Source organism: Pseudonaja textilis, chromosome 2 (assembly GCF_049901715.1).
Source record: "Pseudonaja textilis isolate UNSWEBS1 chromosome 2, rPseTex1.2, whole genome shotgun sequence".
Lineage (NCBI taxonomy): Eukaryota > Metazoa > Chordata > Lepidosauria > Squamata > Elapidae > Pseudonaja > Pseudonaja textilis.
Genome location: NC_141991.1, coordinates 256,550,774 through 256,672,669, shown reverse-complemented (window position 1 = coordinate 256,672,669; position 121,896 = coordinate 256,550,774). Strand labels below are relative to the sequence as shown.

At 54.0% G+C, this 121,896-nt stretch overlaps 4 protein-coding genes across 5 annotated transcripts in view; 2 read left to right on the top strand and 2 right to left on the bottom strand.

The window, feature by feature from the left end:
* Window positions 1–2,729: 2,729 nt before the first annotated feature.
* Window positions 2,730–13,878, top strand: DNAJB5 (DnaJ heat shock protein family (Hsp40) member B5). The gene is given in 5 exon segments (XM_026720812.2): window positions 2,730–2,863; window positions 4,565–4,809; window positions 8,084–8,425; window positions 8,428–8,684; window positions 12,056–13,878. Coding segments are annotated over 5 exon segments (1,116 nt in total). The 5' UTR covers window positions 2,730–2,825; the 3' UTR covers window positions 12,290–13,878.
* A 12,475-nt stretch (window positions 13,879–26,353) lies between these two features.
* PHF24 (PHD finger protein 24) lies at window positions 26,354–58,891 on the bottom strand. Of its 2 annotated transcripts, none has more exons than XM_026720822.2 (8): window positions 58,711–58,891; window positions 47,886–48,307; window positions 43,686–43,871; window positions 42,843–42,921; window positions 41,977–42,164; window positions 41,564–41,730; window positions 38,642–38,728; window positions 26,354–31,492 (listed from the first exon to the last, which is right to left on the bottom strand). In XM_026720822.2, the coding sequence occupies exons 2-8, from the start codon at window positions 48,297–48,299 to the stop codon at window positions 31,393–31,395; spliced, it is 1,221 nt and encodes a 406-aa protein (XP_026576607.2). In that variant the 5' UTR covers window positions 48,300–48,307; window positions 58,711–58,891; the 3' UTR covers window positions 26,354–31,392. The 2 variants fall into 2 exon arrangements, with proteins under 2 accessions (XP_026576607.2, XP_087783738.1); XM_087927612.1 differs by having other exon boundaries at window positions 26,354–31,489.
* A 35,477-nt stretch (window positions 58,892–94,368) lies between these two features.
* SPATA31F1 (SPATA31 subfamily F member 1) lies at window positions 94,369–107,583 on the top strand. The gene is made up of 4 exons (XM_087928649.1): window positions 94,369–94,584; window positions 95,651–95,708; window positions 96,216–106,280; window positions 107,456–107,583. Exons 1-4 carry the CDS (start codon window positions 94,369–94,371, stop codon window positions 107,581–107,583), a joined length of 10,467 nt encoding a protein of 3,488 aa, XP_087784775.1.
* A 2,235-nt stretch (window positions 107,584–109,818) lies between these two features.
* LOC148127470 (uncharacterized) overlaps window positions 109,819–121,896 on the bottom strand; it is a 22,148-nt gene continuing 10,070 nt past the window's right edge. The window contains exons 5-9 of the mRNA XM_087923108.1: window positions 121,389–121,469; window positions 121,177–121,260; window positions 113,823–113,882; window positions 111,722–111,803; window positions 109,819–110,005 (exon numbers count right to left, since the gene is read on the bottom strand). Of these exons, the coding sequence (XP_087779234.1) occupies window positions 109,974–110,005; window positions 111,722–111,803; window positions 113,823–113,882; window positions 121,177–121,260; window positions 121,389–121,469 (339 nt within the window). The 3' untranslated portion in view covers window positions 109,819–109,973. The remainder of the gene's footprint in view (window positions 110,006–111,721; window positions 111,804–113,822; window positions 113,883–121,176; window positions 121,261–121,388; window positions 121,470–121,896) is intronic.

The window sequence follows — 121,896 nt, the reverse complement described above, 5'->3', positions numbered from 1 at the left end:
TGTCGTACTACCGCAGCACCACTAAGAGGGTCCTGACATGCGGCATCCTTGCATGGTAGGGGACCAGCTCTGAAGTGGACAAAAAAGGCTCTACAGAGAATCGTTAAAACTGCCCAGAAGATCATCAGGCTCCAGCTACCGGCCCTGGATGACATCTTTGCCATCTCGCTGCTTAAGGAAGTTGTACGACATTCTCAGAGACTCTTCCCATCCTGCTCACAATCTTTGTGAACTGTTGCCTTCTGGCAGAAGATGCAGAGCCATTCAAACTCGGACCACACGAGTTTTCTGAACAGTTTTTATCCAGAGCTATAATGACACTTGACAATGCACTTAAGGACCACCATCAGTGAGCTGTTGGACAGGATTACTTGGTCTGTTGTGTGGATGCTTGTGTTTTTTTAGGAGGAGGGGAATTTTGGTAGGTGGGGAAGTGTTTGGGGATTGTGTGTGCATGTTGGGTCTGGTCTCTGGGTGTGATGTGAATTTCGTATGGGTACATTGTGCACATATGTACAATGACAATAAAGAATTCAACTCAATTCAATATAAATTTAACAGTGGTAAGTCAAGGACTACCTACATTATCTCCAGGTAGAAGACTTGCCATCGTACTGCAGCGTCCCTGGAAGTTGGACAGCATATTAACATGAGAGATAGTCCTCCATGGCAACCAACTTGTTTACTGACTGCTTGAAATTACAACTGCACTGAAGAAAGCGATTTATGACACGGCTGTTGGAGCATCCCTGCAGCCACGTGGTCAAAGTTCAGAGGCTTGGCAACTGGCATGTACTTAAGGCGGCTGCGCTGTCCTGGGGTCAAGGGCTCCCCATTTGTGACCTTCCCGGCTGCAAAGTCAATGGGGGAAGCCGGATTCGCTTAAGAACCGCATGATTCACTGAACTACAACTGCAGCGATTTGCTTTAACAGCTGTGGCAAGAAAAGTCATAAAATGGAAGAAAGCTCACTTAACAACTGGCTTGCTAAGCAGTGAACATTTTGGGCTCTGATGTGACCTCTGAGGTGCTTTTTTTCCCTTGTGCAAATGTTTCTTGCTCTGACTCGGGTCTGCATCTCCACCTGTTCCCACGTGGCCCATGTCCAGCCATCTGATGAAGTGGGCAGGGCCTATGAACTCAATTCGGTTTGCCCAGGTGCCCACCTCACCTACGGGGCTCTGGGTGCTCCCTCCCCCTTGAAACCAAGGCAAACACAGAAATGAAGAGGCACACTTGCAATTAAAGGAACAAACTGAGTCTTATATGCTATGGGAATTATTTTATCAGTGGCTGGAGAATAAATATAGACATTGGACATTTTAAAAAGATTAGTAAACGTGAATAAAATTAAATATGTGAAGATGGGGATTGTTATAATAATTAGATATGTTACGTCTATCAGTATCAAGACTAGAGCATCAATATTAAAGTAATGAATGTGTATCAACTGTAACTGTTACTGCAGAAGGTATTTGTACCCAGACGAGACGAGGGGCTGTTCGCATAAAAGGAAAGAAAAAGGATCCAAGGCAACGCTAGGAATGAACCCAGAAACGTGTTAAAAAGTCCACAAGGCGCAGCATGGAAAACGTGGTCAGCGCCCGAGTGGGATCCGATCCTAAGAATACGACCACCCCCCCGCCGGCAGCCCCCCCCTCCAGAGCCCTTCCAAGGGGCCGCCCCGCCCCCACGGCCATCCCATAAATCTGGGGGGGAGGGGAAGGGGGGGTCTTTTAAGGCCGCTGAGGCTGCCGGACTCCAACTCCCAGGATCCCCCAGCCAGCTTGGCTCTGACGCCCCCGGCTTTGCCGGCTGGGGGAGTCTGGGAACTGAAGGGGCTCCGAGCCCAGCGGGCATCAGGCCGTCCCGACAGAGACTCTCCGGCGCGCGGAAGCTCCCGGGGGCTCCTGGCCGAGGGAAGCGGGAACTCGGCTTGATGGAATCGTGGTTTGTTTAGGAAGCCCCTCCCCCTACGAAGGAATCCCCGCGATTCCCGGGGGATCCAGCTGGAAAGGCTCCCTGGGGGAGGGGGAAGGGCTGGCCGGGGAACTCGCCCGATCCCGGGTCGGGGAAGCAGAGAAACCACGTTGCGCTCCGGGCGCAACAAGCCAGGATCCGGCGGGGGGCGGAGCGCGTAACTTCTACGTGCTCCGAAGCCCCGCCCACCGAGGGGGAGGCGCTCCCTCCCTCCGCGGCCTTTGTGACGTCACGGGGCTTCCAGAAGGCTCCCGCGGGCTTTCCTACGGAAAGGCCAAGCGGAGCGCCGGCAGCCAATGGGAGCGGCGCGCGCGGGGTCCGGGGGCGGGGAGGGAAGGGCCTCGCGGCCCGCCCTCGTCTCCTAGAGACCAATGCCAGCGGAGAATAGGCGGGGCCGGGGAGGCGAGGCCAATGGGGGCCGAGGAGCGCGGGCCTTCTCAGGAGGCGGGCGGGGGGCGTGGCCCGCTCGGCCTTCCCCTCTTCTCCAAAGGGAATGGGCCCCGGATCGAGACGGGCGGCGCTCAAAGCCAATAGCACGCGGGGGGCGGGACGGGGCGCGCCGTTGCTAGGCGAGGGCGGGCTCCCGGTCCGCTAGTTGCCCCGGCTCGGCCGAGCGGGTGGCGGCGGCGGCGGCGGCGGCGGGCAGGAGGCCAGGCGCGGGCGGTGAGTGGCGGCGGGGGGGGGCGGGCTGGGCCGGTCGGGCGCCGCCTCCGCCTCGGCAGGTGCCGCCGGAGAGGGAGGAAGCGGAGGGGAGGGAGGGGCGGCTCCGGCGTTGCGGCGGGGGCGGCGGACGCGCTTCTCGGCATTCCTCGCCAGCCAGCCGCGCTCGCCGCCGCCGCTCCGCCATGCCCGCCGTCCTGCTGTTCTGGAGCCGCCTGGAGAGGTAGGGCGCCGCTGCCCCGCAGGCTCTCCCGGCTGACCCCTCGCCCCGGAGGCTCCCCTGCCCGCACAGCTGACCTCGCGGGGTCCCGCCGCGGCTGGAGGAAACGGGCGTCGGGGACGGGCCGCCCTTCCGATGGGCTCTGGCGGGGGGAGGTCTCCGCGCCCGGCTGGCCCTTCCCGGCCGTGGGGGTGGGGGGTCCCGCGGGGGTCCCGGGCGGAGGGCGGGCGGGGGAGCCTGCGGGGCGGCTGAGCCCTCCTGCCCTGCCCGGCGGCCGCTCTCCAGGGGTCTCCCGGCGGCTGTGGGTCGGGGGTCCTCGGGGCGGCGCGTGTCCCGATCCCCTCCGGGGCGGGGACGCCGGGGACCCGCGAGGCTGGCAGCTTCCCGCCGCCGGGTTGGGTCGGGGGCTGCTTGGAGTTGCCCAGCCCAGCCTTTCCCCGGACGCCCAGCGATGCCAGCCCGGTGCGCCCCTCCCCGCCCTCGCTGGGGCCCCCGCGCCGGTGCGCAGCCCGGAGCTGGACCCCCCGCCTCCCGTGCGTGGGGTCGGGACCCTTTGCTGCCGCCGCACCTGCCCGGCGGTTATTTCCGCTCCTGATCTCATCGCTTAACTTTGGGGATTCTTCCTTTCGGTGTCAGCAGCGCCGCTGGCGTCACCCGCCGCCTCCCCGAGCGGCGGCGGCGGAGCATGGAGAGCGGCAGCCCCCCCGCCCGCTCCCCCTCCGGGCTGAGCCGGATTCTGGGCTCAGCCGGGCAGCATCGGGGCCAGGCGGGGAGGCCGTGGGGTCTCCGCAGAGACTGGCCCGGCGACCTTCCTTTGCGCCTGGGTCCTCCGCTCTCCAGGAGGGCTGGATTGCAGCACCCATCATCCTCAGCCTATGCTGGAGAGGAAGGGGCCCCCCACCTCCTGAAGGGACGAAGCCGGGTGGGAAGGTGGGCTGTGGGCTACCAGACAGGGTCTCTCCCTCTCCGTGATTTTCTCCCCCCCCCCAAATGTCTGAAATCCAGCCCAAGGGGGAATGAACGGTGCCCCTTTCCCACCTTTGGTGCCCCCGTGCGAGAGGATGGGGGGGGGAGATGTGCCGCCCGGTTGGACTTGGCTGCCTCCGGAGGCAGGCGGCTTGGGGGTCTCTGCAGCGCCTCCAGGGGAGCCTCAACCGGAGCATCCTCGCCCTGGGCAGGCAGCCCCTCCCCGGCCTTGGGATGCCAGCTGCCGGGAGCCCCGGCTGCTGCCATGGCGGAGCCCTTGGGCAGCCCTTCCCTGCGGTGGTGGGCTCCCATTCAGGCGTTCTTTAAAAATAGCCTGCCTCCGTGGCAAGACGATGCCTCCGTCTCGCAGCCCCATCCTCTGCCGGCGTCTCTGCCGGTAGGCGCTGGGAACGTGTGTCCCTGGGTGAACTCGGGGCTGAGCGCTCGCTCGCTCGCTCGCTCGAGGAAGGGTTCTTCCGAGGCAATCTGCTGCTGCCATGTCTCGTCTGGGGAGGAGCGCCTGTCTTCGGCTGGGAGGCTTCCCCCACTGCCGGCGGTGGCCGTGGCGGTGGCCGGCAGAGGCGCCCAGGGTCCCGCCTGCTTTCCCTGCCCGCCTCTTTGTGGGCTGTCTGGGCAGGGCTCACGTGGTGCCCCGCAGATGCCAGCTCGGCCGGTGCCGCCCCCCTTTCCCAGCTCTTCCCCCCCTGACCCGGCTCCTTCCCTCCCTCCCCGGTGCAGGAACAAGGAGTGCGCGGCTGGCCCCGTCTCGGCCATGGGGAAGGACTACTACAAGGCCCTGGGCATCCAGTCGGGGGCCAACGAGGATGAGATCAAGAAGGCCTACCGGAAAATGGCCCTGAAGTACCACCCGGACAAGAACAAGGACCCCCACGCGGGGGACAAGTTCAAGGAAATCGCCGAGGCCTACGACGTGCTGAGCGACCCCAAGAAGCGGGCTGTCTATGACCAGTACGGAGAGGAGGGTAAGCGGGACCCCAGCGATTCTTTGCCCCCCACCCCCCGAAAAATCTTCTCCCTGGCCAAGGAGCCCCGAGTCAGCCCCCATATCCCCTCCCTGGCAGGCGAGGGCGAGGGGGGAGGGGCAGATCCAGACCCCTTTCTCCCTGGGGTCCTCTGGTGGGATTGGTGCAGGGGGCCTGGCTGCTTCTGCCGGAGGGGGGGGGGGATCTTTTCAGGATGGGCCGAAGGGTGTGGGGGGCACGACTGCTGCTTCCTTTTCAGTCCATGGTGCTGCTACTTCGCTCTCTCTCCCTCTCTCCCTCCCTCCTTCTCTCTCCTTCTCTGTCTCTGTGTTTGGACCTGGAGAGCCTTTCCCAATTTTAGTAATCCTTTCCTAAGCTATCCCGGGCCGTTTGGCAGCGAGGGAGGGAGTGTGGCAACTTTTTGGCAGGCTGTGTTGTTGTCGTTACCCGGGCGCCTGGGAATAACTTCCAAGAGCCCAGGAAAAAGCCCTAAATTAAATAAATAAACGGTGTGTGTGTGTGTGTGTGTGTGTGTGTGTGTGTGTGTGTGTGTGTGTGTGTGTGTGGCCTCGGCAGCCAGAAGACTCCCGGGCTCCTTCATGTGCCGAGGGGGAAACCCGGGGTAAAGAATTGGGGGTACAGCCGCTTCCCCTGGAAACCTCCTTCCTTGCGAGTAGCCCCCCCCACTGAGTCACACTGCAAATATCTGCTCTGCGCTTGGCAGGTTTTGCGGGATGGGAGCCGGGAGGGGGCCATGCAAGGTCTCTGCCGGGAGCCGGAGGGGCCGCCGAGGCCGGAGTGGGGCCCTTCTCTCCAGGGCCCTGCCTCCCATTTCTGCCCCTCCTGGCCTTTGGGGGGAGCTCCCGGGGGGGGGAGGGAGCCAAGGGCCCGGGGAGGGCTGGCCTATGCCTTGGGGAGAGTTGGGGGGGCCCCCTCCCAATGGCTCTAAAAATAAAAGGCCTTTGCGGTCATCTCTGAGTGGGCCTTCTAATTATGTCGGAGTGACTGGCAAGGCCCCGGTTGGTCCTGTCACTGGTCCTGGGGGGGGGGGTCCATGAGGAATTGGGGTGGGGGGGAAGGAGTCCACTGACATGATCCTCCCTCGGGAGAATGAAGTCAGCAGGAAGGGAGGGCTGAAGGGAGGGAGGGCCTCCCCTCCCCGTCCCAATTTAGCCCGTTAATCAGAGAATGCCCACGGGGGTGACACACTTTGGCCACAAAGTGGAGCCTCATATTATTAGTGGCGGCCCCTCCCCCCCCCTTTAGCGGAGCTCTCCCTCCTGGGACGGGGGCTGCCGCTGCTGCCGCTGCCCAGTTATGGAAAGCCAACAGCTGTGGGGCAGCTGCTCAAGCAGCGTCCAGCAATTGCGGCCCCAGCCCTCCCCCTCCCCCTCCCTCTCCCTCCGGCCCTTCCGGCCCCTGCTTGCCCTGAGAACCCGGGGGGCTCCGCCGCGGAGGCCCCCTTTCAAACAGGCAGCTGGGCTGGGCTGGGCTGGGAGGGAGAGCCGAGAGCGACGGAAGGAAACCCCCCAAGGAGAGGAGGAACCTGGAACTGGGGAGACGTTTCCTATCCGTGAGAACGATGAGCCAGGGGAACTCCTTGCCACCAGAAGTGGTGGGTGCTCCATCCCTGGAGGCTTTTAAGAAGAAGGGGCTGGACAAGAGTCACTGGTGTGAAATGGCCTCTCGTCTCCTGCTTGAGCCCAGGGCTGGACTAGAAGACCCCCCGAGGTCCCTTCCAGCTCCAATGGCCTCTCGTCTCCTGCTTGAGCCCAGGGCTGGACTAGAACACCTCCCGAGGTCCCTTCCAGCTCCACTCGGATTCCCTTCCAGGGCTGGCTTTGCTGCTGCTGCTGCTCTCCTCCGACTCTGCCTTTGGGGCTATCTCAGAGTCCTTTTCACAGAGAATTTGGATCGGGGGTCCCTTAGAGGGGCAAGAGCCCCCCCCTATTTTCGCAAAGGTTCTGCCCTTCCTGCATCGAGGGGGGGAGGCAGAACCTTTGCAAAATGCTCCAGGGTCGCCTTCTGGACTCCTGCCCAGAGCACAAGGTCTCCATTGAAGGACGAGCAGGAACGGCCCTGGACTGGTCCTTGCCGGAGGTTTCCTTAGATAAGTCCGACTGGCTGAAGGGCTCCAGCCTTGGCCCCTTTAAGTCTTGTGGACTTCAAAGCTGGCTGGGGAATTCTGGGAGTTGAAGTCCACAAGTCTTAAAGGGGCCAAGGCTGGAGGCCCCTGCCTTAGACTCTCGTGGCCATGGAGTGGACGGCCCATAGCCCTTAATCTGGACCCCATTGTTGCAAAACTAATGGGAGCCAAATGATATACAAACAGTCAACCAGAATAGAGCTGGAAGGGGTCTTGGAGGTCTTCTAGTCCAACCCCCTCCTCAAGCAGGAGGCCCTACTCTATTTCAGACAAGTGGCTGTCCAGTCTTTTTTTTTGAAAACGTCCACTTCTGGAGTCCAGCTGTTCCACTTTTTAATCGTCCTCAGGAAATTCCTCCTGTGTTCCAGGTTAAATCTCCCCTGGATGAGTTTCCACCCGTTGCTTCTCCTCCTGCCTTGAGATACTTTGGAGAATAGGTTGACCCCCCTGCCCTGCCCCCCTTATCTGGGGCAGCCCCTCAGATATTGGAGCCTGTCTGTCATTTCACACACACACACCTCAGTCCTTCTTTCTTTGTCTGAAATGCTTTAGGGTCTCCTGTTGACCTTCCAACCTTTGTGTTAGACGTGCAACCCCCCCAGGAGTTTGTCCTCGGGGGGCCCAGTGCTGTGGAAGGTGCTGGTCGAGGGCCAGAGTAGGTCCTGGGTGGCCCAGGCTGATAGCTGCGCTCCCACAAATGGGCTTCCCCCGGATGGTGGGCAAAGGCCGTGGCTCCAGGGGGCATCTCTGCTTGTCCGGGTTCCGGCAGTTCCTCCAATGAAACCACGAGCCTCGAGCCAGATCCCCCCAAACTCCCCAAAAGGATTTATTAGAAGTTAACCTGCTGGCATTAGACCGAGCGTAGCCGACTCTGAGATACGAAATTCCCTGGGCCCCCTTCCCCCACCCCCCACCCCTCTGGGTGTATCTCCCAAGGAAATATGCCCATGGCCCAGAGTCATCCATCCTGCTCTCCGGTTAGACTTTGGCAGGGCAGAAGCTTCAGCCACCTGACCAGCCTCTGAAGGAAATGTGAATAATGACAACTATAAACTGTGTATACAAAACCGTTGGCTGAGTTGGCCCAGTTGCCTCCCCTGACGGTTCCTCCCTTCGGTTCCCTTCCAGGGCTCAAAACGGGCGGGGGTCCCTCGGGGCCTTCCGGGAGCACCTTCCACTACACCTTCCACGGAGACCCTCACGCCACGTTTGCCTCCTTCTTTGGGGGCTCCAACCCCTTCGACCTCTTCTTCAGCAGCAGCCGGTCCCGGGTCTTCAACGGCTTCGACCACGAGGACATGGACGTGGATGACGAGAGCGACGACCCCTTTGGCGCCTTCAGCCGCTTCGGCTTCAACGGCCTCAACGGGGTGCACCGGCGGCACCCGGAGCCCATCCACATGCGCCGGAGGGTGCAGGACCCGCCCGTGGTGCACGAGCTGAAGGTGTCCCTGGAGGAGATCTACCACGGGCCACCAAGCGGATGAAGATCACCCGCCGGCGGCTGAACCCGGACGGGCGGACGGTGCGGACGGAGGACAAGATCCTGAACATCGTCATCAAGCGAGGCTGGAAGGAGGGCACCAAGATCACCTTCCCCAAGGAGGGGGACGCCACCCCCGACAACATCCCGGCCGACATCGTCTTCGTCCTGAAGGACAAGCCCCACGGCCACTTCCGCCGCGACGGGACGAACATCATCTACACAGCCATGATCAGTCTTAAGGAGGTGGGTCCTCGGCTGAGGGGTGGGGAGGGGGTGTCCCTCTCGGCACGGGGGGGGGGGGGCGAGGCAGACGGGCAGGTAGGAGAGTCCGATGCAGAAATAAACCCTGGGAGGGTTCAAGAAGAGGTTGGCGAACCCTTTGTCTGAAGAGGTGTAGTAGGGTTTCCTGCCTAGGCTGGGGGTTGGTCTAGAAGACCTCCAAGGTCCCTTCCAACTCTGCTATTCTATTCTGATGGAACGTATCCTTGAGGATGGAGCGTTGGGCACAACCGGTTGTCTCCGTTGGCTTTCCTGGGCCTCGGCTACCTTCCTTCGTTCCTCTCCTGCGTCCCCCTAGGAGGACGAGAAGACTTCCAAGAGCCCCAGAGTTGGGGTCCCCAGGAGGTGTCCTCCTGTCTGAGGGACTAGAGACCCTCTGAAGGGCCCCAGAAGGGAGGAACAAAAGCCAGGCAGCTCCGGGCCTCTGTGGAGATTCTCAGCCCCCATCCGGGTCCTGGTGGTCCCAACGGTGCTTTTTTTCAAGAGGCACCTGGGCACCTTTGGGACCACCACGCTGAGGTCTTCTCCAAGGAGGCTGGGAGACCCGAGTCAGCAACCTTCTCCGGTCTGGCCAAGATGGAGCCAAGATCTGTCTCGGCCGCCTTGGAGGAAATTCCCCTCTGTGTCCCCCCGTCCCCCCACCAGTGGTTTAGAAGAAGCCGGCCTTCCTCCACCCGCCCTGCCGCCCACGGGGCTTGATCCAGGGGTCCCTCTCTCCAACCTGGGCAGCATTAAGCCGACCCAGCCAGCTGTGCTGGAGTTGAGTCCCACAAGGTGTGGGAGACCCCTGCCCTCGCGGGTGGCTAAGAGCCCAGCCCCCACCTATGAGCCCACCTTCCTGACGCCTTTCCCTTTGTCCGAAGACCCTTCAGGGTGGGAAGAGAGGGGACCAGGGCGGGGGGGTCCTGGGGCCCTACTTCCCTCCAGAGTAGCCCTCAAGTGTAAATCAAAAGTAATCTCTACCCCCCTCCCTCCCTCCACCCAAGGAGCAGTCGCCAAGTGTGTGCAAGCTGCTCTCAGAGTCAGGCTGTTCCCTTTCCCCCCCTTGGCTGGGGGGGGGGGTTCGGTGGCTGCTCCTAAAAAGATCGGGCCAACTGTGCCTTTCCCAGCTTGTGTGCGAGAGACGCTTCTGTTCCTGCCACCTGGGCACCAGCGCCCCCCCCCGCTCTGCTTCTAGGGAATGGGGGCGGCGCGTTGCAGTTTTAGGAGAGGGGGTGCGATGGGCCTCTGGTGTCCATGGAGCCCCTGAAATCCATCGGCCAAGAAGCCGGGGTACAAGAGTCCTCGACTTGTGAGCACAGTAGAGCCCCTGCTGCTGCTGCTGCTGCTAAGTGAAACATTTGCTAAGTGGATTTTTTCCCCATTTTGCTTGCCGCAGTCGCTAAGTGAATCGCTGCAGTTCTTAAGTTAGTTAAGTGAATCTGGCTTATCAAGAGGTCACAGAAGGGGACCCTGGGACCGTCATAAATAAGAGTCAGTTGCCCAGTGTCTGAATTTTGATCACATGACTCTGGGGATGCTGCGACGGCCGTAAGAGTGAAAAATAGTCATAAGTCACTTTTTCCAGCGTCGTCGTAACTTCGAACTGTCCCTGAATGGACAGATGCAAGTCGAGGACTAGCTGTGATGCAGCCCCCTCCCCCCACAGCTCTCCTCTGCCCTTGCCCTGGGGGGGGGGGTTCCCAGCCTTGTCCGAAGGCGCAAACCCCCTCCTCCCGGACTGCCCCCCACCCCCCACAGACTCAGGGATTCCCCGTCTCCTGGTGATGCGGGAAGGGAGTTTTGCGGGAGAGTAAATCTCCGAGAAAGATTAACAAGCCCTCGGCTCCTCCGGCGCAGGTTCCCTGCTCCCTGCTCTTCCCCGAGAGCCTCCGAGGCTGCTTGGCCGGGCGACACGTTGGCCTGGCTTGGACAAGGGCCGGATTGAGGGGGCCGGCCGGCTGGCCAGCTGCCACCTCTGAGCCATTCCAGCTCGGGGCACAGCGGCGTTGGGCCTGGTAGCCACGAGGGAGAACGGCCTGCATGAGCGGGTAGACCTGGCTGGACAAGAAACGAGGAGATGTCCTACCTCATCCCGGCGCTGAGACCGGCATTGCCGTGCGCGGCTGAAGGGAAGGGGGACGGGAGGCAGGGAGGGGCCTCAGGACATTTGTCTGTGCGGAAATGAGAGGTCAGGTCCCCAAAACCAAGAAAGATACACTGAGAATCTCTGAGCAGCTTCCCTGATCGTTCCTCACTTACGGACAGAATCTTGCCAAACCGAAGCAGACTATTTGCGCCACAAAACAGGCCCTCTGGGAACTGTTAGGGAGGAGCTGTCTTCACTCTCTTTCTCCCACATAAATTTATTCCTCCCCGTCAGGATCCACATATTTTAAAAAAGACACATTGTCAGCCTTCCAAGCAGAATTTTTGTTGTTGTTCCTCACCCCGAGACAGAATCTTGCCAGACGAAAGCGCGCCAACTCTCCCCAAATGCCTCCATTCTGGGAACAGCTGGGGAGGAGCCGTCTTCACCCTCTTTCTCTCACACAAAGTCCATGAGCCGAGTTGTCTCTTGCTCCTCCGGAAGGCACCTCCTCCCCCCGGGGAATCCAGACCACGTTCCGTCACAGGGGGCCAAAATGCGGGTAGCCTGGTGTCTGTTTTGGGTTTGTTGTCGATTAACCTTGCTGACGGTCCCGGAGGTGGTGGAGGCAGGTCTCCCACGTTTGTTGGGTGCAAGTCTCTTCCCAGGGGCTTTCGGGGGGATCCGGGCTCCAGCCTGGGACCTCTCAGGGCTGCTCTGCCTTCCCACCCTGGGTCACAGCAGCGCTCGCTTTTTGGCAGCCGGTGGGGTCAGCTGTGGGCAAAAAATAACCCCGTTCTGCTTGGGCCCTCCTGGGCCTTGTGGAAGTTGGCAGGAGCAGCAGCATCGCTCCAGAGTTTCCACTCCTGGACGTCTGCCCAGGCCGGAGAAGGCCTCTGGGGGGGCTCCTGCCCTGCCAGCCTCAGAGGCCGGAGGCTGCCCTTCCACCTGCCCACCGAAGGCTCGTCCCCTAGTCCTGCTTAGGTTCCCCGAGGCCTGGGGCTGCGGGAGGCCATCAAGACTCCTCCTCGTGTGGTCTTGCCAGGGCTTGAGGATGGTGAGGCCTGCACGATGCCCTGCAAAAGCTCCGGGTTTCCTGCCGGTCTGCTTGCGGCCGGCACGGCACGGCACCCGGGCTGGGCAGCAAGAGCCACTTTGGGGCCTCTCAGGAGTTGCCCTCAAAAGGACTCTGGGGGGGTTTGGGGACGTGGTGGCGTTTGGGACCCGCAGCGGCTGCTCACCCCGCTTCTCTCCTCTTCTCTTGCAGGCCCTGTGCGGCTGCACCGTCAACATCCCCACGGTGGACGGGCGAGTGATCCCCCTGCCCTGCAGCGACATCATCAAGCCGGGCACCGTGAAGCGGCTGCGGGGGGAAGGGCTGCCTTTCCCCAAGGTGCCCTCCCAGCGTGGGGACTTGATTGTGGAGTTCAAAGTCCGCTTCCCGGACAGAATAGCCCCCCAGACCCGCCAGATCCTCAAGCAGCACCTGCCCTGCTCCTAGAGCGGCCGGGCGGGTCCGGCCCACCTCACACACGCGCTCGCTCTCGCTCTGCCAGCTGGCTTTGCTCTCCGAGCAGCGGCCACACTTCCCGCTGGGCCACGTTGCACCCGGCCTGGGCGTCGCCCCGGGACCCTCCTGCCTCTTGCGGCCAGCCACGCCCTCCTCTTGCACGGGACCCTCCCTGCCCCGCCCCACCCTCCCCGTCCTCTGGCAGCTTGGCCTCCTTCAAGGGGTCCCCGGCTTTGGATCAGGTGTCCCTGCTTTGCGAGAGTCTCGCGGGGGGACTTGACTTCTAGAGCTGGGGAGGGTCTCCCCAAATTTTGCCAAGGAGCACCACAGCCCTGTAAATAGAACCGCCTCCTCCCCTGTCCCCGGCCTGCTCTCTCCGTTCCTTGCCTCCCCAGAGGAGCCGGTGGGGGGTTGCAAAGCCAACCTCGTCCTCCAGGGCAGGGGCTGGGCCCCCCTCCTCTTTCTGGCACCAAGAGGGCCCCCGACCCTGGGGGGGGCTTGGCCCCACAGAACTTCTCCAGCCCTGTCTGGGCTCACAACAAGGACCTGCCATTCAAGGGTGCTTTGGACTTTGTCTTCGAATAGAACCTTCATGAGGACTAACCTCTCCTTGGCTGTGTTGGCTCTCCATCTGAGTTCTGGGGGAAGGGCTGGTGGGGGGCAGGAAGGCTCCCCGGGGAAGGGGAGAGGGAAGGTGCCCTGAGCACTGCCGGAGGCTGGGAGGGGACCGCCTGATGTTGATTTGGGGGTCGGGGGTTGTTTCCTGGGAGGGGGCGAGGGGGGCACCAGGGGGTCCAGCGGCTGCCTTTATTTTCACTTTTCAGAGGGAGAATTTTCAAGAAACGTTTTCTTAATCCTTGACCATTACGTTGTGTTTTGGGCCAGCCCTGGCAGGGAGGCTGGGTCTGTGGGGCGGGTGGGTGGGTGGAGGGAGGGTTCGGGCGGGGGGCTTTGCAAGAGAACATCTTAACCATCCTCTTCCTCCTTCCTCCCCTCCCCTCTCCCTCCCCCTCCTGAGTTAAAACCCGGGGTGAGATTTTCCACTCATCCTTTTTGTTCTGAATTTTCTCTTGACTGAAAATTGGAGGTGCTTCCTTGGGGGGGGTCCCCTCGGTCCCTGCCAAGGCTGGCCCTCCATTGGGGGTGGGGGGAGCCGAGCTTGGCTGAACCCGGGAGGGGAGGAGGGGCCGCCCCCCCCCCAGCCGCTCCCTGCACAGCTGGGCGGAACCAAGCGCTTCCCGCCTGTACAAAATGGCCGATGGTTGGAAAGGGGGGCGGCACTGCGGGGGGGGACCAGGGACTCCATGCCTGGATGCTTCCGTCCTTCAGGGCCCCCCCCCTTTTCTTGGCCCCCTCCGGTGGTCGTGCGTGTGCGTGCGTGTGTGTGTGTGTTCCCAGTACGTGGGCTGCTGCTGACCCGGCGGGCCGAAAGGAAGGGCGGGGGGCGGGCGGAGAGGGCCTTGCTGGGGTTCCTCCATTTCAGGGAGACCCTGGGTGGTTTTATAGCGTTTTTTGGAATTCCTCCTTTTGTAATGTCCTGTATTAATATTTAAAAAAAAAAATAAAGTATTTTAAAAATCGGGGCTTATGTTGTCTGTTAAATGCCAGGATGCCCCTCAACCCCTGAGTCTTGCCAGGAGGAAGACCCCCCCCCCGTCCCCCAAGGCTTATCTGGGCACTACTGCCTGTCCTGGGGTGGGGGGTGGGGGTGAAGCTGTCAGTCGAGAGATGAGGCGGCTGGCCGGGCCCTCAGCCAGATGGGGCCACAGGGCCCCACCCTCTCTGGTTCCCCACCCCCCGGCCTGAGTTGGGGCACCTTTTGGCATCGAGCACCGAATTCCCATGGAAATGCCAGCCTGGGAGGCTTCTGTGAAGTGCAGCTGGTCCTTGACTTACAACAGCTCATTTAGTGACCATTCAAAGTTACGACGGCACTTATCACCGTTTTCCACAGTTGCAACCTTTTCCCCACCATCGCACGATCAAAATCCAGGCGCTCAGCAATGGACTTATATTTATGACGGTCGCTGTGTCCGGAAGGGGTCACACAGTCTCCTTTTGCGACCTTCTGCCAAGCGACGTCAGTGGGGAAATCAAATTCACTTAACAACCACGTGATACACTTAACAACCGGGGCAAGAAAGGTGGTATTAGAGGGCCAAATTCCCTGTCCTGCTTAGCTACAGAAAGTTTCGGCTCAGTTGTAAGTTGAGGATGCCTCTGCCAAGCGTCCGTCCCCCCCGCCCGAGCCCCTCTTCTGTGTGCCCCCCCCCAGGAGAGAGGGATGTGAGGAGCTGCCCCTCCGGGCTGGGCTGCCCTTTGGGTTCAGGGCGGGGGGGTGTTGGGGGTGTCTCGGCCTCCTTGAAGTGCTTCCCAGGGGCCGGAGGGGCTGGGGGGCTACGGGACAAGGCAGCGGATCCCCAAGTCAAACTAATCCCAACGGGACCAGAATCGCAAAAGAAGTCAGAGTCGATCTAGAAGCACAAAGAGTCGTGATAATTGGGGTGGAAACCAGCCATAAAAGTCGCGGAATGAAACGGTTCCCAGACCGTTGGGTGGTCCCGGGATGAGCCGTCCCAGAGCCCCCGAGGAAGAGGCTGCCGATGAGGCTGGGAGAGGCCGGTGGGGGTCTCTGGGTCTGCCTGGAGGGCTTCTCCCCTTCCCTTCCCTTCCCTTCCCCACGGACCCCTTCCGGCAGCCAATGCCCCCACCGGACTCTCCGCTGGGTTGAGAGACGTTTGTAAGGGATGAGAGGCCTGGAGAAGAGGGAAGAAACACTCCCGATCTCTGTGCTGCTGTAATGTCACCCCCACTCCCAGCGCCCCCCGCCTCACGCCTGGCCAAAGCCTCCCGGTCTTCTCCTTATAGGGCAGCTTCTCTTCCCCGGGATGCTTTCCTGCGCGGAGTCCCATCTCCTCTGACAAGATCCAGGGCTGAGGGGGAGCAGCCACAGCCGAGGGGGCTTGTCAGGCAGGGGGGCTTCTGGGTTGTCCCAGAGGAAGGGGCTACGGTCAGTGGGCTCCCCCGAGGGTCCGTTCTTGGGCCAGGCGCTGCGGCCTCTGGGCCTGATTCAGAGGACCGAATGGGGAAGTGCCAATCCGGTTAGCACAACCGGAAAATATTACTGAGGACGCAAATCCTGATTCAGGATGACCTCACGGGGCTCCTCCGGGAGCCAAACCCAGGAGCAGGCTGGCGAGAGGACAAATCGGAGGTGGGGGGGGGGGGGCACTGCGGGGAGGATGACGAGCAGGCCCCCAGCTGGGAAAGAAGTGCAAGCAGGCTGAGGCAGCAGCTCAAAGGCCAAGAGAAATTCCACCTCCAGCTGTCGGAGATTTGACTTCCATAATTCTGCCGGTTAGACCTTGGTGAATGTCCTGCGTCCAGTTGTAGCTAAAGTCAGCCTTGAGAGGAAAAGAAGAGAAGAGAAGCAAAAGAAAAGAGAAAAGAAGAGAAAAGAAGAAGAGGAAAAAGAAAATGAAAAAAAAGAAAGGAGAACAGAAAAAGGGAAAAGAGAAAAAAAGAGAAGAGAAGGATCAGGTAGGATAGAGCAGAATAGAGTAGCGTAGAAGAGTTAAAAGAACAGGTTAAAAAGAGTAGCAACTGAAGAGGACGGAGGTCTGTCAATCCTGTCAGCTGAGCCCCCTTGGCTTGACTGGATGAAGTACTCTAGGTGTGGCCTTACTAAGGCTTTATAGAGTGGCATTAGTACCTCACTGTTAATGCAATTTAATAGGATTGCATTGGTCTTTTTGGCGGCTGCTGCACACGGCTGGCTCCTATTTAGCTGGTTGTCCACTCAGACTCCAAGATCCCCCTCCCAGTTCCTGCTATCGAGCCTGGTTTCTCCCAGTCTAGATGGGTCCTTTGGGTTTTTATTGTCTAAGTGCAGGACTTCACTTTTCTCTTTGTTGAATTTCATTTTGTCAGAGAGGGCCCAGTGTTCCAGTTTGCCAAGATCCACCTGGGTCTTGAGCCTCTCTTCTTTGCGTGTTGGCTTTTCCTGCCAGCTTAGTGTCATCCGGATATGTGTTAAGTTCCCCTTCTATTCCCTCCTCTAAGTCGTTTAGGAAGATATGGAAGGGTCCTGGGCCTAAGGAGTCCTCCTTCCAGATGGACAAGCAAATTCAGGCTGAAGGTACCCTGTTTCTCCAACAATACGGCCTCCCCCAATAGGAAGTCCCAGCATGTTTTATAGGCAGAAAATCAAATTAAGCCCCTCCCCCAAATTAAGGCCTATATTAAACATGCAAAATGGGGGGGAATGGCGGGGGGGCCTTGCTGTTAGGAAGTATTTTTGTTGGATACCCGGATATGGTGCTGCCTGCGTTGACTTTGGCATTGGTGGGGCGAGGTGACGGCAGCACTGCTTCCCTGTCTGGTGGGTCTGGCAGAGAGAGCCCGAAGCCGCCCGTCCTTTACACCCCTCACGCAACCCGTCCCCGTCCCCACGCATCTCCAAATGCGCTGGCAACTCCAAATGCTGCAGCGGCACGAGCCTTGGGCAGAGGCGCTCACTTGGCGAGGCTCAGCTTGGAGGAGGACGTGGCACAGGCTGTCGCCTTGCCTCCCTGTCCATGGATGGATGGGCGCTATCACTGCCTCGGGCAGCCTCTCCTGGTGGCCCCTTCGGGTTTGGGCTGGAGGGACTTGGGAAGGAAGCCAAGCTCGGGGCGACCCGGCTGTTTCGCTAGGCAGGTGGGTGTGCACCCACGGCTCGCTTTCCCGACTCTGCCCAGCCCGCACAGCTCTGGCGCGGCCCTGGTGGGATGAGCAGAGGGCTCGGCAGGGAGGTCAGAGCTCCACCGCCAGGCAGGAGGCCCCACCTGTCAGCTGCGCTGGGCGCCCCAGGCAAAGCTCTTCACGCTCTGCCTGGCACCAGGCAGGGATGGCAGCTGGGTGCTTCTCCTGCGGTTGGCCGATTCTGCACTGCGGCTGCAGGAGATTCGCCTCCCCACGTGGGGTTGGGCTGCCCTCTTGGGCAGAGGAGGCTTTGTCGTACCAGGAGTAGGGCGTTGTTTTTAAAAGAATTGGCTTTGCCATCGAAGGCGAAGGGAAGGTGGCGACAGGAGCACCTGAAGCTGAGTGTCTGGGAGGAGCCCTGACTGGACGCACGTGGCTGCACCAAATGCTGCGGTGTTGCTCTAAATGCCGCGGCAGCACGGGAGAAGGGAAAGCAACGGTGGCGGAAGGTCTCCCGATACAAAGTGCCCCACCAACGCCGAGGTCAACATCCAAGCTGTCGCCGCCAGCCTGAGGATGCAACGGGGGATTAAATCACCCCCGAAAAGACGGCCTAGCCGTTTTTGGGGTAGTCAAAAGGCCATTTTTTTCGGCCTTATTTTGTGAGAAACATGGTAGTTATGCAAGTATGTGGATTTCCTAAGATTCTGGGCACCTCTGTTGATCAGAGACAACATTAAAAAATCACAACAAAGAATGTTTTTTCTGCGCCAACTCAGAAAGCTCAAACAGCCCGAAAGGAGCCGCTGATCCTGATACAGAGGAAGGATGGAGTCTGTCATCTGCACCTCTGTAGCTGTCTGGTTTGGCACAGCAACCACATAAGGCAGACACAGACTTCAACAGACAGAACTGGAGAAAAAGTGGATGTCACCACCTGGCCCCAGCTATCTCTCAGCTCCAGGGCTGCCTGCTTTCACAATCTGGGTGTGTGTGTGTGTATGTGTGTGTACCAGATCAAATAAAAAGTAGTTGAGCTCAAAGTTTGCAAGTCTTGTCCACGCTCACATTTGTGGTTGTGTTCCGGATGCAGCCAGTTGGGGTGGGCGGTTCAGGTGCTTGCAGGGAAACCTGGACAATTCTAGGCCTCCCTCAGACGTGAAAGCTGGCTGGGAAACTTTGGGTTGTTTTATTGGGGAGGGGGAATGGGGGGTCAATTTGCAGAGTCTGTCTTTCCTGTTGGGGGTGCAGGATCACTGGTGCTTCATCCAATTAATCAGCAAATCAGGTCCCCTCCCGAAGTTGTCGGTTGCTCCATGACTGGAGGTTTTTAAAGAGAAAAACTGGATAACCATTTGTCTGGAATGGCACATAGGGGTCTCCTGTCTTGGGCAGGGGGCTGGACTAGAGGACCTCCAAAGTCCCTTCCAGGACTCTATGGTTCCGACTCCACCCACTTTAAAGCCTGCTGGCGGGGGAATTCTGGGAGTTGAAGTCAGAGGGAGCTCCAACCTGGAACTAAGGAGGAACTTCCTGACAGAGCCATGAACCAAGGGAGCAGCTTGCACCGCAGAGTCCTGGGTTCTCCGTGGACGGAGGTGCCTAAGAAAAGATTGGGCGGCCATTTATCTGGGATGGAATTAGGACTCCTGCCTTGGGGAGGGGGTTGGACTAGAAGACCTCTAGGTTCTATGCTTTGTATACAGTCAGAGGGTCCATCTTCTGGCTCTCTGTCTTTCTCGGTGCCCGGCTGCCCTCTGGTGGAGAGAAACTCCAGGAGAACCTCTGCACCTGCTCACAAGCCTCTACTCTCTGCTCCTTCACGAGGAGGACCGGGCGGATCCCATCCCAGAGGCCATCGCAGAACCACTGCACCCCGTCTTCCAAAACCCCCGGAGCACCAGGGAGCTACCAGGGGACCAGGAAAGAGCCGAGGTGGTTCCCATCTTGAGTATAGAATAACTGAATTGGGAGGGACCCTGGAGGTCTTCTAGTGACTACTAGTTCAACCTCCGGCTCAGGCAGGAGCCCCGAGACCATTTCAGACAAATGGCTCTCCAGTCTCTTCTTAAAAACTTCCAGTGTTGGAGCATCCACAACCTCTGGAGTCCAGCTGCTCCACTGATTGATTGTTCTGTCAAGAAATTTCTCCCTAGTTCCGGGTTGCTTCTCTCCTTGATGAGTTTCCATCCGTTGCTTCTTGTCCTGCCTTCAGGTGCTTTGGAGAACAGCTTGACTGCCTCTTTCTTTGGGGCAGCCCCTGAGATATTGGAAGTCTGCTATCACGTCCTCCCTATCCCTTCTTCTCATCAAACTAGACCTACCCAATTCCTGCAACCCTTCTTCATATGTTTTAGCCTCCAGTCCCCCAATCCTCATTCTTGCTCTTCTCTGCCCTCTTTCTAGAGTCTCCGCATCTTTTTCACATCGTAGCAACCAAAACTGGATGCAGGATTCCAAGTGTGGCCTTACCAAGGAATCATAAGGCGGTAGGAATGCTTCACGTGATCTTGATTCTCTCCCTCTGTTGATGCAGCCTAGGACTGTGTTGGCTTTTCCGGCAGCTGCCACACACGGCTGGCTCCTATTTCAATGATGGTCCCCTAGGATAGGGGTCCCCAACCACCGGGCCGTGGACCGGTACCGGTCCGTGGAACATTTCCTACTGGGCCGCCGGTTTGCTGGGTGCCGCCATCTTGTTTGACGAGAAAGTGCTTCTGGTGAGCTTTTCCGGTTGGAAAGCGGCGTTTGGGTCATGAAGGAATCCTCGCGCCTTAGTTTCATCAAAGGGGGGGGCGGCTTCGAACGAAACTAAGGCGCGAGGATTCTTTCAGCACCCAAGGCAAAGCGAGCCAAGCGACCGTCCCGAAGCCGTCCCGAAGCGAAGCCCATCGACAAAGGTACAAAGGAGGAGTTGAAGGTGGCGGGGAGAAGCGGGGGACGGCTGGCTGGCCGGTCGCTCGGCTCTCCTTGCCTTGTCATGCGTGCTGATGCCGGTACCGGGCCGTGGCACAAAAAAGGTTGGGGGCCACTGCCCTAGGACTCCAAGATCCGTCTCACAGTTACTACTGTCGAGAGAGGTACCACATATACTGTACCCGTGCACTTTGGTTTTCTTGCCTAAAGAGAGAACCTTTTTTCACCCTTGAATTTCGTCTTATTATTAAATAGTGCCCAATGTTCAAGTCTGCCAAGATCCTTCTGTATCTTAAGCCTGCCTCCTGGAGTGTTGGCTATTCCTGACAGTGTGGTGTCATCTGCAAATTTGATGAGTTCCCCATCTCTCCCCTCGTCCAAGTCATTGATGAAGATGCTGAAGAGTCCTGGGCCTAAAACAGAGCCTTGGGGTCCCCCACTGCGTACTTCCCTCCATGTAGATGCAGTTCCATTGAGGACTTCAAAAAAGGGGAAAGAAACAGACCCAGGAAACTGTAGACCAATCAGCCTAACATCAATGCCTGGGAAGATACTGGAAAAAATAATAAAGAAAACAGATCTGCCAACATCTAGAAACAAGTAAAGTAATAACTAGCAGTCAGCACGGGTTTGTTAAAAACAGATTATGCCAAACCAATCTTATTTCATTCTTCAACACAGGGACTAAATTAGTAGACCAGAGAAATACTGTGGACATAATATATTTAGACTTCAGCAAGGCATTCGACAAAGTAGACCACAACCTACTTCTTGGTAAGCTAGAAAAAGTGGGATAGACAGTATCAACACCAGATGGATTTACAACTGGCTAAACAACCATACTCAATGACTAGTCTTTCACAGGACTATGTCTACACGGAGGGAAGTAAGCGGTGGGGTGCCACAAGGTTCTATCCAAGGCCCAGGACTCTTCAATATCTTCATTAACGACTTAGATGAGGGAATAGAAGGGGCGCTTACCAAATTTGCAGAGGACACCAAGCTGGCAGGAATAGCCAACATCCTACATCGGGGGTGTCAAACTCAGGTCGTCGTGGGGTCATCACGTGATGTCCTGGGACTTTCCTCCCCTTCACTGAACTGGGCATGGGCGTGGCCAACGGGAGACGTCTCCGTCCCGTGGACCAGGAGTTTGACAGCCCTGCCCCAGATGATAGGCTCAAGATCCAGATGGATCTTGACAGACTGGAGAACACTGGAGAATTCTGGGAGTTGAAGTCCACAAGTCTTAAGGTTGCCAGTTTGGGGACCTCTGGTGTAGACAGAGAACCAGCATGTTGCAAGAATCCTGTATGTTTTGGATCAGTTTTTGATCCTGTATGTTTTGGATTGTGAAAATACATTGAGAGGCAGTTTTGTCTAGTGGCTAAGTATGGAGCTAAAACTCAGGAGGTTCTGTGTTCTAATCCCACCCTTGGCATGGAATCCAGCTGGGTGACTTTGGGCCAGTCATTCTCTCTCAGCCCACCCCACCTCACAGGGTTGTTGTTGTGGGGAAAATAGGAAGAGGAAGGAATATTCCATACATTTTCACCGTCTTATTTATAACAATAATAAAGGCAGGATAAAAATAAATAAATACATTTTTAAAAAAAAAGATTAACTCAGGAAACTATTCCTTTGTCTGAACCCAACGGTTGAGTTCTTGTATATCTGGGCTCTGCTTGGCCATGAAAGATGCCAGATGGTTTTTCCAGCTTATAAAAAAAAAAGCCTACAGAGATTCTCCGCCACCATCCTGGCTCTGGTTGTCCCAAAGGGTTTTTTTCCTTCTTGGATGAGATGCTTCACTTCTCCTCCAAGAAGTTTCCTCAGCTCTGACTGGATGGTGGAGAAGGAAAGGATTTTATACTCCTTGCAGACAGCTGGTCGTTTGCATCCTTATAGAGGGTCGTTGAGGCCACTTGGAGGTTTCTCTGAGTCCTCAGGCTCACCTGAGTGGTGCAATTGGGTATGGAGTCCACAACGCAGCTCCTTTCAGCACTTCCAAGAAGACTCCACCCCCATTTGCACCACTCAGGTGACCCTCAGGACACAGAGAAACCTCCAAGTGGCCTCAATTACTCCTTAAAAGGATGCAGACAGCCGGTCATTTGCATCCTTTTAGAGGGTCCTTGAGGCCACCTGGAGGTTTCTCTGTGTCTTCAGGCTCACCTGAGTGGTGCAAATGGGGGTGGAGCCTTCTTGGAACTGCTGAAGGAACCGTGTTGTCGATTGGAGATAGAGGATGTCATACCCCTCCCCCTCTGTTGAGGGAGGGCTCTGCAATTCAGACACAGCTGGCCTCTCTGACCCACTCTTTCAAACCAGCGGTCCTCTCTGCCCAAAATGTGGACCATGTTGGTGGTGCTTGCCTTGAGTAGCCACCAGATGGTGGGGTAGCTCTTTGCAAATGCTTCTTCTGACTTCCGGTCTCCAGAATGAAAAGTTCTCAGTGACGCACCAGGCAGGGTGTGCCAACATAAAAGGGAGGCTCCTGCATGGAGGGCAAACGAAGACGATGGCACCGTACACCGCACCGCAGTGTTTCTCCACCTGGGTAACTTTCAGTTGTGTGGACGTCCATTCCCGGAATCCTAAGAGTGGAAGTTCACCCATCTAAAGTTGCCAGGTTTGCTTGAGAAACAGCGTTGTAGGAGGAGGGGGGGGGAGGGAGGAGAAAGAGGATCGGCCGTCGGCCGTCAGTTCAGTTCGACTCTGAGCGCCCAAGTCTCTTGCAAGACGAGCCCTTCTCCCCTGGTCTCCAGGTCTTCCCAACGAAGGCTGAAAGCAGAACCTCCACAAAGAGAGACAACTTCCAGCCAAGTTAAAGAAAACTTTAAGAGGAAAGACAAGAGCTTTTGGGGGTATTCTGAACAGCCCCCCCCACTTTTAATACCCTCCAGGGACTTTTGTCTTGACAACGCTCAGCCGCCGATAGCTGGGATTGAGGATCGCGGTGTCTGACTCACCTGATTTCTCTCTCTCGGTGCAATTCATTCAGCGGAAGGGTAAAACGGCAAAGGCCCAGATGATTTGGAAGTCAGGCCCTCTAATTTTCCTCCCCCCCCCCCAAGAAATAGCGAGAATAGCTGGTCAGAAACATTGGAAACGGCGGTGGCTGCTTTGCAACTGAGTTTCCAGGACCTTGGAGAAGTCCGGCCATTGGCCAGGTTCTCCAGTGGGCTCAGCCCTGCCCCTCCCTCCGTGGCCGGGGGGTCGGGGTGGGGTGGAGGTGGGGGCAGGAGAAGAAACCTATGCTAAATCCCTCCCCTCTCTTTATGCCTCCCCCCTCCCTTCGGCTTGGGAAGAAGGCAGCAAAGCGCTGGTTCCCCAACTCTGCAAAGTCAAAAATGGTGTAGGGTCTGCTTGCGGGGTGGGTGGGTTGGACTAGATGACCTACAAGGTCCCTTCCAACTTAGCTATTCTATATTCTGAGTCCTTCTAAAGTGAGAAGTTCCTCCTGCCAGGATTTGGAGGGCTGGGGTGGGGGTGGGGGGCACAGCTCTGTGCTGCTGCTGCTGCTGCACTTCCTTCCTCCGGGACCATCCCCAGGAGGCGGTGTTGACCATGACGGAGCTGTCCAGCCTTGGCGCAGCTGGCTCAGCTTTCTCTCTGCCCCCTCTGAATACCTACCTGGAGCTTCTGGGGACGTCCCCTGGGGTGGGTCAGAGCCAGGGGTGCGCCCCTGTCCCAGGCCAAGGGAGCGATGCTGGGGTGGGGGGTGGGGCTGTGGGGTGGGGGGGCTCTGGATGGGGGACAAGAGGCTTTGATTGAAGCCTGGTTAGGCGGAGTGGCTGTGGGTCTCTTCTGTATCTTGTGGGGGGCGGGGTTGCCTTCTTTGACCCTGGGTGGGATTGCATTGCCCCCACAGGCCTGCTGTGTAATCTGACCCCCCACCTCACCCCCCCTCCCCAGTGCTGGACTCACGACTCCTGCTGGAGGAGCAGGTAGCAATTGTGGTCTTTGCTCAGCTTCGGGTTGGACATCACCGATGCCCCCTTCCCGGGTGAAGAAGCCCCCCTTTCAGTCATTCATGCCCCGATCGTCTCCCAGATAAATTACTGCAATGTCTGTTCTGCATGGGGCTACCCTTGAAGATTGTCTGCAGAGGTGTGTTCTGACCCAAACCTGGTTCCAAGGAAACAAACACCAAACAGGTAACAGCAAAAACTTTTAATGATACTTTGCAAATTACGTTCCTTCCCGGTTAAAAGGCTGTTTCAAACTAATTGTCTCAGATAAGAACGAGCCTTGCCAAAGTTGTGCAAGGCTGCCAAGAACACCAGGTCAAGTTACTAAGAAATATTTCAAACACAAAGAGTCTCCAAACACAAACTAAGAGAGTCTGAACCTCCACAAGGCTTGAGTGCAAAAACGTCTTTGCTTCCTGCAAAGAGCTCCGGTTTCTCAGCTGGCTTTTATCTCTTGAGGGAGGGGCCATTACCTTGCAGCCTTACTCCCGAGTTGCCCATGCTGCTGCAGCTGCTCTTTCCATCGAGCAGCCCTGTGCACTGGGCACGGGCTCCTCAGGGACCTCTTCCTCACTGCTGCCAGCCTCCGCCATCTCCGAAGGCAGCACTCCACTCCCTGATGGTCCTGGCCCCATCCCTGCATCCCAGGCAGGCCCCTCATCCAAGTCCTCACTCTCCGAGACCTCAGCCATCCGCACCTGCTGCTAGCAAACCACAACAAGATGTGAGCAGTTGTCCCTGTGGCACCCCTGTTGCGTGAGGTGCGACCGGTTGCTGGTTTGCTTCCAAATCCAATCCAGGTGCTGGCTATCACCTTTAAAGGCCTCCATGGCCTGGGACCAGGTTAGCGGAGGAGCTGTCGTGCCCCAATTACATCGTCCCATCTGCAGAGAGTAACCGTGTTCACCGCGCTTGTTAGACAATATATAGTTAGTTTAGGAAGGAGAGCTGCCCCCTTAAGGGAATGCTTCATGGGAAATGTAGTTGATACCTCATGGGAGATGTAGTTCATGTCGCGGGGTCACATCTATAACCCTGATTGGTCACTGACTTTATGTCTGGTTGGTCTGGGGGAGTTTTGGGGCCTTCTCATCTGGACCCCAGCATTGTGCAGGACTCTTCCTCTGCTATAACGCTATGGGACGAAGATAACCATCTTTTCACACTATGGAGGCGAAGATTGGACATTCAATGAATCTCAACATAACAATGAGTTATACATTGAGGATGCCCGATAAAACCCAATCAATTAACTTTGCATGGAAGTCTTTGGGGTGTTGGACTGCTTGTCCGGTGATGTCCAGAAGGGTGGGGCATGAAACTCACTGTAACACGCCAAGACAATCCCGCCAAAGGCTTCCTGTCCCTGGCCTGGCTCATCCAGGCGCTAAGCCAGGGGTGTCCAACCTTGGCCACTTTAAGACTTGTGGACTTCAACTCCCAGAATTCCTCAGCCAGCTAGGAATTCTGGGAGTTGAAGTCCACAAGTCTTAAAGTGGCCAAGGTTGGCTGAGGAATTCTGGGAGTTGAAGTCCACAAGTCTTAAAGTGGCCAAGGTTGGACACCCCTGCACTAAGCCAATGGTTGAGACATAACCTCCCCCCATGCAAGGCAAACCCCTGGGAAGCTTCCCGCATCTGTGTGTGGAAAATCAACATTCCAGGAATGATCTGGGATCCTAAGCTTTACATCCCCCACTGAGTAGAAATGGAAAGTACAACAAGAACCTTTATTGCACTACTTTCGGTGGGTTGTTTTTCCCCATTTTTTTTTTTTTCAGATTTTCATAATTAGAAACCAATAGGAAAAAGGCCAGAACCAATCCAGGACTGGATGGAAATCACTTTCTTTTCTACCATGTCTGAACTGGCCAAGAAAAGTCCTTTTCTATGTTTATTAAGTTTTAAAAAGCAGATTCTCTAAAATGTTGGCTTTCCTTCCTGGCACGTCCCGGAATGCTTGTATGGGGGGGGGGGGGAATCTCTTTGGCAGACGGTCAAGCCAGGGAGACTTTCGCTTTTCTTTCTTTTTCTTTCTTCTTTATCATCTATCTAGATCTATCCATCCATCTATCCTTCTTTTTAAAAAAACAGCAAACGCTCCTAAACTCCTTTGCAAATTAGGAAGAGCAGCTGACCTTCTGTCTTACTCTGGATTTTTCTAGGAAACATGTTTGTTATTGTGGCTAATTGTATAACTAACTTTCTATAAATGTTTGCACAAATAACTTGTTACTAGTGTAAAAAAAAATATCCTCATTTATTCCAGGCTGTAATCATGGGCTTTGTTTTTTGGTCCCTGGAGATGAGATTAAAATGTACCATGTGAAATCTTGGAATAGATAGCCAGAGTCCTGGTCTATATTTCCTGCCCCCCCACCCCCACACTCAATGGATAGCTTGTTAAGAATAAACCACACGCAGGAAATAACCCCCCTAACTTAATTATGCCACCCCTGCAATAATATTGCAAGACCACCAAGTAATGTACATCGTTTATTCATATCACAGAGTTTGGGCTGCCTTACTACAGAATGAAGAGGGGCTCTTGAGAGGGAGGGGGAGGGGACCATCTCTGGGGAATTGGGTGAAGAGGGGGGGCTCCTCGGTCCTGAAAGGGTCTTCCAGGCGCACTAGGAAGGCCACACAGTACCTTTTCAACAAACACCTGTTGGTCTTCTACATCTCAGGTTCAGCAGGTCAGCTGGTCTCCTGTTTCTCCTACCTTTGGGGAGCTCTTATCAAGAGGTGGGACCTGTGTGCTCTTCCCCTCTGGTGCAATCTGGTTTCAGGGCTGACGGGGGGGCCCCTCCAGACACCCCAAACCAGGGCTCTCCAACCTTGGCAACTTTAAGCCTGGGAGTTGAAGTCCTCCTGCATCAAAGCATCCCAAGGCCCGAGGGATTCCCTTGGGTTGGAACAGCTCCTGGGGGCTTCACAGAAGGAAAGGAGGCCTGGGGGGTCTCAAAGAGGCTTCCCCCCCCCCAAAAAAAGGCAGTTGGGTTTTCTTGGGGTCTTCTACCGTTCTGACTGACTGGTGGAAGGATTTGGAAGGTTTACACTCCAGTGTAAAAGTCCAGTGCAGCGGCGTAGAGGATGGCGCTCTCACCTCACAACCGGGAGGCTGTGAGGTTCAATCCTAGGCAGAGGCTAATATTTGGAATATCTCCTGCTCGAGTTGGGGGTGGGTTGGACTAGATGACCTCCAAGGTCCCTTCCAACTCTGCTATTCTATTCTATGTCTACTCCTTGCGGACAGATGGTCATTTGTATCCTTTTTAGAGTCACTGAGGCCATTGGGAGGTTTGCCTGTGCCCTCAGGGTCCCCTGAGCGGTGCAAATGGGTATGGAGCCTCCTTGGGGACCACTGAAAGGACTGTGTTGTAAACAGGTGATGGGTGGTCCCGTATCCTTCCCCCTCTATTGAGGGAGGGCTGTTCCATTGGGACGCTGATGGCCTCTTTGACCCCTCTTTCGAAGCAGCAGTCCTCTCTGTCCAGAATGTGGACTTTGCTGTCTTCAAAAGAATGGACTTCGTCTTGTCCTCATGGTTTTCGTTCCTCTGTGTTGTGTCCTGTGTTTGTGAAATGGTTGTTTTGAGGTGCTAATACCACTCTATAAAGCCTTAGTAAGGCCACACCTAGAGTTCTGCACCCAGTTTTGGTCACCACACTATAAAAAAGAGGTTGAGGCTCTAGAAAAAGTGCAGAGAAGAGCAACCAGGATGATGAGGGGACTGGAGAATCAAACATAGGAAGAACGGTTGCAAGAATTGGGCCTGGCTAGTCCAGGGAAGAGAAGGACCAGGGGAGACAGGAGAGCAGCCTTCCAATATTTGAGGGGCTGCCCCAGAGAGGAGGAGGAAGGGGTCAAGCTATTTTCCAAGGCACCCAAAGGCCAGACAAGGAATAAGGGATGGAAACTGACCAAGGAGAGATTCAACCTGGAAACAAGGAGAAACTTTCTGACAGTGAGAACAATCAACCGATGGAACAGAAGTTGCCCTCGGAAGTTGTGGGAGCTTCATCCCTGGAGGCTTCCAAGAAGAGACTGGGCTGCCCTCTGTCAGAAATGGTGCAGGGTCTCCTGCTTAGGCAAGAGGTTGGACTAGATGACCTATAAAGTCCTTTCCAACTCTGGTTATCTGTTTTGTTTCCCCAACATACCGGTCTGTACATGTCTCGCTGCACTGCACTGCGTAGACCCCACTGCTCCCGTTGTGTCTGGGTCTTTTGACCTCGGGGTGGACAAGCTTCTGCCTCAATGCCTTGAAAGCCAACGGCCAACCATCCAGAGTGCTAAGGACCAGAGGGCCGCTAAGGAATATAAACCCTTCCCTTCTCCACCATTCAGTCAGAACTGAAGAAGCTTCTTGGGATGAGAAGCAAAACATCTTCAAAGGGGGAAAAAAAGCAAGAAATCCCAGTTGCCTTTTGGAAAAAAAGCACCCTTGGGACAACCAGGGCCCGGAGGATGGAGAACCTCGGTAGCCGTTCAGGCACAAGGATTTTCTTCTTCTGGTCTTATAATGCCAGGGGGTCTCCCTGGAGACAGAGGGCACCAGCCGCTCTGCCACTCCCAGCAGTCCAGGCCTTGGCTGGGGTGGTCCTGCTTGGTCTGTTCAGTTGCCCTGGGAGGACAGGTGGCCTCATCCTGCAACATGGCTCTTGGGGGAAGGAAGAGGAGGCACAGTGGGCAGGGAGGCCAACCAGGGCTCTGTGGGCTCAAACCCCCTTCCAGGCCAAGCAACGTTTCCTAGGGAGACAGAAGCTTCCGGTCACAGGAGGATGATGGCTTAGGAGTGGCCAGGATGCTGTGATCCAAATTCCACCTTTTCTTTTTAACGTGGAATCACCCAGTTCTGACCACGCCCTGCGGATGCCCCTGCTTCAGAGCAGCAGAAACGGAGAAGAAGTGCACGAAAGTCCTCAGCTTACGACCAGAATTGAGCCCCAAAATTTTGGTTGGTTGTGAGTTTTGCCCCATTTTATGTCCTTTCTTGGCACAGTCACTAAGTGAATCACTGCAGTTGTGGTCTGACTTCCCCGTTGACTTTGCTTGTCAGAAGGTCGCAAAAGGGGATCTCGTGACCCCGGAACTCTGCAACCGTCATAAATATAAGTCAGTTACCAAGCATCTGAATTTTGATCATGTGACCAGGAGGATGCTCTGCAACGGTCGTGAAAGTGTGAAAAATGGGGTGGGGGTGGGGGGAGCCCCTTTTTCCAGTGCCCTTGTAATTTTGAGCGGTCACTAAATGAATGTTTGTTAAGTCAGGGACTACCCATGTCTCAGATTTCCACTGGGGTTATGGGGAGGCAGGCAAACCAGCTGGAATTTCCTCTACACCGGGGGTGTCAAACTCAAGGCCCATGGGGAGGACCTGGCCCACGGGGGGCTTAGATCTGGCCTGTGGGCCCCCCATGAAAACCGTGAAGGAGTGGCCCGTGGAGCTTCTGCCAGTGAAAACGGAGCTCAGGGGGGTTGCAGGAGGCCGTTAGAGCAGGAAACGGAGCTCGGGAGGAGCCGGTTTTCATTGGCAGAGCACTTGAGCCGTCACAGCCGCCGACAGGAGTGATGTTGAGCTGGCCAGCTCCCCGCCCGAGGTTAAACACAACCCTGATGCAGCCTTCAATGACCTCCAGTTTGACACCCCTGTTCCCCACAATGCTGAGTTTTGCTAGAAAGGAGACCGTCCCCAGGGAACCCGGAGCCCCCCAACAAACCAGGGTTTTCTCTGAGGCTGGGACGATCTTATGGCTTTGAATCTGAGGGTTTTCTTCCCTTTGAACCCCCATGGGGACTCCCCTTGCCCCCCACCAAAGGAGAACGGCCACTGCAGGCAGGCGGCCGAGGGGATGAAGCCCACCGGGTCAGCCAGGACCTCAGGCGGGGATTCGTCAGGTTTCCCCCTTGGGGTGCTGAATGGTCTGGCAGGACCTGCAGGACAAGCGGCCACATCCAGACCAGGAATTCCCTTCCGAAGTCGTGGCTGCTCCATCCCTGGAGGTTTCCAAGCACACACAGGACCGCCATTTGTCCGGGGTGATAGAAGGTCTCCTGCTGGAGCAGGGGGTTGGACTAGAAGACCTCCAAGGTCCCCCCGTCCCCATCGGTTGTTCTATGTTGCAAAGGAGCACAACAGGCGGCCTGCCCTGCCCCTTGGCTCTGGCGGTGGGGGGGGGGCTGAGGGGCCTGGGAGCCCAATATGCCCCCCCTCCCCATTATCTGCATGCAGATGGTGGGGGTCTCTAAGTCCCTCCCTCCCTCCCCCTCCCGCAAACACAGTCCAGGATTTCCACAACTCTCCAAGCCCTCCCAGAGGCTGGAGGAAGGGCAGGAAAGCCCGGGATATGTCATGCGGGGGCAGGGCTTTGATTCTTGGAGGCAGACAAGCCCAGGCCGGTGAGGGCGGGGCAGGGGGGGGATTCCCTGTCTGGCAACGCTGCGGCCCTGGCAGGAGACCCCTTCTCGGGAGGTCGGGGCTCAGGCTCCAGGAGAGGCGCTCCCCTAAGGAAACGCGGCTCTTACTGAGACACAAAATAGTCACGGCTCCTCCTGGGCTGGCGAGGGAAGGAGAGGGGGGGGCAATGGAAACGCTGAACGTGCCCCTGGCCGACTGTGCGGGGTAGACCGGGCATCCTCCAAGGTGGCAAAGGCAGTTTTCTTTTGGGGAGCAAGGCTGGACCAGCACACAGGAAACCCCCTGGCCGCCCCCTTTCCTTAGGAAGACCAGGAAGAAGCCCCAGGGAAGAGAAGGGGCTGCAGTGGGTGAAGACCCCCCACCCAGAAGCTCCAGAGAAGAGGAAGGCCTTGGGGTCCACTGGAGGGCCAAAATAAGCCAGCAAGTGGCACCTGGTGTCCTTGGCCAGCCAGAAACCAGAGTCCGCAGGGGTGCCGGCCTCCGTTTCCCTCCCTCCCTCCCTGCCGTTCCAAGCCAGAAAGCCACGGAGCTCCATCCATCTTGACCAGTCGGAAAGCAGGCTGTTCCCCCCTGGCTTGACCTCGCTGTGAAGAGGGGAGAGCAGGGCCGAGGGATGGACGCTCCAGTTTCACTCCCAGAGGCTGGGATGCTGCTGTCGGGACACCCGGATTCAGGGTCCCTCCCGCAGGTCAGCACCAAAGGAACGGAGCAGAAACGGGAAGAAACCTGGACGCTGCTCTGGCCCTTTGGCTGCCCCGGGGGCGGGGAGGGGTGCCAAAGTCACGGAGGAAAAGGGGTTGCCCTCCCCCTCAGCCCGCATTCTGGGGAGGCTGCAGGGACGGAGAGAGAGAAGGAGAGAGGAGGAGGGTATACGGGGGTCCTCCGGAAGGCCAAGGCGCTTCCCTCAGCCCTCCGGCGATTGTCCTGGCAGGGGGTGGCAGCTCCCAGGGGGCCTCCGGCAATTTTGGGGCGGCCAGTCCAGCGTCTGTCACGAGGGCAAGAAGCTCCTTCCTTCCTTCCTTCCTTCCTTCCTTCCTTCCTCCTCCTCCGAGGAGGCCCTTCTTTTGGCCTTCCTGCTCCTGGCTCCGCCAAGCGGCCTCACATCAATGGCTTGAGATGGATGGCGGCGCTGTTGGGCCGGGCGGCAAGGATGTAGGCCGTGTTTTCTCTCAGGAAGGCCGGCCAGGTGACGGTCCTGCTGGGGGCAAAGCAGAGGACAAGCAGGGTGAGGGTCCCCAAAGGGCTTTCTTGGCTTGTGGTTTTGTTTTTGTTTGAAAAAACATTTCGCTTCTCATCCAAGAAGCTTCTTCAGTTCTATCGGACTGGTGGGGGGAAATAAAGCCAGTTAGAACTGAAGAAGTTTGTTGGGCGAGAAGGGAAACGTTTTCGAAGGAAAAAAACCCAAGGAAGTCCAGTCATCTTTTGGAAAAGCAGTTTTGGGGCAACCAGAGGTGAAGGGGAGGCTGGCTAAGCCAAGCAGGGCCCAACCTGGGGGATGCCCCGTTGCTTTTTGGCTGGGGAGGCCTCAACGCCAGAGCTGGGACTGGCCTGGGGCCGCCTCCTCCCTCCCCCCCCTCCCCTCCCCTCCCTCCCAATTCACCAGTCGGGCCTCTAGAAAACCCTGAACATAACACACCGCAGGCTCTCCCAGGAACTTACCACAAAAGGTAGGTGTATTTTTTTTAATGAAAATAAACTTTTTAATGTGTTCTTTTGTTGGAAATTGTGCTGCCGGACTCCTTATATCTGTAATTTAAGGAAAAATCAACCCCCCCTGAGCTCTGTCAGCACACGGCATGCCCCTCAATCAGACTAGATCTGGAAGGGACCTTGGAGGTCTTCTAGTCCAACCCCCTGCTTAAGAAGGAGATTCCAGACAAGCGGCTGTCCGGTCTCTTCTTGAAAACCTTCCAGGGACGGAGCACCCAGAACTTCTGGTGGCAAGGAGTTCCACTGGTTAATGGTTCTCATGGTCTGGAAATTTCTCCTTCATTCTAGGCTGGTTCTCTCCCCTTGGTTAGTTTCCATCCACTGTTTCTTGTCCTGCCTTCAGGTGCTTTGGGGAATGAGTTGACCCCCAAATCTTCTTTAGGGCAGCCCCTCAGATACTAGAATGCTCCGATCATGTCCCCCCCCCCCGGTCCTTCTTTCCTCTAGAGTAGCCAAGGCCAAACCCTGCAATTGTTCTTCGTATATTTTGGCCTCCAGGCCTTGAATCCTCTTAGTTGCTCTTCTTTGCGTGTTTTCCAAAATCTCAACCTCTTTTTTGTAATGGGGGTGACCAAAACTGGATGCAGCGTTCCAGGTGTGGCCTTACTAAGGCTTTACAAAGTGGTACTAATATATCAGGTGATTTGGATCTTATGGCTCCGTTTACACAACCCAGGGTCGCCTTTTTGGTTCCTGCCACACACGGCTGGCCGATGTGGCCAAGTCGACTTGCAAGATGGTCTCTAGTCCGAGAGCGTCTCCTTGGGGTAGAATGCAGGTCAAGGTGTGGGACGTCTACCTGATTGCTTAAAATATCAAGGGGCAGATGAGGGAGGGACACGTGGTAACGGCAGAGGCGCATCGGTGGTGGCGCACGGAGGACGGACGCCATTTTGCTGGCTGGGAACATAAATCGCTTTTGCTCAGTTTATGTCCGGCCAAGAGGGGGAAGGAAGACAGTGAACGGTCATTTACCAAGGACCTCACGGTTGTATTAGACAGTGAGAGTGGAGGCATCGAGAGCAAGTTTTACACAACTGATTGGAAAGGAGACTTGTGTCTCTTTGCAGAAAACTTTTAAAGAGGTGGAATTTGTGTAAAAGATGAAAGGTGGAAGGCCAGGTAATCATCGGTCTAGGCTGGCAGGAAAGTAGGGGGTGAGCTAGGCCTGCTATCAGGAGAGGTCGTTAAACGAAGCAAGAGAACAGGTCTCCCGCCTCCCTCAACATACGACCACAATTGAGCCCCAAAGCTCCGTTGTTAAGCAAGGCCGTTGTGAAGCCGGTTTGGCCTCCTTTTACGACCTTTCCAGCCACAGTTGTTAAGTGAGTCACATGGTGTGTCAAGTGAATCTGGGCTTCCCCATTGACTTTGTTTGTCAGAAGGTCGCTAAAGCGGATCACGTGACTGCCCGGGACACTGCAACGGTCGTAAAGGCGAGTCAGTTGCTAAGTGCTTGAATGTTGATCGTGTGACCCCGGGGAGGCGGCAACGGTTGTGTGAAGACCAGTCAGAATCCGGGGTGGGCTCCAAAAATGTTAGCAAGGGGACCTCCGCCCGGTTGCTGGGTGGGCGTGGCCATGGTGGGCGTGGCCTCATCGGCCTCCTGCACCACGGTGTGTGTGTGTGTGTGTGTGTGTGTGTGTGTGTACGTTTTGGCTTTCCCTGGGCTCCGGGCAAGCGGAACCGGCCACTGTGGAGGCTCTCTGGGCGTTGGGAATGGGCCCAATTCTGGCCTTCCCAAACTTCCGGGAGGCCCGTTTTCCACCCTCCCTGAGCCTCCCCACGCGCCCTGCACCCCCCTGCATCCGAAATGGGCTGCCTGGGGACTCCTGGGAGGGGTGGGGCGGGACCAGGCTGGGGTGGGATTTGGGGGTTCTCCGAACTGTGCAGAGTCTTAGCGAGGAGCCCCTGCGAGCCCTCAGCAGCCCAACCCGGTCAAAATACGCTTTTTTCAGTCACTAGATGAGCTGTTATAAGTCGAGGACTACCGACAGAAGAAAGCAATTGTCTAGATATCCTTTCCAATCAAGTAAAACGTGGAGACTCAACAACTAAAGGACCCCTTAATTTAACAAAAAACAAAACAAAACCCAACTCTCTTCGGGATTCTTCGGTGCTCCGGGAGTGGCCCAGCCAGATGCTCTTCATCTTAGACTTTGATTCAACTTGGATGGATTTATCTCCGCCAAGACGAAGGAAGGAGCCCCCGGCACTTTTGCTGGAGACCAAACGCAGATCCTGGCTTTCGTACTTTGCACGCTTCTCTTGCCCAACCAGGCCATCGGGAAGGGCCCTGCCTGGGTGCTTGGCAAGGCCTTCGGTGCCTGGAGGAATGGAGGCTGGCATCCCTGCATGTCCCCCGTGGATCTTCTCCCGGCCTGAGTGGGTCAGCCGGCAGTGCCCACAATGCAAACGGCAGGCGGGTGGCGGGAGGAATCGGACAGCGGGGCAGTCTAGCCTTCTCTGGGTGCCTCCCTGACCGCAGATTCGCAGCTCCAGTGGGAGGCCTTTTCTCTACCTGCCTCCTTCTTGACCACGGCTGCCCGGCTGAGCCAGGTGCCATCCCTCCCACGCCCCCGAAGACTCATGGCGGACTCCCCTGCCAACTGTTCCCATGGCAACGCTGGTGCCTCGTCTCAACTCCCTAACGAGGCTGAGCTGATTGCCAGCGCTGGCTCCTCTCGCCAGCAGGCCCCGAAGGGAGAAGAAGCGGCCACGGGAGGAGAGGCATTCCACGCGTGGCTGGAAGTGGGGATTCTGCTCGTGAAATGTTGCCCTCCAGACTGACTGATCCGCCTCTCCTGGCTCAGCGTAACAGAAGAACAAAATTGGAAGGGACCTTGGAGGTCTTCTAGTCCAGCTCCGTGCTGGAGCAGAAGACTCACGTACCGCTCCAGACACGTGGCTGTCCGGCCTCTTCTTAAAAGCCTCCAGTGCTGGAGCGGCCACAACTTCTGAAGCCAGGCCATTCGTCTGATTAATTAAAGGAATAACAGAGGGTCGCCATCCTCCTGGACCTCAGGGACCACCAAACTCATAATTTTAAATTCCGCGGACCACTCACATGAATTTGGACTGGACGGGGGCTGGCTGACGTTGGTGGGAAAGTCGGTCCCCTATTCCAGAGCTGCTGGAGTCCCAGGACCGGCCCTTTGGTCATCCTGGAGCAGCTGCTCCTTCACCCGGCTGCACCGGCCTGCCATGGACTGACCAGGATGACCAAAGACAGACTTTGGCTGCTTTCCTTGCCTGCAGCCAAAAGCAGGAGAAAGAAAGAAGCGGAAAGAAGCAGCCCGGTGGCCAGGCCAGGCGCGTGGGGCGAGTTCCCCCCTCCATCCTTTCCCCCCTCCCCTCACTCCCTCACGTTGTTCGCAATGCAAGCGACGCAAACCTTGCGTTCCCGCAGGCCATGTGGGTGACACAGCCTTGTGTTCCCGCGCAGCCTGGATTAATTGCTTTGAGGGGGGGGGACATTTCTCTGTGGACCACCAAAATTGGTGGTCTGCAGCCCACTGGTTGGCGACCACTGTTCTAGTCCAACCCCCTGATTGAGCAGGAGATCCTATGTTCTTAAAAGCCTCCAAGGATGGAACACCCACGAATTCTGGTGGCAAGTTGTTCCACCGATTAATTGTTCTTATGGTCAGGAAGGTGGGGTGCTAGGATAACTGCCTAATATTCAATATCAGTTGCTCCCCTCTGGGAGAAGGTTTCGAGGTATCTATCGCAGGACTACGCATTCTGGAACAGCTTTGTCCACCTGGCAAGATTTTTCTCACGCACACAGACCGTGTTGTTTCTCCGTGTCGTAGAATATGGGTGGTTATATGCATATATTTTAATGAATCAATTAATTGAGTCATATTTATGTAGTGTATATTGGCGGGGGAGACCCTTTAAGAGCTGCATGCAATGAAGTTTCATTTTAATCTGCGCTTATTAGTGTACATTCAAAGGGACAATGAAGTTATTCTAAGTCTTATCCTGTTGAGGTATTAAGATTTAAGAGCTGACGAGCAACAGTAATTGCCGCCAGCTGCTGTAAGTGTGATGCAGTTGTAAGGCTGATGAAATAAGAACGAATCAGCATAGCACGGGCATATTCCTTTAAGGCTGGGGGTAGGGTCTATCCCTTTAGGAGAAGTTTATGTAAAGCAGCCATTAGAGGGTGTGTTTTCTCTCCTTGTGTCCGGTATTCACTGCAGAGTTGTCCGTGCGTTAAGAAGAGTTAAGAAGAAGTTTGATTGCTTGTAAGGTATTTTGCCTAACACGTATAGTATATAAACCACTACTGGTAAATCTCTAAGCCTCTGTGTGCCGTGTTTGGCTCCTGGGTTGTCTCATAATAGCAGTCATGCTGCAAATGCTCTGACATATTCTATGAATCCACAGCACCTCCTAAAGCACTTCGTAAGCTGACAAGACCCCCCCGGGGTGGGATCCTACCGGCATGACAACCGGTTCGGTGAGTGCGCGTCAAACGCGTGCTGTGTGCGCACGCACAGTACTTGCAAAACAACTTCCCCTGCAAGCAAACACCGTCATCACCGGCTGACATGCGGCACTCAACTGGGCTGCGCAAAACCACTAAGGTAAGAATAAAGGACAGCCTAGAGCCCGGGGGGGCCCAACCGAAGAAAATAAGATCTTCAGAGAGAACCGGTTCGATGTCAGCTGCTCTTTGGAGCTACTGGTTCTATATAGAACTGTCCAGAACCTGTAGAATCCCACCCCTGAAGACACCCCAATAAACGGAGTCCAGGTTTGCTTGCCTAAAATCCTCTTCTAGAAGGCCCTTTGTAAAGGCTGGCTCTTTTTCAGTCCCCCAGAAGTCGTTAGAGAAAAAGTGGATTTGGCTGCAGAATAAATGCTGAACTGCTGACTGCATCCTTTCACCTGATTGGGCAAAGCAGCTGTCAGTCTCCCCAAAGGGGACGCTTTTCAACCATCCTTCTTGCTCCACAAACTGGAAGGAGGGATGAAACGGAGACCGTTGACCCAGACAACCTCTCAGCGGCCGCTTTCTCTGCCAGGTGCCGCGATCCTGTGCCGGACTCCGTCTCTTACTCGTGCAGGGCCAGAGTGGCTAAGCCAGGGCAACGCAAGCAACTCGGTTAGCTAGATTGTTAATTTGATTTGGAGTTTGGGTGCGAAACCGTGTCTCCCCTGTTTTTCCTGCATGTTTTCCTACACGCCTGGTCTAAACCAGGGCTCTCCAGCCGTGGCAACTTTCAAGTCTTGTGGACTTCAACTCCCAGGATTCCTCAGCCGACGTTGCTCTGGAGAATTCTGGGAGTTGAAGTCTGCAAGTCTTAAAGTTGGCATGGTTGGAGAGCCCTGGACTAAACCAAATTTGGGGACACCCTGGTTGAAACTTTTAGACCCCTGATCAAAACTTTCCACAAGTCTTAAAAAGTTTGGGGACCCTGGTTTAAACTCCCGATCTAAGCTTTATGATTCACTGCCCAGAGTCCTTCAGGATCAGGGCAGGCTAGAAATATTGCTAAAATCCATCGATCCCCAGAGATCTGACTTCACTGGCCTCGTCAGAAATACTTCCTTAACAGAAATACTCACCAGTAACATTATCCAGTATCCTTAACACAAAAGGCTACTTAAATCCTCCATTTCTTGATTTGAGGCGTTTCTTGATTTGGGGGAGTGGTCCCCCCTTCTACAGGGCTGGTGGAAATGGGCACCTTCTTGGCACCACAGCTAAAAGCACCCCAGATGGTACCAGGAGAATGGTCGGCTGGCGATGTAACCCTCTGAGAAGAACACCTTCCTTTCTACCTTCCTCACTTTGAGCACCTCGGCCAACGGGGCTGGTTGGAGCTCTGTACCAGCACCTGGTTGCTATTCTGGATCCTCCAGGTAGACTCCACTCATTTTTGCTTATTATTTCAATTTGTACTAACAATAGCAATAGCCCTTAGACTTATATACCGCTCCACAGTGCTTTATACCCCTCTCTAAGAAGTTTACAAAGTCAGCCTCTTGCCCCCAACAATCTGGGCCTCCATTTTACCCACCATGGAAGGATGGAAGGCTGAGTCCACCTGGAGCTGCTCTGGATCAAACTCTTGGCTGTGGGCAGTGGATTAGCCTACAATACTGCATTCTAACCCCTGCGCCACCACGACCCTTCCCTCCCTCCCTCCCTCCCTCCCTCCCTCCCTTCCCACTTAGCAATAGCACTTATGATATACCGTTTCACCGTGCTTTCCAGCCCTCTCTAAGCGGTTTTACAGAGTCAGCCTCTTGCCCTCAACAACAATCTGGATCCTCATTTTAACCACCTCGGAAGGATGGACGGAAGGCTGAGTCAACCTTGAGCCTGGTGGGATCTGAACTGCCAAATTGCAGGCAGCTGGTAGTCAGCCGAAGGAGCCCGCAATACTAGACTCTAACCACTGTGCCACCACGGCTCTTATAAGGAACGTGGGCTTGCTTACGACACAGGGGGAAGCTTTCCCTGTAGGGGAGGGGAGGGGGCCCTTCTCAATGGATGTTGCAGTCCAGGGAGAGTATGGACACCCAGAGGTTCTTTGGCCAGGACCCCTGGCAGGCAGCACTGCCCGGACCCCTCCCCGGAAGCCCCGGGGCATCTTTTGGGGAGGGTCTCAGCGCCTACCTTGGTTCCCCTGGCTCTTCTCTGGGCAGCTCTTTGTCCTCCTGCCTTTGGCTGTTGCCTTCAGAGACGGGGTCCACCTGGCTGGCGCTGGAAGAGAGACACAGGCAGACCCAGGCCCAGCATTAGGGAGGGGAACAGTCCGGAGAGAGGCCACAAGTCGTCCCAGCATTTGGGGGTGGGTGGATAGGAAGGCTTCTTCCACATGTGGTGCTCAGCTGGCGGGGGGGGGAGTCAGGGTGACCTCCCCCACAAAGAAACCGTGCCTCCCTTCTGCCATACATGTCGTTCACTGTCACCTTTAACCCTAGTTTTCCCCCACTCTTTTGGGTGCATCGTAATTCATATTCTCCCAAATATGAATTCATATTCATATTCTCAATCACGTTCTCCAAATCGAGGTTTCCGTGGGCAGAAACTCCAGTCGCCCAGTTATAATCTTTGCCAGATATGAATGGAATGCACTTTCGGTTCCAAACCGCTGCACTGCCCCCTTCGAATTTCCTCCCCTCCCAAATTCTGTTCGTGGCAACCCTAAAACGGGCATGGAAATGTTTTATGAGTTGACAGCTTCTGCCTTGAATCCAGCTAGTCCTCAACCTGAGATCAAAATTGAGCTTGGCAATTCTTTTTAATTGGACGGACAGGGTCCGCCATGCATATATTATGACCGTGATGTCGTCATGAGACGGTAAAAAGCACTCGATCAACAGGTGGCCAATTACATTTTAGGACATGTTTTTTGTGGTGGTCATTAAGCAAACGCAACAGTCATTAAATGAAACCACTGCTGTTTTAATGGAATAAATGCCGGCTTTTGGCAAAAACGTTTTAAATTGCAGTCATGTGACTGTGGGAACAGCTGGAAATGTGAACTGGTTGCCAAGTAACCACAACACAGTCACACTACTGTGGGATGGGGGGGGCATCAGTCAGAACCTCAGAACTGGGTCTGAAGAACCTTTTGGGGGGTCCATAGTAACTTCTAACAGTAACTAAGTGACCGGTCATAAGTCGAGGATGCCCGTATGTCCTGACGTCTTGGGCACAAACTGGCCTTGCCTTGCTTGGTCCAGCTGTGTCTCCAGCTGCGTCCCATCCTGCTTTGATGGTCACCCCAGCCTTGGCGGCCCTCAGGGCTCTCAAGCGAGGGCTCTCCAACTTTGGCGACTTTAAGACTGGTGGACTTCAACTCCCGGAAGTGAGGGATTCTGGGAGATGAAGTTTCCAAGTCTTAATGTTGACATGCTGGTTGGGAGTTGAAATTGGCCAAGGTTGGAGACCTCCTGCCAAGTGGACCGAGAACTGTGAGGCTAGGGGGGGCGGCTTGCCAGGTGTTGTGATCCTCCGGCAGCCTGTGGAGATGGCAGCAGAGTCGGAAAGTGGGGAGGAACAGGGGCCAGTCCTGGAGTGTGGGGAGGACTCGGACGAGGGATCTGCGTCCGACACAGAGATGGGGCCGGGGCCATTTGGGAGTGGGTTGCTGACTCCGGAGCCTCCAGAATCTGACAGCCGCGAGGAAGAGGAACAAGGGGAGCCTGTTCCCAGTATGTGCTTGCACAGAGCTGCCAGAAGGCAAGAACAGCTAAGACAAAAGGGGCCACTCAGGAGTAAGGCTTGGAAGTAATTGGCCCTGCCATAAGACATAAAGGAGGAGCAAAAGGACAGGAGTAGATGATACAACAGTGGTGGGACGTATCTCCGGGGGGGAGGAGTCTGCCTACGGAGATGAGGTGGACCAACGGTTGCTTTCGTGGCGTGGAGACAAAAACTTGGTCCTCCACACCAAGAAGACCAAGGAGCTTATAGTGGACTATATAGAAGGAACAGATCAGACCTCCGGCCCTTGCTTAGTCATGGAGACCGAGGGGAGCAAGTGGCCAGTTTTAAGTTTCTGGGTGTTACCCTAAAAGAGGACCTGACCTGGGGTGCCCACATTGCAGCCCCGGTCAAAAGGGCCCAGCAGAGATTCTACTACCTGAGGCTTCTCAGAAAACAACAACTGAATGAAAAACTGCTGTGACCTTCTACCACTGCACCATAGAAAGCATTTTTACTTACTGCACCTCTGTATGGTTTGCCAATTGCACAGGGGCAGATAGGGCAGCACTCCAGAGGGTGAATGTCATTGCCCAGAAGATCCTGGGTTGCCCTCTCCCCTCTTTGGAAGAGCTTTATAAATCCCGCTGCCTTAAGAAAGTTCAAAACATCCTCAAAGATCCATCTCATCCTGGGAACCCTTTTTTTTTGAACTATTACCATCTGCAGATGGTACAGGATAATAATAAAAACAAGGACAAATAGGCTGAAAAACAGCTTCTATCCCAGGACAGTAGCTCTTTTGAATCCTGCTGTATAGTGCAGTGTTGCTGTGGTGTTGGGGGTTTCCGGTTCAATGTGTGAAGGGTGAAGGATGTGTGTTTGCATTTATTTCCATGGTCATGATGTGCACTGTTTGATTTCGTTGTACGAGGTGCAATGACAATAAAGTAAACTAAACTAAACTTTGCAGGAAGCAACTTCGTTTGTACTAGTCGGTTTGAAACCGGAAGCTCAGAATTGAATTTGTGTTCCTTTTTGTCCTGGTATAACTAATTGGACATTTAGTCATTGGCAGCATTTCAAGGGAGATAAAGGTGGGTGCTTATCAGACTTATCCCAAAGGACTATTTATAAACTGTTTTAGACTCATTATGGGCTGGGAACGGCTATGATTCACAGCAGCTGAAATAAAGAAAAGAGGATTTTGGGACTAAGGTGTGTTTGTTAGTGTCTCCATAAGCCTTGGTCAGAACAATGGCGGGGGGAAACCAGCTGTCGAAACTTGCCCACAGGTGAGGCTTCCTTCCTCCAGTGACGGCTAGCCAGCCAGCCAGCCAGCCACAGGGGCCCAGGTAACCCATCGCTCACCTGCCGAGGTCTTACCTGGCGCTGGAGGAGTGGGGCCCCGGAGGCCGTTTTCGGAACCAAGCATGCTGGGCGCGCCGGCTCTGGTCCTGGCTGATGAGCCCATCCCCGTGCTGGTTGAGGGCCAGGAAGGCTTCCCGTGCCCGCTCCCTCTCCTTGCCCGTCAGCAGGTACAGCAGACCCTCCTGGGGAGGGAAGCAAAGCGGGGGCTCTCCAACCACGGCCACTTTATCCCAGAATTCCCCAGGGAGTCCACAAGCCTTAAAGGGGCCCTGGGGACCCCTCACTTCTTTTTGGAGGGGCGGGTGCGTCTTCACAAGGCCTTCTCCCCCCCCCAACTCAGCCTCAGGGTTGGGCCAAGCCTGGTAGCTGAGCTGCTCTGACATGGTGCGTGTGGGGGCGTGTTTCCTTCCCTCTCTGTAGCCCCCCACCTGCGTGCGTGTTCTCTGCAGCAGCATCAGGGACTCGTGGGAGAGGAAGTCCGTCCAGGCGACGCGGCCCTCCTGCCCGGGGTCCAGGGCCCGAAACTGCTGGGCGTGCCGTTCCTCTTCTTCCTGGCTGCTGGGCTGCCCCCCGAGGCCCTTGTAGCGCAAGAAGTCCTCCAGGCTCAGGCTGCTGTCTGTGGGAACAGCCCCCAAGTCACGGTTAGAGGGGGCCCTTTGCTGCCTGGCCTCCCCCAGGGCAGACCCCACCCCCTGCAGGAGCCGCCCCAGTGCTCCCACGGAAGAGGAAGCCCCTCCCCATGTCTCCCCCTTCCTGTCTTGGCTAAGTCTGGGGTTTGGGGACCAATCCTTCCGCGGCCTCAGAGGTGGCCTTCAGCCGGTTCTGATGGGTTCTGGAGAACCGGGAGTGGAAATTTGGAGTCGTTGGGAGGACTGGCCAATCCCGCCTCTGACTGGCCCTGCCAACCCCATCTCTTCTCCGCCTCCCATTGAGTCCCAGCTGATTGGCTGGGTCTCCTTGGGTTGCCCTGCACAGGAGAACGGAGCTGGAAAGCAGGTTAGTGGGGTGGGCAGGGAAGGGGGATTTTGCAGTATATCCTTCCCCTGCCACGCCCACCAAGCCACGCCCACCAAGCCACACCCACCAGTCACATCCTGCCTACAAGCCACGCCCACCAAGCCAGGCCCACAGAACTAGTAGTAAAAAAATGGAACCCCAGGACGGTCTGGCGTCAACCCCTTCTTGAAGCAGATGGGGAGGGGGCTCCACCCTGTGAAGGAGACCCCAATGGGCTGACATGCCCCTCTGCCAGTGCTCTACCTCTGCCCTAAACAGGTTGGGTGGGCAGCCTTACCAGGTGCGATGTTGCTCTGCCGGAAGGCATCGGACAGCGAGTTCATCTCCTCTTCGGTGAGCAGCGAGTTCAGGTTATCCTGCCCGGAAGAAGGGAAGGGGTGGCATTACAACCGGGGGAGGGGCTTCAAGAATTTCTGCAAGGGGTTCTCTGCCCGGTTGCTGGGTGGGCGTGGCCTAGTTGGCCTCCTGCACTACGGTGGGGTGGGGGTTGCCCTCCCTGGGCTCTGGAGGCTTTCCTTGAGCTTCCGGGAGGGTGAAAGCGGCCTGCACAGGCTACGAAGGCTCTCTGAAAGCTGGAAACGGGCCCATTTCCGGCCTTCCTGAACTTCCGGGAGGCCCATTTTTCACCCTCCCCGAGCCTCTGCAGGCGCCCTGCACTTCCCTGCATCCAAAACGGGCCACAGGGAGGCTCCTAGGAGGGGCGGGGTGGGCAGGGCCAGCCAGGGCTGGGATTTACTGGTTCACTGAACCGGTAATTAAAAACAATAAAATTAGCTACCGGTTTGCTGGAACCAGGGCGAACCAGGAGCAGCCCAACCCTGGTTACAACACAGCCGGTCCCAATTAGCACTGTTTTTCCCGTGGTGGGTGGGAATAGAGGGTGCCTGCCGAGCCCGCTTTGTTGCCCAGGGGGCCGTGGGCATCTGGACGGTTTTGCAAAGCAGCTTTCCTTCTGGAGGGGTTACAGCGCAGCCTCCCCCGCCCCACCCGTTTCCCAGGCGAGATTTCCCATGCCGTTTTGCAGCCCCGCCCCCTCCTCTCCCCCTCTTCTCTGGAAATGGCTGTGGCCTCCTCCAGCCCACCGCGGCCTCCCTGGCGGCCTCCCAGCCCCATGACTTACGCAGTGGTAGCAGCTCCAGCCGACCTCCGAGTGGGCCGCCTGGATGGCCTCGGCGGGCTCAGCCGGGGAGAGCAGCCCCATGCGCTGCAGGCAGCCGTCGTGGTAGACCTTGGTGCACACCCGGCAGGCCAGGAGGCTGTCGGCCGTCCACACCTCGCACACTTCACACATCTCATCGTTGGTCACCTGCAGGGGGAAGGCGGGCTGGGAATGATCCGAGAGGAGCCCTCCGCTCCTGAGACCCCAGCCCCAGCGGGCGAGCCCCTCATGGGCCTCTGGCACAGCCGAGCCCCTGGACTTCGGATCAGGCGATGCCCAGAGGGAGCAAGGAGAGTAAGAGAGCTAGAAGGGGCCTTGGAGCCCTGGTGGCGCAGTGGTTAGAATGCAGGACTGCAGGTTAACTCACTGCTCACTCCAGGAGTTCGATCCTGACCAGCTCCAGGTTGACTCAGCCTTCCGTCCTTCCAAGGTGGGTCCAATGAGGACCCAGATTGTTGGGGGCAACAGGCTGACTCTTAGAGAGGCCCTGTGAAGCAGTGTATAAGTGGAAGTGCTCTTGCTATTTCTAGTCCAAGCAAGAGATCATCTACCATTCTGTACAAACGGCTGTCTGGCCTCTTCCTGAAAACCTCCAGTGTTGGAGCACCCAGAACTTCCAGAGGGAAGCTGTTCCACTGGCTAATTGTTCTGTCAGGAGATTCCTCCTTATTTCCAGGTTGAATCTCTCCTTGTTCAGTTTCCAACTGTTCCCCCTTGTCCTGCCCTCAGAGCTTGACTGCCTCTTCTCTGGGACAGCCCCTCAAATACTAGAAGGCTGCTATCGTGTCTCCCCTCGTCCTTCTTTTTATTAAACTAGACCAGAGGTCTCCAAACTTGGCAACTGTAAGACTTGTGGACTTCAACTCCCAGAATTCTCCAGTGGGAGAATTCTGGGAGTTGAAGTCCACAAGTCTTACAGTTGCCAAGTTTGGGGACCCCTGAACTAGACACCCCAATTCCTGCATCCCTTCTTCCTATTCTTTAGTTTCCAGTCCCCTCATCCTCTTGGTTGCTCTTCTCTGCACTTTTCTCAGGTGACTCACAACTCTTCCTTCTCAGAGCCGGCCCAAAGGATGAAGAGGAGGAGGAGGAGGCCTCGCCCAGGCAGGTGGGCAACTGGGCTGCAGGAAAAGCTCAGGACAGGAAGTGGATGGGTCCCCCAGGGGCCCTGGAGAATATGACCGCTCAAGCCAGGGGCCGCTAAATTTGCTCCGCAAAGGACCGGTATGAACGATGAGCACCAGACAGCGGTGTTTCTGGCCTCTTCTGGAGAGAAGCCATGTTCTCGGACCAGCAGCTCCAGGATCCCAACTGGGGCGTGAGGGTGACCTCTGTCCTGGGAGAACAAAGCAGCTGGAAGTTGCTCGGATTCTCCCAAGCCTTTCTCCTTGGTTCTACTCCTTGTCCTTCCAACCACACGTGATTCCCTTTCTTCTCAGGGCATCACCCCCAAAATAGACCCATCTCGTTTATCTTTTTTGTGGCCTTTTTCAGAATATTCCCCTACCTTGCAACCCCCCCCAAAAAAACCCCATTCTTTCCTAATAAACAGTAGTGCGTTTTCCTTCAGCTGTTTTGCGATGGAGAACTGCATCAAAATGGGAGAAATGGCTTATTTTTTTTCTATTAAAACACCATTTGGTTTGTGTTTGGTTCAGAAAGACTAATTTGAGCAGGTTCACATTCAGAAACGGACAGTTTCCTGTTCCTTCTTCTCTCCCTCCCAAAAGCACTTGAGATTCTGAGGGTGGCAGTGAAGAAAAAAGATATCTGTTTTTGCTGTGGTCATATTTTTGATTCTTTTAGAACTTTAACCCACCCAGAATCACTTGCTCGATTTGGGCAGCTACAGAAATGGAAGGAATAAGCAAAAGAGGGTGGCCAGCTGTGAACGGGGTCTTTTTAGGGCAGGCCTTTCCAACTTTGCACCTTCCAGATGTGTGAGACAATGAACCCTGAGAGCAGCACATCAGGACTGGGTCGTCGGGGAGTGCTGGGTCTTGGGGGCCCCCCCGCAAACGTCCTTTGTTTAGCATCTTCCCCTGGGGAGGCGGTTTATTTGCCTCCTGCTGGGCTTCACCTATTCCAGACGTGACTGAATTTTCTATGAGGCTCCCGGAGAGGCTGTTTGTTCTCCTCAGCCTCCCATACGGACGGGCAGAGAAAGTTTGCTTTCAAGACGGCAAGATAATTGTGTGAGTGACACTTAGCATTCACACACACACACACACACACACACTCCGCTTGGGCTGGCACAACCGTTCAGTCTAAGAGGGGGTGGGGGGATGGGTAATTTTTGGTGGGGAAAGAAATCTAGCTATTCTATTCTCTTTTCTTTCTTCTCTTTTCTCTTTTCTATTCTATTCTATTGTCTATTTATTCTATCCTATTCTCTATTTCTATCTCTCTCTCTTCTGAAGCCTATTCTGTTCTACTCTTTCCTCTTCTATTCTGTTCTTTCTATTCTATTCTACTCTATTCTATTCTATTCTCTCTCTCTGCTCTGTTCTATTCTGTTCTATTTTCTATTCTATTCTATTCTATTCTTTTCTATTCTATTCTATTCTATTCTCTATCTCTTTCTATTCTGTTCTATTCTATTCTATTATTCTATTCTATTCTATTTCTATCCTCTATATTCTCTTCTCTTCTGAATCCTATTCTGTTCTATTCTATTCTATTCTATTCCTTTTCTATATTCTATTCTGTTCTCTTCTCTTCTATGTCCTGTTCCGTTCCGTTCCATTCCATCCTTGTTCTATTCCATATTTTATTCTTCTCTTCTCTCCTTCTCTTCATTTCACCCTTCCAGCCACTGCCGCATCCCCATGATCATCCCCGTTCCGACGCTTGGCAACCCACTCACGGCAGTGCCGGGGTCCTGGGGGTCACATGACCCCCTTTTGTGCCCTTCCGAGGAGCAGAGGGAACAGGGTGGCCGGGCTTGTCTCCCAAACGTCTCAACAACTGCGGAGATTCACTTCGGGAAGGCCAGAGCAAGGACGATCCTAAAACCAGGGTGTTGGGGGAGGAATTCATCTCGCTTGGAAATGTGGGGCTCCTTGACTCAGCCTCCACTGGTCCTAAGCCGAAGACCCCCCCCACCCCCCATATAAGGGATGCAGGCCGGCAGCATCTCTGCATGGATTGCGAAGCGACTTTGAAGCCCTGAAGGACAATGACGGGAACAGCAAACGGGTTCCGAGCTGCGTTACCAGAGGGGAGAAATCACACGCCTGGGATCCCCTCGCAAAGAGGAAGGAGGATGCACACCGGATGCACATTAGCGGCCAGGCCACGGCTCGGTCGGTGCTCTTGGGTTCCGGGTGCTGCGCCTTAAGGGAGAGACGACCGAACTGGGGGAGGGGCTGAAAGGGGCACTAAGGAAACAAGGGAGGGGCTGGCGCAGGCCGCCCCCTCCCCTCTTTGGGAAGCTACCCAGTCTGGGGGGAGGAGAGGGTCTGGCCCAGGGCTGCCCGCAGAGTCCTTCCCTTGCCCGAAATGTAAGAAGACCCAGGCCAAGCGAAGAAGCGGGGGGTCTCCTGCCCACAGCTCTGTCCAGCTCTGGGAATCGTTGCTGGTCCTTATAGGGATGGCAGCCAATGGGGGCGGGGGTGTCTTAGATTGACTTAGATTAACAGAGTTGGAGAGGACCTTGCGGGTCATCTAGTCCAACCCGCCGCCCAAGCAGGAGACCCTACCCCGTTTCTGACAGAGGGTAGCCCAGTCTCTTCTTGAAGGCCTCCAGGGATGAAGCTCCCACAACTTCCGAGGGCAAATCTCTCTCTCTCTCTCTCTGTGCGTGTCTGAAAATCCAGTCTCGGGTGGGTTGACTAGGACCTGGCTTTCAGGGACCCTGAGAACTCCCAGGGCTGTTCACTTATGCTCCCCGTTAACAGAGACCTAGACTTGGAAGGGACCTTGGAGGTCATCTAGTCCAACCCCCTGCCCAAGCAGGAGACCCATTACCTGTCTTTGCTGACTGAAACCCCCCGCCTTGTGGGAAACGGGTTCCTAAAGCAGAAGGGGGCGGGGCCTGGCACCAGCAGGTGCAGGGCGGCCCCGCCCACTCGATTTGATGGCTCCTCCGATCGTGGGTCGGTCCCAGGAAACGCTGCCCCCGCCTGCCCCCCCCCATGGAAAGGTTGGTGGGGAGCTCACCTGCTCGCGCTGCTCCAGGCTGATCTCCAGCCGCTCCTCCTCCTCCTCCGGGCGCGGCGGCCGGACGGGGCGGACCAGGGCCGGGGGCGTGAAGCAGCCAGGCCGGTCCAAGTCTTCGGGTTCCACGCCGCGCCCGTCCCGCAGCCTCGCCCAGGCGGCGCTCCGAGTCCCGCCGCCCCCGGGCCGGGAGGCTCCCCCCGGCGCCGCCGCTTTCTCCTTCTCCTCCGCCTCCGCCTCCTCCTCGCGGAGCTCCCGCACGGCGTGCTCTTCCAGGGTCCCGCGGCGGCTGGCGGCGCCCTCGGCCGGGCGCTTGGCGGCGGGCCGTTCCCGGAGCCCGTCCTTGAAGGCCGAGACGGCCAGGCTGACCTTCTGCACCTGCTCCACCGTCTGCCGCCGGGACATCAGCACCCCCATGGCTGCCCCTGCCGAGACACCCGCGGCGCGGCCGGTCAGCGCAGCCAGCGGCTCCGGCGCCCTCGGACTGGCCGGCCGGGCCCCACCGCAGCCCTCCCGCCGTCCCCGTTCCCCACAGACAGGACGCGTCCGCGGAGCTCTTCCCGGGCAGCCTCGTCCTTCCCTCGGGGAGGAGGAGGAGGGGCTCCTGCCGCAGCCCCCCCGCCCCCAGCTGGCACTGAACTTGAGCGGACACCCGAAGACGAGATCGGGGGGCGGGGGCGAGGGGGGGGCGGGCTCTGCAGGACCAGGGGCTGCGTCGGTCCTCAGACGGGGACGCTCCAGCTGGGTTGGGCTACCACCGGCACGGGGAACCCAGAGACCACGAGAGGAGGATGCTGGCAGGAGCGTTCCTCTTGCCTCTGGGTTCCCCCTGCAGAAGCTTCTTCCAGGAAGCCTGGGGGAGGTTCCCCCTCCACTTCCGGCAGTTGCCTTACTCCCACCCACCGCAGACCCCCAAGAACGGGGGCGGCCCCCGGGGAGAGCAGCAGGACCGAAGGGGCAGAGAAGCTCTTCTGCCGTCCCTTCCCTGGACCCTCCCCCCCCCCCAGCAAGGCAACCTTCCTGTTCCCAACACCTCCTCAATCCTCCCCATTTGTGCCTCCTTGGGAGGGAAAACATCCCTTTTCCAAGACAAGAACCAGCAAAAGACCAGAGTTGGAAGGGACCTTGGAGGTCTTCTAGTCTAACCCCCTGCTCTATGCAATTTCAGACAGGTGGCTGTCCAGGCAATTTTGGAAAACCTCCCAGGATGGATCACTCTCGACTTTTGGAGGCAAGCCTTTCCATTGATTAATTACCAGAATACCAGAGTTGGAAGGGACCTTGGAGGTCATCTAGTCCAACCCCCCGCTCAGGCGGGAGACTTTGGACTGTGCCAGACAAGTGGCTCTCCAGTCTCTTCTTGAAAGCCTCCGGGGATGGATCCCCCACAATCTCTGGAGGGAAGCCGTCCCATTGATTCAATTAAGAGAATCACAGAGTGGGAAGGGACCTTGGAGGTCATCTAGTCCAACCCCCTACTCAAGCAGGGGACCCTAGACCATGCTAGACAAGTGGCTGTCCCACCCCTTTTTAAAAACCTCCAGGGCTGGAGCATCCACAAGTTCTGGAGCTGTTTGGAAGATGCGCAAGTGGATACACATAAAAGGCCGAACAGAAATTCCAAACCATTTTCTCCCCGACCTCCTTGGAACGAAAGGAGGAAGATGGCAGACGACCCAGGCCTGGTTCAGGAGGTCTCAGAAAATCCGAGTGAAGAAAGAATTGCACTCTGAATCTTTGCTGCTCTTCAGGGAAGACAGAATAGGGGAAACGGCAGGGCTCGGCTCGCGCTTCTCCAGCCAGGAAGCCTTTGAGCGGGAAAAAAGGGTACCAAGAGCAGAACCGAAGCTTGACAGAAATACGGCCAAGGACATTTCTTTCGTTTTAACGCCATTTAGAGCTTCACAACCAGGAGAAATGCAGCCTGCTGAAGGAACCAGCTGACTCCTGGACAGGCCTTTGCCTCTGATCTTTGAGAAGTCCTGGGCAAACGTAGAAATGCCGGATGAGTCAAGAAAAGCAACTGTCACTTTATCTCCAAAAGGAGGATCCTGCACAGATCATGAAATGGTTATTCCAAAGTATCTTTAAAACGACACAGTGATTACTAAAAATTGGCATGGATTTGTCAGGAATGAGTTTATTTCACTTAACTTTTGATTGTCTCACGGTTTTTATTGCTTTATTTATTGTTATTCTCATTATTGTGAGCCACCCAGAATTACTGAAGATGGATGGCCATGCAGATCTTTTAAATCAATCAATCACCAATCAATGAAGTCAATAACTCTTCTCTCACTTTTTTAATTAGGAGATTCCCTAGCACAATGCTGTAAATTGGAGTCTTTAGGGAACACGATCCGAATACTTGAACCAACCAAAAACTCTACCTCATAATTAGTGCTGCTAATTAGGAACACTTAAATGTAGGTGGATGGTACGACATTAAATAGATACATGGCTGGTTTAAAAACAAACAAACTTCAAGAGTACTTAATAAGAGCTAATCCTTCAATTGGAGAGACATACCAAGCAGAGTTGCCCTGACTGGCTCCTCCCGGCCAACTTCCTGAAGTCAACTTGCTACGAGGACAACTCATTGCAAGACAATTTTACATGGGATAATTCAAGAAAGGGACAAGTGAATTGCAGCTCCCCCCAGACTCAAGAACTTCTACCTTGAGAAGGTTCAAACATCAAGCAAGACAAGGCCCACTGCCATCCACATGTCTTCTTCTTCAGTTGTGTCCCCTGTTGAATTGCCCTGCGATGAACTATCCTCGCGGTGAGTCAGCTGGGGCAAATTGTCCTAGACCAGCCCCCAAACCCCCAAACTTGGCATCTTTAAGGCTTGGGGACTTCAACTCCCAGAATTCTCCAGCCAGCCTTAAAGTTGCCAAGTTTGGAGACCTCTGCCCTAGACCTTGTCAAGAGGACCAATCCTGAGGAACCAACCCTGGTCTTCCGCTCTTCAACATCGTAACTTGGAAGGGATCTTCCCTCCGTGCCAGTGACAGAAGCCTGCGTGGCAGGAATAAAATTCAGAAAGATCTGGAGGAGGCACAGAAAAGAGCTGAAAACAAGCCAGTGAAATGGAACAGCAGCAGAGGAACAAGTCAAGGGCAGAGGTCCAGGATGAGGAAAAGGTGACTTGGAGTTAATAGAGGCCAACTGCCAGGAATGGCGAAAAAGGCAGATGCCAGGCGAGGTTGTCCCAAGAGAAAGACAGCCTCTAAATCTTGGGAAGCCACTACTGTGCTCTTCTCTTCTTTCCAGAGTAGACATCATGGCTGAAGATGGATCCAGAAAAACGAAGGTGGGTTCAGAGAAGAACATCAAGGATGATCAAGGGGCTTTCTAGAAACCAAGTCTTATGGAGGCAGCGAGAGAAAGAAATGGAGAATGTGTAGCCCAGAAAAAAGAAGCTCAAGAGATGCAGAACAAACACTCTTCAAAAATTTCAGGGAACCAAATGGAGAGTGGTGAACTTGAACAGAAGGAGGCAGATATTCTAGCTGAACACGTCCTCTCTTCTCACGAAGACATGAAGCCCAAATAGATATTAATGCTGCCTCTCTTTTCAGCATCTTCACAGAGCAGCTGCTCTGGGTGTCCTTCCTCTCCTGAATCCGGTCATCAGGCTGCCCTTATGCCACAACCAAGAAGCCCATCATCCCCTCTTCCCTCTTCCATCCCTCAGTCCCTGCTCTGTAACTCCGCTGGCAGAGAACCTTTTGGGAAGACCAGGAAAGAAGGAGAAGGAAATAAGCACACTCAGGATTGAAACCGCAGGGGTTGCATTTGGCTGGAGTCCCATGCTGAAAGACTGGAGGAAGCTAAAATATATATATATATGTTCAGATTTGGTTTCAGCAGGTGTGGTCCTCCAGATGACACCTGGAATACTGCATCCAGTTTTGGTCACCGCTTTATAAAAAAGATGTTGAGATTTGAAAAAAAGGGCAGAGAAAGGCAGCTAAGATGATTAAAGGCCTGGAGACTAAAATCTATGAAGAACAATTGCAGGAAGTGGGTTTGGCTAGTCTAGAGAAAAGGACTAAGGGAGACATGACAGCATCTTCCAATACTTGGGGGCCTTCCACAGAGAAGAGGGGGATCAGGCTAGTCTCCCAAACACCAGAAGGCAGGAGAAGCAGCAACGGATGGAAACTAATCAAGTATAGAAGCAACCTGGAACTAAGGAGAAACTTCCTAACAGGGAGGACAATTGACCAGCGGAACTCCTTGCCATCAGAAGTCGTGGGTGCTCCATCACTGGAGGCTTTTGGGAAGAGCCTGGACAGCCTCCTGTCTCAAATAGGATGGGGCCTCCTGCTTGAGCGGGGGGTAGACTAGAAGACCTCCAAGGTCCCTCCCAACTCTGGGATTCTGTATTCCGATGGTACCCTGAAGATTGACGAGTTAAAAAATTATAATAATAAACCATACTTACTTGGTTTCCATGACGAGAAGTGTAAAATCAAGATTATCTCCTTCCCCAACCATAGTCTGAGGTTGCCTTAGTTGGCAAAAATAGAAGTGGAGGCAATTTTATGCCAACCAAAGCGTATCAATGTGACCCAGTTGCATAGTTTACGGAGAAATTGGCCAGATCCCTGCTTTGTGTATTCTTCAGCACAAAGAACGAGCCTGTAGCCAACACAATGTCCTACAGTATTTCATAGCTGATAGCAAATAGATGGTTTCTCTCCCGCCATCTGTCACATTGATTCATTGTATATGCTCAGCTCCGGTCTTGAAAGTCAAGAGGGAAATTATAGGGCTGCTCAGAGAGTCATCAATCTGAAGACGTTCTAGGACGGGGGGTCTCCAACGTTGGCGAGTTTAAGACCCGTGGACTTCAACTCCCAGAACCCCACAGCCAGAATGGCTGGCTGGGAAATTCTGGGAGTTGAATTCCGCAAGATTTAAAGTTGCCAAGGTTAGACCTACCTAGGAGAAGAGCGGTTTTAGTCCATCGTAAGCAAAAACCCTTAATCTGGAAAACCTTTTCCAAGTAGCAAATTGTATTAAAAGGCCTAAGCTTATGTCAGCAGCAGCTCACAAAAGATTATGCACTTTAATATGATTTGTTAGACTCTGTCTGTCCTCTCCCCCCGCCCGCCCATCAACTTGGAATGTCTTTTGCACTGGTGCCAATTGTTCCAGATATCCCCATTCAAGGGGCGTGAAAGAGCCTGTGAGCATCTCCACGGAAAGACATTCACAAGAGGGTGAAGATTTAAGGTTTCCGGAGGTTTTTTCCCACCTATCCCAGAGACGGTGGTGAACCAGGAGAGAGTGTCAAAAATTTAGCCCAAGGCACCTTTCTCCAGCCTAGCACCTCTAGGTTACAACTCTCACAGCCGCAGCCAAGACGCCCAAAATGAAGTGATAGAAAACATGGCAGTTCCAAGATTCTTGGGGATAATTGGCCAGGATCAAAGTCCAGACAGAGTGAAAGAACTGACGAACACAATGCAGCCACAGTCTGGCTGGATGTTGATCCCGATTCTCTTTGTCCTTTGATTTTTCTCTTTTCTTGGTGAGGAGGAGATAACAGAATCACAGAGCTGGAAGGGACCCTGGAGGTCCTCTAGTCAACCCCCCCTGCTCAGGCAGGAGACCCTGTACCATGTCTCTTCTTAAAAGCCTCCAGGGATGGAGCCCCCTTAACCTCTGGAGAGAAGCCCTCCCACTGGTTAATGGCTGGTATGTTTACGTGCAAGCATTTACCACACCTGCTGTTGCAGGTAAGCGCCCCCTGGTCACAACCCTGCTCGATCTCTCCCCCTGCACATCTGACCCAATCCATGCCAGCCTTTTTTCCCAGGCGCTCGGGCCTTTGCCCAATTCCCCCCAACACACACTTCTGTGGATACACACCCTCCATGTTGCTTTCCCTGCCCGTCTCGTAAAGTAATTTAATCTGGGGAGGCTCAGCTCATTTGCAGTCACACCAAGAACTTACACAAGCTGCTCCTTCAGGCCCCTCCCTCATTTGGCATTCTCCAGCCCCCTCCCCCCACCCTGCTTTGCTAACTGCACTGCATCTGGGTGCAATTGGTTCACTTTCTGGTTGCCAGGGAAACCCAGAATCCCACCTCTACGATTTGGCAGGTGAGCTCCATGAAATGCTTCTATCTGCTCAAAACAGCCCTTCTCCTGATGGTTGACGATGGGCCTCCCTGGACCTGACATCGCCAGCTGATCCATGGCTGTCCTCCTGCCGATCGGCCAAGGGGTCCCTTGTCTTTGCTCCCAAGGGCCAGTCCCCTAGGGCACAATATTCTGGCAGCTGAGGCTGGGGTTCGAATGAAATGAACGCCGTCCTCCGCAGTTAAACCCGTTCAGAATCCAGAAAGCTCTCCCTGCAAGCCAAGTGGGCCTCGACCTGGGGCACCCGTTGGATGCCTGGGCTGCCACGAGAACCAGGCTCACCGGGGAAGGAGGGAGTTGGCTTCCCCTCCACCTGCTGAGAGAGAGCAGTTGTGTGCCGTGATGTTCCGTGGAGGGGTTGGGTTTTTTTTTGGGGGGGGGGATGGCTGCAATCCCAGGGGAGCAACTACAGGTGACTCATTTGGTGAACAAGAATCAAACCTAGCTTGCAGTTGTCATGCGGGTGCTGAACATGCCAAGATGTAGAAGTTGGAGAGCGTGAAATGGACACCTGGCTTTGAATGCTGCAACCCCCTAAAAGCTGAATTGATGAGTCCCAATGTTGTCGTTCTGGAAACCGGAGCGCTGACAGAAAGGCTGCCTCCCTTCCCTCGGTCAGAGGCCTGAGGGACCCCCGAGGAGAGGCCACTGCCCAGAAGCCACAGCCGCGACTGGGAGTCTTTGGGTGGGACAGAAATGGGCACGAAGCAGGAAGGCCCAAGGTCCAGCAGGTGTTGCCTGAGGGGGCAGCCTCCCCTGCCAGGAGATCCTCCTCCCTCCTTCAGGGCTGAGAGGTCCAGATGGTCCAGAGACCATCCTGAGGGGCCCCGAAGAACCTCCCAGCTGGGGGGTTTTCTTGCAGGCGTTTCATGACCCAAACTAGGTAACATCACCAGTGATGATGATGTTACCCAGTTGGGTCATGAAACGTCTGCAAGAAAACCACCCAGCTCAGAGAGCCCCAAGGACCCCACAGTCCATCCTTCCTCCTCCTCCTCCCCTCCTCCTCCCCCTCCTCCTCCTCCTCCTCCTCCTCCTCCTCTTCACATATCTCTTCCCTTCTAGCACTGATGAGGTTCCCTAGTTGGGTCATGAAACGTCTGCAAGAAAACCACCCAGCTCAGAGAGCCCCAAGGACCCCACAGTCCATCCTTCCTCCTCCTCCTCCTCCTCCTCCTCCTCCCGAAAGCCACCAAGTTCAAAGAGCCCCAAGGACCCCTCATTTCAACGCTGAGCTACCAACCTTTTCCTTCACTAGAGGCCGTCCTGGTCCCAGCTTCACGGGGCAGAAGTAAATCTTTGGAGCCGATCCTGCTGCCAAGGGTCTGCCTGCCTCTTATCCCCCTGCCTCTTCCTGTCCACCCTGGGCTGGGCCCTACATCCCGGCTGCCTAGACAGGGTGTTGCTCCTGGCATCCCTGGTTAAAAGACGGCTTGAATGCTGGTTGCCATTGCTATGCCAACCTCCCAAGAGATCCGCCTGGTAATATGATTTCAACAACAGCGAGACGACCCGCCTGATCAGATTAACCCGAAGCTGCGCTGGGAGGCTGCCCTGAACTCCATTCATAAAAGGCGGTGATGGGCCGAAAGGGGGTCAGGCAAGGGGGGTCCCGAAGGAGGCTTGTGCCAGCAGGTGCCCACAGCAGCAGCAGCACCATCCATGCCCCACCCTCTCCACTCCAAGAGGCAAAAGTGTGCTTGATCTACCTTTCCACCCACCCACTTATGGTCTCGGCACCTGGATGGTGATGGGTGGGTGGGGGGGGAGAAGTGGAGAGAAGGGGGCTCAGAAGAGAGGGGAGGCCGTGCTGCTTTCAGCAAAGAGGTGGCCCACAAATGGAAGGAGAGAGGAGAAAGAGAGAGAAAAGAGAGAGAGAATAGAGAGGAGGAGAAAGAAAGAGAGAAAGAAGAGACAGAGGAGAGAGAGAGGAAGAGAGAAAGAGAAAGGAGAGAGAGGAGAGAAGGAGAAAGAAAGAGGAGACAGGAGAGAGAGAAAGAAGAGAGAGGAAGAGAGAAAAGAGAGAGAGAGAGAGAGAAGAGAGAGGAGAGAAGGAGAAAGAAAGAGAGAAGAGAGGAGAGGAGAGAGAGAGAGAAGAGAGAGAGAGAGAAAGAGAGAGAGAGAGGAGAGAAGGAGAAAGAAAGAGAGAAAGAAGAGAGAGAGGAGAGAGAGAGGAAGAGAGAGAAAGGAGAGAGAGAGGAGAGAGAGAATGACTCATACAACTCTGTGTATTTTCATGGACGTATAAAGGATTCCTTCCAGCCCCAATTCAAGGGCTGTGCTGGCCCAGGGTTTCACCTGCCTTGCCCCAGTGGCCTGCCCCGCCCCACTTGTCCCAATGGGAGGAGGGGGTGATCCCGTCTGCTAAAGGATTCTGGCTGACGGGGGTCCAGGAGAAGAAGGGCCTTTCCTGCAGGGCCCCCCTCCACCCCCCCCCTCAGAGATTCCCCTCCTGGAGGTGACCTCTGACCCGATTCTCCTGGCCTTCTGGAAGGGCTCGGACACTGGGCTCTGCCGCTTGTCTGCGGCCCCCGCAGGGCCCTGCTACATTGGGGGCGGCCGATCCGGTAGAGGAGACCGCCACCCCCAGCCCGTCCATCCTCTTGGTTGGAACGTTTCCTATCTCGCTCTCCTCATTTTAACCACTTGCATTACCTTTTAAAAACTTTTAATTACATTGTAAGCCACCCAGAGTCACCATATCGCCGAGATGGGCAGCATAAGTCATTCCATAAATCAAGCGAATAAATCTCTGCTGTGCCCTAAAAATGTCCGGAGGGGAGGGGGTGGAATCTAGAAAAGGACCCGAAGGGCTCTGCTGGATGCTCCCAGGAGGGCCTCCTGACTCACCTCTGCACAGACGGAGGGCTTCTGGTTCCTGTGAGCGCCAGCTGAGGGCGGAAGAGATGCCACAGCCGCTGAGTATCAGCCAAAGGGCAGAGCCAACGCAGCTGGCCTGGGTGAGTGTGGCATCCTCCCTACTTGCCTTCTGGCTCAGCAAAGCCGCCCAGCACAGGAGTGTGAGCCACCAAAAGTGGAGGGCGGGGCGGGGGGGGGGGCAGGTGATGGGAGCCCTTGTGTGTCCGTGCTGGTTTGCATGCGACGCCTGGGTGGGTTTTTTTAGCTGCCCAGAGCAGCCTGGCAAACACACCAGTAAAATCCCAGGGATGCCAACCGTTGCCTGCCACGATACCCTCCCCCCCTCTTCCCAAAGATGCCAGATGCCTTCTTACACACACACACACACACACACACACACACACACACACACTTCTCCACAGAGCCATTTCCGAAGGTGTTGGGAACAGAAGCCCAGAACCACAATGACTCACAAACTGGGAGCCCATTCCTCCCCTCTCTGCCCCCCTCCCCCTGCCCCCATCGGATAGCGGGACTCCACAGGGCCCCAATATCCGAACCAAAAGGGGCAGGCAACCCAAACGGCACCTTTCCCTGACCAGGAAGGGCAACCTTTCCCCTCCCCCACCCCCAAGTCCAGGGCCCCAAAACCTCTTTGCACCTGTCCCCCCCTGCTTCTCTGGGGTGACCCCGCCTTTTCCACCGGGAGGATGAATCTCAGCGCAGGTGAGCCCCTCCGTGGCCTAAGGACACCTTTTGCCAGACAGGGGCGGGCTCTGTCGTGGCAGGGAGCCCGAGCGCCATTTTCCAAGGAATTCTGGGGTCCCAGCGGAGGAGAAAAAAAAATAAATCCGCCTCCTGCTTTGGAGGCACCCAGTTGTGTAGATCCAACCCGGAACGGGCTGGGCCTTTGAACCCACAGCGCGGCGCCTGCTCCGGGGTTTTTTTTGCATGGGAAAGGCGGCTGCCGTTGCTGCGTCCCCACGACCACCCACCTTGGCTTGTGCCCCTCCCGCAGCCCCGAGCACTTCGAAAGAGAGCCTGGAATTGGCCCTGCAGCCCCCTCCCCCTCCCCCGCCCCCCAATCTGCTGCTCCTGAAGACGGCGGGGAGGGGAGGGGGCACACCCAGCCCTTCGCCCGCCCCTCCCTCTCTCGCCCCGCACGGCTGGACCCCCCGCCTCGGCTTCTGGGGCTCAGGTAGCCCCCTCCCCCCCCATCTCGAGGGGATCGCCGGGATCGCGGGGTGCGGAGCTGCGCTGGAGCGATGCGCCAGCCAGTCCCGCTGCGGGGCAGAATCGCTCGGCTCTCGGATCGGCCGCGACGCTTCCAGGGGGGGCCGCCCCCACCGCCTTCCGGGAGGCCCGGAGGGCCCCCCCTCGACCTGATCATTTTGGGGGTGCGCCGGGGGAGGGGCGGGGCGGCCGTTGGACTCGACCCGCAGGCCAGGGGATACAGGGCGACCCGAGGCTTTCCGGCCAGCGAGGGCGTCTCCTCTGCTGGGGGGGGGGGGGGGAGCTGTCCAGCGGGCTCCTGCCGTCCCTGCTTTCCAGCCCCTCCCCTCGATTGCACCCCGAAAGGCGCCCCTCTGCGCGCATGGCAGGGGCGGCGGGGGGGCGGTTTCTCCTGGGCCTGGGTCGGATCCCCCGGCTGCCCCTCGCCCGGGATCGCCTTCCCCCACCAACCCCCGCCCCAGACAGCCCTCCCGACCGGTCCTCCCCCACCCCAACTCCCCCGTAGCCCCCGGTGGCCGGACCCCGCATCCGGCCGCAGCCCAGCCCAGCCCAGCCCAGCCCCGCAGCGCTCGCTCACCTGAGGCGCTCCGGCCGCGCTGGCTGCTCTCCTAGCGAGCTGCCCGTCTCCAGCCCATGCCGCCCCCCGGAAAGGCCCCGAAGCTGCGCTGCCCGGGATCCAGGCGGGCTGCCGCAGGGGGAGGGCAGGCGTGGCTGGCTGGACCCTGCCCGGAGCGCGAGGCTGGCACGAGGAGGAGGAGGAGGAGGAGGAGGAGCCGCTGCCGCCGTCCCTGCGCCCCTCGCCCGCCCGCCCGCCCGGCTCCGCGCCGCCCGGCGGCTTTTAACGACGCCGCAGCCCCGGGAAGCGCCCGCCAAGAAGCCCCGCCCCGCCCTTACTCAGGCGCTGCGACCCCCGGCGGGGCGATCCCCAAGCGGCCGGCCGGAGCCCGAGCGCCGCTCCTGGCCTGGGCTGGTCCTCTGTCGCGGGCCGTTCCGAGGGCCAGAGCCGGTTGGGCGAGGAAGCGGAGCGGGAGCTGGGCAGGGTCCGCTCTCGCCCGGCTGGCCCACCGAGTCTTAATTGGGGGGTGGGGGTGGGAGAAGCATCGCCAAGCCAACCCCTTCCTTGCCTTGAAGCCCTCATCATGGCATCGACCGGAGTTGGGCGGGGGTCTCTCCGCCTGGCTAAGTGGGTCTGAACGGAGATGGTGGTCGTGCCAAGCGGCCCCCCATCCCAGCGGGCTCTGCTCCCCCCCTCACACGCTCTGGCGGCAGAGGAGGTGGGCTGCAGGGGTCCTGGTTGCATCCCAAGGGGGCCTGGGGGTGGGAGGGAGTGAATGTCCCGAGGCAAAGCGTCCCACCGCCCTCCCCATCGCCTGTCCTCCCTGGGAAGTTGCTTCCCTCCCCTCGCCTTGGGAGTGGAGGGTCCTGTCCTGCAGCCGCCCGGCCCCCTTCCTGGATGAGTGGGGCTTCAGCTGGGGGTCCCCGTCTCCCCCCCCCCGCCCCGCCCCCCAGAACCAGCCCCTCGGGCCAGGAGGACCGGCGGCCATGCTGCATCCCAGTTGGGTTGATGAAGTGCCTTGAGGTCTCCAAAGAACGGAGGCAGAAATTATAGATAAATTTATTGTCCTTGTACTCAGAAACCCGAGAACAACGAAATAAGGTGCTCTTCTACAACATACAACTGAACAACACCAAAAGACATCTACAAATAACAATGTAAAACAAATTAAAACAAATAACAGTTAAAAACTATACAACCAGAATATATATCTATGTTAAGACCACCCGAAACCACCAAACTCGGCCACGGGGTGCCGGCTGGGAAAGGAAACACCGGCTAGGGGAGATCTTAGTGCAGGGCTCTTCAAACTCGACAGCTTGAAGACTTGTGGACTTCAACTCCCAGAATTCCCCAGCCAGCAGAGTCCTTGATGCAGTCCATTCGAACAGCATGGAAAAAAAGTGACTTGTTTTTTCACACTTACGACCGTTGCAGCATTCCCAGGTGATCAAAAGCTTGGCAACCGGCTCATATTTATGACGGTTGCCATGTCCCTGAGCGGGGGGAGGCGTCACAAGATCCCCTTTTGCGACCTTCTGACAAGCAAAGTTAACGGGGGAGGCCCGATTCACTTAACGGCACGGTTACTAACCCAACAAGTGCAAGTGATTCACTTGACAACAAGAAAGGTGTGGAATGGAGCAAAACTCACTTAACAACGCACTTAAGCAGCGGGAATGTTGGGCTCAAGTATTCTCCAAAGCCCCTGAAGGCAGGACGAGAAGCAACGGAGGGAAACCCGACCTGGAACTAAGGAGGGAGACAATTAATCCGGGGGACAGTTTGCATGTAGAAGTTGCGGTTGCTCCATCACTGGATGAAATTAGGCAACCGCTTGTCTGAAAGGGGCCCCTGCTCAAGCAGGGGGTTGGACTAGAAGACCTCCAAGGTCCCTTCCCGCTCTCTGATGTTCTGTGGGGCAGCTAAGTGGTGGGGACGGTCCCATCGCTGTCTCTTCCAAGGAGGCTGTGCTGCAGGCCTTCAGAGGCTGCAGAACAGCCGGGTCCTTCCTTTGTACTCCTGCCTCGGGCTGAGGGTTGGTCTAGAAGGCCTCCGTGGTCCCCTGAGTGTGTGAAAGAGCGGTTCTCCAAGCTTGGTGAGAAGGTGAAGCCGGTGACCCGGGTCCTTCTGTGTCCCTGGGGTGAAAGGCGGGCTGGTGATGCCCCCCTCCCCAGACCCCCTCCCCAGACCCCCTCCCCTCCCTGCCTGGTCTGATCCTCCTTCAGGGGGCCTGGAGGCCAATGGTGGGAGTGGGGGGGGTGGGCTCGGTGGATGGAATAATCTGCGGAAAGGAGCACGAAAGGCTGCCTTAGCTGGGGGGGAGCTCTTCCTTTTCACGGAATCAAAGAACCCGAGAATTGTGCGTTTCAACCATCTCATCCTCCCGTGAGCAAATACTCCCTTTCTTCCCTTGCGTAACTCATTTCTTTCATCAACTGTGCTGGGTGAGGGGGTGAGGGGCTCCACTCTGGCACCAGAACAAGGGGTGGGGGGCTGCAACCTGTGCTTGAGAGAAGCACTTCAAACTCTCCAGGGGATGCAGAGCCCCCCCAACAACCAGGGAGTGGTGTGCAAGCAGACCTGGGGGCCTCAGAGACCCGCTGGACCCGGGGGAAGCTTTCACTGTAGGCCCAGCAAGATCTTAAGCAACATCTCCTGCTCCCTCCCTCTCTTTCTCTCTCTCTCCCTGTCTCTCTGTCCCTCTCCCTTTGTTTCTCTCCCTCCCTCCCTCCTACCCTTCTCTCCCTCTCTTCTCTCTGTCCCTCTCTTCTCTCCTTCATCCATCCCTTTCTCTCTCTCCCTCTCCCTTCTTTTTCCTCTTCCTTTCTCCCTTCTCTTCCCTCCCTCTCTATTCCCCTGGGTAGCCCTCGGGAGCCGCCTATTCCAGGTAGGTGTCCGGCTGGGGGTTGGGGGACAGGGCGGGGGAGGGGAGGGGAGAAAGAGCTTTGTTAGAAAGGGGCAGAGCAGCTCAGGGTATTCAACCCCCCCTCCCATTCTTGTTGTGGTCCACCAGTGGCCATCGGAGCTGGTGGGAGACTCGGACAGTGGGGAGGTTGGGGAGGGAACTGGGCCAGTCCTGGAGTCTGGGGGAGGCTCGGACGAGGGCTCTGCTTCGGAGGCAGAGATGGGGCCAGGGCCGCCTGACAGTTATCAGCTGCCTTCAGAGTCAGATATCAGTGGGGAAGAAGAATAGCTGGAGCCTGTTCCCAGTGGGCACATGCATAGAGCTGCCAGGAGAAGGGAACAGTTAAGGAACAAGGGCTGACTCGGGAGTAAAGCCACAGGTGAATGGGCCCTCCCAGAGGGAATAAAGAGGAGCGAAAGGGGAGCGGGGTTTACAGGAGACAATTACTTCAATTCATGAGGGTGAAGATCTGTTCTTGCCAAGTAATTGCTGCTACAGTGTGGCGTTTGGAAGCTATCGGCCTGGCAACTCTCCAAGCCTGATCAAGGTCTGTCATTGTGAAATCTCTTGAAAGGCTGTTTGCTGGGACTTTGCTGGAGTGGAATTCACTTTGACCTAAATAAAAGGGGTTTTTATCAGGACTAGGAGTCGGCTTCGTGATCCTGGGAAGGTCTGGGTCAGAACAATTCTGTCTTGCCTCCTGCAGAGAGAACGGGAAAAGCCCACCTTTGCACACCTGTCTGAACCACAGTCGAGCACCTCAGTCCTGGTTGAGTTTCAACATCTTTGCCCTGGGGAGTCGGGGTCTGGCCTCTTCTCAAAGTGCCCTCAGCCCCTCAGCTTAGCTCCAGCCCCATGGGGACCCCCCAGGCGCATTTGGGGGAAGGCAGGACGAGAAGCGAGGGATGGAAACCCATCAAGGAGAGAAGCAACGTGGAACAAAAGAGGAATTTCCTGGCAGTTAGAATAAACAGTGTAGGTCTGTCTGTCTATCTATCTATCTATCTATCTATCTATCTATCTATCTATCTATCTATCTATCTATCTATCTATCTATCTATCTATCTATCTATCTATCTATCTATCTATCTATCTATCTATCTATCTATCTATCTATCTATCTATCTATCTATCTATCTATCTATCTATCATCTATCATCTCTCTCTCTCCCTCTCTCTCCCTCTCTCTCTCTCTCTCTATCTCTCTATCTATCATGTGTATATGTGTGTTATGTATGTGTATGGGTAGATAGATACTTTCTTTTGACATCAGGCAACAGAGTTCCTTTTTCAATATGTGCCAGTGTGCCCACAGTAAAAAATAACAAAGCTTCTCTTCTCTTCTCTTCTCTTCTCTTCTCTTCTCTTCTCTTCTCTTCTCTTCTCTTCTCTTCTCTTCTCTTCTCTTCCTCTCTTCTCTTCTCTTCTCTTCTCTTCTCTCCTCTCCTCTCCTCTCCTCTCCTCTCCTCTCCTCTCATCCCATCATCTTGTCTTAGCTTAGCTTTACCATCTTATCAGTGGACTGGCTTTCCTGCAGAAGTTGTCGGTGTGCCCACATTGGAAGAATTTAAGGAAACATTTGTCCGAAATGGAATGGCGTCTCCTGCTGGAGCAGGAGGTTGGACTAGAAGACCTCTGGGGTCCCTTCCAACTCTTGTTACTCTGGATCGCAGCTCCTGGACCGGGCAGAGGCCTTTTGCAGCAAGCGAAGAAACTTCGCGCCCTCAACGCCTGAGATTCACTGAGGAGGATCCCGGGGGGCAGAGAGGGATCCCTTGAGCGGATCCCGCAAAGCCTGTAGGGTCGGCCATGGACGAAAGGCAGGTGGGAAATTCCGGGAAATCCAGGTTTAACTCCCAGCGTTTGCAAACCACCGTGAAAAGTGTATCTGAGCGCCCGCTCCTCCCTCTGGGTTTGCTGAGCCTGCTTCCCAGAAGCTGGATGCTCGGTGTCCGATTTCAGATCAACAAGACAGATGACTGGGGAGAAGGAGGGAATGAGAAAGAGTTGACAGCGTTTGGAAGAGCAAAGGAAGGGGAGGGGGCTCCCCCTCCCTCCCCAGGCACAGCCCCCCCTTCCCTTTGCAGCCTCGGGGTCCGAAAGCACCTGCGGTGCGGGTGGGCCTGTGTGGCGGCATCCTCCTCTTTGTAGCGGATGTTCCCCCTCCCTCCCTCCCTCCCTCCCTCTCCAAAGCTTCCCCCGGTGGAAACCTTCCTTTGGGTGGAACCCAAGGAAGGCAGAAGGCGGCCCTCAGGTCTGCTGGCTCAGCAGGGCTGGAGAGTTTTCAAAGCCATCCAGCTGCAGAAGGCACCAACCTCCCGGCCTCCCCAGCGGGGACCTGGGGGAAGAGGGTGAGGGGCCAGGGACTGGAGGGGGGGCCGGCGGGCTTGAACGACGGAGCTGTGGGATTGTAAATGCAGGTGGGACGAAGCGTCCTTTGGCCTGGCAGAAACTTGGGGTCCTTGGTGCTCTCAGAGGCTGCTGCTTTCTTGCAGGTGTTTCATGACCCAACTAAGAGACATCATCAGTGCTATAAGAGAACGGACTTTGCAGGGAGGAGGAAGAGACGCGGGGAGGAATAGGAGGACCGTGTGGTCCTTGGTGCTCTCTGAGCTTGGTTGGCTGTTTTCTTGCAGGTGTTTCCTCAGCCAACTAGGGAGCATCTTCAGTGCTAAGAGGGGGTGGGGTTTTTTGGGGAGGGGGAGGAGGGGGGTCAGTGATGACTATGGGATCCAGGACTCCACAGTTCCATCCTGAGCGGCAGAGATTCTCCCCTTTCCTGCCCCAGCCGCAGCTGGTCATCTAAGGCTCCCGCTTACAAGCTGAGTCAGTGGCCAGGTTTGCAATTCCATATCAAACAGGAGCAACGATAGACGGGCGATGCGCATTCCCAGGAGCCTTTACGCATCCCCCCTAGGCCGTCCGTCTGGTAAACGTGCAAGATTCGTTTCTCTCGGCATGTTCATGTACGCATCTGGACTAGACTGTGTGGTTTCTCCGTGCACTATAATATAGGTGGGGTATATGCATAATGTTGAATGTATTTTGTCACGTTCATGCAGTGTATATCGGAGGTGGTGACCCTTTGAGAGCTACAAGCAACAAACTTTCGTTTTCATGTACGTCTATCAGTGTACATTCAAAGCGGCAATAGAGTCATTCTAAGTTCCGAGTGAGTTGAGGCCGGAGAGATTCAGGTCCCAAGAAGAGCCGGGTCTCTAGATAGGTCTCATTCCCCCCCCCACCCATCAGCACCACGGAGAGCTCCCCGCTCAACCCAGCGGGTGGAAAGAGGGTCCCTGCAGGCCTTGAGGGGTCTCCAACTGCGGCCACTTTAAGACCCGCGGACTTCAACTCCCAGAATGCTGGCTGGGGAATTCTGGGAGTTGAAGTCCACAGGTCTTATAGTGGCCAGGGTTAGACTGCCTTGGCTTAGCCTGGTGGAAAACTGACCATAAGGCCCTAAAGGTGCTTTTTTGTTATTTCAAGAGGCAACTGGACTTTCTGGTTTTTCCTTGGAGAGGTTTCACTTCTCATCCGAGAAGCTTCTTCAGCTCTACAGAAGGAGGACGGAGCTGAAGAAGCTGCTTGGATGGGAAGCGAAACATCTCCCAGGAAAAACCAGAAAGTCCAGTTGCCTCTTGAAAGAAAAGCACCTTTGGGACAACCAGGACCAGGGTGATGGCTGAGAACCTCCCTAGACATGTGACCACAAGGGCATCGTCTAACCGTTAGCCTTTCTTGCCCACAATCTGGACTTCTCTCCGGCATCCTGGTCCCTCTGCTCACCTGCTGAGTCTCCCCTGGCAGAGGCCTTCACAGACTGGCAACCCTGGAGGGAGCCCTGGGCCCTGGAGGTGTCAACCACAGAGGGCAAAGTCAGCCTTGGGGCAGAGGGTGGGAGCTCTGCCTCCCAGATCCACGTAGCTCCCATCTGAACAGCTTTCGTTTGACAAGGCTTCTCCCTATTTGGGTGCTGAGTGCCATGGAAACGCCTGCTGGCAGTGGGTGGTGGAGACGAGTGTGTCAGCTTGTTGCTCTGATGCCGTAGCAGTTTTGGGCACGATGTGTCGCTTCTGTAATGGGTAGGTGCTAGCCCGAGACCCCTCCGTTCTTCCTTCCAATCACAAGGACACTCACAGTGGAAGATTGTCAACGCCAACGGGGAGGCATCACGCAATTGCTAGAAAGGAGGTCAAAAGGCCAGCAAGACCCTCCTGTGCCAGTTATTTGGGGAAGAGGGTGAGCTCAGCAACCTCAGTGAGTGGTGGCAGCTGGTGGGCTCAGAACCTGAGCCAGGAGGGGCCTTCTCAGTATTTGGATGAGGCACCAGCTGGAAATCCCAGCACTTAAGAGTGGATTACCTCTCTCCATCCACCCATCTCTATGTCCACCTGTCTTTTATCTCTCTTGCCTCTCTCTCTCTGTCTCATCATCCATCCATCCATCCATCCATCCATCCATCTATCCATCCATCCATCTATCTATCCATCCATTCACACACTCAACCAGCCACCCATTTATTCATCACATCCATCTCTCCATCCATCCATCTAGCCATCCATCACCCATTCATCTACAGTCATATCCATCTATCTGTCTGTCTGTCTATCTATCTATCTATCTATCTATCTATCTATCTATCTATCTATCTATCTATCATCTATCTATCATCTCTCTCTCTCTCTCTCTCTCTCTCTCTCTCTCTATCTATCTATCTATCTATCTATCTATCTATCTATCTATCTATCTATCTATCTATCTATCTATCTATCTATCTATCTATCTATCTATCTATCTATCTATCTATCTATCTATCTATCTATCTATCATCTATCTCTATCTATCTATCTATCTATCTATCTATCTATCTATCTATCTATCTATCTATCTATCTATCTATCTATCTATCTATCTATCTATCTATCTATCATCTATCTCTATCTATCTATCTATCTATCTATCTATCTATCTATCTATCTATCTATCTATCTATCTATCTATCATCTATCTATATCATCTATCTATATCTATCAACTATCTATATGTAGCTATCATCTAGCTCCATGGATTTGTGAGCCTACCGGTTAAATGTGACTTGGTGGAGGCTTTGCCTTCCTCTGTGTAGTAAGAACCTGGGGCCCCTAATTGCGTCCACTCTCTCTGTTGCAAACAACAGCTCCCTGGGTCAGCAGCTCCAAAGGGCCGAGGCTTTGAGAGCCACTCTTAACTTTGCAGCCTGCTCTGTGAGTGTGTGTCTCTCTCTCTCTCTGAATGGATTCCAGTCAGCATGAAATGGGAGGGGGGAGGGGGGGTCGTGGGGGGAAGGAAAGTGGGGATGTGTTCAACTGGTATCCTAAAAGAGGTCACACCACTAGAACCAGTGAAGTAAAAAACCTCCAGCGATGCAGCATCCACAATTTCTGGAGGCAAACAGTTCCACTGATTAATTAACAGGATAACAAGAGCTGGGAGGGACCTCGAAGGTCTTCTAGTCCATCCCTCGGCTCAAGCAGGAAACCTTATACAATTTCAGACAAATGGAGGTCCAGTCTCTTCTTGATGGAGCACCCACAACTTCTGGAGGAAAGTTGTTCCCCTGGTTAATTGTTCTAACAGTCAGGAAATCCCTCCTGAGAACTAGCTTCTCGCTTCTCTCCTTGATGGGTTTCCGCCCACTGCTTCTTTTCCTGCCCTCGAGGGGGGTTTTGGAGAATAACTGGACTGCCTCTTCTGTGGGGCAGCCCTTGAGGTCTTGGAAGACTGCTATTATGTCACCGATTCACAAGAGCAGGCTGAGGCCGCTGTTGTGTCTCCAGGGTGTGGTCCCGGACAGTCATCCTCTGCTTTCCCCCAAGCCCATGGGGGAGGCCGCCTCTATCCTTCCCATTTCCCCCATTAAATCTGCAAAGGTGTGTTTTTGGACCTGGGCCAGCTGGAGTGATTCCTCCCCCACCCCTCGTTGTCCTGCTGTGTTCATTTCATTATAGGCCCCTCCAATAATTCATTGCTTGCCATTTTCTCCCCCCCCCCCCAAATCTCCAAGGTGAGCATCTGGACAAGTTCTTTGGCCAAGTTCTTTGGCCAAGTTCATTGTTAGAAGATGGGTCTCTCTCCCCCCGTTCCCTTTTAAGCCTGTCCCTTATCCCTGGGGAATTTCAAAGGTGCTCCCCCCGCACACCCCCCAAGGCAACGGGACTTTGTTGATATTTTTCTTTGAAAACATCTTGCTTCTCATCTAAAAGCTTCTTCAGTTCTTTTTATGGATGAGCTTCTTGGAGGAGAAGCAAAATGTTTCGAAAAAGAAAGCCAAGAAATTCCAGCTGCCTTTTTGGGGGGTTGTGGGGTGGGGGTGGAATCACAACCACGACCTGGATGACTGAGAATCTCTTATCACTTGGGAAATGAGAGCTTGCAGGTGTGTTTCCCCCCACCCCCCTTTCTGGTTTCACCAGTTGAGAAAGGTGTTGAAAGGCTGCTTAAAATGCCTGAGGACTCCATTTTCCTGCTGGGAGAGCTCCGGTGCAAGGATACAGACAACTGCTTGGAAGCTGGTTCCTTTTATTTTTCAGGAAGGCGAGAGATAGCAAGAAGCCTGCGTTCCTGGGGCTAGCTCGCTTTGTATAATAAACCCCTGGTTTTTTATACCTTTTCTCCTTTTGTGTGTTTGTGCTTGTGTTTGTATTTCTTTACGTTTTAAATCCTGTCAGGGGTTGTCTTCATTTCCGCCAGAGGGTAAACTCCGCAGGGTGGTTTGATTGGATTATCAGTTTCGTCCTAATGTTTTCTTATATTTGTTTGGTGGCAATCTCCTGTCTGTCTCCTTTGCAATATATTTTGTGTCTATTTGTTTCGCTGATTTGGCATGACCTGTTGTTTGTAAGGGATTTCTTTTTCTCGTTTCCCTAGCTTTCTTAATTACTTGGCTTTTGTCTCGGGGGCTTCTTTCAATACCTTTTATTAAATCTCTTTTCCTACGCACGTTTGTTTTATGGCTGGCCTGATGTCCCCTTGGGGATTTTCCTGCTTGGGTGTCACCGCTGTCCTCGTGAAGTTCCCTTTCCACAAAGGGAAAGGAAAGAAGGGGCTCCCTCAGCCAGGCCCCGTCCGGACAGAAGGCCCGGCCACAGCAGAGGAAAGCGAAGGGCTGCCCAGCCGCCTCCACCGCCCGCCTGCTTCTGCAGACAATCCCGCTTGGCTGCAGTGCAGGAAATCCCTCCGCACTGGAGGCGTTCTGTGCGGAACATTTTCTCTGCTTCAACACCAGGAAAATTCTCCTTCTTTTGCCTGCGGGGCCGAAGGGAGACGGACGCCCAATGCGGAATTCTGAGCCGAGTTCCAGATTCTCCTGCCCAGGCCCAGAACCGCAACACAACGATGCTGAAGAAAAGGCCGCCTGCTGGCGTGTGCTTTTCCTGCCTCAGACGGAGGGGCCTGCGCGTCTCTTTGTAAATTTGCCTAGAGTGTGTCTATCCAGGGTGGGTGTTTTGTTTTCACGCTTTGCTGCGCAGCGGAAGAGCTGAAACGAGCCGCTCCAAATGGAGGCTATTCATGCTTCCGTTCCAACAAGGCGCAAAGGTCTGACAGAGAAATGGGGTCGGCCTCGCCCGGGGCACCCAAGCGTGCAACACAAGCTAGGACAACCAAAAGGCAACCCACAACTGCAAGCATCTGCCTGGATGCATCAGACGCAGGGATGCGTCTGTCTGTGTGTACCAGACAAGCCTCCGGGGGCCTGAGGTTGGCTTTTCTCTGCTCTCCCCAGAGGGTGGGATGGCCTCACTTAGACAGGCAGAGCCTCTTCATGGCTGGTCGGCTGGAGGGGATTAGCAGCTGAGAGACGGAGGAGCTTGGAGGGGGAGCGGGGGTAGAGAGAGGGAGGGAATCAGCCTCCCCAAAGAGGGGTGGCTGGAATTGTGCAAGGCAAAGTGGAGACCCACCCAGGCTCCTCTCTGGCTCTGCACACCTGCAGGGGGCTGTTTTATCCTGGGCGGGGGGCAGAACACCACGGCCTGCCAGCCTCTCTGTGCATTTGGATCTGAGCAGCCCCACGCCTGGTCCCCGAGGGGTCCCTCGGGCGGGAGGGCGAAGGGCTAGACGAGGATGGGCAGCCATCCCAAGGGAAGGCAGAGGAGAAAGGGTTGCCTGTTATTGTTCAAGAAACCCGAGGTTTATTGTTGCGATAGAAATGGCCAGGGCACATCATTAGGCGAAAGGAAACAGTCAAATCTGAATGCTATTACCTTATTCTACTGCATTCAATGCTTTTTTCTTTTTTCTTTTCATCTTTACTCTACACTTCTACCTCTTCCTTCCCCCTTTCCTTATTTTCCCACTATTTGCATTTTCGTTTATCTTTTATTCTTCGATAAACTAATAAAATTAGAAGAGAATAACTGAATAAGAGAGCGGGAAAGGACCTTGGAATGAGTCCAACTGCCCAGTTTAATTTGTCAATAAAAAACAAAAAACAACAACAACGATAGGGACACAGGGAAATATCCCTGAAATCTCCCAGAATCACCCAGGTCAACCTAATGGGGCTTCATTTTCATTTGTTTTAGAGCGGAGTTGGGGAATTGTGGCCCTTTTATGACTTGGGGACTTCAACTCCCAGAATTCCTGAGCCAGCATGGAATTCTGGGTCAGGGCTGCCTCTGACCAGTCTGGAGGGAAGAAAACCTTTGGCTCCACAGACTCCAAGAAAAGGGAATTTTACTAGGAAAGAGCCAATATGCATGAAAAAGACAAATTGAAAGTAATGCCAGAGCCCGCCCCATGGTAGCCAGGCAACCAGAGTCCAATCATCGACCAGGGAGATGTTTTGGGAATGTCTCTGGTCCAGGTGCTCCAGGCAGCCCTCCTGCATGCCGTTTGCAGGATGGTTGGTCTCCCTCCTCCTCCCTCCTCCTCCCCTTCCCTCCCCTCCCCTCCCCTTCCATCCCTCCCTCTCCTTCCCTCCCCCCTCTCCTCTCTCAAGGAAGATGGCAAATCGTTTTCATCTTTGACCTATTCCTTTTGTACTATATATGCAGTACGCTTAAGTGACGATAATTGTATGGAGATCTACAGTTACAATTTTGTGCAGATCTGTAATAGTCCCTAGTTATTTTTCCTTGTGGATACTAGGTTCCCTTGTGCACTATTATTTTGGGTTTAATTGTCATTAGCATGGTGCAAAATTTGCTTGGAACATAGCCCTTATTTCCATGGAGTCCAGATGGTTCTTCAAAATTCCATGATAAACCTTTAAAAGTCTTGATTTCAATATGTGGTCCACTAGAAGTAAAGGCAGAATATTATATTTCTCTGCATGAGAAATTGAGAAACATGCTCTTGGTGCCGGCCTATCTACACAACAAAAGAGCTCAGCTCCAGGATGATGGGATTATCCTTCAAGCCATTCAGCCACAATAGGAAATTGCCCTTCATTGCATCACCCAGCAAGAGTCAACCAAGCCTGGGACACAGACAAAGTTAGCTAAGACCCCCTCCCTCTGGGAGTCTGACAACCAATAGGACAATTGCCCTTGCCACAGGAACAGGAAGCTCAAGTTCAAAGCGCTTGGGAGGAAATAACACTCACTCTCCACTCCATGTGTTCAGCTACCCGGGACTTCACACCCATGTGGCCCTGCTGTCCACCATTAAGCCCATCCTTCCAAGCAGCCCCCATGTTTCCAGTGTCTTTCTCCCCACTTGAAACTGAACCCAGATGGGCATTTCTTCCGACAGGATCAGGTTTGGTTGGCAATGAGATGGGAGACCACCGAGTAGCTCCAGGCCATAGGCTGGACTAGGACCCAGAGACCCTCCCTTTTTAAGGGGAGGGGGTCTCTGTCATCGGCTTTGGAGCAGAACCTGCCCATAGTAGCCATGGGTTCTTTTGCTGCCCTTGGAGAGGCAGAGTTCAGCTTGGTGAGGAAAAAGCAACAGCTTGAACGAGGGGTTGGAAAGTAGGACACGAAGATGATTTGGGGGCTGGAGGATAAAACCTACCAAGAACGGTGACAGGAATTGGGCACGTCCAGTTTAATCAAAAGAAGGACCAGGGGAGACAGGATAGCAGTGATCCAATATCTCACAGGGACTGCCTCAAAGAAGAGGGAGTCAAGCTATTTTCCAAAGCCCCCGAAGGCAGCACAAGAAACAACGGATGGAAATTAATCAAGGAGAGAAGCAACCTGGAACTAAGGAGGAATTTCCTGACGCTGAGAACAATTATAGTTAATAGGATCTCTTGTAAATAGTTGGAACAGTGTTGAGGGAATTATTTGTTTAGCAGAGAGATGGTGTGAAGGAAAAAACTGTCCTTGTGTCTAGTTGTTCTGGTGTGCAGGGCTCTATATAGTGTCTTTTTGAGGGAAGGAGTTGCAACAGTTTATGTCCGGGATGTGAGGGGTCTGTAAATATTTTCACAGCCCTCTTTTTGACTCGTGCAGGATACAGGTCCTCCAAGGAAGGCAGGTTGGTAGCCATTGTTTTTTCTGCAGTCCTAATTATCCTCTGAAGTCTGTGTCTGTCCTGTTGGGTTGCAGAACCAAACCAGACAGTTATAGAGGTGCAGATGACAGACTCAATCATTCCTCCGTAGAACTGGATCAGCAGCTCCTTGGGCAGTTTGAGCTTCCTGAGTTGGCGCAGAAAGAACATTCTTTGTTGTGCTTTTTTGATGACGTTTTTGATGTTAGGTGTCCATTTTAGGTCACGTGGTATATTAGAACCTAGAAATTGGAAGGTCTCTATTGTTGATACTGTGTTGTCCAGTATTGTGAGAGGTGGTAGTATAGGAGGGGGGGGACGAGCGGTCTGCCACCTCCAAGTGGTGTCCCCTGGATGCGCGAAGCCGTCAAACGCTAACCGTAACTGAGAGCAGACCCTCCGACGACAGGCCCACGCGACAGGCCGGCTGGAGTACTCAAATGCCGCATCAACATGGTGGAAACATCCACTACAAAACACACGTCCAATGCTACGCGTTCGGGCGACTGCGTCCGGGTCCGATGCGCACGGAGACTACCCGATCCGTGTGAAAAACGCATAGCGGGAACAGAGGACTGCCAGATGCTCAAGGTGGCCACCTGGAACGTGGATTCGCTGACTGGACGCTCGACCGAGATCGTCAGGGCCATGCGGGACAGGAAGCTGGACATCTGCTGCCTCCAGGAAACTCGCTGGAAGGGCAACAAGGCTACGACTATAGACGGCTACAAGATCATATACACCAGCTGTAAGGAAAACCGCGGCGGTGTAGCTGTGGTTGTCAGTCCAAGCTGGCAAAGTTCCGTCGCAGAAGTTAAGCGCCTCACAGAACGACTGATGATAATCGTCGTAGCGACCGAGAGGCAGCGCCTACACATCTTGTCCGCCTACGCCCCTCAGACCGGATGTCACGAGGAGGAGAAGGATACCTTCTGGGAACTGCTCGACAGCCAACTCAGGCAGATCCCACACGAAGACGACATCATCATCTCGGGCGACCTGAATGGTCATGTAGGGCGGGACAAAACGGACACCAGTGCCACGGTGGGCACGGCACAGGCGATACGAATGAGAATGGCCAGAGGATCCTGGACTTTGCCGACTCCCATGATATGACCATCACGAATACCTGCTTCATTAGGCGAGAATCTCAACTCCTCACCTACCATAGCAGAAACGGGAGCCACCACACACAGATCGACTACATCATCGTACGACGAAGAGCCGCTAAAAACGTGCTCAACGCCAAGGTGTACCCGCACGAATCGAGCAGTCAGCACAGGCCGCTGATGGCGAAGATCAGGATCAGCAAGCCCAAGACCAGGATTGACAAAAGGAATGCAGACCAGCCACGAATCAAGTGGTGGAACCAGAAGAAGATGGCGGGACCCCTCATCAAACCGGAGCAGTTCCTGCAGATGGTCGACGGGCCACAGGAAGCGTGGTCCATGCTGAAGAGCACTGTTCACACTGCCGGCTGCCAACAGCTTGGTTGCACCAAGCCAGGACGGAGACGCATCGAGCGAGATACATGGCTCTGGACACCGGAAGTACAAGATGCCGTACACCTGAAGAAACGGCTCTACAAGGCCTTTCTTCAGGACAAGACCAGTGAGAAGCTCTGCGAATACAAGGCGGCCAAAAGGCAGCCAAGAAAGCAGTAGCGACAGCCAGAAGCTCCCACTACGATGACATCTACGAGAAGCTGAACACGCGAGAAGGCGAGAACGAGATCTACCGCCTAGCCAAAAGCAGACACAGGAAGACCCTGGACATTGACCAGTTTCATGGGATCAACGACGAAAGGGGAAATTTGATCGTCAACCCCAGAGACGCTGCGGAGAGGTGGCGGCAATACTTCGAGAAGATCTCCACCGAGGAGTTCCCACACCCACGAACCCCGCGAGGTGACCCAGTTGAAGGCCCAGTCTCAGGCATTTATGCCAGCGAGTCGCCGACGCCATCAAGGCCATGAAAACGGTAAGGCAACAGGACCAGACGACATCCCTGCCGACTTCTGGAAAAAGGCACTACCGGGCTCGGCATTGTGGCTGTGCGAGCTGTTCAACAACATCGTCTCCACGGGAAAAGTGCCACACGACTGGTACCGCAGCACCACTGTTCCGATCTGGAAGGGAAAGGGCAGCCCAGCGGACTGCTCCAACTACAGACCGGTCAGGTTACTGTCACACACTATGAAGATCTTTGAACGCGTCCTTGATAAGCGCATTCGGGACATCGTCGACATCAGCGTCAACCAGGCTGGATTCATCAAGAACTGCGGCACCACCGACGCCATCTTCGGTGTGCGGATGCTGATGGAGGCTCACAGAGAGAAGAAAATCCCGCTCCACACCGCCTTCCTAGACTTGGAAAAGGCCTTCGACCGAGTCCTGCACGATCTCATCTGGTACGCACTGCGAGATCACGGCGTGCCTGAGCTGCTCGTACAATGGGTCCAACTCCTATACAGATGTCACAAAAGCCGTGTAAAAGCGGCAGCTGGGATATCAGAGGAGTTTAATATTACCGTCGGCGTACACCAGGGCTCTGCTCTCTCACCACTGCTGTTCATTCTGGTGATGGACACAATTACACACGACCTGTACACGCCCGCCCCATGGACGCTGCTCTACGCCGATGATGTGTTCCTGGCCAACCTGTGCAAGGCTGAACTCGAGCACCGAGTCCAACAGTGGCACGACCGCCTCGAGCAGTTCGGGCTCCGGCTGAACCTAAAGAAGTCCGAATACCTGACCACTGACAATGAAATGACAGGCTCCATCCACGTGAACGGGCAGGAGCTACCGCGCGCCTCCACCTTCAAGTACCTGGGAACTACTCTTGGGGAAGAAGGCCTACTACAAACTGAGGTGGCAGCCAGGATCAATGCAGCGTGGGGCAAATGGAAGTCCGTCACGGGCGTCCTCTGTGACAAGAAGATGCCGATGCGCCTGAAGGCGAAAATCTATAACTCTGTGGTGCGCCCGTGGCCATATACGGCGCAGAGTGCTGGCCGACGACCAAAGAAGTCGAAAGCAGACTCCAGATAATGGAGATGCGAATGCTCCGATGGTCGGTAGGCCTCACCCTACTCGATCGCGTCAGGAACGAAGAAGTGCGTGACGGTTCAACGTCGTGCCCATCCCCACGGTCATGAGGCAGTCCCGGCTACGATGGTTCGCCACGTGAGCCGCGCCAAGGAAGAATCCATCATCAAATCTGTAATGAAGGTGACTGTCGGAGGAGCGAGACCGCGTGGTAGACCTAAACAACGCTGGATGGACACGATCAAGGCCGATCTAGAGATCGCGAAGGCAGACCCGACACACGTGGCAGACAGAGAGGCGTGGAAGCAGTACTCAAGGACATTAGCGGACCTCGCCCGAGCGCGAGACAAACGCTGAAGAAAAAGAAGAAGAAGAAGGTAGTATAGGAGGGTTTCTTCTAAAGTCTACCACCATTTCTACGGTTTTGAATGTGTTCAGTTCCAGACTGTTCCAGTTACACCACGAGGCAAGTTGTACAACCTCCTGTCTGTATGTGGATTCATCGTTGTCTCGAATGAGACCAATCACTGTTGTGTCATCAGCAAACTTCAGTATTTTAACAAATGGATCGTTTGAGATGCAGTCATTGGTATATAGGGAGAAGAGAAGTGGAGATAGCACACAGCCTTGGGGAGGCCCTGTGCTGATTGTACAGGTATCGGAGGTGATTCCGCCTAGCTTCACCTGCTGCTTCCTGTCTGTTAGGAAGCTTATGATCCACTTACAAGTGTGTTCAGGTACCGCTAGTTGGTTTAATTTACTTAGAAGAGTGTCTGGAATGATGGTATTGAATGCTGAACTGAAGTCTACAAAGAGGACCCTTGCGTAGGTATTTGGAGAGTCCAGGTGTTGTCGGATGTAATGCACAGCCATGTTAACAGCATCATCTGTCGATCTATTTGCTCGGTATGCAAACTGCACGGGATCTAACAGCGGATCCGTGATGGTTTTCAGGTGGGACAGCACAAGCCTTTCAAAGATTTTCATAACTACAGAGGTTAGAGCAACTGGTCTGTAGTCATTCAGTCCCTTGATGGAGGGTTTCTTTGGCACTGGGATGATGGTAGAACGTTTGAAGCAGGAAGGAACATAGCGCATCTCTAGTGATCTATTGAAGATTCGGGTGAAGATGGGACTTTTAAGCAAGAAGGAGTTATCTTGTCTGGCCCTGGGACTTTTCCTGGCTTCTGTCTGTGTAATAGATCTTGCACTTCTTTTTCTGTGATCTCCAGAGGTTGTGAACCCACTGGATCGGGGCCAGTGGTAGGAGGCTTGGCTGTTGTTGGTGTGTTTGAGATGTGGGTTGTGGAGATAGGTGGCTGAAGTTTCCTTTCAAACCTGCCATAAAACACATTCAGGTCATCTGCTAGTTGTTGATTTCCTTCTGCCTGGGAAGGAGGTTTGTTGAAGCCAGTGATGCTTCTAAGAGTTTTCCACACGTTTGCTGGTTCGTTTGTTGAGAATGGATTCTTTAATTTTTCTGAGTAGCTTCTTTTTGCTGCTCTGATCTCTCCTGTTAATATGTTTCTGGCCTGGTTGTATCGCATTCTGTCCCCTTTTCTGTAGGCTTCCTCTTTGGAACGACGTAGCTGCTTAGGTTTAGCTGTGCACCAAGGTTTATTGTTAAGTTGTGAATGCTCCAACACTGGAGTTTTTTTTTTAAAGAGACTGGGCAGCCACTTGTCTGGAATGGTGCAGGTTTTCCTGCTTGGCCAGGGGTTAGTCTAGGAGACCCCCAAGGTCCCTCCCAACTCTGTTATTCCGACACAAAAGGAGACGCATGACTCGACACGGTAGGGTGGAGGGCATCAGGATGGAGGAAGAACAGAGCAAGTGGGACAAAGGGCACACACCTGAAAGGTGACTTTCGGCAGGAACTAATGCTTGGCTTAGGAAGGAAAATCCAAAGGCAAAACCACCACAGAGCGACAACACTTGCAAAGAGTACAGGGTATTTTTGTAGCACATTCCAAACCCGAGCCATAATATAATATAATAAAATAATGAAAATAAAATAATAAAACGAAACAAAATAGTGAAATGAAACAAAATAAAATAAAACAATACACATCCTTTCTCTGCACTTGGCTCAAACAGCAACTCAGATAGTGGACAATCCATCAACCAATCAACCTTTATGGTCAGAGTACAACCTGTGTACAATGAGATTGGCTGAGCTTCCCTTCGTGCACACCCCCCAACACAACACAACTCACAGTGAGGACACAAGTCCCTAACCAAGTCCCCACCTTATTGCACCATGTGACCTTGTTGCACAACGCACTGGGCCCGCAAGTCTATCCTACTATGAAGTTATTTTCTGTCCAGGAGTCTGACAGCCCATGGCTAGAAACTATTCTTCAGCCTGTTAGTGTGACTGGCTATGCTTCTCTATCTCCTACCTGATGGCAAGAGAGTGAAGAAGGGCTGACCAGGATGTGAGTTGTCCCTGAGGATTTTCCTCACTCTTCTAAGGCAGCGAGCCCTAGTGAGGCCATCTAGCGGTATCAGGGAACAGCCCACGATGTTTTGTGCTGTGCTCACCATTCTCTGTAGTGTTTTTTCTATCCACGATTGTCAAGTCAGCCACCGTATGTGAGGACGCTTTCTACTGTGGACTGGGAAAAGGTGGATCATCGGTCGTTGTTCCACTTTATTCTTTTGCAAGACCCTGAGGAAACGGAGTCTCTGTTGGGTCTTTCTGGCCATCTGGGTTGTGTTGGTTTTCCAGGTGAGATCTTCGCTGAGGTAAACTCCCAGGAATTTAAAGGAGGAAACTCTCTCCTCACAGCCCCCCTTGATGTAAAGTGGGGCGGGTTCCTCTCTCTTCTTCTGAAAGTTCTTCCAACATCTCCTTGGTCTTGCGGATGTTCAGGTGCAGGTTGTTGTCTAGGCACCGTGAGGGTAATTTTTGAACCTCCTCCCTGTGTGCTGTTTCACCTCCACCGAAGCCACGAGAATCCGGCACTTGGGACAACAGCAGATAAATCACCTGCCGGTGAGTGAGAGGCTGACCAGCTGCCAGCTCTTCCCTCCCCACCTCTTGCCAATGAATTAGCCGCCCATCAGCCAGACCCAGCCGAGCTCCAGCCTCACCGTAGCAGCCTGGAGGGCTGCCGAGTGCCGGGTCTTCCAGGAGATCAATGCCACTGGGAGCCTCCAAGGCAGGGAAGACCCCCAGCTGCTCAGCAGGGGCCCCGAAGCTTCCTCCCCAGCACATGTGGGGGCCAATCTGCTGACTTGGAGGGCGGCAGGGCCATCCTTGGGGTGGGATGGGGGGTCTTTGGCCTGACTTTACTCAGAGAGTCCCCTCACTGGGAGGCCCACACCTTTAGCAGTTGAGGAGCTTCATTCAATAGGATTGATTTACTCCCGCTCCAGAACACGAGGGGGTCTCGGGGGAGGATTTCATGGGACCCACTTTTGCGGCCTTCTGACAAGCAAATGCGGAAGTCGGACTCGCTTCATAGCTGGGTCACTAGCTTAACGGGTCCCTCCCTCCGGCTTTCTTCCCATCTCCTTCCTCCCTCTCTCCCCGCAACATGGAGGCCGAGTTCCCAGTTAATTGACCTCTGCTGGAGCTGGCATGATCTCCTCCTGCCTCTCGCTCGGCCTCCGTGGTGCATCCTCTTTGCGCAGCCCTGGAGCGAGTGAGCTCTGGGCCACAGGGCCTCTCCCTTCAGCAGCCCTGAGAGCAAAAGCCACAGCTGTTGTCTGGCTTCCGATCTTGGCTGATGCCCAACCTCTCTTGGGTTAGCCACTCGCCATGAAGCAACTCTGCTGGCAGATGTGTCAATTTTTTTTGGGGGGGGGGTGATTCATTTGGATAAGCTCTCTCTACGGAGCTGACCGGTTAAGCTGTCAATACTTGGAAAGGAAGCAGTGACAGCTCTTAAGGCAAAGGCAGACGGCAGGGTGCCTCTGTGGGGATGGCACAGGAGCCGCCTCTGGAAACGAAGTTGGCTGAACGTAGAGTGCCAGGCAACCGGCCTTCGGTTTAAGCAGGGGCCGAGCAGAGCCCCGAAGGAGGACTTGATGAGCGGAATGAGAACTTGCTTGGAGGAGGAGGAGGAGAAGTTGAAGAAGAAGAAGATGAAGAAGTTGAAGAAGAAGAAGTTGAAGAAGAAGAAGATGAAGAAGAAGAAGATGAAGAAGAAGAAGAAGAAGAAGGAGGAGGAGGAGGAGAAGAAGAAGAAGAAGTTGAAGAAGATGAAGAAGAAGAAGGAGGAGGAGAAGAAGAAGAAGAAGAAGAGGAAGAGGAAGAAGAAGAGGAGAGCTAAATGGAGGAGCACTAACTCACCTTGTGGGCCACTTTCAGAGGCAGCTGCCCACCAAGGCACGCCAGAGGGCCAGGCTGAGGGGTTCTCTCGCCCCCTGTCATTCTTCCTGGGCCTTGACCACAGAAACAGAAGGGGGGGAAGAATCCTTGGGGGAGTTGGGGGTGGGGGGGGCTGAGGGACCCAGCTGAACCTGGGAAAGTTCCTACAATTCAAGGTCACGTGATGAGAACTGTTCCAGGGTCACAGGCTGTTTCCCCAAACACAAAGCCTGCCTGGGGATTGGGGGACAATGGACAGTGGGGGTGGGGGTGGGGGCCTAAAGAGGAAAAGGAGAATTTACCTGTGCCGCTTCCCGTGGGAACTTTGAGAATGGGCTTTGCTTCTTCTGTGCCTGTATGGATCCATCAGTAAAGTTATGTCCCAGGAGTGCTTTTCCCCAGAGGCAGCTGAAAAAGCTTCCTGAAGTTCTCAAGGAAGGCAGGAGTGGAGTCTTTTGGGGGTGAAGGGTTTGGCTTATTGCTTTGTTTTCAGTTTTGCTTTGAAAGAATCCCCAAATTGGACTGCCACCACAATGCAACTCCGCCCCCTGAGCCGAGTGAGGCTTATGGCTTAGCGTTGGCGAGAACCCAGTCATGGCTTCTGTAAGCCTCCTTCCGGTTGGCTGGTTTATCGATTGAGGCACAACGTGTTATGGGAACCGTGATTCATTCAGCGGGACTTAATCTCTCGTGTGTTGGGCAATCTCGTCCAACTGTGAGACAACAGGAGGAGAATTCCCACCCGAAGCCGTCAGCGAAGCGGCAAAACCCCGGAGAGGAGCGACCAGAAATGGACTCTTCTGCAGAAGGTTGTGTTGAAATGGAGGATCTGGGATTTGGGAGCCTTCGCTGAGATGGCAAGGAGGAAGATCAGATCCACTGCAGGGACTGAGCACCAAGACAGAAACAGAATAACAGACTAACAGAGTTGGAAGGGACATTGGAGGTCATCTAGTCCAGGGGTCGCTAACCTTTTGGACCTCAGGGACCACCAAACTCATAATTTTAAATCCCACGGACCACTAACTGGTTCTGTGGGTGTGGCCTAATATGTGGGTGTGGCTTGGTGGTCATGTGACTGGCTGGGCATGGCTTGATAAATAAATATTATAAATATTTATATCAATATTGATTTTTTTTATTTAAAAAAAGAGCAACTTTTACCCAAAATCAGGCAAAGCAGGCAGGCAGATTGAGCTACTCACAGAATCACAGGTTCACTTAGAGATCTATCTTTCTGCCATCGGCTAGCTGAGTCTGTCACATAAAATTTGCTTGCAAGCAAATTCATAACATTTGCCAGCAAGCAAGCTCATAAAATTAACTGACAACATACCATGTATGTAAATATTGAATTTTTTATAAAAAAAGAGCAACTTTTACCCAAAATCAGGCAAAGCAGGCAGGTAGATTGAGTTGCTCACAGAATCACAGATTCATTTAGAGATCTCTTTTTCTGCCATCGGCTAACTGAGTCTGCACTGCCTCAGTCCTATGGAAGGTTCCGCTTTGCTTAACAAAGCCGAAGATCTAAAGATCAGCTAGAAAGCAAGAAATCCAATGATTTCCTGCTTCCTAGCTAATCTAAATCTCCTGGCACAGCAGAACAGCTGATGGTCGGAAAAAGGGAAAATAGCAACTTAGCAGGCGAGTTTGCCAGGTAAGGTGTGAGTGGGCAGGGAAGGTTCCAGCAGGCCATGTGGGTGATGCAGCCTTGTGTTCTCACGTAGCCTGGATTAATTGCTTGGGGTGTGTGTGCTCTGGGAGTGACATTTCTCTGCGGCCCACCAAAATTTTCTCGCGGACCACCAGTGGCCCGTGGCCCACCGGTTGGCGAACGCTGATCTAGTCCAACCCCCTGCCCAAGCAGGAGATCCTACGCCATTTCTAACAGATGGTTCTCCAGTCCCCCACAACTTCCGAAGGCAAGATGAATCTTTAATGGGATGGGGGGTGGGGGGAGTCAGGACGAGGCCTGGTCCCATCATCCAGGAACAGAACGTCCGCTTTCCTCTGGGAAAATGCCTGCTTTTCCACAGATTGGCTGGCTCTGGGGAGGGGATGCCCCCCGGCGAGGGATGAGGCATCAAACCATGAAGAGCTTTGTACAGAGGTGGGCTGCTGCCGGTTCGCACTGGTTCTGGAGAACCGGTAGTTAAGGTTAGGTGCACTTGGTGAACTGGCAAATCCCACCAATGGCTGGCCTCTCCCCAGCCCATTTTTTTGGCCTGTTTTGGAGCCATTTTCTGGGCCAAAATGGCCCCCAAAGCAGCCTGAAATTGGCCAAAAAAAAACAGGTCGAAAAATGGGCCAAGAACAGGCCAAAAACAGGCAGGGGGGGGGCCAGCCACCTCATGAGAAGGAAGGAAGGGACTCCCCGGAGAAGAAGAGCTGAATGCTGGGAATGGTTGAGGGCAAGAGAAGAAGAAGAAGAAGAAGAAGAAGGAGGAGGAGGAGGAGGAGGAGGAGGAGGAGGAGGAGGAGGAGGAGGAGGAGGAGACGACGGCAGAGAAGGAGGGATGGAGACGCTGAAGCAGTTGGCATGAGCTTCAATGGACTCCGGGGGATGATAGAGGACAGGAAGGCCTGGAGGAACCTTCTCCATGGGGCCACAATGAGTCGGACTTCACAACTTCGCAACTAACAACAACAAGACGCTCCAGATGACCTACTCCTAGAAGGGGAGGCTCCCCAGAGTCAGGGGGCTGGCCGATGCAGGAGGCAGAGTCTGGGCTCAGGAGGCTTGGCCTGGCCCTGCAGGCACATCCTTCTTCCTCTGCTCTCTGCTCAGTGCCGGCATCTGAGCACCAGAGACCCATGGCTGGCGCTTCCCGAGAGATCCGGCCCGATTGCCAACCCCTCCTCGGAGCGAGCAAAGCACGTGTTCCCCTCCTCGCTTGGAAAGTGCTCGGATCGCCACCCTTCTGCTTCCACAAAAGTCTCCCCGGGTGGCTTAGAGCAGAGCTATAAAAATGCAAACTGCCGGAGAAATAAAATGAGCAGACTAAGCGGCAGATTCTCCGGGGGCAGAGGGGCTTTCTCTGTCAGCCTGAAATCAGGGTGGATGCTCACTTTGATCACACTCAGATATGAATATTAGAACAGGGAGGGATATTAGAGTTGGAAGGGACCTTGGAGGTCTTCTAGTCCAACCCCCTGCTCAATGGCTGGACAAATAGTTGTCTTATCTCTTCTTAAAAGCTTTCAGTGATGGAGCTTCCACAACTTCTGGAGGCAAGGAGTTCCACTGGTTAATTGTCCTCACTGTTAGGATGTTTCTCCTTAGTTCCAGGTCGCTTCTCTCCTTGATTAGTTGCTCCCTGTCCTGCCTTCTGGGGCTTTGGACAATAAATGGACCCCCTTCTACTTTGGGGCAGCCCCTCAAATACTGGAAGACTGCTAATATGGCAGCCTTAGTCCTTCTCTTCATTAGACTCAGTTCCTGCAACTGTTCTTTGCGTATTCTAGCCTCCAGCCCCCTAATGCTCTTGGTTGCTCTTCTCTGCCCTCTTTCCAGACTCTCAACACCTTTTTTACATTCGTGGTGACCAAACCCGCCTGCAGTCATCCAAGAGTGGCCCTAGCAAGGCCTTCTAAAGGGGGTATCGACACTTCACGTGGTCTTGATTCTATCCCTATCTTGATCCGGGTTGGACTAGAAAACTTCCAAGATCTCGTCTGACTCTGTTATTCTCTTAGTTCCTCCGAGCAAAGCTTTCTTCCCTCCGGCCCAGGGGTGGGATTCAAATTTTTTAACAACCGGTTCTGTAGGCATGGCTTAGTTGGTGGGCGTCACTTGGTGGTCATATTATTGGCTGGGTGTGGCCAACTCAATGTCACTCACATCGAGGCACGCATCTCCTCGCCTGGCCTCTCATGACTGTGGGGATGCTGCAACAGTCGTAAATGTGAAAAATGGTCATAAGTCACTTTTTTCAGTGCCATTGTAACTTTGAATGGTCACCCCACACAAGCAAAGTACCAGCAAAGGAGGAGGAAAAAACCCCCAGAGAAGTTCCTGAGACAGGAAGTCTAGGCCTGCCAAGAATGTAATAAGGGTTAATGGAGAGGCAGCTTCTGTAAGCAACTCCAGAATGTTTCCTTCCTGCCTTCCTTACAGGATTAGCCCAGTAATTTCTTCTAACAGCCGGTTCTCCGAACTGCTTAGAATGTTAACAACCAGTTTTAACGAATAGGTACGAACCTGTAGAATCCCACCCCTGCTCTGGCCATGCACAGTGAGGCGGGGCTGACCCACATCTGGCACTGCAAACATGGCGAGACAATTGTCCACCTGGCCTGGCCCTTCGGGATGGGTCAGGCAGAAATAATCCCTTGCCCCAGATCTCCCTTTGCAACTCACCTCCTGCAAAAGCTGTGGATGTCAGAACTGTGTGGGCTTGGAAATGGCGCTTTCCTGCCTTTTATGCCAAATTCTAACACACCTAACAGGGAAAAAAAAAAGATCACAGATGTTACACCTAAGAATGTTTTCAACGCGATCGTCCCTTTCTTTAGATTTCCTTCTTCGCCCATTTGCCTCACATTAGAGCGGGATCTCATTAAATCACTTCTTGCTGGTTATGAGTCATGCTGACTTCCGCAGCCTTTATGACTGAAGGGTTATTTTGTGCTGGCAGCTGAGCACAAGCAATAATCCCCCCGATTTCCTCTCCAGCTCGCAAGCCCTATTCATCGCTGGCGCAATCCAATTAAAAAGTCCCACCCTGCGGATGACATGAACAGATCACAGAAATCTCATTCGGTTTGGCTCTCTGGACCTTGACCGGAACACTTCAGATACGGCTGCAGTTGGTGAAGCTTGGCTCGAGAGCTTGAGAGTCACCCTTGCCCCCTTCAGGAAGGCTGTGGTGGAATGTGGTCAGGATTCCCAGAAGGAGGGGCTGCATTTCAGAGGAGCCATTAATTCATCTAGGAGAGGAGCAATCTAGAACCATGGAGAAGTTTCCTGACATTTGAGAACAATTAATCGGTGGAACTGCTCCCCTCCAGAAACTGTGGGTGATCCATCTCCGAAGTCACTTGTCTGGAATAGTATAGGGTCTCCTGCTTGAACAGGGGGTGGACTAGAAGACCTCTAAGGTCCCTTCCAGCTCTGTTATTCTGTTAGTAAGAGGCCATTCAATTCAGATAGTTTGTGTGAGGGAAAGTGGGTGAAGAGGGCTGCTTCCTAAGGGTTCCCAGACTTTATGTCTTAGGAGGATGTTTGCATGCTTTAGTCTGGCAAGATTTTGTCTGCAGGTGAAGATCAACAAAGAAATCTGATTGAAAGCATCACAATATATTTTTCTTGGCTTTTGGAATCCAACATCAATTTTGCCTCGCTAAAGCAAAGCATTTGCATATTAAAGACGTATTCTGGGAACCCTCTTTCTCCCATGCAAATTTCTCCATTCCCAAAAACCAAGAAAGGATGTTGAGGTTCTCCTAAGCAGATCCCTTTCAAAAAGCCAGCTGCAAGCAAGAGGTAGCAGATGGTCAGGCTGAACCCAAGGGAGGGAGGGGTCAAGTATGTCATCAGTCTGGAGTCCCCACAAGAGATCTAAGTCCAGCCCTCCTTGAATTCCACGGACTTTTATCTACCACCAATTTGTCTTGTGTTCAGATTCTGGTAGAGAGCTAGCGGGGAACAAACCTCAGCTTGTTTGAACAGCCTTGGTTCCTGATTTTTTGCGCCTGACATACCCCAAGAGATCACTGCTACAACCCTTCCTTGAACCCACCACCTCCCTAGGGAAATAGATCTACTCTCACCTTTAGGAAAGATTGACAGAATGCAGAACACAGACTAACAACATTCAGAGGGCATCTACCATCCCTTAACTGAAGGCCACTGATCTGGAACAAAACGTATCTTGAATTTGCCTCATGCACCATCCTTTCGGGAGATCTGAGATGCTTCTCTGAACTCCTTTCATGTGGTACCCAAGACGATACCAGAAGACTAGCTGGCGTGTGCTTTCCACTCCTGTCAGGCTTCATGTTACCAACAAGATTATTCACAAAGTCAGCTGGAACGTGAGAATGCAGCCAGGAAAATCTGCACTATTGCTTCTTTTTAGCTCAAAGCAGAGACCGGAAAACCAGCCTCTGGCCTTAGGAACCGGTTCCTTGCCAGAATCCCAGAGAAGGATAAATTTGAATTGGGTATCTCTAGTTTAATGAAAAGAAGAATTAAGGAGTGACATGAGGGCAATCTTCCACTATTTGAGGGGCTGCCCCAAAGAAGAGGGAGTCAAGCTATTCTCCTTCAAGGCAGGACAAGAAGCAAAGGATGGAAACTCATCAAGGAGATAAGCAACCTAGAACTAAAAAAAAATAGTCCTCGGGAGGGCCGCCTGCAGCCCTCCGGAGCTTCATTTTCACTGGCAAAGGCACCGCAGGCCGTGTCTGTTTCCAGGACAGCCCCGTGGGCCAGATCTAAGCACTCCATGGGCTGGATCCGGTCCCTGGGCCTTGAGTGTGGAACCCTGTTCTAGAGTCTCAACATCAGCTGTGCAATCAAACCATGTGAATGTGTTGCACATGTAAGAGACCTGGAAACAAGGAGGGTGGAGTGTTGATCACACTGGGGTGACACACTAGCTCCACTTGACTAGGTCTCCCCAACCTTGATGACTCTAAGACTGGTGGACTTCAACTCCCAGAATCCCCAGCCAGCTGTCAGGATTCCAGCAATCGCCCTAATTAAATCATGATTCTTGAGCCAAGCTTCAAAAAAAAAAAAAAACTCCAAAGATTTATTAGGAGCAGCATGCTGGCATTAACTTAAATGAAGCCAACTCTGACATATGCAATTTACAGTCCCCTGTGATCCTGTTTCCCTCCTCCCTTTATGGGTGTGTCATAAATCAGATTCTCCAATTGAGCACCTTCACGGGCTGGGTGTTACCATTCATGTTCGCCAATCAAATACACTGCTCAAAAAAATAAAGGGAACACAAAAATAAGACATCTTAGATCTGAATGAATGAAATATTCTTATTAAATACTTTGTTCATTACATAGTTGAATGTGCTGACAACAAAATCACACAAAAATTATTAATGTAAATCAAATTTAGCAACCCATGGAGGTCTGGATTTGGAGTGACGCTCAAAATTAAAGTGATAAAAAACACTACAGGCTGATCCAACTTTGATGTAATGTCCTTAAAACAAGTCAAAATGAGGCTCAGTAGTGTGTGTGGCCTCCATGTGCCTGTATGAACTCCCTACAATGCCTGGGTATGCTCCTGATGAGGTGGCGGATGGTCTCCTGAGGGATCTCCTCCCACACCTGGACTAAAGCATTCCCCAACTCCTGGACAGTCTGTGGTGCAACGTGGCGTTGGTGGATGGAGCGAGACATGATGTCCCAGATGTGCTCAATTGGATTCAGGTCCGGGGAACGGGTGGGCCAGTCCATAGCATCAATGCCTTCGTCTTGCAGGAACGGCTGACACACTCCAGCCACATGAGGTCTAGCATTGTCTTGCATTAGGAGGAACCCAGGGCCAACCGCACCAGCATATGGTCTCACAAGGGGTCTGAGGACCTCATCTCGGTACCTAATGGCAGTCAGGCTACCTCTGGCAAGCACATGAAGGGCTGTGCGCCCCCCTAAAGAAATGCCACCCCACCCCATTACTGACCCAGTGCCAAACCTGTCATGCTGGAGGATGTTGCAGGCAGCAGAACGTTCTCCATGGCGTCTCCAGACCCTGTCACGTCTGTCACATGTGCTCAGTGTGAACCTGCTTTCATCTGTGAAGAGCACAGGGCGCCAGTGGCGAATTTGCCAATCTTGGTGTTCTCTGGCAAATGCAAAATGTCCTGCACGGTGTTGGGCTGTAAGCACAACCCCCACCTGTGGATGTCGGGCCTTCATACCACCCTCATAGAGTCTGTTTCTGACCATTCGAGCAGCCACATGCACATTTGTGGCCCGCTGGAGGTCATTTTGCAGGGCTCTGGCAGTGCTCCTCCTGTCCCTCCTTGCACAAAGGCGGAGGTAGCGGTCCTGATGCTGGGTTGTTGCCCTCCTACGGCCTCCTCCACATCTCCTGATGCACTGGCCTGTCTCCTGGTAGCGCCTCCATGCTCTGGACACTAGGCTGACAGACACAGCAAACCTTCTTGCCACAGCTCGCATTGATGTGCCATCCTGGATGAGCTGCACTACCTGAGCCACTTGTGTGGGTTGTAGACTCCGTCTCATGCTACCACTAGAGTGACAGCACCACCAGCATTCAAAAGTGACCAAACCGTCAGCCAGAAAGCATGGGAACTGAGAAGTGGTCTGTGGTCACCACCTGCAGAACCACTCCTTTATTGGGGATGTCTTGCTACCTGCCTCTGCTTTCCATCAGTTGTCTATTCCATTTGCACAACAGCATGTGAAATTGATTGTCAATCAGTGTTGCTACCTAAGTGGACAATTCGATTTCACAGAAGTGTGATTGACTTGGATTTACACTGTGTTGCTTAAGTGTTCCCTTTATTTTTTTGAGCAGTGTATATTCGCAGGCCAAAGCTCTGGTATTTTACTTACAATCTTTTAAAGATAAGAGTTGGGATGTACTTCCGCTTCCAAACGGCTGCACGGCTCTTCCAGATTTCCCTCCTCCCTCTTTTCTTTAATGGCAGCTACTAAAACTGGCATAGGAATGTTTTATAAGTTGACATCAGCACAGCCGGCTGGGGAATTCTGGGAGTTGAAGTCCACCAGCCTTAGAGTTGGCAAGGTTGCGGGGAAGCTGATCTCGACTGCTTTAGCCCTACCTTGGAGACACCCCTGAACTGCACTTCGGATGCACGAGGAGGCATTTTGGCGCAGATGGACCCACTCTAAACCATACAATTGTCACTCTTAGCAGGAAGTGTTGCCTGAGACACGGGCGTAATTAAGACGGCAACTTAGACTGAGAACTTATTAAAAATAAGACCCTCTTGACTCATCAAAGCCCTGGAAAGTAATGGAGGGAAATATCTGTGGGGCCATTGGCGGAGGGCACAGGAAGAATCACAGCTCAGAAGGGAAACTGATTAAGTCGCTAAGAGTTTGAATTATGAAACGAGGTGAAACAATTGAGTCTTTGTGCACCGCCGGGAAAGGCCTGGGTGAGATGGTGCAAGACGTGAAGGTGAAGGTTTTAATTCTGCGTTAAAGGATGAAAACATGTGCCTGGAAATCAGCATTTAGTCATCCAGGTTGCTGTGGGTGTCTATGAAAAGTAGGAATCCAAAGGTTGCCTGTTGCCCTCCGGGGAACAGGAGAAGATTCAAAATTAACTCGGGGGGAAAAAAAATGTTCTGAACCTCATTCATCCTGGAGGAAAATCACTCTGAACAGAAGGGCAGGAACGAGAGAAGAGAATCCATCAAAGGCGATTAGGCGAAGGAATGAAAACAGTAGCCTTTGGGGGGGGAGGGGGGGATCTGCTTCGGAAAAGAGGTCTCTTTGTGGGGTCAGGACAGAAGAGAATAAAGCTGGAAGGGACCTTGGAGGTCATCTAGTCCAACCCCCTGCTCAAGCAGGAGACCCCATACCATCATGGACAAATGGTTGTCCAGTCTCTTCTTAATAGCCTCCCGTGGTGAAGAAGCACCCACAACTTCTGGTGGCAGGCTGTTCCACTGGTTAATTGTCAGGAAGTTTCTGCTTAATTCCAGGTTGCTTCTGTCCTTGGTTAGTTTCCATCCGTTGCTGCTTCTTCTGCCTTCTGGGGCTTTGGCTGAGCCCCTCCCTCTTCTTTGCAGCAGCCGCTGTCACAAGGTGGCATCTACCCCCAGTGACATTTTCTTTAGTTTGACCTAAGTTGCAGACAGTTGCCAATTTTCTAGAGGGAGATGGAATTATGGGTGGAAAAACTTAACCCAGGGATGTCCAACCTTAAGAACTCTAAGCTTTTATTTTATTTTATTTTATTTGGTTGGTCAATTGCTTACAAGATAATAGGTATAAGTAAAAACATAGTTATGAATACATGAAATAGATACATATAAGAAAAATAAAAGAAACAATAGGACAGGGATGGTAGGCACGTTGGTGCGCTTATGCATTAGGAAAAGGGTGAGGTCAATAGTAGACAGTCTAAGGTTAAAGTTTTGGGGGTTTGGAGAAGAAACCACAGAGTCAGGTAGAGGATTCAAGATGTTGACCACTCTGTGGCTGAAGTTGTATTTCCTTCAATCAAGTTTGGTGCGGTTTACCTTGAGTTTGTATCTATTGTTTGCTCTTGTGTTGTTATGGTTGAAGCTGAAGTATTCATTAACAGGTAGGACATTGCAATGTATGATTTTATATACTATACTTAGATTGGACTGAAGGCGGCATAGTTCTAGGTTTTCTAGGTCTAGAATTTCGAGTCTGGTGGCATAAGGTCTTCTGCAATGAGTAGAGGAGTGGAGAACTCTTCTCGTGAAATATTTCTGGACTTTCTCAACTGTGTTAATATCAGATATGTAATGTGGGTTCCAGACTGATGAGCTGTATTCGAGTATTGGTCTAGCAAATGTTTCGAGTATTGGTCTAGCAAATGCTCTAGTTAGTAGTGTGATATTACCAGAGAAAAAGCTACGTAGGATTAGGTTAACAACTCTTAATGCCTTTTTGGCTATGTAGTTACAGGGGGCTCTAGCACTTAGATCATTAGAGATGAGTATTCCAAGGTCCTTTACAGAGCTTGGATCATCAACAAGGTCTTGACTATTCAGCTTGTATTTTATTTTCTGATTTTTTTTTGCCAATAAGTAAGATAGAGCATTTATTTGTTGAGATTTGAAGTTGCCATTTGTTTGACCATTCTGATACATAGTCAAGATCTTTTTGAAGGGTAGTAGCATTGACTGTGGTATTGAACAGCTTTACATCATCAGCGAAAAGAACGCAGTTGCTCTTAATGTGATCACAGAGGTCATTTATGTAGAGTATGAAGAGAGTTGGTCCTAGAACACTGCCTTGGGGGACACCACTGCTGACAGGTACAGAATTTGATAGGACACTTCCCAATTTTGACCATTTGTTGTCTGTTTGACAGGAATGCTTCTATCCAGTTATGCAGCTGTCCAGAGATACCGAAAGATTTTATTTTTAGGAGTACTTTGTCGTGTACCACTGAATCAAAGGCTTTACAGAAGTCTATGTAGATTGTGTCTATTGCTTTGCCCTGATCGAGTTGTGTCGTCCATATGTTTTTTGCAGTATAAGAGTTGCAGATTACAGGATAGTTTTTTTCTGAAACCAAGTTGTTTATTGGAGAGTAGGTTGTTTGTCTCTAAGTGGAGGATAATGGATTGGTTAATAATTGATTCCATGACTTTACAGGTGACGCAGCATAAGGAGATTGGTCTGTAATTTTCAACTAGGCCGAGGTCTCCCTTTTTGAAGATGGGGATGACCGTGGCTTGTGACCATAGTTTTGGCAAGGAGCTGGTCCTGAAAGATTTTTCAAAGATTATGCTTAGAGGTTTGGCTATGGCAGTGGATAGCTTTTTAAAGAAGTAGGCACATATTCCGTTCGGTCCAATAGATAAAGATGGTTTTAGATTGCGTAGTGCTTTTTCAACTTTGTCTTCTGTAAAATCGATATGTATTAGATCATTGTAGTTGTCTGTGGTTAGACTAGGAAATCTGGGCATGATCCATTGCTGTTTACAAATACTGAGCCGAAGAATGTGTTAAAGATGTTGGCTTTAATGGTGTCATCATTGCAGTCTTTACCATTAGGTCCTTTCAGGGGTGGGATGGACCTTGAGTCTTTTAGTTTGTTGTTTACAAAATTGTAAAAAACACGGGTGGAATTGATGCTTAGAAGGTTTTCCTCTTGTTTAATGTGATAATTGGTTCATTATCTCTCTCTCTCTCTCTCTCTCTCTCTCTCTCTCTCTGTGTTTCTCTGTCTCTCTCTGTCTCTCTCTGCCCTCTCATGGCAGTGGTGGCGGCTGCAGGGGGCAACTCCAATAGGATGCACTTGTGGTGGTGGGGGCTCTTGCTGCTGTGCCTGCTACCCCCAAATCAGCACGTTGTTTGAAAAGTGTGCGTTAAAGTGAGAGAAGAGTTTCAGGTCTTCCGCAGACCCAGGAGTGCATTTGTATCCTCAAACAGAAGAGGAAGAACACAGGAAACTGGGCGGAAAAAATAGGTGGATGGAGGGGGAATTCATTTTGAGGCAGCTTCCCAAGGCAGAGCCAATAGTCAAACCTGTGTAGGAAGCCTCCCCCGCCCCCCCGGTCTAGAAGAATGAAATATTTTGGGGGATATTAAAAAAAAGGCAGGATAGAATATTTCCCCTAAAGGAGAAATGGGGAAAAAATAATCTTAAAGGAGACAGAAACCAGTCCCAGTCTCCCTGCCCGCAAGCGGAAACGGAGAAGGGCAGCTTTTTAGAAATGCCGATTGGGTAATCCATCCTGAAAGGCTGGGTCAGACAGAAACTCCAGATAAGCAACACAGTTAAGCAAGCCAAAGGTTGACAAGATTAGCTCAGACAAACACCCAGGATTTGCATTTTCCCCTTTGCCTGAGGAGCCAGCCATGACCCCTACATGACCCCATAGGAATCTGACAACAGCCAATAGAATATTAAAGGACATGTTCTTGCACAGGAACAGGAAGCTCAAGTGCAAAGCCCAAAGAAGGCATAATCCCCCGCCCCAAACTCCATTTTGTCAGCTGTCCCAAAATCACATGTGGTTGGTGGTTTTGCTTCATCAATAAGCGGGACCTTTCTTTCCAATCAGCCTCCAGCCCCCATTTTATTTCCAGTGCTTTTTTTCCCAGCTTGGAACTGACTAGATTCTCCTTCCAATACTTGCAATCCCCGAAGACCCCCAGCTGAGAAATCTGGACCCCCCGGAAGGTCCCTGCTGCAGACCCATTTCTTCCTCCAGTGATTCTAGTTTGAAGGAGGCAGTTCCCTCCCATTGTGTATACATCAGCATGCAATGCTCATCCCTTGTGCGCATAGTCCATTAAAGGGCTTTCCATCAATTCGCAAAATGGATTAACAATTGCAAGGGGCCTAAAGTTGGTTGAATGAAAGCCTAGATTAATTTTTCTTTTGGGGTATATTTGAGTCAATCTTTCCTCCTGGCTACTCCATGGACAAGTCCCTGGATTTTTCTTGACAAGATTTTGGAAAATAATTTATCCTGGCCTCTTTCTCCTCTTCCTCCTTCCCCCAAGATCCAATAGCTGACTTCATGCCCAAGGCAGGATTCAAACTCACAGCCTTCCCTTTTCTAACTTGGTGCCTTCACCGCTACACCAGACTGCTTCTCAAAGCCTAGATCTGCACAATAACGGTAAACGACAAGTAACGGGAGCTCACTCCATTACGTGGCGCCAGGGATTCGCACCGCAGAACTACCGACTCTTTTGATCGACCAGCTCAGCGTCTTAGCCACTGAGCCACCGCATCCCTTTTAGATCTGCACAATAGCAACTCAGAAAAATGTCCCCAAAGGAGACAATGACAAACAACTTCCAGATGGTTGCTCAGAAACATATGTGGAAGTCACCGGGAGTCGTAACTCAGCTTATAGCATTTAAAAACTAACATTCCTTAGGAAAAGCACAATCATTTTAGAATCACGGAGACAAGAGACTGCCGCTGTGCTTGTCAACACACACGAGCAGAATCCACCCCCCTTTTGCTTTTAATGTGGCTCTTCCTTCCTTGGACCCACCTGCCCCCTCCTCTGAAGAAGACAGGTGTGCTCTCCGTCTTTGGCACAAATGCCCCCATGCATCCCCCTGGCCCAGGCAGAGGCTGCCCGTGCAGAAGGGGAAGGGCTGCTGGCAGCGGAAGGCAGCGCCTATCAGATGGCAAGGATGAGGGGGCCTTGGTGCTCTCTGAGCTAGGTAACATCATCAGTGCTAATACTATCCCTGATGAAGTTACCTAGATGGGTCATGAAACATCTGCAAGGAAACCGCCAAGCTCAGAGGACCCCCAGGACCCCCTCATGTCAACCCTGAGCTACAAATATTCTCCTTTATTTAGATGGGGCGATGCCGGGGCTAGGTGGTGTGGCCATGTGACTGGCTTCTTTTTTTGGCAGCACTCCCACCCCCCCACATTGTCACAGAACTGTTAATGTAATGGTTACCTTTTGTTTTTAAAAGACATAAAAGACTAATAAAGTTTATTTTTTTTAAAAAAAGACTCGTGGAATTCAATTCCCGGAATCCCCCAGCTTCAATTCTGGGAATTGTAATCCACAAATCTTAAAGCTATGGTGGGCTGGGGGATTCTGGGAATTGAAGTCCACAAGTCTTAAAGTTGCCACGGTTGGACACCCCTAATTCTGAGACTCAGGTGTGTTTCACTCATCACCTCTCTTCCTGTCTTTAGCTAGTTCTCCAGCTCCAAACCTGCTCTGAAGTTGAGATGGAGGTAGAAGTGAGGAAGCTGAGACGAGACCCACCCAGTGGTTACACCACGCTCTGAGTCCTAGCGGGCACGCTGTGCCAACCTTGGCTCTTCAGGAGGGACCTGCTGATTATGGCTGGCTTAAGGATCGGCTCTGCACACGCCTGGAGCCCCTTCTCTTCCCCCCAGGGTGGTGTCCTCCACAAGCCATGTCTTCTGCTCCAGAGAACCCAGCTGCTTCCAAAGGTTCCTTCGGATTGTTGGTTCTAGAAACGAATGGAAAACAAATCCTTTGTGATGCAGTGTGGAATGCTCTTCGTGGCCAACGCAGGAGGAGAGGCATGGTGGAGAAGGGAGGCCCCCCAACCCTTGAGGCAGCGGTGGGATCCCAATAATTTAACAACCGGTTCTCTGCCCTGAGGATTTCTTCCAACAACCAGTTCGCCCAACTGCTCCGAAACTTAACAACCGGTTCTTTCCAACCGGTGCAAACTGGCTGAATCCCACCACTGGCTCGAGGGGTCCTCAGTTCGGGGTTGCAAAGATGGCTCCGCCTCCCCCCAGCTGCGTCCTTCTCCCCCTGGACGGCTGCTTCGCTGTGTGCAGCACCATCACGCTGGCTCTGCTTCTCTTCGTCGCTAAGAGGAGCCCGGGAGGACGCTTGGCCTGGGACAAAGGTCTTCTCCGGGCATGGAAAAGAATTTTGCCTTTGGCCACGGAAGTGGAAGCCACCAGGGATCTCCCCTCCTGGACACGGCTGGTGAGCCTCTCGGCCCCCTTAAGGGCTGCCCCACTGAGCAGGCCCCGGGAGGGAGCCTTCCAGCATCGGCCTGGCTGTGTGGGGGAGACGCTGCAGCACGAGGCCTTAACAAGGTCAAGGAATGGTACCCCCCCCCCCCGGGGAGAAAGGCCCGGCCAGCTGACTTTATTTGTAAGGGCTGATAGTAGCCAATTTCAGGTATGGAGTATTGGCTTGCCTTCAGAGCGGGGGAATTGGAATTGAGGGCTTAGTAGCCCCTTCCACATGTTACAGTTTAACACTGCGGAAAAATAGCCAGCACTTCAGAGAGAGGGGGAGGAGGGTGGGAGGGAGGGAGAGAGAAAGAGAGAGAGAGAAGGAGGGAGGGAGGGAGAATATGACAATGACAATGACAATAACAGAGTTGGAAGGGACCTTGGAGGTCTTCTAGTCCAACCCCCTGCTAAAGCAGGAGACCCTATGCCATTTCAGACAATAAAACCTTTTTGAAAACTTTTAGTGATGGAGCCCCCACCACTTCTGGAGTCCAGCTGTTCCACTGGTTAATTGTTCCCCTTAATTCCGGATGACTTCCCCCCTTGATGAGTTTCCATCCATTGCTTCTCGTCCTGCCTCCCGATGTTTTGGAGAAGAGCTTGACCCCTCCCTCTTCTTTGGGGCAGCCCCTCAGATATTGGAAGACCGCCTTCATGTCGCCCCTCATTCTTCTTCTCCTTAAACAAGGCAAACCCAATTCCTGCATCTGTTCCTCATATCTTTTAGTCCCTTTAATCATTTTGGTTGCTCTTCTCTGCACTCTTTCCACAGTCTCAACATTTTTTTGATATTGTGGGAGTGGGGGGAGGGAGGGGTGAGGGAGGGAGACCGCCTCCTGTTCCTGGAGAAAATCTATCTAGGTGGTCACCCAAAGTCAACCCCAACTTAGTGGATCATCATCACCACAATCATCATTCCAGTGACCAGGATGGAGAAGGTTTTTTCCATAAACACCCAGCCAGGGAAAGGAGAACATCTTGGTCAGCCTCCTCCCAGGGAGTAACTGCCTTCTCTCCTGTCTTCCTGGTAGGATCGTGATCTGGAAAGCAGAGGTCCACCCCACGAGGCAGTTATTCACCAAGAGGAAGGTAAGCCAAGCCAACCCAAGTCGGCGCACCCTAAAAGTGCCAGAATTGCCCCATGCGGAAGGGACATTCTGTTACGGCGTTTATATTCGAGGCCCACCAGCCTTGCCCGGACTCCAGACATGTCATCTTCTGCAGGGCCTTAGAGCTGATGGAGGCTGCTAAGACCGCCCCCACGGCTGGACCAAAGAACACGCTTCCTGCACCAGGCCTGGAGGTTCTCCAGAGAAGCTAAGAGTTTCTTAGCTGAGGGGAGGGTTGAGCCCAGGAGGTGATGTTCCTGGAGAGGCCAAACATGGGTGGTATTTACCTAGTTTGGGTCACGAATTGTCTTCAAGAAAACAACTAAGCCCAGAGAGCACCAAAGACTTCCTCCAACGGCATTTTCTTTGCCTGCGGGCACAGTTTGTGACACTGCAAGCCGTTGTGATACAACATCAGGCAGGAGCTACAGTATCTCCCTAGCATTTCTTGTTGACCAAATTCCCTAAGGGACCTCTTAATCCTCTTCTTCCCTTTGGGCAGGTACCACTGGCCGGGAAGAAGAGCCACAGCTCCGCCAGTCGCCCTGGAAAGAGAGCGGTTGCCCTGCCACCACCATCCGCAGACTTCTGTGTGACAATGCCAGCTGTGTCTTATGCGCACATGCAGCCAGGGAGGCAGAGAAGGTGGTCCATATCCAACGACTGGAGCCTGAGAACCTTGTGCTGCGCAAACCGTCCCTCCCCACCACCTCTTATGTGGAGCGCTCCAGCCTGCCCGCGGTTTCTGGTTTGCAGGGCAGCCACATCTTCTCCCGGAGCAGGAATGAACCCCCTGAGATGGGGCCCCTCAAATACAGCCCAGCAGCCTCCCCGTTACTCAGGAGGAGGCAACGCTTTCCCAGAGATGGACCCCAGAAGAGGAGGCCTCTCCCTTCCCACTCTCCAGGTACAGACCCCTTCCCAAAACATCACCCCAGGTGTCCTCACCTCCGGATGGCCAGTCGAGGGAAGAATAATTTTCGCACCCTTGATGAGCAGGAGGTCGAGGAAGATGAGTCCAGCAGTTCTTCAAGCGGGTCTGAACCGCCTCACCCCAGCAAGGCAGGATACGGCCCCTTTTCTGGGGTCTCCAGGGTTTACCGCCAGAAGGACCATCCGCTTTGGGGACACCAGGAAACCTTCCACCGCCATGAAGATGACGGGTCCTCCAGTGAGCAGGATGTCTCTTCTAGCAGCGGAAAAGACCAGAGGGACAGGCTGCATCTCCTTTCTGAAGAGGAAGAGGATTTTCTGACCGCCTCTCTGACTTCCGCTGGATCCGGCAGCTCCAGGAAGATGGTATTTGTGGCTATCGAGCTTCCGTTTGTACCTGAAGCAGTTCTGGAGAAGTTGGAACGACATTTGGTGGTGAAGAGGACGCAGAGCGCGATGGGGCTGCCCGTGATCCTCCTCAGGTCCCTCAAGGCCTTTTTGCCATTTGCCCCCAGTCCCCTTACTCGGTGGCCCCCGAAGAGAGAAGTGGTGGTGGTGACCAGGCCTCAGGTCCTCCCATTTAAGAGTGTGGCCACCAGAAGGAGACTGGAGGAGCATGTGAGGAAGAGGGCTCACCTCAAGCACTGGCAGCTGCCCAGGAAGATCCAAGAGGCCCTCAGGCACATGCAGACTGACTTCCACCCCGCTGTTCCTGGGGAGGGAGGGTCCGGCGGAGAAAAGCCTCCAAGCTCAACAAAACGTCCCCATTTAGCCTCATCCCCAACTAGAGACGCAACCTTGGACGATCTTCCCCGTTCCAAACCCAGATTCCGGGTTCACATCAGGAAGAAATTATTTCAAATTGTCCAGGAGGCCTTTCCTAAACGAGTGCAGGAGTCCCAGAAAATGAGCGCCTCAGAGGAGAAGAAAGTCGCCCTTCCAAAGCTGATTGGATTATCCCAGAGGAGCCCCCAGGCCCGTGCGGGGCCGAGCCTGGGTCTTCGGAGGAAGGCGGACAGCGTGGAGATGAACATTAAGTGCAAGTGCATCCAACTCTTATGGCAGCTGCCTACTTTCTACTCCCAGTCCACGTCCAAGATGGCGCCTTTCAATCTGCCAGTGACTCCACCTCAGGGGTTTCGCCCTTCTGAGTTTGGCCACACCCAGACCCCTTTTCTGCCCAGCTCTCAGCGGCAGCTCCTGGACTCCCATGTGCTCCTGAAGAAGGTCCAGCACCAGTGGGGGCAGCCCAAGCTTCTGCAACAATCCATCGGGCTCTTCCTCTCAGCTGCACCGCCAGCGGCCCCCGTCAGCCCTGCCACCCCAAAGGGTCCCCGAGTGGACGTGAAAGTGGCCCCAAGAAGCACGTTGCCTTTTGTCCCCTCGGAAGCCAACAGGCAGCTGGAGGAGCACATCAAGAGGAAGATCATCGAGAGGCAGTGGGGTGGTCCCCAAAGGGTGATGAAGTCTCTCCAGATGTTCATGCCGGTGGCCCCCAGTGGGGCGAAGGTGGCCAGAGGGAGCGAGAAGGAGAAGGTTGAAAAGAGGTCACCTTCTGGGAAGGATCCAGGTCTCTGCAAGCTCCCCCATGTCCTTCAAATACACGTGGCCCAAAAAGCTCTTGAGATACACCTGGGAGGGGCTGGCCCATTCTCCACGCTGCTTCAGACCGCTTCTCTACAAGACAGAGGAGGCGCCCTTCCCAGAGTTATCTCCCCTGGGTCAAGGGCTTTGCAGCTGCGGCCCAAGGAGCTCCCCTTCGTGGAGGTGGTGGCCCTAGAGCACGTTGAACTCAGCATCAGGCACAAAGACTTGGCTCACAAGTGGGGGCTGGTCACTCTGTACCAAAAGTCCCTCTCTCACCTGTTCACAGGTGTTGAATTTCAGGTCCCGCCTCCTCCCTCACCCAGAAGGGCCCTTGGGTTGGACATCAGCTCCTCAGACACAGTCTTCATCAGCCGAGGGACCCAGGGAGACCTTGAGTGGCATGTGAGAAGGAAGAAAATGCAGCACACCTGGGGGCTGGCAAGTCTCGTCAGGAAATCCCTGCAGTTATTTGTGCCAGCTGCCCCCCACTGGCACATTGCAGGGCACACCCAGGTAAGGACCCTCCCAGCCGAGATCACTTTCCTCGGAGGTGCCAACATACATGAGCTGGAGAGGAACGTGCTGAAAAGAATCGTGCTGCAGAGATGGCACCTGCCCAGGAGGCTCCGGGAGCCGGTGAAGGTGCTTGGCTCAGAGAGGGCAACGGGCCCAAGTCAAGAGATGAAGAAGCCGAGGACGACCGTTCCTTCCCCACACCAGCCTGAGACCTTCCACCTGCCGCCGCAGGGGAAGGCCCTGAAGGCGGTGAAGATCTGCTTGGAGAAGAAGCACATAGAGATAATGCTGGGGGCGATGCCCACCGTGGCCAGATTCTCTTGGCAGCAGGCAACCCTCACACCCAGGCAGCCCCTGCCCAAGCTGATCCCTCCTGGCCGTAGCTTCCTCCAGCCCAGGTGCTCTTTCTTGCCCTTTGAACACCCAGAAGACGTGATCCAGGTTGAGCAGACCCTGAAGCACAAACGGTTGATGTTCCTCTGGGGACTGAGCACCCGATACCTCGAAGCCCTTGCAGGAATGATGCCAAAGCCACCCGGGCAGCCTCTCCCACCCAGGCTGGCCGACCGCTTGGTGTTCTCGGAGGCGAAGGCCCCCTTCCTCCAGGAGGAGGTCAGAGCAGCCTTGGAAGGACACGTCCGTAGGAAGTGGCTGCAGCACGAGTGGGGGCTGCCAGGCGTGATCCAGAGGTCTCTCCGGGGCTTCGTGGAAGGAGCTCCCTCCCCAGGCGCCCAGCAAAGAGGGACTGAAGTGCAGGTTCTGCACAAGGACTTGACGTTCCTCCCTCGAGGTTCCCGCCGATCCCTGGAGCTCCACATCCATAGAAGGAAGTATCAGCACCAGTGGGGTTTGCCCAGGAGGGTGCTGGAAGCGATGAAGGGGCTGGGGGCCGAGTCCATCATTGGTCCTCAGCCCCAGGAAATGCAAGAGGCGGATCAGAGTCAGCTGGGCTTGGGGAAGACACCCCGGCCCCCATCTCCAGGGGAGGTGTCCCCACCCCAGGCTCTGTTCTTTGGGGGTGAAGTGGAGAGAAAGATCCAGATGCTCTTCCTTAAAAAGTGTGTGGAAGTGCACACGGGGGTCTTCCCAGGGGTGGCCACGCAGTCCTGGCAGTGTCTCCCTCCTTCCAGAGCCCCCCTCCCCAAGCCAGTTTCCCCGAGCGCCTGGACCCCACAGCCACGCAGAACGTTCCTGCCCTTTGTGCCGGCCGCGGACGCTGGCCGGTTGGAGCTGGCCATTTTGCGCCACCGCTTGAGCTCCCTTTGGGGCCTGGGAAGGGTCTACGCGGGAGGCCTAGCTGCCCTGCAGCCCAAACTGCCCTCCAGCCCCAGAAGACCCAGGGGAGAAGAACTCTCCGAGGAGCCGGCCCCCTCTTTCCAAGTGGAGGCCCGAGAGGCCCTAGAACTGCACGTCAGGAAGAAGAGGCTGGAGCATGAATGGGGCTTCCCCAGAGTCATTCAGAAATCCCTGCAGGGCTTCATGGAAAGAGCTCCGGCCCAACTCAGCCTCCAGAAGATGGACAGCTACGCCCACATCCGATGCCAGGTCCCGGCCTTCCTTCCTCCAAGCACCTGCACCCACCTGGAATCCCACCTCCAGCGCAGGTATCTGCAGCGACAGTGGCATTTGCCAGCAAAAGCTCTGGAGTCCCTTAAGCTGCTGCATCCTCGTCCTGAGTTAAGCCCACCTGACTTGAGGAGCAGTGAGAATGGAGATATTTTCCCCTACTGTTGTGGCTGGGGGGTGGTTTCTGAGCACCCCGCTCTGGATCTTGGATATTTCCAACCAGGAAGGGAGATGGAAACTGCCGGCTCAGTGGAGGGCACCCCACAGCAGGCTGAGGTTCTGTCTAAAATAGACCCCAAAGATGTGAATCAACTTCAAATCTACTTGGGTAAGAAGAACGTGGAGGTCCAGTTGGAAGCAACCCCAAATATTGCTGACCTTGCCTGGACCCAGAGCTCTTCAAGCCAACGCCTCCCCAAGCAGATCCCTCCCGGCCTTGGAATAAGGCAGCCCCGATCCTCCTCCCTGTCCTTCTTCCGTGCAGGGGAGATGGAGCGGATCGAAATGGCCATTCGCTGCAACCATCTCGCATCCTTGTGGAGCTTGGGAATGAGCTACGTGGATGTTCTGAGTGCTTTGCCGTTCACGCCGTTCTCCAAGCCTTTCAGACTGAGAAGGACCAGCCTTGAATTCTCGGAGGTCCAAACGTTATTCCTCCCGGAGCAGGAAAGGCAAAGTCTAGAAAATCACATCGTGAAGAAGAAGATCCACCACACTTGGGGCTTCCCGGTTCTTGTCCAAAAATCGGCGAAGGCCTTCATGCAAGAACTTCCCATGCCACTCACCCCGCGAGTGAACCTAATTGCGGTCCATGTTGTTCACCGGGCGCCATCTTTCCTTCCCCAAGTTGTCTCCAGGTGCCTGGAGTTCCATGTTCAGAAGATGAACTTCCAGCGGAAATGGGGGCTACCCAGGAGGGCATTAAAATCCCTCTGGATGCTCTGCCCAATAGGTGAAGATCCAGAGCTGCCGAGGCCACCAACGTCTCATCTTGATCAAACCTGGAGGAATGTCCCCAGAGGTCCTAGCTTGGAGGCCGCTTCAGTAGGTTGGCCTGGAGGAGCACGGAGCAGAGAACGGGACCTCAGGAGGGGTGTTTTAGGTAATTTGGACCCTCCAAACCTGAGGAGGCTACAGCTTCACCTGGCTAAGAAACATTTGGAGATCCACCATGGGACTCTTCCACCCATTGCCAAAGCCTCCCTGCAGCTTGCAGATGTCTATTCAAAGCAGCCCCTTCCTAAGTCGATCCTTTCCGGCCAGGGGCTGCTACAGCCTCGCAACCTCTCCCCCCTTACTGTGTCTCCAGAAGACAAGGATCACTTGGAGTGGGTGGTCCAGAGAAACCATTTTGCTTTCTTGTGGGGGATAGGCCTGAGATACAGGGGGGCCCTTGCTGGAATGATGCCCAAATTTGCCTCTCCATCCCCCAGGCACAGGCTGGCACAGACGGATTTCTCCGAGACACAGGTATTCTTCCTCCAGACGGAGGACAGAGAAGTCCTGGAAGACCACATTAAGAAGAAGAGGATACAGCACATGTGGAGCTGCCCAGTTCTTGTCCAAAGGTCCATGGAGCTCTTCATGTTGAGCGCTCCTTTGGGCCTCAGCACCCATAAGTTAGAGCCCAACACCCGTATTTTGCTACATGAGGTGCACTTTCTACCCCCCAAGACCCAAACCCACTTGGAGCACCACATCCAGAGGCGGAAACTGGCACAGAAGTGGGGGCTGCCAAAAAAGATCCGGAAGTCTTTCAAGATCTTCCTCCCAAGAGCCCCGATTGAGGATCCCAAGGAACCTTTGGAGGGACCAAAGAATCAGAAGGGGAAGCAGCTGCCACCAGAATCGCTTCCAAAGGGGGCCTCCTCAGCCCCCTCTTCAAGGCCAACCAAGCAGCAGACCTTCTGTTTCCAGGTGGTGGAGACGCCGCACCTACCAGACCAGGAAAAGGAGGTCCTGGAGCATCATATCAAGAAGAAGAGACTGGAGCACCAGTGGGGGCTGCCTGTTGTCATCCGGAGATCTCTGCAAGCTTTTGCACCTTCTCCCCTTGGACCAGCCCTCCCTCCAAAGAAGGCAGGTCAAGACACGAAAGTCCAGGTTCAGGGGCCACTTTTCCTCCCTCGGCATTCCCGGGAGAATTTGGAGGGTAGCCTGAAGCGGATGATCACCCGTCAGCAATGGAGACTTCCAAAGAAAGTCCATCACTCTCTACGGGCGTTCTCCCCAGTCAGAAGGCCAGGGGCTGATCAGAAAAAGGCCAAGAAAGACCACCTCAAAACACACCTCAGGAAAAAGTCAGCAGAAATTAGGTTCCAGTCCAGGACGGTCCCTGACATTTTGCTTCCTGAGTCTCTTTACAGTGAAAGGGGCCCCACAAGGACCACTCAGCCACCAGGGTCAACCTCAGCCATAAATGGCAAGGGACCGAACCAGAAAACTTCTCAAGCCGAGGCCAAAGACCTTCTGGAATGCCACATCCTACACAAGAAGATTTGTCACGAGTGGGGCTTGCCACGCATTGTGCAGAAATCTCTCTCGGCTTTCTGCCCACCTCTTCATAAGCCACGAGCTGACCAGGGGTCAGCTGGGGAGCATCTGGAGACCATGAAGGAAGATAGTGCCACCACTGAGGAGAGCATCCTCCAAGAAGATGAAAGCCAACAGGCGACAAAGGAAGAGGTGAGTGAGACTCCCCAAGACTCCAAAAGAGACAGCACCAAGGCCACAGAAAGAGAAAAACTGACCCTTGATGGTGGAATGCCAGAGTCTTCAGAAGAAATCATCTCCACTAGTGGGGAATCGCAGGAGAACAAAGAAGAAAGCGACAGACCCTTGCAGGGCGCAGAAAAAGAAAACAGGTTTACTCCCAAGACTCCACAGCACCTCACCAAAACCAGCCCTGATGTTGGAAGTCCTCCATCCATAACAACGACCATTACTAGTCCACAGAGTCCGCGAGCCTCAGAAGAAGCCAACGCCACAAGCGAGAGGCCAGAGACATCTAAAGGAACGACTGTGTCGAGTCAAAATCTGCAAGCTGCAGAAGGAGCAAAGGTGGCTGGATGGCAGTTTGATGATTCAGTGGCTACTGAGGCTCCATGGTCTGCAGAGGCCAAAGGCCCATCAGGCCCAGGGAATGGAAGTGTGGCCTTTGAGACCCCACAGGCTACGGAAGAAAGAGGGGTAGTGGAGACCACACTGGGGGGAGAAACTGCAGCAGAGAATGGAAGATACTCCCCAGGTACTGGTTCTCTACAGATGGAAGGGATCCATGGGGCTGCAGAAGAGGAAGGCTCCACTGTCCATGGTCGACAAGTTGGATCAGAAGACGTTGCTTCGGACAGCCTCTATGCCACCAAAGAATCCACTGAGGAATTATGCATCAATAGTCCACAGACGGCTGAAGAAACATCCATTACCAGCAAAGGTTCCCAAGCTACGGAAGATGTGGTTGAGTTACAGAGCGCAGAAGTTGTTGTTGAGATGCCACAGGCCGCAGGAGAAATGGCCGGAGCCAGCAAACTCCCACAAGTTGAAGAAGAAGATGAGAACGTGACGCCTCCTAAAGCAGAGACCACATGGAGTTCTGTCTCTGAGATTTCACTGCCTGCAGAAGGAGAGAGAGCCAGGGCACAGAGCACGGAGGGTGGGAAGGCAAAGGATGTTGCGGTCCCAGCCGCCGCCGAAGAGAGTGACTTCCCCGAGGGGCAACATGGGGAGAAGTCCCAATCCATCAAGGATATGAGCCTTGCTGACGGCAGGAGGCCATCAACTACTGAGAACATCGTGGCTCTCAACGTGGAGGCAAATGTCCCAGATCAGACACTTCCAACCACGGAGGGAGGCGGGAGCCCACGCGTTCCACTGGAGGGGACCTCCTCTGGATCGCTAGCTCCAGAAGCTATGGAGGAAGCAAACACCCCCGATGAAGCTGCTTGGTTCCAAGATGAAGAAAACATAGTGGTTGGAGACTCACCAGGCCCACCTCCAGACGGATCTCCAGACCTGAACCTGAAGGGGCAAAGTCTACATGCTAGAGAAGAAAAGAGCATCAGTCTTGGGGAAAGCTCCCGTGGACAAAGTCCAGAGGAGGAGGAGGAGGAGGAGGAAAGAAATCTTTCAAGGGAAAGTTCAGAGGCTGCATCCAAAGAAGCCATCACTTCAGACGGTCCATCAGGCAAAGAGGAAGGAAAGACAGAGAAGGGACCCCTCTTAGCAGAAGAAGAGGGGGTCACGGCTGCAGAGAGACCTCCAGGAGAAGGGGGAACACAAGACGGAAGTGTGAGCTGCCCAGTCACAGGTAGACTGAGCCCCATGGCCGAGAGACCCCCAGCTGCAGACAGAACGAGGGGGGATGGCAGGACCTGGGCACAGGACACAACGGGTCACACTGCAACCCCCTTTGGAGGAGAAGCGCCTGAACACACCCAAGAGTCCTTCAGGGACTTCCTGCCCCAGTCCAGATTTCATAGCCACCACAAATCAACCAGAGTGCATTTCCTGACGGCGGCAGAACCGGATTCTCACTCACGCCCAGAGAAGAGCTCACCAACCTACCGGTCTGAAGTGCGGCTCCAATTGGCGCCTGGAGGAAGAATTGGCTCCTGGGTGTCTACCGAGGAGGCCTCTCGCTCCTCTTCAAATCCTCTTCCTGTCATGGAGGCATCGGAGGGAGGAAGCAGCCAGGAGATACAACTTGAAGAAGGCCAAGCCGGACTCTCCCGCCCCAAAGGAAGATCTTCATCATGTGATGAACCAGAGATGACGGTTCCACACGTCCTCCTGCAGGAGGGAATCCCAAGGCAAGACTGGCTCACTTTTTCCGAGCCAGAAGATTATGGAAGCCCGTCACCGCTTCCTCCTCAGTCCAGCCCTGACCGGTTTGATGCCAGCTCTAGAGACAACCAAGCTTCTGACACCTCAGAGTTCATCTCTTGGGAGGGCGATGCGGAATCCGTGCCGGGCAGTTCCATTGAGCAGTTGATCTGGGATAAAGAGAGCTTCTCACGGCAGCTGGAACGCAGCATGCAAAGAATGGCAAGACGCAGCGCATCTCCATTGGGAGTGAGACCACCAGCAATGCAGCTGGTGACCTGCTCTCCCTGTGAGTGTGGCACCACAGTGTGTGAAAGAGAGGGAGATCAGAAGTGGGAGCAGCAAGAGGGGGCTTCCCCCATGGCCAGAGATGCAGGAACCGGGTCCGCGGCATCTCTGGAAGACAACGAGATCCAGAAAAAGACCCATCGTGCCGGAAGCGTTGTACGGGGTCATCTCCCCGAGCAGGAGACGCTTCTCAGACCTTCTGAAGTGGCAACCACCTCTCTGCTCAGGTCCCACGTCATCCAGAGAGCCTTGGGCTCCTTCCTACTTCCTGCCTGTGTCATCTCCTCCTATGCCACCTGTGAGGACGTGGAGGTTCGACTCATCCGGCAGGCAGGCCGAAAGCACCGGCAGCGGTTGAGTGGCCAAAGACCTGAGGAAAAGGCGGTTCTTGAGAAAGAGAGCGAGTCCCCACCAGAGCGAGGACATGGTGTTGGAGGTGGGAGACCACCCAGGTCTGCAGCTCCACACACTGGAGAGCTTAAGGATTGCGCTTACAGGAACTTGCGGCAGCTACCTGCACCTCCTCCCTCACCTAACCTGAGTACAACCAGCCTGGACCAGCAGGACCATGAAGGTTCTCAGAGAACGGGCGAGACTTCAAGTGAGGGTTCTGGACTCTCCCAGCTGTCAAGCAAGAAGCTCTCAGCTGTATCTTCTCTGGATGCAGGTAGTGAATTGCCAGCTCCCCCATCTGACTGGCTCCGGTCAGAAACAGGAGCAGAGAGCGGGGGCGAGGGTGGCAGTAGTCTGGTCCTCCGAAATGTCCCTCAGACACCCCACCAGCAGTCAATGCAACAAACCCCGACCTCTTTAGAGGACCAGTCCCAGTTCAGCACAGAAAGTGAGTGGGACAGAGTGGGGGACTGGGCTACTGAAGACATGGAGAGTGAAAGCCTCACCATGGAGGAGGAGGAGGAGGAGGAGGAGGAGGAGGAGGAGGAGGAGGAGGAGGAGGAGGAGGAGGAGAACAGCCACCTGCCCATGGAGGGGAGGCCCTCCGAAGGGTCTTCACTGAAGGCTGAAGCCAGCTCAAGACCACAGAGTAAGAGTGCTTCATCCAGCTCCAGGAAGGCCAAGAGCAAAGGTCTCTCTATCATCGGCTCGATTCTGGAGAGGAAGCTCTCCCTGAAAGAGGGGATGGAGTGTTGGCTGCACAGCCGGGGCTGCCGGCTGACCGCCTGGACAGAGGAGAAGAGACACGGAGTCCCCAGGGAAGAACAGGCGGCTGAAGGAAGAGCTGGTTTCTCTGGAGAGCCTGAGCACGTTCTAGAAGGAGATGCTGCAGAGAGGGGGAGGGACCTCTGCCCTGCCCTTCAGAGTAGAAAAATAGACTCTTCCAGGGTGGGTGGGACTCAGGTTCCCCAAAGACAGAGATTCCTAGCTGGGCGACCGGGCTCCCACCGCCGAGGCGACTCTTCCGCAGGCTCCTTCTCCACGCGTTGTCAAGCGAGCGAGTCCTCCTCAGAGGCCACACCCAGGAGAAGATCTGGGGTCCGGAAGGAGCTTTGGCCTGGGACAGGATTGGGCTCAAGACCTCGACCTCCACGGCCAGAAAGAGGCGGACTCCCAAGATCCAAGGCCTAGAAGGAGCAGCTGAGTGGGGGGGCGGCGGCAGGACGTGGGGACCCAGCAGAAGAAAAAGGAGGCTTGGCAAGAGGGACACCAGTGGCCGTGGGGAGGGCTCCTCCAGCAGCAGCGGGGAAGAGGGGCCCATCAGCGGCCGGGGAGGGCAGCTGGCCGCTCCGGCTCAAGGGCCAGCCCAAACGGGAGAGGGGGGAGTATGCAGGAGAAGGGAGGAGCCCCCTGTCTTGGAGAGGACCACCCACCAGCCCCTTCCTCAAGCAGAGCAGGACAAGGGGGCTGGGCAGCCCACCCCTTGGAGGTCCCCCCAAAGCAGGGAGGGCTCCCCAGAAAGGGGCCTTTCAAGGCTGAGCCCCCGAGGAGGTCAGATTGCAGGCAGGGAGGGGGCTCCCCTTGAGGGCCCACCAGGAGGCTGTGGGGTTTCTGGGGCCATAGGCCCCCCAGCCAGGCCAGCGCAGCCCCTTCCCCCAAGGGAGCAGTTCCGCAACCTGAAAGACAGGATCCGGTCGAGGCGGAAGGAGCTCTGGAGCTCCCCGGAGAGCCAGGACGAGAAGCCAGGATAGCTTTCCTTTGGGGGAGTTGTGGGTGTGTAAATAGTTTGTGTCATTTTTAAAAAAATAACCATTAAACTTTTTAACGTGGGCTTTGAAACGAGGCTGAGGTGGCCGTGCGTGTTGCGTTTCGCCTCTTGATGGCCTCTCCAGGTGTTTGGCATTTTACCTTGGGAGGGGTCTCCTCCCCTCCCCCCTTTGCATCTCCCCTCCACTTCTTTGTCCCTGGAAGTTGCCACGGATGTCCTCTCAAAGGGGGAAGAATCCTCTTTTCCATCCACCCCCGCTGAGTTTCCAAGCTTCTCCCAACCGCTCCTCATGCTGTGGGCCTCGGGGACCCCTAAAATACCTGAGAATCTCCACACTCTCCCCTTGCTCAGCCCCCCTCCCCCCCCTAAACAGGGGGCAGCAATAGCCAGAGCCCTTAGACTTGTATCCCGCTTCACGGTGCTTTTCCAGCCCTCTCTAAGCGGTTTAGAGAGTCAGCCTCTTTGCCCCCAACAATCTGGGTCCTCGTTTGACCCACCTGGGAAGGCTGAGTCAACCTTGAACCGATGAGAATTGAACTCCTGGCTGTGGGAATGCAGAGTTAGCCTGAAACGCTGCATTCTAACCACTGTGCCCGCAAGGCTCAGAGGAAGGGAAAAGAGAGGAAAGGAAAGAAGGAAAAGAGAGAGAAAAAGGACGGAAGGAAAGAAGGAAAATGTTGCAATAGCGCTTAGACCTATACCACTTCACCATGCGTCACAGCCCTCTCTAAGCGGTTTACAGCGTCAGCCTCTTGCCCCCTCCCCAAACAATCTGGTTCCTCATTTGACCCACCTTGGAAGGATGGAAGGCCGAGTTAACCTTGAGCTGGTCAGGGCCAAACTGCGGACAGTGGGCAGAGTCGGCCTGCAATCCTGCATTCTGACCGCTGCACCACGATAATTCAATAACAAAACAACAGAGTTGGAAGGGAAATTCTCCTCAATTCCAGGTCGCTTCACTCCTTGATGCGTTTCCATCCACTGCTCCTTGTCCGGCCCTCAGGGGCTTTGGGGAGTAGGTGGACCCCCACTCTTTGTAGCAGCCCCTCCAATATTGGAAGGCTGCTATCATGTCCTGCAAAGTCCTTCTTTGCTCCAGACTGGACAGACCCAATTCCTGCAGCTGTTCTTCGTATGTTTTAGCCCCCAGTCCGCAAGGCGATGCTTTGGACCCCCACCTGCCTGCCCATCCAAGCCCCCTCTCTTGGGTGTGGTGCCCCCTTCCTTCTGGAAGGACCCCCCTCCTCTTCCGGGCTGAGACCGGCAAGCTGAGACCCCTGCAGGGGAGGATTCGGGGAGCCACCCACCGTGTCATCCTTGGAGGCGGCTCCACAACCGCCTTGGCAGGAGGTTTTTCCGAGGAGGAGTGGGAAGGTGTGAAGAGCTTCTGCCAGCACTTTGAGGAGGGAGGGAGCATCGGAGGAAACGCTTTTGGGGTTTCAAAACAAGGATGCCATTTTTAGGTTTCTCCTTCTGTAAGCCCCTGCCGGTGGGTGTGACGGAGCCTCCCAATCCAAGCTTTTGATCTCACGAAGCCCCCGTCTCCCGCCACCTGATTGTGTGCGCCAAGCCAATCTGGGCAGAGGCCACCACCACCATGGCCAGAGAGAGCCCACCGGCCCCCGGAGAAGTGGCCAAAAAGGGCTCATTGGGCTGGAAGCCTCTGAGGAGGCAAAGCTGTCCACTCGCTGGCCCTAGAAGTGAGACCCCGGGGTCCCTGAAGTGTAATTTCTAAATGCAGGGCCCAGCATCTAGGGAGGAGCGCACCTTGCTTCATCGGCCATCCCCTCCCTTCCCCTCCCCTTTCTCTCTCCCACCCCCTCTCCTCTCCCCCTCTCTTTCTCTCTCCTCTCTCTTGCCCCCTCCCCCTCCCCCTCTTTCTCTCTCCCACCTCCTCTCCTTGCTTGGGGTGGTCCTGCCCAGGCAGGTGGGGTCCAGGAAGAGGGTCTTGCCCGTGTTGTCCTCAACCCAGAGGGGATCCTGCCCCTCCCGGCCCTTTTTGGCTTCCTTCTGCTCCTTGGCACAGAGGCTGCGCTGAGTTTTGCACACCTGGGCAGCCTGTGATTGTGTCTCTTGGGTGCGTCTCTATCTTGAGGGACATCCTGATGATCTCTTGAATCCCCCCATGAAGCCCTGTGACAATGGCCACTCAGCTGTGAATCTCTGAAAAATGCAAATACAGCCCCCCCGCAGCCCCCCAGAGAAGGTGCCAAGGACGTTCATCTCAGTGGATTTATTGCATTGGGCAGGAAGGGCCACAGCTCAGCCTTGGGACGTCTCACAGCCACCTTGGGGTCTGGAGGTGGGCAGGCGGGTGGCGAGTGGAGCGGGGAAGAGGCAGTGAAAGGAACCACGTTTCTCCTTCGGTGGTCATCACAGGGAGCTTCTGTCCAGAGGGCGGGAGGCTGCGGAGAAGAACGAGCGAGTCAGCCTCCACGAAAGAGACACAGCACCCCACTTGTGGCCTTTAATGAGGACCAGCAACATGCTGGATGCAGGTAGTTCTCCAGTTATGACTGGCGCTATGTGGGTAGTGCCAGTGGCCACTCTATTATCCCACTGTAAGGGGAAAGTGTAAACCACGTGAGACCGGCCTTTGACATCAATACCGGCCAGCATTTATCCCAGGACTACGCAAAGGTGGCTTGTGCCTCCTGCGTACAAAGGCACAAATAGACTTGGCTCAAGCAGATTGCGAGGGTCTCTACTCTCCAGTTGCATCATGGAGAATGGTTCAGCTCTCAGGGAAAGGCTAAGAGCTGGGGCTGTAATTCGACAAAGAAATCTGTGCAAGGAAAATCCACAGGGGTGTGCCATTAAAAGAAGATGGTGGTTTCCAAGATATAATTTTCAGCCATATGTCTCAACATCCAGAGCAGCGTTTCCAGAGGTGGACATTCAGCCGGTTCTGAATAGTTCTGGAGATCCGATAGTGGAAATTTTGAGTCGTTTGTTAGAACCAGCCAATCCCACCTCTGATTGGCCCTGCCAAACCCATCTATTCTCCGCCTCCCATCGAGTCCCAGCTGATTGGCTGGGTCTCCTTGGGTTGCCCTGCACAGGAGAACGGAGCTGGAAAGTAGGTTAGTGGGGTGGGGAGGGAAGGGGGATTTTGCAGTATATCCTTCCCCATGCCACGCCCACCAAGCCACGCCCACCAAGCCACACCCACAGAACTGGTAGTAAAATTTTTTGAATCCCACCCCTGCACATTTCCCAATCTCAGCAACTTTAAGATGGGTGGACTTCAACTCCCAGAATTCCCCCACCAGCTAAGCTGGGATTTGAAGTCCACCCCTTTAGCTAAGCTGCCATGGGAATTCTGGGAGTTGACGTCCACCCATCTTAAAGTTGCTCAGATTGGGAAATGCTGCTCTGGAATCACAAATGTCACTGTGTTTGTGAGTGGGATGTGTGTGTAAACCAGGGGTCCCCAACCTGGGCCACTTTAAGACTTGTGGACTTCAACTCCCAGAATTCCTCAGCCGACCTTGGCCACTTTAAGACTCGTGGACTTCAACTCCCAGAATTCCTCAGCCAACCTTGGCCACTTTAAGACTTGTGGACTTCAACTCCCAGAATTCCTCAGCCGACCTTGGCCACTTTAAGACTCGTGGACTTCAACTCCCAGAATTCCTCAGCCAACCTTGGCCACTTTAAGCCTTGCGGACTTCAACTCCCAGAATTCCTCAGCCGACCTTGGCCACTTTAAGACTCATGGACTTCAACTCCCAGAATTCCTCAGCCAACCTTGGCCACTTTAAGACTTGTGGACTTCAACTCCCAGAATTCCTCAGCCAACCTTGGCCACTTTAAGCCTTGCGGACTTCAACTCCCAGAATTCCTCAGCCGACCTTGGCCACTTTAAGACTCGCGGACTTCAACTCCCAGAATTCCTCAGCCAACCTTGGCCACTTTAAGACTTGCGGACTTCAACTCCCAGAATTCCTCAGCCAGCCAAGCTGAAGTTGAAGTTCTCCAGGCTTAAAGTTACCCGAGTTGGAGACCCCTGTGTTGCAACTGGCTGAGGAATTCTGGGAGTTGAAGTCCGCAAGTCTTAAAGTGGCCCAGGTTGGAGACCCCTGGTGTAAACCCTCGTGGGCCCCACAGGGAGAACTCACAAGCATGTTCCACTTTGCAAATATTTCTCTGCAGGATTCCTTGGGGAGTCATGCACGTCCGGGTGCGGTCTTCCATCGTGTCCTGAAAAACAAAAGAGGGACTGAGCAGGTTGGGGTGCGGTTTCGACTCCCACCACCTCTCGGAAAGACACCCCAACCAGTGGTGGGATTCAAATAATTTAACAGCCGGTTTGCCCAGGGTCAGGTTGGCCCTGGTGGGAGGTGTGGCCCGTCCCCATCATCCAGCTCCGCCACACATGCGGGCCGAGCCTCCCACAACAGCCAACCTGACCCTGGGCGAACTGATGGTTAAAATCCTCCCCCCGCCATTATTGAAATGGATCTTGGGCACTGCGCTACTCTGGAGAAATGGGAAGCGGAGTGGCTGGTACGAGAGGAGGAGGAGGAGGAGGAGGAGGAGGAGGAGGAGGAGGAGAAGAACGAGGGGAGGCGGCTTCCTCCTTTTCTTGCACCGGCAGCTCCATTGCCAGTTTCTCTGTCGCGGTGCCAGGCGGTGGAGCTTGCCCCACCCACCGCCGCCCAGATGCCCTCGCTTCCCCCAAGCATGTCTTCGCCTACCCGAGTTCCACGTCCATCCCGTTTCTCGGTGCCATTCCTCGCCATCCTAGGCAGGGAAACCAGTTTGTGGAACTAAAAATAAAAAAAGTTCCATCGATCAATTCCAGCTTCATGGGATCTTTTTTTTTCTTTTCCCACGAGAAGTTGGAATTGATCGATGGCATTTTGTTTTCGTCACACAAACGTTTCTTTCCCTGCGCATGAGAGTGAGAGACAATACGGAGACGGAAGCCAGGCAGGCAAGGAAACGGTTGGGAGAAGTGAGGGCACCTGGGTGCCAGGTGCTTAAACAGGCCCACCCCTCTTTCGGAAGTTGGCCAGGCCCCCTGGAGGGAAGGCCTGAATCTACCAGCGCTTAACCTCCACGGGATGCCAGGCCTGGCCAGGAAGGGGCAGGCGGGATGCCAGGCCTGGCCATGGGGGTTGCAGGACACCTGCTCGCTTCAGGACCCTCGCCAACCTTCTAGTGCTCTGCCGATGCTTTGGCCTTGGGCAGCTGTTGCCTTATGTGCAGGGCCCACAGGCCAGGCCAAGGCACTGCGGGCCGGAGGGGTTGGAATGGATGCTATTCAGCCGGTTCGCCAAACTCCACCAAAAATTAGGTACCAGTTCTAACGAACTGGTGTGAACCGGCTGAATCCCACCACTGACCCCCAACCCTCCAGGGATCTGCCTCTACTTCGAGAGTAGGAGGGAGGGGGCTGAGAGCACATTATTCCTCAAGGTGGATGGAATGGGGGAGAGAGAGAGAGAGAGAGAGAGAGAGAAAGAGAGAGAGAGAGAGAGAGAGAGAGAGAGAGAAAGAGAGAGAGAGAGAGAGAGAGAGAGAGAGAGACAGAGAGAGAGAGAAAGAGAGAGACAGAGAGAGAGAGAGAGAAAGAAAGAGAGAGACAGACAGAGAGAGAGAGAAAGAGAGAGAAAGAGAGAGAGAGACAGAGAGAGAGAGAGAGAGAGAGAGAGAGAGAGGGGGGGGGAGTCAGGAATGTTTCATCCCCAATAAGATAATAAGGTAATTCTCGGCTTACAAATCATTCGTTTAGTGACCATTCCAAGTTACGACAGCACTGGATTTAGGATTGTTCTTCACATTTACGACCATTGGAGCACCCAATCCTATCTGTGGTCACGTGATCCAAATTCAGATGCCTGGCAACTGGCACGTACTTAGGACAGTTGCAGCCTCCCAGGAGATCCTGTGATCTCCGTTTGCAACCTTCCCAGCAACTCCTGACAGGTGAAGTCAGTTGGGGAAGCCAGATTCATTTAACAACAATGTGGTCAACAATCGTGGCAAGAAAGGTCTGCTCAATTGCAGTCGTAAGGTGAGGACTTCCAGTATTCAGGCAGAGGCAGAGACCCCAGCAGCCCCACTGCCACCCGAGGCAGGGAAGGACCCCAGACCCCCTCAAACCTATGCAGAAAAGCCCCCTCCCCCCCGGTGGTCTCAGCCACTATGTTTGCAACTTTTACCCACCCTCCCTCCAGCGCCACCCAGTGGAGGCCCCGGGTGCTGCAGCCTTACGCTCCGTCGGTGAACCCTGTCCGGCGTCTTTATCTTGACCAGCTCCGCCGATGGGATCTCCTAGGGGGAAGAGCCGAGGGAGGAAGGGTTGGTGAGGGGCACTTGGGCAGCCGGACCTCGCAAGACCAAACCCGGGTTGTTCAAACACACCCGAGCAGGGAGGAGGCCAGCAGGTGTGAGCCGCAAACCATGACCTGCCTTTGCCCAAATCGGGTCTGAGCTGGAAAGGTGGATTAAGAGCTCTTACACCTAAGGAAGCAGGGACCATCCTTTGTCTAGAATGGGACTATGAAGGATCTCCTGCCTGATCAGGGGGTTGGACTAGAAGACCTCCAGGGTCCTTTCCAATTCCTACCCTATCCTATTCGATTCCTTATTCCCTATTCTATTCTATTCTATTCTATTCTATTCTATTCTATTCTATTCTATTCTATTCTATTCTATTCTATTCTATTCCATTCCATTCCATTCCATTCCATTTCTAATTCTATTCCATTCCATTCCATATTCTATTCTATTCTATTCTATTCTATTCTATTCTATTCTATTCTATTCTATTCTATTCTATTCATTCTAATTCCATTCCATTCCATTCCATTCTATTCTATTTTCTATTCTATTCCATTCCATTCCATTCCCTATTCAATTTCTATTCTGTTCTATTTCTGTTCTCTATTCTATTCTATTCTATTCTGTTCTGTTCTGTTCTGTTCCATTCCATTTTCTATTCTATTCTATTCTATTCTATTCTATTCTATTCTATTCCATTCCATTCCATTCCATTCCATTCCATTTCTCTTCTCTTCTCTTCTCTTCTCTTCTCTTCTCTTCTCTTCTCTTCTCTTCTCTTCTCTTCTTCCCTTCCCTTCCCTTCCCTTCTTCCTATTCTATCTGTTCTCTTCTCTTCCGTTCCTCTTTTCCCTTGTTCCTATTCCATCCCACCCTTTCAAGACCAATGCCTGTTGAATATCGTCTTAAACAGTCCTCCAGCGATGGAGCACCCACCACCTCCGGAGAATGCTGGTGGCCAGGCCTGCCTGCTGGAGGGGCAGGGCGGCGGCCTTGAGCTCTGCCTGATGCCCTCAAGTCCTTTCTAGCTCTCCAAGGGCCAGAGCTTCAGGCCCTGAACCTCAGCGGAAGACAAGAGCCCTCAGCCCAGGGGACCTTCTCCCTCTGCTGGCTGGGGCTGTGAGGCCTTGTGATGCCTGGGCTTCAGACCTTAGGTGGTTTCGAGTCGGTGGAACCAACGGGCTGCGGGCGGCTCCTTTCCATAGTGACCTGTTGTGCCCAACCTCTCTCGCTCAAGTGTGGGGAAGCCACGGCGCTGAGCCAAGCATCACCTGAGCAGCTCAAGCGTTTGGTTTAGCGACCCATTATTTCAATGGGTGAGTGGGCCTCACGCGGTGAAGCGTAAGCTGGAGCTGGCTTCAAGGGCTCAAGGCGGTGCAGCTCAGGGGCTTCAAGAAGGGAATCCACGGGCTGGAAGGGGCCTTGGAGGTCTTCTCGTCCAACCCCTGGCCCTGACCAAGGCAGGAGTCCTCATCCTTCCCCAGAGGTTTGCCCAATCTTTTCTTGAAGGGATGGAGCGCCACAGCTCCATTGAGTCATCCATCCATCCATCCATCCATCCATCCACCCATCCATCCATCCATCCACCTTCTATCTTGTCTATCTGTCTATCATATGCATCTTATCTGTCTCATACAATCCTAGGGCTGGAAGGGACCTTGGAGGTCTTCTAGTCCGACCCCCTGACCAAAGCAGGAGTCCTCACCCAATCTCGGATAAAAGGTTGTCCAATCTTTTCCTTGAAAACCTCCAACTTTCCAACTCCAGGAGGCAAGAGGTTCAACTCATGGATCGTTCTCTCTCTCACTTCCTGCAACTCTCCTCTAAATTGACTCTCTTGACCCGGACGTTTCCCAAGGGGGTCCCAGCATGAACCAACCAGCACGAACCCCAACGGAGGGTCCCTTCCCTGAACCCCAACGGCTGGAGGGAAGGCCAGGAAGGAGAGGAACGGCCTCAGGGTGGGACAGGGCTGTTGTGCCCAAGCAACCTGAAGAGGACCGGCTCCAGGGCAGCAGTTGAAACTTCACCTGGAGAACCAGGAGGCAGGAGAAGTTCTCCAGGTCAGAACTGACCGGCAATTTCCAGCAGGGCTGGAGTGAGGGGTCTGTGTATGTTACAACGGGGGGTCTCCAACCTTGGCCACTTTAAGCCTGGAGGACTTCAACTCCCAGAATTCCCCAGCCAGCCAAGCTGAAGTTGAAGTTCTCCAGGCTTAAAGTTACCCGAGTTGGAGACCCCTGTGTTGCAACACTATTGGAGCGGGTTCACCACTCATCCGCGGGTTCCTCTAAGGGCAGGGGTTCTCAACCTTGGTGACTTTCAGACTTCAGCTCCCAGAATTCCCATGGCTACTGGCTGGGGGATTCTGGGAGTCGAAAGTCCACCCGTCTTCTGAAAGTGGCCAAGGTTGGAAGCGCCTGGTCCAAAGCGAGAGCGGCGCTTTCTTGGGTTTTGCTAATTAGCCAAAAGGGAGGGAGGGATCCGGAAAGGCAATCGACACGGAAGGTCTGCCCATGAATTCTGCCTCGTTTTCTTGACTTCTTTTTTTCCCCTCCTGCTCTCTACAGGAAGACGGAGCTTCACGTGGAGCCCGGCTGCGTTTGCTGCCTGCAAAGAATAATTGCACTTCGGGCTTCATTGACTCCTAAAAAAACATGGTGGGAATACTAATTAGAGGAAGAGCGTCGCAGGCACCAGGCTCCCCGCGAGGGCGTCTGTCTGCCTTGCGGAAACAGCGATGACTCAAGGAGGCCTTTGTTTCCGTGGTCTCCTGTGCTCGGAAACGTGGCGCTGGCCACGTTGCACGGCCTGCCATGTAAAAGACCAGGCGGTGCGCTCGGTGCTCGTTCAGGAGTGGATGAAAATCCACCCACTGCCTCTCCAAAATGGTTACAGTGCAGAGGTCCCAGTGGTGGGATTCAAATTGTTTTACTAGCGGTTCTGTGGGCGTGGCTTGGTGGGCGTGGCAGGGGGAGGATATACTGCAAAGCCCCCCCTCCCTCCCCACCCCACTGACCTGCTTTCCAGCTCCGTTCTCCTGTGCAGGGCAACCAAAGGAGACCCAGCCAATCAGCTGTGGGCGTGGCTTGGTGGGCGTGGCTTGGTGGGCATGGCTTGGTGGGCGTGGCAGGGGAAGGATATACTGCAAAATCCCCCTTCCCTTCCCACCCCACTAACCTGCTTTCCAGCTCCATTCTCCTGTGCAGGGCAACCAAAGGAGACCCAGCCAATCAGCTGTGGGTGTGGCTTGGTAGGCGTGGTGTTCTGTGGGCGTGACTTGGTGGGCATGGTGTTCTGTGGATGTGGCTTGGTGGGCGTGGCTCGGTGGGCGTGGCAGGGAAGGATATACTGCCAACCCCCTTCCCTCCCCACCCCACTAACCTGCTTTCCAGCTCCATTCTCCTGTGCAGGGCAACCAAGGAGACCCAGCCAATCAGCTGTGGGTGTGGCTTGGTAGGCGTGGTGTTCTGTGGGCGTGACTTGGTGGGCATGGTGTTCTGTGGATGTGGCTTGGTGGGCGTGGCTCGGTGGGCGTGGCAGGGGAAGGATATACTGCCAACCCCCCCTTCCCTCCCCACCCCACTAACCTGCTTTCCAGCTCTGTTCTCCTGGGCAGGGCAACCAAGGGAGACACAGCCAATCAGCTGTGGGTGTGGCTTGGTGGGCATATGGTGTTCTATGGGCGTGGCTTGGTGGCTTGGTGGGCGTGGCTTGGTGGGCGTGGCAGGGGAAGGATATACTGCAAAATCCCCCTTTCCTCCCCACCCCACTAACCTGCTTTCCAGCTCCATTCTCCTGTGCAGGGCAACCAAAGGAGATCCAGCCGATCAGCTGGGACTCGATGGGAGGCAGAGAAGAGACGGGGTTGGCCAGTTCTCCAAACTACTCAACATTTCCACTACCGAACCGCCTGAATGCCACCTCTGACTTCTCCTGTGTGTGACTTGGCATTCAGCTTTTGTCGATTGTTGTTGACAACCGTGGTTGGTTGGCTGTTGGTCTTAACTGAGAGACACGTAACGTGTGCTGAAGACTTCCCCGACCCAAGAACCCAGGAGGGAGGGGCAGACGCAACCCCCCCCCTCAAGCCTCAAGCAACAGAAGCCAATGTAGGGAAGAAACGGACCCGATGAAAAACACTGGTCTGCAGTGGGATAGGATCTCCTGTTTGAGCAGGGGGTTGGGCTAGAGGACCTCTAAGGTCCCTTCCACCTCTATTCTGATTGGCTGAATGTCCTGCTCAGGCAGTAAACGCTACACCATTTCAGACACATGGCTGTCCAGCCTCTTCTTGAAAACCCCCAGCGATGGAGGAGGGAAGGGATAGGAAGGAAGGGAAGCAGAATGCGGAATAACAGAGTTGGAAGGGGCCTTGGAGGTCTTCTAGTCCAACCCCCTATTCAAGCAGGAGATCCTAACCCATTTCAGACAAGTGGCTGTCCAGCCTCTTCTTGAAAACCCCCAGTGATGGAGCCCCTAGAGTCCTAAAGAAACTGAACTCTTGGTCTAGCCAAACAATTACTGATTAACTTCAATAAACGCTAGATAAATGTCACCCCTCTCTCTCCCCCAAAGAAAGAAAAGGAAAGACCCAGCAGAGATTTCTGGCATCAATTCCCAGGGAGGATGGAGAGCAGGTCATAAAAAGGTCACTCAGCCCTTGAAGACAATCTGGTAATTGCTGGATAACCCTCAGAACAAATTTGCAGGCGTGTCTCGCTTTTGATTAACTTCCTTCATCCGTCACGGGGAAAGCTGCCTTTATGCTGAATCTTGGCTTAAAGCAGAGCTTTTGATAAAGTGCTTCTGACTTCCAGAGCAAGGTAAGTGTTGGGCTGGATGACATGACAGCTAAATGGAAACACAGCTGGCCCAAATAGCTTGCCGAGAGAACGCGCGGTTTGTTAGTGGGCCCTCCATCCAACGGCAGAGATCCATCCAGGGGGTTTCCCGGGGATCGGCCCCTTCCCTTTAGTAATTCTGTTTTTATGGCTTGAATAATGAAGTGCAAAGAAGGAATATTAATTTGCCAGATACAAGACGGAGGAGTGAGTTCATGCCCCAGAAAAAGAGAAATTAAATTAAACAGAATCCGAACCATATTGATAGAGAAACAGGCTGAGCGTAATAAAATGATATTGTATAAATGCAAATTAGGCACTTAGGGACACAGAAACGAAATACATAGTTGGGACGGAACCGTCAAGCTTGGTAGCTTTTAACAGTTCTCAGAATAATAGCAGTTGTTAAATGGAATAAGAGCCAGCCAGGAGATGCCACAGCCAAGAAGCCCAATGCAATTTTAGGCTGCATCTACAAAGATACACTGTAATATCGACACTGTGGGAAGGAATTGCTCCACTGACTATGACTTCTCCTGCATTTGCTCAGACCCCACCTTGACTTCCGTGTCTTTTTCTGGGCACGAAGGACAGGAGGGAAAATTCAAACGGGCTCAGAGAAAGGTGGAAATGGAACAGGAACTAAGCTGCACGAAGGCACCGACGACCGTAGAGGGGCACGACAACTCTCAGCTCTGCCATCTTCGTCTTGGCGCCTTGCTGGCAATCCTGCCATCAAAGGCCGGGAGAAGAAGGGGGACATGGGGGAGGGAAAACGAGTGGGCAGCCAACCTGTTTGTGTACGTGATGGGAAATTGGGAGGAGAGAATGACAACCGGATGAAGAGCAGGAGCGTTTGGAAGTGGTTTGGGCCAGCACCCAAGGCCACCGCACTCCCTGAGAAAGGATGTGAATTACCCTAAACATCTCAGGGTCCTCAAAACACCCAGGTGGGCTCCTATCAGCTGCAGACAGACAGGGCTGGGATGTGGGGAAACTTTCTGTATCTTTTGAGCCCAGGAAATTTAGTTCTAGCCTGACTCGACCGCAACGAACATCTTTTAGGGAAAGAACCTACCACTTCAACCAGATGGAGTCGAGGGTCTTTCTTTTTTAAGGGATCAGATTGGGGCAGGACTGACAGTAACCTTGTTCAAAGTGACGTTGCGTGGAATAAGGTCAGGGCGGGTTTTGCCTTGTTCCAGAGGACAGGACATCAAAGAATGCAAAGTCAAACTCTACCTGAATGTTGCCAGAATTGGAGCCCATGGAGAAAGAGGAATCAATCCCCTGCTTTGTGTGTGTAGGTCTGTGTGTGTTGCTCTCTCTGTGTGTGTGCCTGCATGTCTGCATTTGTGTTCCCCTTTGTTGGATGCATTTAGGAGGTGGCTAAACAGCCATATATCAGGGATGCTGGAATTTGTATCCCTGTGTTTCAGGATGCTGCAGTTTGCAAAGGATGGACAGTCTCGCTCAGCAGCTGCCTGAAAGAGGGGCCCCTCCCCCAATGCACCCCTGCTTAGATGCCACCTGGGCAAATGTCTTTTACTGAAATGCCGGCTCTCTTCTTTCCTTTCTCCCTTCTGGCTTTGGAGGGCAGCTGTCCATCTAGCCCCCAACCGCACGGCAGCTAACTCCCTCCTTACAGCACACGGAATATCATTGTAGATGACCTGGCTGGACCCCAGGGAGGGAGGCCTCAAGCACGTCATCAGTCTTGAGTCCATAACAGATCTAAGTCCAGCTCTCCTTGAATCCCATTGACTCTTATCTACCACCGATTTGCCTTAACCCTTCAAGGGGCGTACCTAAGCGCACCATCGTGCCTACCGTCCCTGTCCTATTGTCCCCAATTATCTGTACCTATTTCCTCTATTTATACTTATGTTTATTCTTATCTCTATTTCTTGTAAGCGACTGACAAATCAAACCAAATGAAAATAAAATAAAATAAATAAATAAGCAGTCCAGATTCCCATAGGGAGCTAGCATGGCTTGTCCTCATGTGTTTGTTCGTGATTAATTTTCCCATGTTCTTCTTTCGTTGTGCTTGTGTTTTGGTCTGTGACCGCAAATAAAGTATTCTTATTCTTATTCTTATTCTTATTCTTATTCTTATTCTTATTCTTATTCTTATTCTTATTCTTATTCTTATTCTTATTCTTATTCTCTTACTCTTATTCTTATTCTCTTATTCTTACTCTTACTCTTACTCTTACTCTTACTCTTATTCTTATTCTCACTCTCATTCTCATTCTCATTCTCATTCTCATTCTTATTCTCAGGTGAGCAGCCTTGCCCCCCAATTTCCTGCTCCCGACCACCGTTGCCCTCCTGGGAGCGTTTCACGCTGAGCTGCTCAGAGCAGAACCCGAAGTGGGGCGGATGGTCCCCCTGGGGGAGGAGGCCGAGATCTCCCCTTCTGAGCTCCCTCCACTTACCAGGATGTTCTTCTCGGTGCCCAGCCTGGACTTCCCCGAAGCCGCCTCGGCCCGGGCCATACTCGGTGGCTGCGTTGTGCTGAGCTGGAGAGGGAAGGAGGACGTGAGGGAAGGAGTGGGCGCTGGGCAAGGGGAATCCGCCCTTGCAGGAGGAGGGGGAGACGGGCTCGGGCCTCACCCCTGGAGGGCCCAACCCCCGGGGGGGCTCCTACCTGCTCGCTGACTCCTTGTTCCCTCAGCTGCTGCTCCCGAAGGGCCTTCCTCTCCTGCATGGCTTTGGCCAGCTTCTTCTTCTACGGAAGGAGACAGAAGGGGCTTAGTAACCTTGCGGGGGGGGCTCCCTCTTGACCAAAGAGACCTCTGGCCCCCCAGGCTGAGCCAGTGGCAGCAGTGGAGGAGCAACTACAGGTAGTCCTCGACTTACAACAGTTCATTTAGTTCAGGGTTGCAATGGCCCTGAACAAAGTGACCTATGACCATATGCCACACAACCATTGCAAGTATCCCTGCCGTCACGCGATCAAAATTCAGAGGTTTGGCAACTGATTCGTCTTTATGACGGCTGCAGCGTCCCAGGGGTCACGTGATCCCCTTTTGTGACCTTCTGACAATCAAAGTCAACGGGGAAGCCAGATTCACTTAACAACTGTGTTAATAACTTAACAATTCATCGTCTTCTTTTAAGAACCCCGTAATCCTTTGCGGGGTACAGTCACGGCA

Coding starts and splice junctions, on each gene's coding strand:
- PHF24 (XM_026720822.2), bottom strand. CDS start 48,299: ATGGGGGTGCTGATGTCCCGGCGGCAGACGGTGGAGCAGGTGCAGAAG. Junction 43,872..47,885: donor GCCTGGAGCAGCGCGAGCAG/GTGAGCTCCCCA, acceptor TTCCCCCTGCAG/GTGACCAACGATGAGATGTG. Junction 42,922..43,685: donor GCTGGAGCTGCTACCACTGC/GTAAGTCATGGG, acceptor TCTTCCGGGCAG/GATAACCTGAACTCGCTGCT.
- SPATA31F1 (XM_087928649.1), top strand. CDS start 94,369: ATGGCTCCGCCTCCCCCCAGCTGCGTCCTTCTCCCCCTGGACGGCTGC. Junction 95,709..96,215: donor AGTTATTCACCAAGAGGAAG/GTAAGCCAAGCC, acceptor CTTAATCCTCTT/CTTCCCTTTGGGCAGGTACC. Junction 106,281..107,455: donor GTCCCAGTTCAGCACAGAAA/GTGAGTGGGACA, acceptor CTGGGGCCATAG/GCCCCCCAGCCAGGCCAGCG.